We start from the raw sequence: 130,926 nt of genomic DNA on the forward strand, positions 1-130,926 counted from the left end.
AAAGAAATGGAAATTTTGGGGGATCGCTTATCAGCATAACATGTATTACTGTGGTCATAAGTAATATGGGCTAGACTCTCAATTCAGTAGAAAACATCATAGTTTCTTTGGAGTCAGCTGCGGATCTGGATTACGTGATCCAGGTGTAACTAAAAGCAACACAGGGATAAGATTGAAAAAATACAGGAAAGAACAGAATGAAATAGGAATAATTTTTCCCCCCTGTTCATATAAATTCTATTTTCTCCTTGTCCCATATCTAGTTAACTATGAGTGTTCCTGGATTGAAAAACCCTAGAATCCAACCTTACGGTTGCATTTGATGCCAGATGCCTGCTGCGGTTTCTATGTGAGTGCCCGTTGCTGTCTTTGCTCCGAGATACCCACTGCCCCTGCAGACCACTGCAGCACAGGGATGCAGTCGCTTCCCCAGGGATCAGAGAATCTCCTCTTGGGCACGAGCACTGTAATGGGGGTTGTTACTGGAGCTGCTGTCCTGCTGCACTCTTCCAGCTGCCGGAGGGCTTTCTGGAGAGCTGCTGCTGTTGCTCTCTATGCTATTGCGGGTGTTACTGGTTGTTACTGGTTAGCCTGGAAGCACTAAGAAAGCCTAGGCAGTAAAAAGGAAAATATAGTAGAAATGCAAATGAGAATTTCTGAGTAGCTGTTGCAGGAAGACTGTGTGCGTAGAGGTAGGGAAGTGGGCGTGAATACTAACATACTTGGGCTGGCTGTGGTTTGTAATCCTATGTACGTGTGTAGTGGTGTTCCTGATGCTGAAGAAAACTGTGTCTGATGGAAGCTGAGGGAATCGGTCTCTGTGTGCTTAAAAGGGTTTCAAAGTAGTCAGCAATTTTCCTTGTTTTAATTGTCTACCAAAAAGTAGAAGGGAAGCAGTGTGTAAGCAATTCCAGTGTGCTCATGCTTTCCACAAAACACGTGCACTCCGGTTGTTGCTGGAGGGGCCAGAGGCTCCTGCCCTGCAAGTTGCACCGGTGACCCACAGCCCCTTGCCTGTCGCTGCCTCTCGCGCAGCTCCCTGCCCTGCATGAGCCCCTGATTTCTCTCCCCTTTAACAAACACCTTGTTGGCCGCGTGCAGCTGCCACGCAAGGGGTATTTCCCAGGCCCTAGGAACAGCTCAAGCAACTTTAACTCCTGCGGTAGTTAATGCAGTTAATGACTTTGGTTTTATGTTTTAGCGCTTTTTGACCTCCAGCCATAAGCCCTGGTGGTTTGAGGGTTCGACAGCAGGATGCATGGACCACGGTTCTGCTCCTGTTCTTTATCATACCCTGACACTTCAGTCATCCCTGTCCCTCATGGGTTTTGGCAGGGGCACTTGCTCATAATGTCATTCAGAAGTCTTCCAGAGAAACAGTGGGAAACTCCGTACCAAATACCAACATGCTTGTGTTGGTTGTAATTTGTAATTGTTCGTATGTGTTCCTCGCCGCTAATCCCCTTGCTGAAATTCATTATGGGGAGACAGTAACATGCACTCAGAGAGCTGTGCTGAAGGCAGAATGACTTGGCCGAGGAAAGTAGCTATTGTTTTATGATTAAAGGAAGGGATTATATTGGGATTTCCTTGAACAAGGAAAGTTGCTGCCCCACTTTTATTGCTTGTAACAAGGGGATAATAATTACTCTCTGTTATAAAACACCTCCAGATCTTGTGATGAAAGATTTGTGGTAGAGCTGCATGGCATTCAGGGTTGCTTATCTTAAATGGCCTGGAGTTGTGCAAACTCAGATTTCTCTGCCTTATCTCATTTCTCCTACTGGGACACAACCTCTGCTAAGACTATGGAAGAAATTCCCCTTCTCTGAGTTGGGCGTCTGACATGAGATTTTCCTCTGGAAGAGCTGGTACCACTCACCTGTCCTGTGACATATGCCCTCTCCAGGAGTGACGTCCAGCTCCCTGGGGATTTTGTACAGGCTTGGGAGGATGAGCAGGTACAATAGTAAGGACACAGGCCAGCCTGTGCCAGAGCGGCCAAGGGAAGCGGAGGTCAGCACGGGGGGCCAGCTGCCAGCTGGCCGCCACCCAGTGCTCCAGCACATCCCTTCTTCCCGTGCCGCTGCCATCCCGTCACAAGCAGAGGTATGAGAGAACAACTGAGCATTGTAACAGAGGTCGCTGGGGACTCACTGTTTGTTTGGGTTTGATGCTCACTGCTGAGTCGCATGGGTCCGGATGACTGTGAAGGAGAGAAGCGCTGGTATGTGGTCTCTGATTGAAAAAAGAAAAACTACGAGGCATTTCCTCAAGTGTCCCAAATGGCATCTCCTGGCTCAGCTGGTTTTTTGAAGCATCCAGCTACCACCAGCTCCAGGATGGCGATTTTGATGTAATCAGAGTTGAATCTGTTTCCACTAAAAGTGGAAAAATAAATAAGGCTCGGTTTAGAAACAAAATAGTCCATGTAAAATTTGATTTTTGATACCGTATCTCCCTGAGTATGTTTGCTTTTCAACATATCTAATTTGAGACAGCTCTGCATTTTACAATGTTACCCCTTTGGAGTTAACCTCTCCCCTAAGTTGTAGTTTGTTGCCACTGTTGTTCATTAAGATTTGGTGGAAATGTACCCTATTTCTTCATACCTTCTTATTTTTATGTAGTTGGATTTTTTCCCCATGCTGCTGTGATTTGCTTTGCTAAAACAGTTCGCCCAGCAAAGGAAAATCGCAGGTTGAATTGGAATTGCACGAGGCGGTTGGTTAATCCACAGATTATTGACACGGCAGACCCTAAATGCTTCAAAGGCACCATTATAGTCCATCGTGTCCGTGTGTACTTAGGGAGCTTTAATCCACGGATTACAGGTCCATAAATGCTCCTGCCCTCCCAGTTACAGCCGGTCCTGCCAATGGGAGCTGCCACGTCAAGCTGGCTGCAGAGCTACACAAAAATATTTCTCTTTAAAATCCACGGAGACAGCAATACACCCCTGTGTCCCTGTCGGGGCTGCGTTCCTTGTCCCCTGCTGCTCCGTAGGGAAAAGCTTTGGGCTGGTGCACATCTCTGGCGGAGGGGCTGGCTACAGCTGCGCTGGCCAAGCTTCTGGCCAGGCTCCCGCAGCCCTGCGTGGTCCGTTCTTTTCCCCAGGCATGAGGCAGGACCAGACAACAAGTTTTCAAAAGCGCTATTTTTTTGGTTTTTGGTTTTGGGGGGGGGGGGGGTGTTTGTGGTTTTTTTGGTTTTGTTTTGATTTTTTTTGTTTTTTTGTTTTTTTAAAAACTCAAATGAAAAGCATACCAAATGTTTTCCAGATCCTTTAGGGACTAGTAAGTATTAAATGGCAGGCCTTCACTTTTTCCCTCTGGTCTCCCCTAAACAAACAAACCGAGCAGCTCCCAGTAAATACTTAAAATGTCAAAGGCATTATTTTTCCTTGTTTGCACATTAAAAATAACTAATCATATTACAATAGAAATTGGTAGGTGCTTTTAAACTCCTCTGTTGCTGAGGTGATAACTCTGTATGCTGAGGTGCATATATTTGTGTTATGTATCTCTGGAAATGAAGTGTATAATGGGAAAGCTCACAGTCTCTTTACTTGCAGTGTTGCTGTAATAAGTCAAAGAAGTCACATAGTGCCCTTTTATTTCCGAAGCTGGACTTAAATCACGTCAATAAATCTACAGACTTATTATGAGATGTAGAACGGGTAATGTAAACAACTAAAAACACCCCCCACACACCAGAGTTTAAAAATAGGATGGAAGGAGGAAAAAAAGTTAACCATCCATACAATAAAAAGAGAAGAAGTGCAACACAAAAGCACTGTGGCAGGCAGTGCCTTGAAATTATTCTCACTAAATTACAGTCATGCACTTTCCACTCTCAGTAATTAAACATTAGAGTTTATTTATTCCAGATGCATTTGCTTCAAGTAAACCCAGATCATCTCTTTTGTTGTTATTGTAAATCCTTTACAGGTCTCTGTGACCTGCAGACAGTTGAGAAGTAAAGCAAATGATTTCCATAGATCAAGGCACTTCAAGATGATTTGTGAATAGTACTGGCATCGCACGCGGTAAATCTGATACTCTTGCTCCCTTTTTATGGAGCATGGGTAAATGTGGTGACATTGAGCCTTTCTGCGAGTGCGCGTGTCTGTGCGTGAAATAAACACACAGTGAAGTCCAAACGGGAGCACACAACTGCTTTGATCCCAAACAGTGAAACAAAATGGATTCTTGGCTTGCTGGGTGGGATTTCTGTGACAGGATGTAAGCAGGGAGCCTCTGATACCTCATGGAGTACACCCTGCGCAACTGCTATATTTTGCTGGGAAAAATGGCTTACTTAGGGCAGAGAGAAAATACTATAGGCTTAATCAGTGAAATAAAAAATGGGGTCATTTTATCTGCCCCTGAGGCTGCCCGTTTCTAGCTTTGGTTGAGGATGCTCCCACCCCACTGATCCCACAGCCCATGGGAAAAGCCTGCAAGGTGCTGCTGCAGCCCCAGCTAATTTGTCCCCCAACTTGGAACCTAAACCAGTTGCAAATCCAATTACCCTCAGCATTTCTGCTTATAATTGCGGTTTACCTTGATATTTGCAGGCCTTTCATATAGGTGAAGTTTGTTATGCAAAGGTCTTAAAGGCTGGACAGAGGGCTTGCATAAATGGCATTTTTGGAAAGGTCAGGTGAGGCTCATTGCCCAAGTGTAAATCAGTCAGAAGATAGGAATGAATTGTAATCATCATAAAATCTATGATCCGATTTAAAGATAATTTTCATGTATGTGCTTATAGCTCAAATTTATAAACCAGCCAGACTGCTGTTTTTGTTTGTTTATACTTTCTGAAGGAAAAAAACCAAACCTCTGGTAAGGTGGTAGATTTTAAGGTCTTTAAAATTCTTTATATCCCACTCCAAATGTAGAGCATGCATTTTTGATTTCTTGATCTATTTAGATAAATACATATAGGTTCATTAAGTAAACCTCTTCCAAAGCGTGGTTGTTGCTACCAGTGTGTCTGCAGAGGAGCAGTACAGCCCAGGAGCTGCTCACCTGGGGACAGGGCTGCCACCTTCCAGGTTAAAATAAAAAGAAACCCCGGCTGCCTGACAGGACCACCGCTGCCCCGGCATCGCTCAGCCTGCCTGGGCTTGGTGGCCCTGCAGCCAGCTGGAAGGCAGGCTGGGAGCAGCCCTACCTGGGAGGAGATGGGGACCCCCTGGATGGTCCCTGCTCACAGCCTGGCTCTCTGAAGTGGGTCAGTCTGCAGGGGGTGAAAAGAGGAGAGCGTGGGGGGAAAAGAGAAAAAGAAGAAAAAAGAACACTTCCCCCCCCCCTTTCTTTTGGAAATGAAATAACATACAAGCAAGTCATTTTCTCAAGGACGTTTTTCAGTGTTGCTCTTGTTGCTGGCCTAGAGCCGCTGGTGTCTGCATGTGCCACCCTGGTCCCTCCAAGCTGTGGCAGGTTTTTACCTTTCATTTCGTGCTGTGCTCGTGGTTGTTGCGTGGGATCTCCCTCCCCTCTAGCGAAGGTCGGCATCCTGGCACAGCCGGGCTGGCGAGCGATCCCTTTGCTCTGTGACCTCCTGGGGACCAGGGGTGCCAGCTTTGTCCCTTACCACCCCCGGGTTAGAGAGTTTGGGGAAAAAGCGAGAGGTAAAGATGGGCCATTAGAGGGCACTTTTGCAATCCCGGAGAAGGAAAACGGTGCTTATTATTTCACTTAGGACTGTTTATTTTGGCGCGCTTTTAAATTCAGTGATAAACAGCAGGCAAATCCCTCCAGTCAGCAGGAATATATCAATAAAATATTGACTCAGAGTTTAAAAGAAAAGAAAACAAGACAAACTTGTAGAAAAGGGAATAAAAGGCATTTAGGAGGTGGCACAGTCTGGAGAATAAAAAATCACACAACATATTTCACGTAATTTGTATGGCTTTACAGTGCAGCACTTAGGCCTCAGCTTGTACCTGGCTTCTAGAAATGAAATCAGCTCAGAGCACGGCACACGGAGACAAGAAAATTGTTTGTTGGAAGTTTCCGAGGGCTGGGTGGGAGAGCACAAATTCACGTGCTCATGTCTAGCAAGTGCATTTTCTGAGGGACTCTGTCAAAGTCATTGCCCAGCAGTGAACTTGCCCAGAAAGATACATGGGACGCGTAAATTATTTTTTTGCTTTTCTCTTGATGTTTTGTGTGAGTAAACTATAGAGGATTTAGTTTAAAACTCTGCCAAATTATAATGAGTGCACTACAAAAAACAAAATCTGTTTATTAACTGGTGTGAAAGTGTGGTATAACACTGACAGCAAAAACTGTGAGTGCATTTTGGATGCCTCTTTGCTGTTGAAGTGTTCCGCTTTTGGAAGTGTTGTGCCTGAAAACTGGGCCCGTTTTAAGCCTCTGAGGTTGGATACGTGAAAATGAAACTCCAAAATCCTATTTGCTTGTAAAGGAACAAAAGTTAGAAAACTTTTCTTTTTCAGTAACAGTTGACATCTTTGCAAGCTATTTCGGGTATGGGGTGGGCCAGTGCTGCCTGTCCAGGCTGGGCAGGGATCACAGAACTAACCTGAATGTGTCTTTTGTAGTTATTTAACCCAAAATGCTTTTACAATTTGATAAAGAAATCAGAGACAAATCTGTACCTTGTCGCTACACCACAGATGTTAACAGGGACAGAACTGCTGTCTACAGGAGTTTTTTAAGTGAATTAGCTAGTGAAATTATTTAAGAAGTGAAGCTTAGTCTGGGTAGTCCTATAGTCAAAAGTCGTTTATTTTAATACAGGCTACATTGCACTGGAACTGACTATGGGAATATATAAGATTGCAGTTTCTAGGGGTTCATGTGGAGGACGCTGTCTGCAGAAAGCGTCAGAGTTTCTTACCTAACCAAATAATCTGCTGTAACTCTTGTGATTAAGTTGGAAAGAATTTCTTCCCTGTTGGCCAACGATAATACTTGAAAAATCAATAAACAGCGTGTTAGAGCTCACGAAACTCATCCTGCTTTGTGTGAGAGGAGATTTCTGCTGACTTCGGTGACTCAGGTCAGCAAGTATTTTGACTTGCAGTCTTTGCTCCAAAAGGTCAAATGTCATTAACTTTGCTGATAAGTATCAACACTTCAGTCTGAATTCGAGGAAATATGTCTGTTGTCATCAAAAGTTAAGTCAGGACCTGGTTGGGATAAATTTTGACAAATGCTGGGAAAGCTAAATCAGGATTTAACTATAAGTAGCAATTGCACGTCTTGGGTAAAGCCCTTTACTCCTTTCCCTTCCGTATGGCAGAGCACTGCAGTAACCTGTTATTAAAACATCCCAAACAATAATGAAGCGCAGAATTTGAGACCAGTGAGTGCCGGAGATGAAGTGTTACGAGCCCTGCAAACAGGGAACTGCGGCCGTGCGTCGCTGTCGCCAGGTTATCGCTGTATAAATAAGGGCGCAGCCTTCTCCAACTGCAAAATAACTTTTAGCAGCCTCGGCACAGGCTCCCTGCAAGACAGCGGGGCCATCGACTGGCAAGCTCACTGGCACGCTTGCCGCTCGCTCGCAGGGGGCATGGGGCTCCTCCACAGTCTCGGTGCCCACCTGGGACATGACCACAGGGGAAACTCTGCCAGGTGAACCTCAAGCATTCACTTTGATCTTTCCTGGGGTTTTCCACTCAGGAAGGGGAGGATCTGACTGCAAATACAGGAATATGCTGCGGTCCAGGGAGGCAGAAAGCTGAGGAAGGCATAGCAGCCCTTGGCATGAGGGAAGGCACGAGGGAAAGGAGACGCAGAAAGAATTGCGTCCTGGTGAGGGAGTTTTCAGTACGCGTCACTTGTGGCTTATGGTTAATTCAGGGTTTGCTACATGTTTTCTCTTCCCTTTTGCATCACCAGTTTCAGTGGGAAAATAGCAAGATGAAGGACAAGGACTGAGCTGGACAGCACGAGTGGGAGAAAACAGTAGAAAGTGGGGTGGGAATGAGCTGAGGTAATGGGGCCAGGGACAGAGGAGAGGAGGGCCTGAGCGGGGGGACCTGCGCTGTTGGTGGAAGAAGCAATTAAATAACAATGATGTTAGTGGCAGAGGAAGCAATATGAGGGCAAAAATAGCCTTCCGCAGGCCTTGCTGGTGTCAGACCTGCTGTCCTGCACATGGACAGCTGTGCTTAGCCATACTGGGAGCACGACAGACTGCAGGACAGGCAGATGCCACAGCTTCCTCTCTGCGCACGGCGGATGGGGAGCTAGAGGCAGCAAGGACGGGGGATTTGGGGGATTTCGTTAGGAGGTTGGGGGTAAAAAGAGGACAAGACCTCGTGCTGCCTGCTGCAAATTCCCGCGTTCGGGATGCTGGCACGTGTGGCGAGCTGCAGCAGGGACATGGTGATGACGAGATGGGCAGAGGCTGGCAGGCTGCTGACCACTGGCCTCTAGCAGGAAGGGGCACGCAGGGATTTTGGGGCTGCTGGGGAGTGGGTCTTGCTGAAAACTCCCAAAGGGCCAGAGGGGGGTGGGCTGGGGTGAGGAGGAGGGTTTTATTATGGCTTAGACTGCATCATGCCACTTCTCAAGGAGCTTTATATTTACATATTTACATTTAAATTTTTGCATAAAATATTAGAGAGAAGTCAAGCGGAGGGGAAAAAACCCAACAATCTCAACAGCAGATTTGATCTGAAAGGTAAAGAGTTTGTTATAAAGCCGTAGTCAACTTACAGTGCAGTACAGGGAGCAGTGCACGACCGCACATTCACCCAAGTAACAAGAAGCTAAAACTGTTCCTGCCAGCTCAGCTTTTTATTATGCTTCTCCCCAAAGCCAGTGACTAACACAGTTTAGGTAATGGCCTAAAATTCTTTTTTCTAATTTTAAAAAATGTTATCATTTAGCAATTTAAGCTCACTATCCTCATACCAGAAATGGGCTTTGTTTCCCCCCTACTACCCCTCCCGTACCAGAGCCATTACATATGAGATCATCTACTGTACTGAAAAGAGATTTCCAGCCTGTCCCACTGTATATGTTAGAGTAGTCATTACTGACCTAGTTGTAGACATAATAATGAAAGACTGAGATTATGAATTATTATGCCTAATTTGTAAGGGATTCTCTGCTTTTGTGTTTTGCAATTCCCATCAGGCTTGAGGATTAAGCCCTGCTGAATTGCATGCTAGTACCAATGTGCTTTGAATGTGTGTGGGTTTATATCACGTGTTTGCCTAATTCACTATTTTTATAAAAGACAATTTCACTGGAAATATTTACTTTTCAAAGGATTGTTGGAAGCCCAACCAAAATCTCCTAAGGAAAGCAAAGCTGATGTACCCTCCATCTGCTCTGTGCTCGCTGTAGCTCCCATATCCAGCGAGCTCTATTTTTGCTACGGCAAATCGTAGCTCTACCAAAGTATGTGGAAGGCTTTTGCTCTTTTTTAATGAGAGGGAGAGATACCAATTTGCAACCAGCGCATGGGCTTGCTTTCAATTACAGTTCAAGATGGAAAAATCTTATTTACATGCTTTATCCAAGCACTGTGACGATGCAAGCTTAGTCCTTACAATATGTATTCCTAGTGCTTGTACGGCAGTGCAATGAAGGTGCCAGCAAAACATAAAGTGCATGCAGCGTTGTTATAGGTGTGCCCGCATTCCAGCAGTAAATCAGCTCACAAGAGCCAAGCAGCCCTCCTCAGGTGGGACTCCTTGTCGTTGCTGTAGGATGCTCCTACTGTGCTGCCCGCTGCTGCTGCTGCTGCTGCCGCTCAGCTCCAGGCCCCAGAAGTTACCTACCAGAGATGAGGAGCTCTTCCAAATGCAGATCCGGGACAAAGCATTTTTTCATGATTCGTCTGTCATCCCAGATGGAGCCGAAATTAGCAGCTACCTCTTCCGAGACACCCCTAAAAGGTATTTCTACCTAGTTCAGGTGAGGAAGTTGTACTTTGAAGATAGTAGCTTTATTTGCTGAGTGTTTTGAAATAAAAATTGGATCCAAACCAGAAAAATACAAATGCCAGTGCTGTCTTGTGAAGTAAATAACTATGCAAGTTTCCATCCCAATCTGGCCTCTCTGGCTGAGGGTCTATCCAATTTATTTGATTTCTGGGACAAGCCCAGAGCTCCCACAGACCACAGAAGTTCCCTGAAGTGGGGCCACTAACCGTGTCTGGAGGCAAGGGGAGCGGGAAGGAAATTACGAACTACAGGCTTACTCCACCACACTTGTCTCTCTTCATTATTTCATGTTGGGCTTTAAAGAAACAGTGTAAGCCAGTCTGGTCTGAACTCCCCACTTCCCAACCTCGACCCTGTGGGTTAGTAATTACTGAGGTTAGACTGGGGAAGAACCTGAGGCTCCAAAGAGTTCAGGGAAGACCAGCGTTGCCACCTTCCTCCTCATATCACACACCTCCTTAAGCCTGGACCTGTGAGAAACATTTTACTATAAATGACATGTAGTGCTTGGGGGCATGTGGGAGGACAGCTGAAGGTATCTATATGGGCTTCTAGGGTCCTTACCTGGTCACACCATAAAACGTGTGTCCTGCTTGGAAGAGCATATCTCTAAATTCCAGGAAAGATCCTGTTTCCTTCATTTATACCTTTGTGACCATTTATACTGTGTAGAGTTAGTGTAGAGATAAAAAGTGAAGCTGATGGAGGGGAGGGCAGGAGGCCAGAGCCCCTCTGCCGTATCCAGGGAAGCAAAGTGTGAACTCTGCAGCACCGTGTTAGTGGGGGGACTCCCCTCAGCTCCTTGGCTCTCGCCCACTGCCCTTTCCTATTCCTTCTGCACACGCTTGCCTGTAATTAACACTTTTGTCTCTGTTGCCCCACCAAGATCAACCTTGATCATGTCAAGTCAGTCCCTGTCAGTTGGCTGGCATCGGGATTTATTTACATATGGGTCTGTTAACCTTCCCCTAGGTATTTCTTTGTGGTTGAAGAGGACAACACTCCCTTAGCAGTGACAGTGACACCATGCGATGCCCCTCTGGAGTGGAAACTGAGTGTGCAGGAGCTCCCAGAGGAAGCCAGTGGAGAAGGTTCAGGTAACAAATGAACGATGACTTCCCTTGCGCCTCAGAGACCTACTTTTCTCCTGGATTCAAAGCCCCTCAGACCAGTCTCGGTGTGATGCTGAGTCTTGCAGCAGGCCCATCTTTATGATCTCCTGCTGTTTGGATCTTCAGCCCCAGTCCTGCTCTTATGCAGGAAACTGGCAGCAGAGCTGTAAAAAAGTAAAAGTAAAAGCTGAGGTTATAGTTACAGAGTGCACTGCATGCTGCCACAACAAACTGTGCTTGCCCAGAGTAACTCAGCTTCACGGGGGCTTTGCTGTGAGCTGCGTACACAAGATAAGAACTGGACAGACAGGGCTGGCATTGCAGCAGGGCTTAGCTCACCCCTTTGAGGGGAGTCGTCTGTAGCCGCGGAGTTTATTTGCATATAAACATATAACTGCTACTGAGGAGGGAAAAGGTCTCTGGCTTCCAGAGCCTCTCATCCAAGTGGTAAATGTCATACACATCACATCGTATTGTATACACACCTTTGGCCCCCACCATATTCAGGCACTAAGTTTTAGTGTGACTCAGAGGGCCAAAGGTAAGGGCCCAAGCCCAGAAACAGGCAGCGGAGTCAGTTCCCCCAGAGCGGTATGGCATCTCCAAGTCGGGTGCCCAAAGTAGTCTAGTAGAAGGCATTAGCTACCTTCACGAGACTCCGCTAATACTGGTCAGGTGCAATTTCTTTTGCGTTTGGTTTTAACCTGAGTGCCAAACCAGTTTCCCTCTCTGATTTGACGGAAGTATCTTTCTCAGAAGATAAAACTCCTTTTTTTGTCTCACTTTTGTATTTAATGTAGACGTGTCTGTTAGAGTTTTATTGTCTTGTATTCGCAGATTGTGTCTGTACAAATGTTTTTCTTTGCTTCTAATCTAGGTGAACCAGAACCTCTTGAGCAACAGAAACAGCAGATTACTAATGAGGAAGGCACAGAGCTGTTCTCTTACAAAGGCAATGATGTTGAGTACTTTGTGTCCTCCAGTTCCCCATCTGGTTTGTACCAACTAGATCTGCTGTCGACAGAGAAAGATACACATTTTAAAGTGTATGCAACCACTACTCCAGAATCGGACCAACCTTATCCTGAATTACCTTACGATCCCAGAATCGATGTCACTTCTCTGGGACGTACAACAGTGACGCTGGCATGGAAACCAAGTCCCACCGCCTCCTTACTGAAACAGCCAATTCAGTATTGCATAGTCATCAATAAAGAACACAATTTCAAAAGCCTCTGCGCTGTAGAAGCCAAGCTCAGTTCTGATGATGCGTTCATGATGGCTCCAAAACCAGGTCTGGATTTCAGTCCGTTTGACTTTGCCCATTTTGGCTTTCCCCCAGACAACTCTGGCAAAGAACGTGGTTTCCTAAAATCATCATCTAAGTTTGGGCGCCAGACATCTTCAAAGCCGAGAGTTGACCTGCATAAAGTTTGTATCGGGAATAAGAACATTTTCACAGTGTCAGACCTGAAGCCTGATACGCAGTACTACTTTGACATGTTTGCAGTAAATACCAACACTAACATGAGCACTGCATACATTGGCACCTTTGCCAGAACGAAGGAGGAGGCCAAACAGAAAACAGTCGAACTGAAGGATGGTAAAGTTACAGATGTATTCATCAAGAGAAAGGGAGCCAAATTTCTACGTTTTGCTCCCGTTTCGTCTCACCAAAAAGTCACCTTCTCTGTTCATTCATGCCTGGATGCTGTTCAGATCCAAGTTAGAAGAGATGGAAAACTTCTCTTGTCTCAAAATGTGGAGGGTGTGCGGCAGTTCCAGCTTCGGGGAAAAGCAAAAGCTAAATATCTCATTAGGCTGAAAGGAAGCAAAAAAGGTGCTTCTATGCTGAAGATTCTGGCTACAACAAGGCCTAACAAGCAGTCATTTCCTTCTCTTCCTGAAGATACGCGAATCAAAGCCTTTGACAAACTCCGCACATGTTCTTCGGTCACGGTGGCCTGGCTGGGAACGCAGGAGAGAAACAAATTCTGCATCTACAAAAGGGAAGTGGATGACAATTACAACGAAGAGCAGAAGAAAAGAGAGCAGAACCAGTGCTTGGGTCCAGATACAAGGAAGAAATTGGAAAAGGTTCTCTGTAAATACTTCCACAGCCAGAACATCCAGAAAGCAGTGACCACAGAGACAATCAGAGGCCTGCAGCCTGGCAAGTCCTACCTGCTGGATGTTTATGCGATAGGGCACGGCGGGCACTCTGTGAAGTATCAGAGCAAATTGGTGAAAACGAGGAAGTTCTGTTAGTGCCCCTGTACATAGAAATATATGGAACTCCAGTCTGAACATTATCCTACTTCCAAGTATATGGATTGACTACTTGCACAGCTGAGAAGTTGTGACCTGTATTTGTACTGTGTAGAAAAGATATCAACCTGTATATTTATGTTTACATAAGTAATTGTTTGGAGGAACTGAGGCTGGTGCTCTCAGGTAGCATCTGGCAATGGTATTATCATGTGTCCGGTGACCCACATGTGATGCTCAGTAGATGTCCAAGGTAGCAGGAAACCTCAAAGGAACTGGCACTCCTTTGCTTCCGTATTGCATGAACTGCTTCTAAATTATTTTATACTTAAAAGGCTGAGATACATCATTTGTCTACCTTGTTATTGACACACAAAACTCACAGGCATACACCCTTTCTCTCAGTGTAGATGGTAGGGTTTCTGTAAATTATTTTATAGAGTCTTGTTTTAAATGTTTATGTTTCTACGATTGTAAACTATTAAAATCTCTCCCCAATAAAATACAGATCTAAACTAAGTATTAACTGGGCTGCACATGAAGCAGTTTCATTGCTAATGTAAATTCTTACCTAGTTGATTTTCATGTTTAAATACTGTATGTATTTCATGTACAAAGTTGCCATAACGTTATATTCCTGTACATAAAATTAAAAATATTAGATTATATATTGTTTCTTTTTTCTTGACATTCTAAGGGGGCGAAGATACTTGAGGACAGAAGGGGGATGCTGAAACTTGAACTGAATTCAGCTGGGACATGTCTCTCTCTTGTTGTTCATCTTTTTGGGCAAGGTGACCGAAGGTGTTACTGTGTCAGGTAAAATCTGCAAGGGAGCGCAGACCATTGAAGGAGGGGTATTTGTGGCACACTCTGGGTCTACAGTGATCCACACGCTAAAGGAACAGCACAGCACAAAGGAGCTTCACTTGTCCTGGGTGAGAATGGATCCCATTTCGTTGTGGTTGCAAGGAGTTTGCAGTCTGAGTTAGAGAGACCATACAAGTCAAACAAACGACACACCAGAGAACCAGTTGTTATTTTTTGTTAGATTATCATTGAAAACATTTGCTTTCTGGATGCTGCTGGTTTTGACTGCAGTAATAATAGTTGAGAGGATTATTTTTCTTCCATTGACAAAAATGGCAGTGCTAAGAAAAAAATGTGCACTTTCATTTGAATTGCAGTTATTTGCATTGTGTAGATTTCTTATAAATATTAAATGTCTGGATCTCATCTTTTCTAAATTTTCTTACTTTTTTTTTCACGTCACCTTCATTGACTCAAAAACTAGTACGGAGCTGCTTAATGGAAAACACACTTCTGAGAAGCAACTAGACCAGCCAGCCCATTTCAAGCAGCTAAGAGCAGGATGCATGCTGCCTCAGTCCCAATATTATAGTACGGGTCGGGTCCTCAGGACAGCTGAGACCTTTTTTTTCTTGGTCCCATTGTATGTATCAGTCCACAGCACTCAGGCAGTGGATGTCAGGGCTTATTGAAAGGCAGTTGCTGTCTCTTCCTTAGGTGTACCTGTCCACAAAACATTTCACTGCTGTGACTTTAGCACTTGCAGCCCCCTCGGGACTCTGAAGATGAGGGAAAGGAATCAAAATCCACATAAAGGCTGAAAGCAGATTCCTCTTAGGCTGCTCACAGGGGAGACAAGAACTCTCCATCCCTGCAGAGGTGAGCTCCAGTTTTCCTTTGCCCCGTAGTGCTCGGCTCTTGAGCTTTTCCTTTCTGCTGCCCCAACCATGTTTCAGTGTGCAGACTGGTGGGTTGCAGCAGGGTGTTGTGGCTGCGCAAGCTCCCATGCCATTCCACGTGCTGAGTTTGCTGTGCCAATTCTCCAAGAAAGAGGCAGATACCGTATGAAGACTGATTAGAAGACGCCTGCTGTGTTTAATGTAATTATATAATAAATCTAATAATTGAAATTTAGATTTCTCCAGAGATGATCTCCTCTCCTCATTTGAAAATGTCTCTCAATTTCTTAAAGCGAATGGTTTCAGTAATACGTGCGTGCTAGATTACCGTGCCAGGGTGTAGGTGAGCAGTAGATGACTCCAGCTGGGAATCCCTCAAGAACAGGACTGTGGTACCAGTTTAGATCACCAGTTGCCAGAGAGATATTTTCCCTACATTTCACTGTCTGAAAAGCTACTGAATCCTTCCATTAAAGGCAATGCTTACATTTTTTTAAGCATTTCTCTGTTCACTGCTACCATTTTTGTGGGGAATGGTACTCCTTCCATTGGCCTATGACAATGTTTACTTGAAAACATATGTTTCATCACTATTCCAGCTCTATTTGTTCCCTTTAGCCAGATTTCTCTGTTTGGATATTCATCCAGCTCACTTGGCTTTTCTGCCTGCTAACCACTTATGTTTGCAGTATGTCACAAAATGAAAAAACCTCCCCGATATGTGTGCATCTTCTATTTCTGAACACTACATTTTCAAAGAAAAACGTCACAATATTTGTTTTTATTCCCACTGGAATTCTTCTTTTCCCAAACAACTAGCTCTATTTATTCTTCTGGATGAAACTGAGACCATAGTAGTGTCACATCTACTAATCATCCTATTATTATTCAGTTCTTAATGGAGTCAAGTGGATCTGAGAGAGGCAGTTCTTATTTTGAAGGGCACCAGTCTTTATACAGGGCAAATACATCACCCTTAAGTGGGTGGTGATTGAAGTGGGTGTTAAAGTAAAATAGATATCATCTACTGGGAAAGCTCCAGACTGAGTGTTTACGAAGGACAGAGCCCACGTAAGGAGTCATAGCATGGGCAAACATAGAGCTTTCCTCACGCCCCATCGCTGCCAGTCAGCCTGGCCGTGAATGCAGTTCAGATAACATGCGTCTTCATCCCGTGGCTTACCTCATTGCCAATTTACAGCTTGCTGTCTACCAAGAAATAAAACAAATCTACAGACTCATTTCACATGGGCCACAGAACAACAGTAACTTTGAACTGCTGCGCTACGTTGAGTCTGACTAAGTCACAGATCTGGATCGTGTTATTTATCTGCTGTCACATCTGTATCCCTAGTTTCACATCAAAACATATATGAAAAACTTCTTAAAGAATATAATAGATGGATACCTGGCATGAAAGGTCAAAAAAAGCTGGTATATCAAATACACATACAAATATATTTAACATATAAAAGTTTTTTAAGCACAAGGCTGGAGAAGTAATTAAAACAGAAACACAAGCTTGGAAATAGTTAAGTGGAGTTCAGCATTCATACTGATGGTATGTGTCCCTTTGGGAAAAAAATGTCATGCTGGAAAATGCAGTTGAGGAACATGCAAGGCTATAGGAAAGCAGTATACGGTGGCCCACCCTGGTAGTAGCACCTCATTAAGGCATATCTATTAAGGCAGGACTGTGTAGCAGAGAAGAAATCCTCTACAGATTTGTTGTTGTTGTTGTTGTTTCTTTCAAAATGAGTAAAAAGTCATTTAGCCATTGCCTACCACAGTAAGATAATCTTTAACACCTTCGTCAATCAAAGTGGAGCTTATCTAATTTTACTGATTTACTTACTGACAAATCTGGCAGCAGCCTTACAATGTAAGCTTCAAAGAGCCCAAAGGACAAAATGGTCTGTGAGTTACAGAACACGAGTTAAGGTTATGATGGTAGCAAAACTGCAGGATAAATCAATCAGTTATACACACAGACATACAACTTCATTTCAAGCATTCCACTTGTAAAAACAACAGAGCCATATTTGTTTGGGTTCTAAGTAGCAATTTTAAGACTGATAACACACCAGGGAGAAAGAAAATCCTTATTCGAAACAGCAAACATGTTTTTACCTTCGCACTTGGCAAAAATTGCAATAGTTGTGGTTGCCCAAAGTCCTTTGAATATTTAACTTTGAAGTTATCATGTTTGAATACATTCAGTTAAATGGGATATCTAATTCAGTACATAAACAATGATGAGTCACAGTGTACCAGGAACTTCAAACTCTTCTTTCTCTCCCTCTCTCTGCTTGGAAACCTATTCATAAACGTTTGTGATAGCAGAGATCAGCCCTCAAGTTTTGTGGCAATACACACATCTTTGGTCTGACCACACAGATTGTCCCAGAACTGCACAGCACAGCCAGTAATTTGGTTTGTCAGTACTACATCTATTAATTCAAATTACTGTGACTTCAGAGTTATTTAGAAATAAAGACACATTTCAATAAAGCATATACTTTACACATGACTTGTACTGAGTAGAGGACATGAGGCTGAAGGCTGATGCGCACTATGAAAAGCTTTTACCATAGGTTAAAGACTGGCAATCATCAAATGTTACTCGTATACTACTAAGCTGTTGGTCTTTGACAGAGCCTTAGGAAAAGTCTGTATTCACCCACCTCTGTTTGGCTCAGAGAAGCCATCTCTTCCATTTTCTACAAGTGGTACTCATTTTTATCTTGTCTTGTAAAAAACTACACTGCTACTAATAAAAACAGCCACAAACCTTGTACTTGTGAGTGCGGTGTTCCAAATGCCAATTGTCACGTAGTTCTACTGATCTGTCCGGCGAGCCTTCTCAGGTTTTAAGGCCACTTGCAACAAGGACTTCAGGTCAAAGAGTTACTCCAGGGAGACCTTCTTTTTATGTCTCAGATAAAAGAATTCAAACCCGTGGTTTCAGCATGAATGCATATTTTATCTTTTCACTTGGCCAGCCCCAGGAACATAACTCATGTTTGAAAAGTGCGGCGTCTCCTCGCAGTGTTTCTGTCTGCTTCAGAAACGCAAGCCCATTTCCCAGAGAAGTCAAACAAACTCACTCTTGGCATAATGAATAAAATCAGCAAACGAAGAAACTATGCTGGGAAGGGTTACTTTGCTGAAAGCACTGCATACTGGCTTTTGGTCCAGGGGACTATTTTCAAAGCAGTCTGTCTGGCAATTTCTCCTGGTTTGTGCATCACCTTAATTAGTAGCTACCTGGTACAATTAATGTCAGTTGGGTCCCTGTCTTGTAACGTGATGCTCTGTGTCCACACGGGGACCTGCTGTGGCTGGAAGTCAGCGTAGGGGCAGGGGTTGCCCTAAGCAGATCTCATTTCAGGATTTGGGCTCTAAACTATGAGGTCCTCTAGAGAGTACAAGGACCGTGTGAATTGACAAGCATTTGATAAATAATGTGTGTAGACCAATTTAAATTGTTTCTTTGGCCAAGAATATATTTGACTATTTGGGAAAGGGAGGTTGCTTGGCTTCTTTTTCCACCAATAGTAATCTGTATTCTTCTTAACCACAAAATAATTGCTTATGGTGAAATAAAGTGGACAATTTAACTGTGCATTTCTACTCTCGTTCTCCTTTTCCAATTTCACTGTGCAAGCATTCCTGCAGGTCCAAGCTAAAATGAACAGATAAAGTTTTGGCATACGCAAAGAAAATACTTGATAAGATTCTGGATGCCAAAGTATACATGCAATTCTTGCCCTAGTGTGGAAAGTTAGAAAGGACCAGAGTACTCCTGAGGTATTAACATTTTCTTTTATGTCCTCTTCCATTTCATAATGTTTGCTATTACTGTAAAGGTCTCCTGGCATTACAGCGATGTCAGAAGGAGGCTAGAGGAACGTGAATGGTTTTTTCTTGCCTATTATACATTTTTATTTTTTTGCTTGTTACTTCTTGCCGCTGCTTTTCACTCAAACACATCTGCTTAGAAGGTGCAGCAGAATAAAATGCACGGTTTTGCCCAATAAACAAACTCAGAGCAATTCCACTTCCTCTTCTGGGAGGCAAGTAACAATGATCGTGTTAAAAAACACGGGGCTGTGGCATATCAGCAAAGCCACCTACTGAGGCCATAGGAACCTGAGGAAATAGTAAAAACCCCTTTCTCTGCTGGCCTTCCCTCTTACGTAGACTTTTTATGGTGATATGGATACAAAATAAAACCACACCAAAGAAGATGGCTTTTTCCATCTGCTTTTACCTCACTTTCACTGATTTGAGCAGCTACATAAAGTGCAAGACAGTTCCGCAGAGAAATGTCAGCCTGCTCTCCAGGGCGTGTGGCTCCCCTCAGCCCCGCAGAGCCTGGGAGGATGCAGCTGGGCTTCATTACCAGCCCCACCACTGGGGCCAAGTGACCCTGCTTCCTTTAACAAGCCTTTTAACATGAACTATAAAAAAAATGCCTGTCCTGCCTTAGGAGGAGGGAGGATAATGGTGAGTTGTTAGAGGTAGGTGAGGCAGTTTGGGGGGTTTTGTTTTGGATTTTTTTTTAGGTTGTTTTTAAGTAAAAGGGGAATTTTCAAATCTGTAGGTGCTTTTGGTTTGTTTTTTAGCTCTGCCAGGGAGAATTATTTTTTTTCTTACTGTGATACTGGAATTTCAGCCAGTTGTTTGTGAGTGATTTGTAAATGTGGCCCTATTAAAAAAATATTTCCCTTTTCTTCTCTCCTTTTGTCTGAAAAGTGTATGTACTTTTTACCTGTATCAGGTGTCCTGAGCCAGCTAACCTCATATATGAGAGGTTTAATAGAAGTTATGATGTCTTATTAACTTAGAAAATAAACAAAAGAATTCTGGAAGTCTTCTTCTGGTCTCTGTGTAAGCAATTAATAAGTGTATCATATCATAAATGTATGTTGATAATATAATGGCAAAGCTGTTAAAAGGTTGATACAGAGGAATTAATTAATTTCTGGTTTTGGGGGGGTATTGGTGCTGTGTTGATACACATGCTGGCTCTCATTATCTGTTTTGTCCACCCCTGCTATGCCTGCATTTTAATGCTGGGTTCAGATGATAGTTTAGACTTATGTGGCAGTAAGGGTAGGCTCTAGGCTGCTTAAGGCTACCAATATTCAGAGGCTTAATTTATTTTGATCTGAATAGGAATTAAGCATATCTGCATACATGTATTTGTTTACTTGGTTTTTTAATCACAATATGTTTGCTATGTACTTAGTGCTTGAAATTAAGAAAAATTTTCACATTTTTTATCTTAAAATAGAAAACTTGTTTTAGCTTTTGTTGTATCAGGCAGAGGTGTGAGCTTTTTCTCTGATGTTACAGCCTGTATTAAGGGGAAACAATCTTGCCCTAGACAGCTGATGTGAAATCTTCAGCTTTAAGTCAATGGATTTCCTTCTTGACTAGGTAAGTCTTGTACTTCTGTAAATGGTTTCAGTGTAGGCAATTTAAAAAGGCCACATCCTAGATTCAGCAGATACTAATGCATCTTCTCACTATAGCAAATCACGTTTGGTATGTGTCGACTAGCTTTACGTGAGGCTTTTCCAGAAGGCATAGGTTCTCATCAAACTTAATCCTAGTAATTTGGATGATAGAGTTCAGCCCTCACTGAACATTTTTGAAAAACCTGCCCTAGGTACTCTGGATGCCAAGTGAGTGATGGCAGATACAGAATCTGACAGGGTGGTTTTGACAGGAGAGGTTACACACTACTTGTGTCATGTTGCAAGTGAGACCTCTCAGTTATTAGTAATATGTAGTATAACACCTGCTAGAAGCAAGCATGCATGTGCTTAGTTGTTTCACTTTAAGAGAAATGTGCATTTGTAGCAACAGGCAGCTGAAATAACTGTAAATTTCTGCTCCAATGGCTTAGCTTAAATAAATGTTGACAGGATTATTAAGTATTAATCTTATAATGCATACCTTCCTAAAGGACCTGAATTCTCATTTTAATTATGTCAAAATTCTTTTTCAAAGTCTAGCAAGTCTGGTAGTGAAAGGTCTGACCAGCCTTGTGAAATCTTGTTGTAAGATGGGAGTAGGACTGCTTCTTTATTAAATCACAAATGGGAAACACTGCTTTAGCTTGCTTTGCTTCCAGAATGAGAGATAAGAAATTATCCTGCTTATTCTTAAAGTAAAAGTATGGGGGGTTTGGATGAGGAAAAAGATCAGAGAGTCTGGATTTGAAAATGATCTGATGTCTGGTACTCAGTGGTTTAACTTAACAAAATAGGTATGAATTAGGAAATACCTGTGCAGTTCCACACTTGAGACTGCATGCTATTTCAGATGATACAGACGGATATAGAACAAAACCTGAAACTTAATGTGTTTGTAAAGTAAAAGATTTTAACTTTTTTATTTCCCTGATTTATTTAAGTGTTAATGTTTATAGCACACTCATTTCTACTTGACTTCTCCACCCCCTGCCTTTTCAAGCTGCTGCTTTACAAATACTGCATTTTCTTGTCAAGCTGCAGCAGCTGTTTCTGACTGTGGAATTTAAACCTATATGTAGAGAAGCTAGGCTTTTCACATCACTTCCATATTAAACATTTTCCCCAGTAGCTCTATGTTATAGAGGAGAGCCTCTCATTTGTTGTCTTTAGGTATTCTATAGATTTTTAGAGTCTGTTTAGAGTTTCAGTGAGTCTGTGAAAGGCTACAATAGCAACTGGTACAATTCAGAGATGGTTTAGTCTTCTAAATGAGTGTCTAGACTGGTTTATAAACTTGTGGTATTAATCCTGTTGGAGATACAAGTTCTTACTTCATTTAATTTGTTCAATGGTTCCAAAGTCTATTTTGGAAGAATGTTTTAATCGTTGATTATTACAACCAGTTATGTTGTAAAAATCATAATCCGCAGTTTACCTGGGCAACCACTGCTGGTATCAGGGCACGTGGGACATACTCCCTCTCCTTTTTAAGCTATTTCTCTTAAAGAGAAATGTTTATAAATGTAAGTTAAGTGACCTGATAACACGGATAGGTTTTTGAATGCAGCTAGTTATTACTTCCTAGCACAACTTGCTCTTAAATGGTAGGTATCTGTCTGTTTAAAAATAAGGGACTTATCTATCTCATAATAGATATGAGTGAATAATGAATGAACAGCTGGCATTCTGATATTGCAGCCTTTGTGTATTTTGGAAAGTCCACTGATTTACAGTTTGATTTCTGCCTGCTGAAAAGCATAGAGTTGAGGTACCTTTTGATGAACCGTTAGATAAATGTTTATCATTCACTTCACAAAGATAGCCTCTCCTCTGAAAACTTTCCTTACTGATCCTATCTACTGTGAGGAAAAACTGAGAAAGAACAGGTGGGAATGTTATTACTTGAATACTCATCGTTTATAGACACAAAACAGTATGCTTATTAAAAAGGGATGTTACATCTCAAAGCCAGATAACTTATCAGGGAGGGATGTTGCTGGTGGAAGGGTGTTTCCTTTCAGGCAGTTAGGCATTGTTCTTATTTTGCTCCTTGGTGGAATCAGGACTTACTCATCCTCTGGGTCCTGGGGAATTAATTAATTCTTTGAGAACACATAGATGAAGACCCTGCTGAGTGTAGGCGGGGTTTGCACAGAGACTGTGGGCACTCCTGGTATTTTTCCTCCCACACACCCATGCATATGCCAGCTGTAATCTGGCCCCATTATTATTACTGTGTTTATTTTCCTCAATTTCCCATCACACAACTGGGAAGTTGAATGCAAAATAAACATAATACATTTACTTCAAGTTGTTTTGCATACTATTATAATTAGAAGCTGGAGTCAACTCTCTCCCTTCGGTGTTCAATAGCAAATATTGCTCCTCCTCTTGTTTTTTCTTTTCCTCAGTGCTGTCTCTTCATAGCCATTCTTTCACATACCAAAAGTTTGGGTTTTTAATGTTTGACATTTAAAACTAATAAGCAGGTACACTAAGCTAATACATATATTGTGCTGTTCTAGAGAACTGGTTTAGTCTGCCTTGAGAGCAGGAGCAGCTGCAGGCTGGATGGACAGTTGCTCACGAGTGATTCCATTATGTTTCCTCAGATCCCTTTGAGTCACGTTGGGCAACTGCTCCCAACCTCTAATGGCTTCCTTATGTTCTTTCACCCCCTCTTGTTCAAATTGTGTAGCCGGCTGCCAGGGAGGACAGCACAGTGAAAATGGCTGGTGCAACACAGTTTGCAGGCAGATGATGCGTGATGGTGTATAGACAATACAGTGGTTCTGTTTCCTCTGTAATTGGTGACTGCTGAGTAATTTGTCTCATGCCCTCTCCAGTGAGGGTGGAGCAGAGCTAAAGGACATGGAGAAAACACAGCGCCTGCGGCTTTGGTTTGAGAGTACGTTAAAGCAAGTTACAACTGTTTCTCAATCCCGTTTAGTCGTAGGTTCCCTGTTGGTATTGCCAATCAAAGCCTCTTTTCTCAATGTGTTTTGGAGATGTTTGATCACTTTCCTCTGGCCTTGCTCAAGTGGCATTACAGCTGATTGTATAACAACTCAGTCTAGCATTCATAGCATGCTTTGCAGGAGGCTCTGTCTGGAGGCTTTGATCAGCAGTTGCTAGTTCGGATGAAGTATGAGAAGTGGAGAAAGACTGGAAAGTTATGAAATCCTTTTTACTAAAGCCTCATGCTGACTCTATATCCAAGTGTGGAGGAATTGCTTCTGAGATCATAGCTGTTTCTGAACTCAAATTGTGTCCTTGTGCATAGCATGTGATGCTGTCACTCACCCTTCTTGGAGAGGTATGGCTTGACAAAGCCACTACTTATATGCTGCACATAGTAGCTAAGTATTTGTCATCATAATTCAACAAAACATCAAACTACCTCTGTCATTAAAAAAAAATAAATAAATCTGACCAGAGCTTTGAGGTAGGTCTGTCCAGACCTCTTCCCTCAAAGAGCTTTTAAACTCAAACCTCAGGTTTTCTTTGAACAAAGCCTACATCAGACAAACCTCTTACAACAGAGAGAAGAGAGAAAAGACAGACTAGACATGGGGAAGGGTTTATAAACAAATCTCCTGCTGCTCACTTTGTCCTTGCTTCCAGTCTTGGTTCCAGTCAGCTCTGTGGCTTTCAGGGCTGAAGCAGACTGTGAGTTCACTCTGGTCCCTAGCGAGTTTTTTCCATTGTCGCTGGGGCTTGTTTCTAGCTTCTCCTGCTGCTCTCAGCTATCTCCTGAGCCTGAGCTGCATGCTCATGTCTCCTTCCTGTTTGCTTCTCCTGCCATTAAGCATACCCAGTAGCTCTCAAATGAAGGTACTATGCCCTTTCCTCTGCAGAGGGACCCGCTTGGCTCCATAAAGGAATATAATATACCAAGACAAAAAAAAAATTGGATGCTGTCTGTCCTAGCCCCTAACAGAGACATTTTTCTGGAAAAAGAAGGGTATGTTGTGATAAATGTGAAATGTACAATATAAATATTTAGCTACTGTCAACTCATCTGTTAATGTGTTCTGGCTATCTTTTTAAAGCTGTTTGTGTGCTTTGATATTTCTAATATTCTTTTCCATCTCAAAATACAAAAGGCAGGTTTTTATGAGTTCTCATATAACGGAGAAAATGTACAGTTATCCACACCTCCTGGTTTTGCAAAGGTTAACTGGGAGATATCTTTGACTGCCTTGTACCTCAGCTGGAATTTGTGCTTTTGAGTCCTTAATTGCTGTTGATTTTTTGTTGTTGTTGTCTTGGCCGCTTTTTCTGTGAGTTCAGCAGATGTGTTCATAATGAAGAGTGGAGGTTCAGTATTTGGTGTATTTTCTGCATGGGATGAATAATTTTGCTCGCATTTAGTTAGTAGACTTCCTATGTGATGCAAGTGTAGGTGTCTGCCTGGTGTCAGCGCTTAGATCAGAGGAAAGATATGATGGGTAATGATCTGATGAGGAGTTCCTGAGAAGTACAACAAGTCTTTGTCTGCTAAAGTAATGCAGCTCCCACACTACTCTGCACAATGAACATGGTTGCTTTTATCCTGCTCCAGCCTACAACTTCCTAATGAGTTCAGAGAAGTTGTTATGGCAGAAACTGCCCATCTGTAAACTAACCACTAGTGTAATGAAAAGTTATACACATCTATAACATCTAACCAGTTCCATGACAACTAGAGGAACAGCAAGATACTTCACAATATGATGATAAACAATGATATTGAGGAGGAAGAATGTACATGAAAGAAACAATCAAATAACAGTAACAAGAATAGAGGCACATTTTCATTAAATGAAAACATCTTAAACAATGATTTTTCTGACAAACCACAGAAATAGCAAACATGCAGCTCTTTTAATAATGGTTTCATACTAGAGTTTTGCACACATACCCCCTGGAAGCTTAATGCAGTCCAAATGTCTATCCCTTGGACAAGGCCTGTGGGTAGGAGCCGTCCATCCCCATGTGCCAAAAGACGAGACAGCGGGGAAGAAGACCGGCCTGGCTGAACAGAAAGCTTTGGCTGGAACTCGGGGTAAAAAAAGGAGAGTTTGACCTTTGGAAGAAGGGGCAGGCAACTCAGGAGGACTACAAAGATGTTGTGAGGTCATGCAGGGAGAAAATTAGAAGGCCAAAGCCCAGCTAGAACTTAATCTGGCTACTACTGTAAAAGACAGTAAAAAATGTTTCTATAAATACACTAGCAACAAAAGGAAGGCTAAGGAGAATCTCTGCCCTTTATTGGATGCGGGGGGGAAACAGTGACAACGGAGGAGGAAAAGGCTGAGGTACTTAATGCCTTCTTTGCCTCAGTGTTTTATAGTAAGACCAGTTGTTCACCAGGTACCCAGCCCCCTGAGCCGGAAGACAGGAACGGGGAGCAGAATGAAGCCCCATAATCCAAGGGGAAATGGTTAGTGACCTGCTACGCCACTTAGACACACACAAGTCTATGGGACCAGATGGGATCCACCCAAGGGTACTGAGGGAGCTGGTGGAAGTGCTCACCAAGCCACTCGGCATCGCTTATCAGTAGTCCTGGCTAACCGAGGAGTTCCCAGTTGACTGGAGGTTAGCAAATGTGATGCTCGTCCACAAGAAGGGCTAGAAGGAGGATCTGAGGAACCACAGGCCTGTCAGTCTGACCTTGTGAGGGTTATGGGGCAGATAATCTTGAGTGCCATCATGTGGCACATACAGGGCAACCAGGTGATCAGGCCCAGTCAGCATGGATTTATGAAAGGCAGGTCCTGCTCGACTAACATCATCTCCTTCTATGACAAGGTGACCTGTCTAGTGGATGAGGGAAAGGCTGTGGATGTTGTCTGTCTGGACTTTAGTAAAGCCTTTGACACCATTTCCCACAGCATTCTCCTGGAGAAACTGGCTGCTCATGTCTTGGATGGGTGTACTCTTTGCTGGGTAAAAAACTGGCCAGATGGCTGGGCCCACAGAGTTTTGGTGAATGGAGTTAAATCCAGCTAGTGGCTGGTCGCAAGTGGTGTTCCCCAGGGTTCAGTATTGGGGCCAGTTCTGATTAATATCTTTATCAATGATCTGGACAAGGGGTTGAGTACACCCTCACTAAGTTCGCAGATGACAAAGTTGGGAAGGAGTGTTGATCTGCTTGAAGGTAGGAAGGCTCTACAGAGGTATCTGGCAGTGTTAGGTTAATGGTTGGACTTGATGATCTTAGAGGTCTTTTCCAACCTATTAATTCTATATATATGCTCTTTGATGCCTGAATGAGTAAGTGAGAACTTGCAGGTTACTTAAACCTGCAGGGAATCCATGTTCCCAACTATCCTTTTCTCTGTTTGAATGTGAATTTTTCTCATTTGATGTTGTTCTTCATCCTTGCCATTGCTTTTATGGGAGGGAAGTGAGGGGAAGAGGGGGGAAAAATTGTTAGTAATGGATCTGTCATAAAAGGTATGTTTAGAGTCTACTAAAAATGACTTGTCTTTGAATTTAGTCCAAGCCAGCTGTAGTTTGTACTGATATTGGGCTGCTGTGGCACTCATCAATGTCATTTGAAATGGATAAATGTATTGATTTATATAATGATGGGGTTTTGGGTTGCTTTGTCCCACTAGGCAGATACTGTGAGCTGGAGAGGAGGGACAAATATAATTTAGAATGATACCAAAGTAAGTAGCTGTTCCTTCCTAGACTTCTCAAAGCAGTAGATTTCTTATGAAGAAAGTATTTCAGATTTATTTTTTAGTTTATTGAAACCTTTTTAACCTTTAACCTTTCTCACTTCTTGCTAACAGCTTTGATGGGATCTATCAGGTCAAATAACCATCCACTTCTTAAATCAGGGGGTTATTATGTGACTTTAATCTGTCATAATAATATCTATTAATTAGAAATTTTCAAAAGCCAACTCGAGCATTAGAGATTAATTGCATTCAACTAAGTGTAGACTATTAAGATTTAAAATCTTTGCAATGGAGAAATGCTCCACCTGTGTCTATTTAATGTTTTGCTCCAAACCTTTTGGATTGTTCTATTTTTTCCTGTCTTTTATCATAGTTCAATGTTAGTTATTATAAACATTCTCCGACCTTCAAAATTTCATTAGAAATGTTACGCATACTGCCTGCAAGTCTGTAAAGATGCAAAAAATACGAGATGAAAATAAACTACTGCCTTTCTTATTTGATAGTGTTTTATCAGAATTAAAATGTATGGTATATAGCCCAATAACTTTTATTGCAGTTTGTAAACTAATTGGGAGTAATGCAGTGTCAAAAACTATTGCACAAATGATAAAATACAGCAACTCCAAATAGAAAAAAAGATAATTTCTTTCTAAGAAAGCATGGGAAGGGAAATGGAGACTCTGCTTCTGTTGTTCTTTGCTGAGGGCTCTGTGTGTATAGATGTGTGTCTCTGCCTACCTGAGGAGCAGATTGGGTGGGTTCAAAAATCCACTGGTTAGGCTGCTGCACATTGAGTGCTTTCATCCACTGTGCTTCCTTCTCTCCTGCTTCTCCCTCAGGCTTCCTTCACACTCTAAGAATAACCTCACTTAAGCGCAGATCAGGCAAAACCATGTGAGTTGTGTTGTATCCTGTGACTCTGTGCAGGTTAATGCTTTTCATCGACATTAACAGAACAATGAAGCGTGCTCAGCATGCAGGTTGGACACAGGCACGTCATACAACAAGGTCTAACTACGGCTACTTCTTGAGCGTAGACAGGGCTTCATTCAGCCTTTCTGTGATGAATTATTATAGTTTGGGCAGACCTTCGTATAGTTTCAGAAAGGGCATGTTAATGTCTTGTACCTCTTGAGAGATACACTTTTAAATAAGATGCAGCTGCATTGTATTTTCAGTCCATTCCCTTGCTGCTTTATGAGAAAAGATGACTAACTCATTTACGGCAATACTGAGCAGTAATAACTTTAAATTTATGGGGCACCCAGTGTCTAGATGCCTTAGGGCGCCTGACAGGCTATAACTTAAAATGTAACTTTAAAAAAAGCAGTGTGATTTAACACAATAGAACCAATGGAGAAACAGAAACCCTATTGTGTGATAAATAGAACAGCATCCCACAAACAATATCAAACCCAAACTCTCTGCAGCCTGACCCAGAGGGGTGCCATTGTTTTCTCTGAAATGTCAGAGAGGAGTACACACTTGAGCTAAGAGAAAGCATTTATAGAAGCAGGCTTCGCACATGGTAAAACAGAACCAGCTACAGCTTTAGACTGAGCGGTAGGGTTTGTTGGTCTTGTTAACCAAGGATGAATGCTTCGGAAAGGAAGCAATGTAGTGGCAGATGTCTTTCTATAGCTATTACTTTCTTCGAAAAGCATGCCTTTCAAAGTGCACTTAACCTCTTATCATTAGATTAATCTGTACATATATACGCATACACTTTTCCATTGGTCCTTCATCTCTACTAATTTCAGATAGTTACAGAACTCCTTGCTGACTGTGATCTTCTCTCAAAATCAACTTCTGCCCCAAAGTGCAGGTTTAACAGGCTTGTATCAAGCTTTTGTGTCAGCTCCTCTTCTTGGTAGAAAATAGATCCTGAGAGGGTGCCACATGAGGTCCTTTCCCCCAATTATTTCAGAGTCTCCAGACATCTCTGCTTTGTGAAGCTAAGTATACCTGTAAAGTTTAAATAGAAGGCTTTGTCTGAAAGAGTCAACTTGTTTGAATCATTCTACCATTGCTTGTAAGGAAGAACGTATTTCTTATTTCTGTCTCAATTTTGAAAACATAAAAATAATGAAGGGAATAAAAAGGAAAATTATACTCTTGTCTTTAAATCTTCTAGTGCTTTCAAAACTGAGTAACTTCACTAAGGATGTTAGGCCACACAAAATATTTGTAAAAACATACTTAATCTTTGAAATATATTGGTTTTCTTCATTTTTCTTTTATTGTTTGCTTTTTTTAATGTACATAAGTCATTTTACAGTTGATCCTTATAGACCTTGGCAACAACATCCAAAAATCATTTGAGCCAGAGTTGTATACTTGATGATTGCTGCCTCTTACGTTTTTTTAGTCTCATCTGACATCTTGTATAATATAGATTTGGAAATAAGACTCCTACAGTTAAATAAATTATCCTAGTAAGTATTGTGAAAGACTGTCATGTGTAACTTTTCTTTCTAATAACAGAAGTACTCTGTTCGTAGTTTTATTTGATATTGTAGCTGTATCTGGGGGTGGAGGAGTGGAATTAGGCAGTCTCTAGAGTCTGGCATATACTTTCCAAAACAGCATGTTTCCCAGTCTTGTATCTATCTCATGGCACACCAGTTAAATAATGTTAACAAGAAACACAATGCCCCAAGAAGTGCAGTAGCCAGAAACTTGCACATTATGGCATCAAAAATATTTCTCTTTGTCTGATGGATAGTGAAATTTTAGATAGTTGCAACCTAAAAATAAATGTTTACAAAGATTAATAGATGATATGAGAGGGCACAACTTAATTTTACAGAAGTTGATGCTATTCAGTGGGTGGTCATAAATCAGAACAATTGTTACTGAAATCAATTCTTCAGAATGCTATGACATTTTTTTAAATATTGCCAATACACAATCTCATTTTTTAAGATGACTCTTCTCTGTTTATTTGAAGTTCTGCAAAACTATAGGCTATATGGCTGGATGTGTTGCTTTAGAAACAAAACAAACCCCACAAGCATCCACAAGCATATATGGCACACATCAACAGGCAACTTGCAGCTGTCTCTGATCCTGCGTTTTCAGCTGACTTGACTTTGAATTCTGAACATTTGGGACAGAGTTGCTGAGTACCCATTGGGTCAGATAGAATATAATGAGAATTAGAGTTTTGAAATGGAAGCGTTCAACAGAAAAGTAGCTTTCAAATATTCATCCTGCATGGTTTAATGAAAACCTAATTCCTGACAAATGGTGGTGGTTTGGTTGGTTTTTGTTAGGCTCAGTTCATTCTAAACGTAGATGCATATGGTACCCTGATTATAAGCCATATAAAGCAGCTCATGACCATGGATGTTGGGGAAGCTGGTTCTGTTGAGGCCTGTAGGTGGAAAACTGTCAGATTTGTTTTAAATTTTCATATGCAGGATTGACTTCTCTTTCAGAATACCAAATGTATTTGGATGAAATGAAGTGAAGATTCACAGAATAATTCAAGTCTGTCCTCTAGGCCTGTGTTAAAGGAGTGAGAACTTCCCGTTCTTACAGAGTAAGTTGTTACAGCGTGGAGAAGTAAGTATTTCTTGGGGGAGTATGTTGTCAACTGAGAAAGTGACTTTAGTGGAGGACTAGCAGGTGGGAGACTGAAAACCAAGGAAATCACTAAAGTGTGTTTAGGATAGTTCTTGCCCATTCTTAAGTTAGTAGTTCTCATTTTGGTGTGTGGTCTAAGGAAACATTCTTTGAAGAGTTCATATAACACTTCCAAAAAGGTTTAGAACAATATATAATTTTTATATTTGGATTTTAAATAACCCCCCAATAGTTCGTCAAGAAAAAAAAATCAGTATTCTTAAAACTTACTAGGAGATAGGTTCTTTGCCATGTTGATGGAACTTTCCCAAACCTCTTATTATAATCTTGCAATTTATAGATTGCATAGAATTACAGAAATCTAACATAATTTAAAATTAAAAAAATAATAAAATTACAGAATCACTAAGGAACAGTATAGGAATGTGTTTCAGCTTAGAGTCAAAGCAGAGCTCAATAAAAAATAATTCTACTTCACAGAAGTAGTTACAGGACACAGTCGTCCTTGCAACATTGTGCTGTGCATAGGACTCAAAACCCAAAAGGAAGAGCATTCCGTCTATAGGGCTGAATATCGTATTGCCTCTTATGAGATACACCTCAAATTACATGGTGCACCTATTTCAGCTGTTCTAAATATAACCAAACCCCAGAAAAAAATTCAATTGCCTTCTAAATAATACTCCCACATACTAGACCCTGAAGTCAATGAGAATTTTTTTTTGCATTTCAAATCTCCTGCCTCCACCCCTAATGGTTTGGCCACCTGGGTTTTTGTCTAGTATCTCAGGTCAAATACCATTGATAACTGCGAATTCAACACTTCATAAAAAGGGGGAGTGGGGGTGGGAAATCTGGGTCTGTAAATACTGGTGGCATGTGCTGGTCCTTGAAACGTGTAATCTTTTTGAAATCAAAGTCTACAAGATAGACTGAAGTGGTGCTGATGGTAAGACCAGTGGTGCATTGAGGAGGATTCATGGAAAACCAGTTTTAAATTCTTTGAAGGGGGGTGAGGGGAAGTACTTCGTGGCTAAAAGTTGAGAGTGTTTTCCCAGCAGTAAGGAATAATAGAAATGCCAAAATGAAGCAGGAATGAAGACAAGATGTGAGTAAAGAGGCTGGAAGGGGGTCAGAAGAAAAAGTAGTAGGTATGCAGGCTGCCGTGCAAGAAGGTAATACTTGAACATGGGATCTTGTCTAAGATGATTAAAGGTATGTAAGTATTGCCTCTTAGGTGGACCCAGGAATTAGGCCTAGTTCCCCGACTAAGGTAGATCTATTTGTGTTCCCATTTCCTGTAGGCCTTAGAGCAAACTGTTCTCTTCCGTAACCAGGTTTCCTAACCAGGGGAATTAAACTGCTCCATCTCACAGCTCAGGAAGAAACCAACAAGGAGGTAGTGTGGATAACCAGGGGGTTTAGGCCCTCCACTGGTGGTTCAGACACAGCTAAACAGAATACTGAAAGGTAGAAGGTAGTGGACATTTATGCTGTTGAAAAGAGGGTAACTCAAGTGCTGTTTTTTCTGAGAATGGAAGGAAGACAGTGAAGCCAAAGAGCATAATAATTATGTGAAAGATGACCTGAGGCGAGTCTCTGAGCAAAGGACAGGACAGATTTTGAAAATGTGCTTAGAGTGCCAAAATGAATTTTCCATAGCTGGCAGTTCTGAGAAATATCTTCTGTGTATGTAGCCATTCTCCAAGGATTTAAAAACATTCTGTGTAGCAGCTTTATGGTACCGTAGGTAGTGGCATGCTAAAGATTCATGGAGAAGTGATAATATGAATATCCAGCACCACGTGGCAGACATAAAAGGTAGAGGTCAATAATGAGAGTTGTCGTCCATCTGCTATAATAATATTAATAAACCACTGTAAGTTCATAGTACAGTAGTCAGCTGTCTTCCTGCTACAGGAAAACCCAACATGGTGTTCCAGCTTCCATGTCCTGTTCAGGAATGGTGGAAAAAATACTTCACAGTATTAAAGCTCTTTCAAGGTTTTATAAAGAATTTATTGTGTGGTTGGACTGCCAAATATGACAAGTTAAATGATAGGCAGAGAGTAGGTACTGAAAGGGAGCCTAATTTCTATGTTTTTTCAACAAATAAAAATAGTTGCACAGAGTAGGAATCAGCTTGGTGGCAAAGCTGGTGTTACATGAAGATTCCTCTCAAGGTTAGGTTGCAAGTAGGAGAGGAAGCAGGTAAGTTTAAGGCTTATTGCTCCCAGAAGGAGCATATGATCAACTCCAGGCAAGGCCTAATGGGAAATGGGGCCTGAGAAGGTATGACCTTTATGCAATGGGGCATGTATCTGAATGGTTAGGACTGAAGGAACTAGCTCATTAGGGAGAAGCTGGATCTGGAAAGTCACTTTCCATTAATGAAGGGGGGGGGGGGGAAGGTGAGCTGATCCTGAAGGGGCAGACAGGAAAAACAGGGTGGGTGAGATCAGTTTAGGAAGTCACTCTTGAGCTGAAATCAGATATCAATGAGCTGAGGAAGACACTTGCAGAATGTGTAAGGATGTGGCCCAGGAGTTCATTTGCTACTGCATAAAGTGATTGTTGGCTCCTGTCACTGAAGAAAATAATGGAGATGGCTTACACTAAATGCTTTAAAGTAAGTATTCTGGAGTTTTGTGCTCTGATTTCTGAATTTCCAAGATTCCCTAAGTTCACGTTTTTCCTGGGTTCTTTTTTTGTATCAGAGCATAACATGTGAGTGTATCAGAGGTCACTCCATAGCAGTGTCCAACAGCAGGTGTTGAGGAGAAATTATATGACTGGGTCAGGTGTGCAGGGTGTTGCCCCTGGCTACTTGTCTAGCCTCCAAGTATGAGACATGGAGGCTTTCTTAGCTAGACACAGCTTCTATAAATGTAATAACCCTCAACAGGCTTTTCTCACATCAGCCTGTTGAATAGCCCTTTGAACCTGAGTACACCACCAGAGCTATGAAGGCTGGAGAGTTTATACTTTTTTCCAGGTAAAGCTGACTGACTGACACCAACAAGCATCAATGTCAAATCAGAAAAGGTAGAAAGCTGGGGCCTGAGGTCCGTGTTGGATACCGGAAAGCTACCTCAATTTTTTTCTCTACATACTGATACTTTATGTATCAGTCTGCTGTCACATTGTGCATCTCAATTTAAACTCAATCACAGGAAACAGGACTAGAAAAGAGCTCAGGAAATCATCTGGTGTAGGGCTATGTCAAGCACTGGCTGTGCCTGTGTCACTTCGTATGCTTGCCTAGCCTATTTTCAAGGACCCCTGTTGATGAAAGCCTGGTGACCTTGCTAGGCAGTCTGTACAAGTACTTTACTCATTTGGAAAGTATTTTCAATGTCAAAATTCTGACTTGCCTCCATCTGTTTAGTCATTCTCCTCATGTCCATAGTGATCACTAAAAGAATTTTTTTTTAGTTTTCTTTAAAGTAGTTTTAATGTATTTGAAGCCTATTAATTCATATCCAGAAGTTTTCTGTTCTTTGACTAAGCACTTGAATGTCTTAAATCTTTCTTCTGAGGCCATATCTACTAGAATTTTGATCGATGTCTATGGTTATCATTGGTAACTTTGTTCAAGTCCAGCTTAAGACCCACTATTGCTTTCAGTACTTCTGAAGAGTTGTTACCTATGCAACTGTAGTCTCTATCCCTTTTTCTTCTGTTTCGTAGCTGAGATCTTTCCACTATTGAACTGCAACCTGTTTTATCAGATCACACCTTGAATTTGTCAAGATAAAAATGTAAATACTACAGGGCTCAAGGCAGAGCCTGCTATTCTAAAAGTGACTGCTACTCAGTATTTTTAACCATTTTCTGCTAGCTCTTCAGACTTCTTTCCTGTGTTGCTTAAGTGAAGTTGTTATGTGAGATAGCAGCAAAAGTCTACTACGCTCAAATTATATTGTGCTACTTTTAGGTCCATATGATGTGGATTAATTAAGTGGTCATTACTTATTCAGGTCTCATAGTGATGTATTTACTAGCTTAATCTGGTACTTACTTAAAATTTTGTCTTAATTTTTTAAACCCTAGTTTAGAAACCTCTGGGAAGAAATAGGAGTGAACACTTAATATGCAACCAGTTTGGGAATGGAAATTCGCACACACGTATGTATTTTAGTATTTTCAAAAGAAGAGGAGAAAATTCTTAATTCTGAAATCCTAGAGCTAACTTCCAGTACTTCAGATATCTGAGAAACTTTGACAGTAATTACTCTGTACTTGTGAGCCAAGAAAGAGACAAAAGTTAAAAACTAATCTTACCATTTACTGCTTTGCATGACCTTGAGTACTACAACCCAAGAAGTCTGTATTGGTTTACAGAAAACCCAAAAAAGCCAACTGTGCATTGATTAGAAGAGATATTTGGTGGGGAAATAATTTTTTAGGTTGGAATGTTTACTGAATTCAAAAAGCTCTGAAAGAATCAGTGTAGAAAAAAACAACAAGCCACAAAAAAAGAAGGCAGTCCTTAAAAATAGCTCTGAAAGGAATTTTCCTCAGCAAATCAAAGTACATTAGGGAAAGAATAATTTAAGTTTTTCGGATCACCAGAAAATACAGACAAAACAAACACTGCTAGAACTGGAAAAAAAAAAACCCTGAGACAGAGTAGATGGGGCTTATTGTCATATTTACAAAAGGCACATTTAATTGTTTAGGAAAGTAGATTTGTCTTAGATCTAAGAGATTGCGTTTTTAGTTGGTAGTATAACACATGGTTTAAGTTGACTCCATGTCAACACAATTCGTTCCAGGTACTTAGAGTCACTGTGCCTAGTGATTACTAGTAGCAAGGGTGCCATGGTCCCCAAAGCAGGGCAGAGTTTAAAAGCATAGCAGGTCCTACGAAGCTCTGCTAGTTAATTTGCTGCTTCTGTTTCTAAATCTTTCATTTGAGACTATTAGGCTTCTTGGATTTGTTTTCAGAAACAATAGAAGAGTCATTGTGTCTGTGCTGGCATGTTACGGGGACGAAAGCAATATGGTTTCATGTTTAGCTTGTCAGCATTGTATACCATAGTTGTTACTACGGGCTTTAAAGAAGGAAAGTATTTTCCCCATATATATTAGTTGGTTTCTTTGGGGAATGGAGTAGTAAAAAATTTAGGCTGAACTCTGTACAACTCAGAAAAGAACAAAAAGCCCTGAGAGGTCTGTATGCTATTCCTCTTCCTATCTTCCACTCAGATTCTGTCATTAGACTAGCTGTAACCTTTGCTTCCTGAAAACCTCAATGCAAAATGAGAAAGCACAAAATGTTTTTTCCATCCTGGTTCAGATATTGCAGTGTAGAAGGTCTGGGAAGTCAATGAAAAAAGACCAATGATACCATACAAAGTTAATGACCAGGTACCTAGTCAGAGAAATGGGCTTGGCAAATTCCAGGGAAATATCTGACTGAAACCTTTGTGTACTCTGTCAAACCTAAAGGTTATTTGCACACTGGAAATGTGCAGATATAGGTGAACAAAGAGGAAATAATCTGACAGTATTGTAAGTGTCCTGCAAATGGGGTACAATCCAGGTAAGGCAAAGATTGTTTTTAAAGTGCTGCACCTGATCTTACCAGGCTAAGAGGAAGTGGATAGGGTTGGAAAAGAGATGTAGATCCAGGAATGAAGTTTTCAAAACAGTAGCTGCAAACTTGATTCATCTGCAGTGCAGAAATGTTTTGTGGACCAGTGAATGTACAAACTGGGAAGGGGGAGCCATCATCATGAACAACACTCTTTCTCAAATCTATCAGCTGCCAGAATCAAATTCTGGTATTGCTATGGATGCTGCAGAAGCTAATATTCTACTACTTAAGGATGCAAGAAACTCTTAAAAGGATAAAATCCCTCATTTGCCTCTCTGATTTCAGTCCAACAGCCTGAGGGGCAGGAGGAGGGAGGAAAGAAATATGATGTCCCCGAAAACCTTTAGGGATGATACTATACCATCTAAACAAGGGATTAGCTATGAAAAGCCATCCTTTCTTCTGGAGAACACAATTTCCTTCTAAGCTGCTGGATACTTCAGTGGCTGGCGTGTTTACTTCTGGAATCTTGAAGACCGTTGTTGTCTTAAATCTTTTTGTTTCTTAGAATGTGACATTATAACTTATTAAGTATGACCCTTAATTAACTGTTCCTCGGGTGGAGGGAGTATCGTACCATGCTTCTGGTATGATGTTGCAACAAGTATTGTAACTCCAGACAAGCAACTCTTGTAATTATTTTGTTTGTCACCACACGTGGATTCCTGCCATGGAATTTCTTTTGGGATGCAGCAGCTTCCATGACTACGTAAGAGCTTTCTTCTGAAAATACCTCTTTCTGTTTCCAAGGAAGTTATGTAAATAGTTCCCCGACACCATTAGGCTTCAAATCTGAAGGCTGCTGGATGCCCTTGTGTTTCTGCTTAGTGTTCCATGTAGTTATAAACAAGCAACTATGGATCAACATAAACAGTGCGTCAACATGTTCAGTTTCTCTGTGCTAGACTGCAAATGAGTTACAGCTCAATGTTTGTTCTTTGAGGAGGGGTGAGATTTTTCAACTCCTTGGCATTGTGCAAGCTGTGGATATGCCCAAGGACAGGCCATAGAAAGCTCTATAGCTCCATATTAACCTAAGCATAACTACCTCAGTGTATGACCAAATAATTAAGAAAGTAAAAAGCAGAACTACAGGCAAACGACTTCAAACTGATTTAACAGAGGATGCCCTTCATACATCTTGCTTGCAAGATAACATGTGTATGACCTACTATATAAATATTAGATACCTTTATTTAAGAAGGGATTAAGAATATCAAACTTAACACAGAGAAATGCCAATTCTTTTAAGTTTACAACAGTTCAAATTGTACATATGCCTCAATTTTCTTTGTTACTTGTGCTTCCTTATTCTTCATCTACTGTGTTGTTTGGTTATGGTTACCACCAAAATGTGGTCTTTATTTAATGCATTACTACAGAATAAATTATTGTACTTGAGGTATATTCCTCAGATTTTTTGATCCCAAACAATTCATCCGACTGGTTCAGTTGAAATGAATGCTAAAACTATCAAAGCATTCTTTTTAAAAGAATTAGGCCAATAAAAATGGAACCCAGCTGTCCCTATGTATTTCTTTCCATCTTTTTTGCTATTTTGTAAATAGCAACTGAGGTATGTGCAGTGAGTTAAGAATGCAAAACAAAAGTGGTGAGGTTACCTTAACAACACTAGGATACAAAACATTACAATTGTGTACATGAAATAATTAAAACTGTAATGAAGCAGATAAAGCAGAAACCCTGCAAATTACAGTAGCAACTGGGAAAGCATGATGAAACTTACCTCTAAGGCTTTTCCAAAAGCCCTATGCTGGCATGGTGCAAGCAATTTTAAGCTTAAAGGGGGAATCAAAAACCCAAGCAAAACACCCACACCACCTGGGAAAAAAAGAAAACAACCTCTATGTTTGAGGCTTGTTCAGTGACTGGTGTCAAGTTTGAAAAGTCCTTTATTCTACCTTTAAACCCCCTAGTTGTGTTAATGGAAATGTATTTTATGTATCTTAAACAGTGAATATACTCATGTACATGCCAGTGTGCTTTTATGATTAGAATCAAGTGCATTATTTGCAATAGAACTGAAAACATGAATGTTGTCCACTGTTGCATTTCCTTACAAACTCAATGTTCCCTCAGGAAGAGGAAAGGACTCACTGAGATTTCACACATCTGGGTTGTTTTAAGATTTCATAATGAAACAGTAATATTTTTCACATAATTTCATATAATTTTTTTACTGTCATTTCAACAGTGGTTTTTTTAAATACTCTGGTTTAATTCCAGTTTGTAACACAAGGTAAAACCTGTGTGTTTTTCATATTCAGAATCTGCTCCACACTGGATCTTCTTTACAGTCCATTTTCCAGGGGGTGGGGGGGTGGAATTAGATGATCTTTAAGGTTCCTTCCAACCCAAACCATTCTATGACTTTGGCAAAAGAGAAAATGGATATTTGGAGTCTTGTAGGACCCTATTGAGTATATCTATTCTTAATTATAGGAACTAGTAACTTGTGCATGATCTAAGCTACTTTTGTCTTATTTTTGGAACATCTACTGCTGTTTAGCCTGGCTGTGGTAGACCAGCTCCATTGAATAATGACAGTGTTGTCATTAATCTGGGCTAAGGACTGTCAGACAACTAATTTGTGTTTTCTCTGGGTGGCTGTGGTTTCTGCATGTGATCTTTTGTCCAAGTTGTGCACACAACCCAGTTTCACAGACATTGTTTTAGAACATCAGTGTCACCCATCAGTTCAGTTAAGCCACCTAGACAGCATGTTGGCAATGAATTGTTTCTGTGAGCACACACAAACATTCCTGGATTATTTGTCACCCTCCCCTCAATTGCACCTGGTTTAGTGCAAGTGCCAAGAAAGAATACTTGAAAACAGAGTAAAGACAATTACCTGGGCAGGTGTTTTTGTTGCTTAGGAGTGAGGAACTTGAAGAAGGCAACCCAGTAAGTGTCGGGAAGGGTAATGATTTAACTGTACAGGATAGAAACTACTTGCTGAAATATTTAGTGCAGAGATACCTTTTGTTTGGAAGTGGCCTTCTGAGAAGAAATCAATGGGTCAATGTGGATCATAATACAAAGACTAAAAACCTGTTGGTAAGAGTGCTTTTGGAAGGTGCACACCAAGGCATACATCTCAGTCTCTGGGAAAATGGGCTGGAAATGGGCTGGCAAAAGTTTTTCCCATACTTTTTGAACAGAGTCCCTACTACAAAAGTAGAAAGCTATGCACCTTTTCTGTGCTATCTGGTGGCTGGTTGTGTGTGTGGAAGAGAGCCCTGGAAGTGTTGCTTTGTGCCTGCGTACCAGGGCTTTATGGCTCACAAGTCTGAGACTTGGTCAGAACTGAGTTCTGTCAGTGGAGTTGTGTCACATAGTTGACTTCTTCATGCTCCAAAGTTGCTGCCAGCTATGCCAGCAAACCCTGGTGTATCTGCAGCGATCGTAACAGAAGTGTGTATTCACTGGCTATATGTACCTATGCTATGTATGTACCAAATACAAAACAAAGTTATGTTGAAACTTACGGGGCTCCACTCTTGCCCTTGACTAGCAATCAGCATACATTCAGCATGATGTGATGTCCTTCATCTTTGTTCTGTCCGATTTGATTCATCTGGACCTTTGAGACCTCACCCTCCTTGCCACTGCAGATAGGACAAAATAGAATAGACCTGTAACGTACATACCTGCTTAATTAGCATTTGTCAGCTTTATGCTCAACAAGGCTGACTTCATTCCTCACAAAGGACAAATACCAACACCAAAAGCGCACGAAGCCCATTTATAAGACCTTATGGTCAATGGCTGATTAAATTAAAAATAATAAAATGCTGGTACAGGTGGCCAGACAGTTGTGAACATCCAGTTAATGTCACAACACCCATTACACTACAAAAGGAGAGACTGGCGTGCATTTTGTCCAATGCTATAGCATCTTTTTTGCTTAAACTGAGACACATGTAACTGCATCTCATGTTGGAATAATAATGGATGAAATAATTATGAATGAAAAGAATTAGTCTTATGTACTTCAAGAGCTTAAAAACATGTAAATGCATTGCAAATTATGCTGTACTATTTCTTTTGTATTATGTTAAATGTAATCTTTTCAGGTTCAAAATGAAGCACCCCTGAATTCTTTTTTCTTTTTGAAGAGAAAAATACTCAGGCCTTCATAAAATGGAAAATTATTTTAAAATATTCATAGACCTTGGTTAAAGGTCAGAGACAGGACAAATGATGCCAACATCTTGATCTGATGTATGTTAAGACAAATTGGTCTCCATTCAAGAAAGTATTCTAGTCTACAAAAATATTAAGTACGTTCAATTATGCATATGGAAGCTTTGGAGCTGGATCTTAATTCAAAGAATAGTTAAATTTTCCTCTTACTCTTAGAACTGAAGCAGTTGGCTGAGGCAACTTAATTCTTCCCAGCTCAATCTATTTTTTTGAGGTGTTAGAATTGTGTTTGGGTTCCTTTAGCATTGCTAGATTTCTGGCATTCCGTGTGAGTTCCCTCAAAACCAATCCCCAAAACTGAAGAATTATGTGTTTTCAAAAATCTGGATTCACCCATTCCTGCAATACGAAAATAATGATAAATCTGAGTGACATCTGAGAAAACATAGTGCTCTTGGAAAGTGTTATGTAGCATCGTAGTGTGTTTGGGTATTTTCTGGCGAGAGTACTCCTGTTCTTTTCAGGCAGCCGTACCTGTAAATACCAGCAGATCCATATTTCAGCATGGCTGTGAGAGGTCCCGGTTCTTAAAAAAACCCAAAACACTGGATTTTCTGTGACAGGGTGAAGCCCATCTACCTCTGCTGGGCTTCACGATCAACTCCATCGCTTGGATGTGAGTCCCAGTGCTGCCCGCTCACCTCCCTCCTCTCACACCTGCCTTCAGGTTACACCGCTGCAGAAACCTGAGTGAGAAGCCAACCAGCTGATGAAGGCCGATTGTTAGAACGGTGCTGAACCACAAGGCCGTGACTGGGCGAAGAAGAGCCGTTTGCTCTGGAAATGAAAGCCAACCTGCGGGTGAGAACAGAGCGCGCTGCTTCTGCGTTAGCCCACGCCAGCGCTGTGTCCCGCTCCGGAGTGTGTCGTTGGGACCAGGCCTCAGAAGTCGGGGGTGTTTCAAACCCAAAGGCCTCATATTTCCTGTCACGACATTCGCACGACGCGATGGACTAAACCCGCGCGCAGCTGCCGCGCGCCCCTCGACGGCGCGAGGCCCCCGAGCGCGGGCAGCCGGGTCTTGCCCCGCCGGGCGCGCGCGCCCCCTGCAGCCGCCCCGCCCCGTCCCGTCCCGCCGCGGCCCCGCTGCCCAGTCGCGGCGGGGGCCTCGCCGGCGGCCTGGCTCCTCCCCTCTTCCTCAGGAGCCGGGAAAGCCCCGCAACCAGCCCCTCTTCCTGCCCCCTCCCCCGGTCTCTCCGTTTCTCTCTCTCTCCCGGTGGGATGGAAGTCCCCGGTAATCCTCCTCCCCGGTAGCAGGCGGCGGCCCGAGTCGGTGCAAAATGTTGGGCATGTACGTGCCGGATAGGTTTGCCCTGAAGTCGTCAAAAGTGCAGGACGGGATGGGGCTCTACACGGCCCGCAGAGTCAAAAAGGTGGGTGATGGCCGAACGAGCGGGGTAACGGCCTGGCCCGGCCCGGCGGGGAGCCGCTGCCACGTATCACAGGAGAACGGGGCGGCTCCTCCGCCCCTCACCGCCGCCGGCCGGGCTGCCGCGCTCGAACTTCACCTCAGTCTTGCTTTGTCGGCGCTGCCTCCACTTCCGTCCGCCCGGGCTCCCTCTCCTCAGGGGAGGCACCGCCCGCCCCCCCCTCCCCCCGATAAAAGGGAGCCTCCCGGTTCCCGGGGCGCTGCCGGTTGGGGCGGGGAAGGGGCACGGGGGCCTGCCGGGCCGCCGACTACTATGCGGGGTCGGCGGAGGGTTTTCTCTGTGGGATTTTGGTTTTCCCTGTTTCTTTTAACTTTGTGTTTCTGGCACTGTTCTGAGGGCAGAGCTCCTCGGGACAGAACAGCCGCCTTGATTATCGCCTGGCTTCAGAGCGCGGTGCGCCTCTGAGGTGGAGGTACCCGCTCGTCGGTCGCAGGCTCCTGTCGTCCCCGCTGCTCTTAGAGCTCGATGCGATGGATGATTTAATTCACCGTTTCGGGATGATAAAGCCGGGCCTGTGAAAGATACGATTTAGCTGAACTGCAGGTCTCATACCCCGACCAGGTCATGTCTCTTGACAGCTTGTAACTGAATTGGAACTTTCTTGGTTATTTGAAATCCCAATTATAACTATCCAGGTGGCTTGTTTGAACAGATAAAGGCATACCTGAAGTTATGAACTCTGCATTAGTGTACACTTCTACGTATTTTGTATGTTTTGCTTTGCATTTTTGTCCTGGTTTTGGATCCGAGCAGGTTGAGAGGGCTGCCTAATTTTTCGGTGTTTTCATCAACAAGGCTTAGACACCGTGGAGTAGGGGTCTCCCATTTTTAAGGTGTCCCTGAGTGTTAATGGGGGATGGAATGGGAACAACTTCATATCGCTTGGCTTAAATTTTGTCCTTTGAAGTTCTGAACTTTCGTTTGAAAACTTTGGGAGTTCACACAGCAAGGAAGGATGTACAATACTAGCATATATTAATCCTTGGACTCTGAAATGAAGTGAGCTCTAGGGTGAAGCTCATGGAAATCATCATCTACACGTCAATATAAATTCTGAATGTCAGTTCAGAGTCAGCCCCCTTCCTTTACACTGTTGTCATTTGAACCATCAGAGCTGCGTGCTAGGAAAAATAGAGCATTTCCTTGCCTGAATTACTTCACGTTGCTTTTGAACTCTCTTTATACAGGCAAAGTGTATGCTGTCAGAGCTCTGCTTGCTCAGCTCTGCCAGTGTGAGCACATCATACAGGGCATCTTAGCAAAACTGAAATGTTGCAAATGTGACATGTATGTGGAACGCAGAAGGTAAAGGTAGAGGTAATTGTAGTAAGATTTATTTGTATTGGGAGTGTCTGGTGATAGTGTTTGTTACAGGCTTGTCCTCTGTTTGGCAGTGAATCTTCTGTGCTGGTAGCACACATGGTTGTGGTATGCAAAGCCCTGATCAGAAGTATGTGTCTGACAGGAAGACTTTGCTTTTTGATAGGCCGAGGAACCAGCTCTTGAGTTGTTCTGTGGGCAGTGGTTGAAACAGGTATTCCTAAAAATGATTGGAGACCTAAGCACTGTGTGTTGCTACAGCTGTTCAGACAAGGGTGGATGTGTAAATAAGAGATGATATGTTGGATGTAGCCACAATGTGTGTTATTCTTTTCTATGGAAAGAAAAATCACATCTGAGGTGTTCTCCTGTCCAGTAAAGAGGCAGCAGTACTACACTTAATGGCTACAATACAGAGTAGCTAATAGCTGTTAAATTAATACCTTGGAGCTTTGGGCGTGGGAGGAGGTGTTGAATATGACGCTTAATTGTGAAGAGCTTATATTCCTGAGTAGCAAATACTGCATCATATTCTCTCTATTGCTGTCACCCAACTGCAGTTGTCTTAACTGAAAGTAAAACACATTTCAGATGATTTCTAATCAGAAATTGCAGTACCAGCTTTCCAAGTGCTAAGTAATCATGAAGCAGGCCTCTGAAAATTCTACTATTAGCAAAGTTTTGGTAATAATACATTTTGAATTGCTGTTTTCTGCCATCTGCCTTTGTGCCTTCAGGCTGTGCTTTCAAGCTTTTTTCTGTAATCATAAAAGGTGGTAACTTCTGTTACCTTAACAAAAACTGTGATTCTCTCGTAATTTCTTGTCTTGAACAGCTGGCCTTTGGTTACAGCACCAGTATTTTAAGGCCCTTGGTATAATCATCAGGGAGCCACTACATTTCTTAGTGTTTTGCTGCGACTGAAAGATTAGTCACTTCTGCTCTCTTGAAAGCAACTGTTGAAAATAGCTTTTTCAACATTTGAATGATGTGCCTTTCATATAATTTCTGTGGTTGACTTTAGACTGTGTTGTATGCCTCACTTCTATTGATCAAAGAGGAAGCTGAAGTCTTTGTATATTTTTGATCAATATATATTGGCATATGACAGCATATTTATTAACTAATACTAATAAATATATTCCTTATAATAATAAGAAAATGCTCTGAAATGCTAAATGAATAATTACACTTATCCCCATGGACCTTTGTGTTCCAAGACATCAGGTTTTGCTGCCTCTAATTTCTGCTTTCTCTGCACATTTGAGAAGCTATAAAAAGTGCTTAGAAGTCTGAATCACCTACTGTTCATGTTACATTTACTTTACATTTAGAGGTGGACCTCTTGCCTTTTGCTATTGTTTTTAGCTTCTAGAAGGTCTTAAACATATTGCAGTAGAGGTTTATTGGTTTGGAGTAGCTGAGGTAGGAATGATGTATAGTGTTTCTTGTTTTGAGTCAGTATGCAGTATTAAATTGTTGCTGTGCTTTGTCCCAGAGGTGATGGGTAAAATTAACCCTGTAGGTGCTTTATATATATATCTAGGGATCCTTTGGATTGCAAGGATGAAAGTATTACTGAGGTGAGGGTTGTGGGAACCTCCAAAGTAGTTAAGGAGGAAATGAATCTTTTTATGTCCTCTTCAAAAGTGTTATTGTGCCACTAAAGTGAGTATGGGAAACTATTTTTTTTCATGTTCCTTATTAATTCTATCTTAAAATAATTTCCATATGAAATTTATGGAGGGTGTGTTTTCTTTTTATAGAACTAATCTAGATTATAGTCCAATAAGCTTCTTTTCATCTTGATAATTGCTGTGAGTAATGAGAGATTCTGCAGATACAGTTATGCCCTCTCTTAGAACTCAGCCATTGTAGTGAGTTGCTTTCCTTGTTGCACCAAAACTACTTGTTGCTTTCCAAGTGAATGGGAGAAGCTAGTTCAGCCTGGCAGGAAGTGTCTGCTCCGGAAAGGGCCTACCTTATCTGTACTGAGCTAGGTAGGACCATACATTTCCAGAGCAGATTTTCTCTGCCACCATCTTGACTCTTCTTCCTCCTCAATCTAAGCAAGTTGCCTCCCATGTAATATCTGCATGGCCCCTATGAGACAGCAGTATGTTTGCAGGGGTGGCACCCAGCACAAGCTGAGAACATTGATGGCTGTTCACAGAACTGTATTGACCTATTTTCACCTTCATTGCTGATGAAGGAAATTTCAGTTTGAGTATTAAATCCCAGGATTTGTAAATTTGGCAGGGCAGGAACCCAGACCTCATTTGATTAGCAAAATGATGAAGGGTGGTATGGAGATCAGTGAGAAGAAAAGAAGATTAAGCCCCATAGTGCCAGTTTTTGTTATCACTGCCCATATTTGTATCTTGGTTACTGCTCTGGGCTTCAGTTGTTTTCTGCTGTTCTTGTATTTTTACTTTCTGCTTTGCACTTCTTTCTAATGAAATCTTCATTGTGCACATTTTAAAATACCGCTCCTCAATTCTGTTGTCTTGTTATGCAATGCCAATTTTCTTTTCCTTTGTTTATTACCTCTTCAGGTTTAATTTGAAACACCAGGATTTTTTTATTTGGTTGGTTGTTTCTAGGAGGAATGATCCTGGAAGTTTTCCATTCTACTTCTTACTCTGCACTCTACCTGTAGACAGTCTGTAAAAACTAAGAGGGAGAACATGTAGCAGACTGTTTCTGGGATCATGGAATGTGCCTAGGGGAAGGGACATGTGGACAAGATAGATACTTTTATTTCCCAAAATACTGTTAGTTTGAAAGAAACACCAAAGTTGCTTTTCATTATACCCAAAACTTTTAGAAGAACATATCAATGGATTCTTTCACAGCATGTGTTAGACTAGCAGGTGGTGTAACATTTTAATTTTGTTTATGAAGACTTGAATTTATTCATACACACTTGCATACTCCCAATATTTTTAAACGAATCTCTCTGTATGTTCAAAACCTCAGTTATTCAATGTTTTGATTTGTGGCACTTCAAAAAGTAGTGTTGCAAATAATCTTGCAAATAAATCTAATGTAAACTTTGTGCTTGCCAAATACGTTGTGGTTGGATGTCTATTGCAAGGTGCTTCCTGAAAATCTTATAAGAAATATAAGACGTTTGACTTGTAAATTTCAGCCTTATTGCAAATAAAGAAAAATGGTGTTTCCCAAAGAGGAAATAAGCATGCAAAGGTGTAAAGCATGGTTTTGAGAGATTCTCTAAGCTATGAAAAGAATGGGAATGAGCTTGAAGTTGAACCCTCGAGGATGTGCACCTTCTTGGCTTATAGTAGGATGACAAGGAAAACTGTCCTTTTCTATTTGAAGCTAAAAATGATACCTCTGCTGGAGTTTGGTAATTCACTTGTCTTTCCCCCCCCCGCACTGATTCTTTTTCTTTATTAATTATTCCTTAGGGTGAAAAATTTGGCCCCTTTGCAGGGGAGAAGCGAATGCCGCAGGAACTGGATGAGAACACAGACTGCAGGCTCATGTGGGAAGTGAGTAGTCTAGAGTAACATCATCACATCAAGCAAAAAATGTACTCAAAACAGTAACAAATCCTCCCCCTCCAGTGTAAAGATACTGTAGTAACATTTTGTAGTTATTGATGCTTTTAAAATACGCTTTTTGGGCAGCAGGGGATTGACTTCTTTAAAAAGATAAAGAAATAGCAAATGATAGATTTTTATGTTTCAAGTTGATATATTTCACACTTCATTGATTAGAAACTAACTACATTGTGAAAAATTACTGAAAAATGTGAAAATAAAAATTTAAAGTAATTTGAATATGGGAAGATGATTGTAAGTTACTGAGTGATTTATGCTGATCAACAGGTGTCGGCTCATAGCTTCCTCCAACTGTAATATAAAACATTTCCTGCTGTGACACTTGTGCTGGAATTTGAAAATTATATGATAAATGAAGTTTTTAAATTTTAGCAACTTTGTAATGCAATGTATAGTTGTGAGATCTTTAGCAAAATAAAAACCTGGTGCTGTGGGCAGATGAAGGCATAATGAGTTTTAGGGCTCTTTTAAACTTTTTTATACATACTAGGCAGCAACAGTAGTTTATACACTAGATCTTTTAACTAAGTCTTTAAGCCATCCTAGTTCCTGTCACAGCTGTGTTTGCCTGTAGCAAAAATCTGTCTGAGTTTACCAGTTGAGGAGTTTACACTAACTGAAAAATACTTGCAGTAACAACATTTCCAACTTGTTATAAACACTTGCTTTTCAGTGCTTCTGTCTTTGTAATCTTTCTTTTCTGCTGTAGTTCTTGAAGCAGAATTCCTTTCCTTTTTTTTTCCTTTTTCCCCCAGCCAAGCAATTTTTAACGAATGCTTATTTAGTCTTGTTTTACACTGAGAAGGGGACTAATTTCCTACTTTTTCACCTTTCTATGGTTAGAGGTGGTAGGATGACTTACTTTTATGTTGTGTGGCACTGTACAAAAAAAGCTTGTTTGACATCCGGCTTAAAGCACTATCTGTACATTTATTACAAAATAAATGTTTGTTTGAAAAAACCTCTAGCATTAGCATCGCTTAGCGGCTTATAAAGAGAGCGTAGTGTTGATATGGTCTTAGCAGAGCTATAAATATATTCTACGCACTGGAACAACGAGTGAGAGAATGCTAAAAGCCCATCTCATTAAACCCAAACTCAATATAAATACAGTGAGTGGCAAAATATTCCTAGATGAGTGTTAACTCAAGTTTCTGAATCCCTGTGCCTTTGTTTTCCCTCTTCCCCTTTCCTTTTTTTCTTTTTTAATCTGTGCATGTGCCCAAAATATCCTTTCCCAGAGAGAAGGTGTGGACAATTCGTTCCCCTCTCTCCTTTGGTTACTTACTTGGAGCGGAGCAACTGGTTTCATCTTCTTTGTTCTCAGCTGAAAACAAAACAACACAATGTGCTTTTATTACAGATGTTTGCTGAATACACTACTTGTTAATGTGTCCTGGCTCACTTGCCTTTTCACGATATTTCTGCAGGTTATTTTAAATCAATAAAACACTTGTGGTAGAACAAGGTTTTCAGAGGGTATGGAGGGTGGATTATAGCAATGAGAAGGTCTTTAAGTGTGTTGGCAAGCCATATGATTTTCCAGATGCCTCATTGCTGATGATTACATGAGATTTATCTGTTTCTGTAAAACAGAAAATAAAAGGCAAATACATGTATTTACTGATGACACTAATATGACCCCATTGACAGCAAATCAGAAAATGATTTTTTATGAGCTGTTGTAAAACCATTTCATAATATCTTATTGTAACCTAGTTTTGAGAGCCTTGAAAAGATTCCTGCATACCAAATTTTATGACTTCCTGAATGTTCGAACCAAAGTTGTTCATGTTTACTGAAGTTGATCTGAACGTGAGCTTTATAATATAATTTAAATCATGCTGAGAGTAGTCTTAAGTTGAAAATAGAGACCAGGAATGCAGAAAGAAAGAAGTTGAACAGTCCAAGTAGATTGTTATTCCAGATACTGTGGGAGGCAGTCACAGCAACTGGCCAAGTTTGTGTGTAGTCAACTGTAACAAAGATATTCAAAATAATTAGTCTGAAGACTGTTGGATGAAGACACACTAAAGCCTGACCTCACAGTCTGATGGCAGTCAAAAAAATGCGTTTTCAGTGAGAACAACTTTAGAAAGAAGGCTAAGTAGTGGAGGCTTTTTATTAAGTCAAGTAAAATTGAACGTGAGTGCAACATTTCTTTTCTTGGTATGAGATGCCCGGGATCTGAGCTTCAATTTTATGGAATAGTGTTCTGTGAGGAAGTTTACCACATGCATTTCTAGTTGTGTAGAGTCGTGATCTGTGATATGGTCTGTTTTGATCAAGCTACTCCTTTTTCCTCCGAGACCAGCATTGTGAGATGGCATCTTTAAGATGTCACACTGAGAAAGAATTATGCGCATTATGTTTTCTTTTGGTCTTTGGGAAAACATGGGACCCAAAATAATTTATTTGGTCCAGTGATTTTGTTAAATAAAGTTGACGTGGTTTAGGCCCAGCCGGCAGCTGAGCACCGCATGCCGCTCACTCACCACTCCCCCAGCGGGATGGGGAGGAGTACGAAAAAACAAGGGGTTGGGATAAGGGCAGTTTACTGGGAGAGCAAGGGAGAGGGAAAACAATCAACAACAGTACTGATAACAGATATTCACAATGGGTGATAACAGAGAACAATTTACCGATCCAACAACTGACCCACGGGATGCTCAGCCCGTCGCTGCCCCCCTCCCCTGCCCGACTAGCCCCCCCCCCCCTCTTTTATGGTGAGCATGATGTCACATGGTATGGAATAGCCCCCGGCCAGCTTGGGTCACCTGTCCTGGCTCCTTGTGAAATTAACTCTATCCTTGCCAGAACCAGGACAAAAGTTCTGAGGTTGTTGTGTTTAAATTAAATATAGCAGAATGCTATTAGTTAGTCTGTCACTTGCACAGTTTTGAAGAAATCAAGGGTTTACACTTGCTCGTTCAACAGATTCCAGAAGATTGGGGTTGGGGGAAGCATCCTTGATCTTGCATATATCTTTGTAAAGAGCTATATGCTGAAATGTTTTATTTACAAATGATGTGAAAGAAAAACCCCAAACCTGTGGTAACCATATAGTTAGGAGTAATAATAAAAGCCAAAAAAATGTCCAAATGGCTTTGTGTTTTTGTGTTAGTTAACTATGCAGCTAGTTGCTGGTGATGAATTGAGAGTTTTGTTCTTAGCATCCCACTAACACCTTGATTAAATATTGCTTAGTTGGTCTGTATTAGTATACTTGGCATAGCAATTTTAAATTATTTGTGTTTGCTGGAAGAGCAAGTGCTTTAAGGCAAGAACAGCATAATCTTTAGGTATTAAAGTTCACAGAAGCTTTTGCCTCTGGAAGCTCAGATGTCCCTTTGCAAAGGCAAGATATCTGTTCAGTTTATTTTCTTTATTGTCCCTAACCAAGAAAGTGGCATTCATTTCACTACTATTGGATTGTGGCAAGCATGTACTTCTGGTGATGACTTTGGCAAATGTTAAAACAGGGAGGCCTGGAAGGACTTAGTCCTTCTTCAAATACTCTGACATACCATGAAGAAATCTTGGTCAGGATTGGATGGCACATAATATGCTGTGTAATGCTGAATGTTATGTGTTTCAGGTTTGTTTCTGTCTATCTCTCAAGATTATGTTTTCTTGATAGTTATATTAAAACAGAAGAACAGAAACATGCTGGAAATCAGTCTTTCAATGGAAGCTAATGTTCATGTTTGTTTATATGAGAAGAAGAAATGAACTTATGTTTCTACTACTTAAATCTCACCATTTTTGCAGTGACAATTGTTTTCAGTTAAATAAGCCTGCCTGAAAACTAGTGAAGGCAATAGAAAATCTGCTATTGGCTACAACCACCTTTAGCTCAGAGCTTTAATGCTTAGCATTGAGGTATGAGAAGTCAAGTGCTTAAAGCTAATGGTGGTGTGTTCGGTTTTGAGGTTTTTTCTTCTTTTTTCTTTGATATCTTGCCTGCAAAATGTGGTTCTGGCATAGGAAGGCTTTTACATTAAAGGCATTAAGTCGAATTATGTCCTCAGTTTCGTGATAAAATAAATCTCAATTTCAAGAATTATGTGTTTGCTCAAGATGAATGTAATATTATAAAGCTAGTTCTTAGCAATGTAGTCTTTATTTTTTCTGTATGAAGACTACCTTCCCAGTCATTACTCCTCAGATAGTATTTACATTTAAAATTATTTGCTTTTAATGTTTTTGTTTGAACCTTGTTTAATTTTCAGAAATGTTTTTTTTCTCATTTCTTAGAGAAATACATCTGGATGCATTTTTATGCAAGTTGCATTTAAAATAAATTTTGCCACACAACAGTCAGACATTGATGGCCTATCTCAGTTGCAAGTTTTCATCCTAGATTTTTAACATTGTTAAATTAATCCCCACTGGGATAGATAAGTGTCTGAGTGACTGAGAATGTTAGCCTCACATCTTCACCTACATGATTTATTTAAGATATTAGAAAGTATGTGTTGATAGGTTGAGGTGCTAGTATTCTAATCTGAACTTGTTATAGAAGATCAAACACAATTTGTTTAAGGAGATTTGGGTATCCTTCCGGTGACCATGAAGTTCAACCCTTCTTGTGAAAGCTCTGCAAAATGTTAGCAGAAGCCTAGGAATGAGCTTTCTGAACCATTCTCTCTCTGACATGGTCAAATAACATCACGTAGCAGCAGGAGCTTCATTAGTATGAAAAACTGTTGTTCTATATTTTGGCTGAAGAAAAACATGCTGTCTGTGTCCCAGTACTTAATGAGTAAGCAAATCAACAGTTGCTGCCTCAGGTTTCTTTTGCAAGTTTTATGTTAATACTGTCTACAGCAATGTTAAAACACAAGTTTCTACTCTGCAGTGAGCTCTGTAACAGGGGTCTGAAACTCAGGATGCAGAAGTATTGCATCTAGTTTTTTTAATACGATCAACACTAAAAATCATGTTTTCAGCTATTCAAAAAATTACAGTGCAGAAAACAATACTCTTCTTTACATGACTGTTTGAATGAACATAGTTTTTTAGATTTATAAATGTTTAGAAAATGGTTTCCAGAAAGCAGACAGTGTGTTTACTGCCTTCAGCACAGATAACCATCTGCTTATTTTCAGTGAAGTTTGTTTTTTCTTCTCTTGCCAGGTGTGCATGGTAGAGCATTTGCAATTGCACTCATGAGCATTTTGAAGTAGCATACATGACAACTTTAGATGTATTTTGAAAATCTGGAGATAATTTCATTGCAGCATAAAAGGCTAGCAGATGGAGTAGTGCATGTTGTTGATGGGCATTACAAGCAGCTTAGACGCTATTTAGGCCTGTGTAGGGTTTCATATGGTAGCTTACACAATGAGTAGGGGCGCATTTTTTTTATGCGTACTTGTCTAGTTACATGGTATGTGTTAATGTGGCGTAATTCAATTATGTCCTGATTGATCTCAAGGTAAACCCCCCTGTTTTGTAACAGTGAATGTCAGGTATTTCATCTTACTGTGAGGACATTTGACTAAATTAGTTCAGTGACACCTTTTGTGTTGATTCTCAAGATAATTCTTAGACACCTCAATCTGCGGTGCTCTTATTGTCTGGTGCATTTTTTTTTTTTTTGATATGTGCATGCTTTTTTAGGTGTTTGATTGTAGTGAGTGACCCAGGTGTAAGCATTTTAGGTTATATTTATTGATACATCTTGTAATTAAACTGATTCTCTTGTTTGGTGATCATACCACAAAGCAGAAGGATGACTCAGGACTTCAGTGGACTGTTAATTGGAGGGAGCACCCTTTGGGACATATTCCAAACTTCATTTCAATTCATTAGTAATTCAATATGGGTGATATTTAGATGCGCTTATTTTAAATTGGAAATGTAGATCCTACCTGTTTATTTCATTTAACTACCATAATTAGCATGTACTGGCTTTGAGTTTGAGAAATATATTTGCAAAGCAAGAACTGGTCTTTTCGTTTGTTTATTTTAAATATTGATTAAGTTTGGGATTCACTGCCATGTTACTCAAAGATTGGTTGTTCATTTAGGAAACTCACCTATCCATGTGACAAGTGAGGAATGGAGTGGTAAATGTCACCAGTCTAGTCTGTGTTAAGTACAGTGTTTTGACTGGGTTTTTTGACTTTTCTTCCTCGCGTCTGTGTATTTGATGCAGCGTTATTTCTTTACGAGGTGAAAAAAACAATAGAAAATATAGCACATCTTTAAGGGATTTATCATATTCTTTTATCAATAGTTTCCTTATGTGTTAAGTCTCTCCTTTGTGTTTGGTATCTCTTTATGGATTGGCAGAGACTGAGAAAGCACAACAGAGATGATCGTGTGTCATTGAAATGAATATAAGTTATTCTTATATAATTTAAGAATCAAGCAAATGAAGAAGAATGCATGAAAAGGTAGATAGTGTAACATATGGTTTTTATAATAGGATCTTGATTGCTTCTCTTTCCAACACAAGATCTGATGGAAACCTTAATAGGACCTACATGGTAGGCTTCTATAACCCATACTTTGGTAGCTAGATCACAAAGCCATTAGCCTGACTTTAATCACTTGAGGATGCCAGTCTTCAATGTTAACCATTTTTACTCAAAGTGAAGTTCTGCTCTTTTTACCTATGACCTATCTAGAACTGGATGATTATTACAGTACAATCAGTGCAGCATTTCTTCTTGGCAGGTGGCTTTTCAGGAGGTGAATACACCATTAGCATGTATTTTTTGTGTAAATTTGGAGCTTGCTTTTATGGTTTGATTGCTTTCATTCTGCCCATGTTCCTAATGAAAACAAAGGTTCACATAATAAGCAGGCATTAATTCCCAAGGTGATAGTCACAGAATGGCTGAGGTTGGACGGCACCTCTGAAGGTCACCTGGTCCTACCCTCCTGCTCAAGTAGGGTTACCTAGTGCCAGCTGCCCGTGACAGCTTTTGAGTATCTACATCTTTGAGGATGGAGACTACACAACCTATCTGGGAATCCCATTGCAGTGCTTAGTGTTAGATAATATTGTTTCCAGGTGCATTTAAATATGTAGGTTTGAAACTGCTTACTGTGGTTAATCTGTGTTTGAAAGTAAAACATTTTTTAAAGTTTGAAATATTGGCACTTTTTAATGATGAGTCCTTCTTAAGGTATGATGTCTTCCTTTGGAAGAACAGTAATAAATTTTGAAGACTTTTATTTGTTTGCAGAACTACAGTAGGTTTTTTCTGTTTTGTTTTAATCTGAGAACAGCTTGCTGCCACCAACTATTATTGTAATGGAATAGTTTTTTCTTTCTAATGATATCCTAAATGTTTAGGTAACTTAAGCAGTCATACTGAAGAAATATGATATTGCATCTATTAGAAACAAATATAGCAAGAATGTGAGCAATTTAAATACAAAGTCATGAAGACAATTAATTTTGATCTTACATAGCTGAAATCCCTAGCTCTTAGGAAATACTTGCTCTGGATACTTCTTGTTGACAGATGAAAAAGAAAATATGTTCATTATATAAATAAATCACATGGAATAATAGTGTGGCTGTATGACCTCTTTGCATGGTGCTCTATCTATTGTATGAGTGGAGATTCAAGTGATCTGTTGTTTAAACAAAGCATTTTTTATATGGCAGTGGCAGCTGTATTTTTTCACTTGTACGTCTTTGTGTTTCGAGGGGGAAGAATTACTTGATGTCCATGTAATTCTTAAAAGTTTCTGTTTCTATTATTTTCATTTTTTCAGTGTAAGCTGGAATTTTGTCACAATCATAGAAATTCTGTGGATCTGTAATGATAGGCAAAAGCTCCTGATACAGAGATGATGTATCTTGTGTGCACAATGCTTTGTTTTTAAGTGGCTGCTTCACTTTGTGGACAAAATCTGAACATGTTTGTTTCTTCTACGAAATAATTTACAGCGCTTCACCTACATAGTACACTAATTTGTTTACTGAAATAATCTCCTGTTCTGATAGAATTTCAGCCAAGCATAGTTTAAGACTGACTGCTTTTCATTGAGGCTACATATTTAAATTTCCTTTAGAGAGGCATACATAAAAGATGTTCAAGTGAACTGTAAAATAGGATATATGGAATGAAGAAATGCAATTATATTGGTCCTTGATCTGAAGATAGATGTCCATCGAAGGGCAAGATGGGTTTTGCCCTTGCTAAAGGAAAAAAAAACAAAAAACAAAAAACAAACAAAACCCAAATCCAAAACCAAACTCAAGAAACCAAACCTATAGAAGACTTGAAAGGGAAATGAGGAACATGGTTCTCAATAAGGGTTTTATAAGTTTCTGGGACATTTAAGATTGGTGCAGGGCAGGAAGAGTTAACAGTAATGAAAGCATATCTACTGGATTTGGAATTTGAATGAAGGAGGAAAGATATTTGGTGATAAAGAAGCAAAAGGAGGATTTAGTGATGGACTAGGGGGATGGGAATAGAGACAGAACTGATAGTTAAGGTTGGAAGTTGATCGAGCAACCATTAAGATTAATTTTGCTTAATTTTTTTGTTTTTGTTTGTTTGTTTCAGGTTCGTGGGAGCAAAGGTGAGGTCCTTTATATCCTGGATGCAAGCAATCCACGCCATTCTAACTGGCTGCGTTTTGTCCATGAGGCTCCATCACAGGAACAGAAGAACCTGGCAGCCATTCAGGTAGATTTGGTGGATTCCTACCATTTGCTTCCTGTTATTGATATACTAATTTGATCTCCTCCTTGGTCTTTATCTCTTGCAGTAAAATTGCAAGATCTGAGAAAAGTAGCAAACTGCTTTCCTTTCCCTAACTTTCTTTTTAGAAGTGAAGACTTGTGCTTAAATATAATACTATAAATAAGATCGATGGGATGAAAGACCACAGAGGTCCTTAGTTAGAATCTGATGTTCTTTCAAAGGTCTGTATTAATCCACTGTGATGGAATTGCACTGAATCATTTACATGAACTACTTCTCCTGGCTTTAGGTAAAGCGAACAGTTTACAAAAAACCCTGCCAAAAATAATTTCCAGAGTAGTTAACCTACTACTATAACAAGTTTAATTTTCTCACTACAGCCTTATTCAGTCAAGTTAAGCTTTTGCCTGAATTAACTTGTTTTCTTGTCATTGTGGAAATTAAAAAGATAACTAGGTAACCATTTACTTGGCTGAATCAGGACTAATGATTTAGAGGCTTAGTTGCATTGCATGCCGAACTCAGGTATGGGCTTAGGTGTGCATGAAAGCAGAACAGTGCATTTGCTTTATAGTTTAAAATTTAATATTAAAGTGTGACAGGTTTGAAAGCAAGTGTGATGTTTAAAATATTCCGGTAGAAGACAGAGAATTAAAGGATCTAATTATCCTATGATCAGGCAGTGCGTGAGGATAAGTTAATAAAAAAAGATCACTTTCTTTTTGTAGTCTTGGCTGTGGATCTGAATTTATCCATCTTATTTCTACATTTTATATTTGTCATTTGCAGCATTCAGTGGTAATGAGTTCCACTATTTTAATTATACATTAAGTTGAAACATGCTTCTGTTTTTCTTCTAGAAACTTCTTCATTTCACTTGATTCCCTAGTCCTTGTATAACAGTGAATAATTAATTTATGTTCTTTTTTCTATGCCGTCCTTGATTTGAGAGAACCCTATTATATCCTTTCCCTCTTATTTGACAGCTTTTTTTCTCAAGCTGAAGAGTCTTAGTCTATTTAATCTCTCATTTTTGGAGGCATTCTGTGGCTTTGCAGAATGCAACAAAGACAGCAATATTTTTCTAGTTACAGCTATTGTCCTTTTGGAGATTATGAAAGAAATGAACTATCTGCATATTTTTTTTAAACAGCTCAGTTTTACAGTAAAATAATTTCCAGTCCCACATAAGTAAGAATTTCATAGCTATGTTAAATTTTTTGCTCAAAATGTATACGTTCCATATGTTGTTTCAGGCTAACCCCAGCTATTTGCTGATGTAATCCAACTTTGCCAAAAAAAAAAAGAAAAAAAATTAGGAAAAGGATAGTTATTTATCAGCATTTCTTAAAATTGTTATTCTGCTTCTTCATCATGAGATGACTTTTTGCTAGGATTTGCCAGCAGATCCTTGACAAAAGTATTTAAAGATGTAGTTTATTTTGAGGCTGAACAACAAAAAAATCATTTTTCCTTGCCAAGAAAACAAAATTAATTTCTGATGAAATAAAACAGGAAAAAATACTTTAAACCTACTAGGTAGAAAAAGAATACTAGTAAAGCCCTAGCATGTAGTTCTGTGAAAGATACATAACTGCTGTTCTCCCCTCACCCCCTCTATTCATACTCAGTGCCACTCAACAGTAGTAATTTCAGTTTCTGTGTTGATGACCTGTCCAACTCCCTAAATCTCCTACTCACTGGAGGGACTGTTTGCTTATTTGGATGTTAAGCAAGCACTGCCCAGTGAGATTGCTTTTGCCAGTTCCCCTGCAGACCTGGTATCAGCCTCCCTCTTCCTGTCCCAGTTGGGAGCTTTCCTGTGATTTCCATTCCGCTGTTGCATCTCCTACCATGCCTCTTCTGCCTGGCTTTTCTTCCTTTATCTCAGTAGTTGAATGCTACTATTAGCAGTGCACTGCATTGGGAAACCTAACTGGTTATCTGCCAGCCTTCACTTGATTTGCGCTTTCTACTTTCCAAAGCTGTAGTTTTACTGAATGTCAGTCTGTGACATTCCGTCACATATTGCTGGCTGATCATGACTGCAGTTCTGCTGATATTGTTTCCTTGGACCTTGTTGCTGTTCCTGTTTTAGGTCACTGTGGACAGCTTCATTGTCTGCTTTTCCTCTAGGCCTGTACTCTAGGTTGTCGTCTTTGGTTCAGACCTCTTTAGGTCTTAACATCCAGGCTACAATTGAATTTTGAGTAACAGATAAGAAAGAGCGTTCACTATTCATCCATTCAGCAAAAACTCTTGCCAGTACTCACTGAATGACTGCTTTATTATGCTTTTCCTGATGTCTGTCACAAGTCAATGGTTAACTTAGCATGACCACTGCCTATGCAATTATTTCTGTATGTTTTCCTTCTGTCTTTGTCTCTGGGTTATACCAAGATCTATCAAAAGATTTGTTGTCCTTCTTCTAGTACTGAATATGAAAGGTCCTCATACATGAGGAGTCCTAGGCATTAGTCAGTGATTAGCATGTCATCAGTGCATAAGCAGTGATAGCAAATTACAGTCAATGTTAGCAAATGCAAAGTAAGGTTCACAAGAGGGAGCAGTGTGAGCAATTGAAGTTCATTATTATATTTTAAATAAAACACGTGGTAAAATGACCTGAACTTCTGAATAGAAGTTTTAATGGAGTATCTAGTGTGTACCAGTGGGATTATTTGATAATGAAAATGATTATTTAAATAAAGAAATGGAAAGAAACTGCTGTGCTGTACTGCATAATGCTCTACCTTGCTTAGAGTGTGCTTAGTACTTTTTGCATGCCTTTTTAAAGGATCATACTGGAGTTAAAGGATGGTTTAAAAACAAAAAAGAGTAGCAAGAATGCTAGTCCTATAAAAGCTTCCACAGAAAAACATTTGGAAAAGTTACAGGGGAAAAATAGCAGAAATGTGATTGGCACGTACAAAATGATGAAAAGTGTAGGAAAGGCAAACTTAAAAAACAGACAAAAATTTACTAAATTATCTCATAGGTTTTTTTAGTATCATCAATAATCAGCTGCCAGAGTAACTTGTGTATTCTATGTGAGTGACCTTGAAGCTGTGTAGATATGTATATATGTATAAGTATTTAATTGCATATAACAGGAATAGGTACTACTTGTGTTGAAAAAAACTGAATGTGCATGTATTTCTTTGCAGGGTTTGATCTCACTTTAGTAGATGGAGATGCAAATCCCAAACCTCTGCTATTCCTTTAGGAAAAAAAAGCAACCAACAACCCAGCCCACAAATCTTTCAATATTTTAATTCCACAATCATTGCCTTTAATGTTAAGCAGATTTAATATCACTTGGTGCAGTAGCACTTTGTTTTATGAAATCAGTGGGCAAAATTGGTGGGATGTTTCCACTAATGATACCCTTTAATTTGAATTGAGAGTTGCCTGCTTGCCACCAAGATGATAAAATGATGTTTTACAAAGAGGAAAAAGTTACGAATTAAATCATTAAAGTTGTTTTAGCTTCATTATCACTATTCAAGTCATGTGACTGCGAAAAAAAATGAAGTTGTATTGCTGAACAAGTACCTAAGATAATTTAAAAAAAAAATAGAAGAATTCGTAATACAGATTATAGCATCAAACAAAAAAAATCCTAATCTTAAACCAACTGAATGGTTACATATTATATAATTGAAGTAGAATGTCTGCATAGTTATAGAAAGGGTTAATTTGCTCAGTATTCAGTTTAAAAGAAGATGAAGTGAATGCATATGTCCTTGTATACAAATAAAGTAAACCACATCCTGGGTTGACTGCAAAATATGATTAATTCACCTTAGCTTAATTGTACCCAATGATCATGTTTAGACTCTGTGCAAAATGCTTCCTGTGGTGAAAGAGCAATTTAGATGGCATGGGATTTTTTTTTTTTTTTTAAGTTTTGTGGGGTTTTATTTATTTAATTTTTTGGGGAGTGGGGTTTGTGGGGGTTTTTTGGTGTGTGTTTTTTGTTGGTTTTTCTTCCCTGATGAGGGGTAGCTGTGGTGTTCAGGTCGTCTTTGATTGGGAAGGCACAGGAAGTATTTTTAACAGCTGTGCAGTGAATAGTACCACTGTGTGGCTGCTGGAGAAGGATGGAAAGGTTGGAGGGTACCTGTGTATGTACCAATTGTTTTTCTGAGCTTTGCACAGCTGAATTACTGGAGGCTTCTCTAACTGATTTCAAGTAGTAATTGAATGAGTTAATCCTCTGCTGTATTTAAAGTAGCTTTAGAATTACAACTTTTGCATTGACAGAAACTCTATGTATTGTAATTTCTTTTGCCCTGGGTTATTCCTAGCTGTTTACTTATAAATATGACTTCTGATATGCAGCAAAAATGCATTGTAATTATCATAATCAAAGGGAAATGGCTCCTATCAAAAATATCACAGTTTTGTTTTTTCAATTTTTAGACTGGTAGAGTATTGTATTTTCAATATTCCTTTATCCTGAATGCGTAAGTTTATCTGTCAGTTGTACTTTTATTAAACACTCTCTGCTGGAGATTACTATGCAAAACAGATCCTGTTGTTAACATCGGAACAGTTTTGTAAACAGAATTGCAGCCAGCTAGAGCTTTAAATTCAAATATTTTTTTCTTTGGCAAGCAGACACTGGGACGGTCTGCTGTAGCTTAGAAAACAGTGAGTTAGCTTAGAAAACAGTGAGTTAGAATAATGGGGAGTGATCTCATTACATTTGATATCAATGGAAGTCTTTTCATGGCATTTGGAAGGCTTTAAATCCAGGTTGCTCAGTCAAAAACATGCTAAAGAGCTGCTGGAGGTGTTGAGCAGCATCAGATACATGGACTTTGCAAGTTAACAGGGAGTGCTTGGCATCTCTTACAGTGTATGGTGCCCTACAGCATGGTTCAGTTGCTGAGTTCAGTGGTTACTTGTGGCAGTGAAAGTCACATGTGAAGTTCTGCATATGTTTTACATGGTTTTAAGTTTTACTAAGCCAGCATTTCTTAAAACAGTGAAATGCTACTTTAGTTAAAGGTAGATTTGGAGTGGAACGCTAAGTCTGAACATCTGTAAACTTTGGGGAAAATTGGGATTTATATCCGAAGTGGAAGTTAATGCCTATGGCTACCTCCTCTTTTTAGTTGAAAAAGGGAAAGAAAATAAAAATTGAAGTTTTTCAAAAAGCATAAAAAAATGCAGGGTTGTTCCTGTGATGCTTTGGAAATAAAGAATAGAATGAGAATTGGTATTACTGCTAGAGTGGTTAACATCCTCTGCAACAGATGCATGCTGAAAGCAATATTGTCTGACTGGACTTGTGCAAGGATGTCATGGAAAAGTTGAAGAGATCATATATCAAGAGAGAAGTGTTCTGGATGATGGGGCAGGGTGTATCATCAGCAAGTTAGCTGATGACACAAAAATAGGAGTGTCTGATCCAAAGGGACCTCAACAAGAAATGGGGAGAAGTGGTCTGACAGGAACCTCATGTATCGCATCAAAGGGAGGTTGTGATGCCACCATGACCAGCACTTTGGGTTTTCTCCCAAGGACCACTGTGGCCTGCTGCAGCTGAATGTTGTTAGCAAAACAACCAGCATGGCCTAAGCAGATGGGCAGGTGGAACAATTGCAGATGTGTTCTTAGAAATTGGAGGATTATTAAAATTACTCAAACGATTTCTCATGACGGTCACTGTGTCTGTGTCTGCATGTAGATACATGGGCTTCATTAGGTGCTGGTGGTGGTGCGAGAGACTTAAATTCCTTTGTATTTTCTGGAGAAATTCCATTGGTTTCACTGAAAATGCTGCCTTGAGGAGCTACTACAGCATGGGTGTATTTGGATTAATTAGCGCTCTGAATACCTGACTATTAGCATTTGTTTGGCTGGAAAAGCCAAACAAATTAGCCTTGGAGGAGAAATGAATTTGAGCTATGTTTTAGTTTGGGCTGGCACTTGGTCTAGGTTAACCTGAATAATTAGTTCTGGTTGCTATTCTCCCAAACTTACTGTGTGGTGTAAGATGTGTTGCATATGATCTAAGTGAAAGGTGTGCTCTTTGGTTCTTTAATGAGTACATTTGGGACTTTGCCTGCGATACATGGCTTTTTCTTTTTCTTTTTTTTCTTTTTTTTGGCAAGGCAGTAATAGGTATGTGCTTCCATTTATAAGGTTGTTTGCTTTTAGAATAAGGTTGTCCTAAACAGTGATGTATTGGAGGTTTAGCTCAGCAGTTTTCTCCTGTCTAAATGGAGACTGAGTGTAGAAAGACCTTTTACTTTTCCTCATGTCAAGACTTTCAGTACATGATTTATTTTGAGTTTAGACTGTAGTAAAGGTTTCTAACTTGACAGAGGCAGATGAAAAACAGTAACTTCTAGACATATGCAAAAGTTAGGGTGGCATGCCGATAGATATCTGGGCTGCAGAATATATCTTGAAATGCATGATTTGTTTTGTTTTCAAATGCTGCTATTGAGACAAGGACAGGAAAGAGGTGCATCCTTGAAAGCAGCAGCTCTATCAAGTCTATTAAATTAAATAAGTTTCACTCTTGTGTGACAATATCTTGTGTAATATATAACAGACCTTCTAAAGCTTGAGGAATACTACATCCCTGTTGACAGTTTAAATTAATCTTAGTATATTACAAAAATTAAAAATCATTATCTTGTCCTTGTGCTAGAAAGCTTGTTAGATAATATATGGCTAGATGTTGTCTAAAGAAGTTTCAATTAACTTCTCTGGATGTTAATCAGATAAAGCTTTAAGATTTACGATAGAACTTGGAAGCCTTCATTGCATAAAAATGAGTCGTCTTTGGTGCTTTGGGTAGTACGTAAAGTAGTTTGTTCACATATGGCAAAAACCCTCAGCTCTGTGTATCAGTTCAGGAGACAGCTAGTTTTGCTGTGGATATCCCTGCCCCGCCATGTCAACCTTGGTAACTTTAAATATTGTCAAAGACCAAAGTTGTTAGTTTATGTATCTATTTGGAAGCTTATTTATTCATTGTGGAGAAGGTTTTGGAGCTTATTATTACATAGTTTGTCCTCTCATGCAGAATCTGGGCTGGATCTTTGGCCTTCTGTGGATCTGTGTATCTACACTGATGGAAACCTGCAGAGGGTTTTGATCTAGTAGTTTAAAGTGCATTTTACAGATGTGCCTGCTAACTTGATAGTGAAGATAACTGACCAGGATTGAAAGCCTGTTCCTGAAGAACTGGGAATCTTAAGGAGGGAGAGAAAAATAACACTATGTAAGCATGCTACTGAAAGCTGGTTATAATTCATGCAGCCAACAGGGGACAGAGCTAAAGCTGTATTGGTTATTTAAATTGCTATTTTTCTAATGCTCAAATGTTTCATTTTCAAACTCTGAAGTTCTTGTCAGGCAGAGTGTGGCAGGAGAGGAGGACTTTAACACCACTTTCATCTTGGGTTAAGATAAAGACAGCTTAATAGGTCAGAAAAATATGACGATGATAATAATAAAAGAATATACAAAACAAGTGATGCACAGCACAATTACTCACCACCTCTTAACTAACACCTGGCTAGTTCCAGAGCTGCGGTTGTGCACTTGGCTGGCTTCCCCCAAGTCACATAGCAAGCATGACATCCTATGGTATGGAATATCCCTTTGGCCAGTTTGGGTCAGCTGTCCTGGCTGTGTCCCCTCCCGGCTTCTTGTGTACCTCCAGACTCCTCGCTGGCAGGCTGGTATGAGAAGCTGAAAAGTCCTCGACTTGGTGTAAACATTGTCTAGCAATAACCAAAATATGAGTGTATTACCAACATTATTCTCATCTTAAATCCAAAACACAGCACTATACCAGCTACTAGGAGGAAAATTAACTCTATCCCAGATGAACCCAGGACAGTCTAGGTTACAGCACATACTGGAAAAGCCTCACAGGTGAAGCAGGGGAATAATTCCAGAATACTGGAATACAAGGGCACTTTATCCATGCAACCACACTAGGAAAGGAGTCTTAGAAAGGCAGTTCTAGCTTTGTGCTACCTGGGGAATGGAGCCAGCCCTTCCATAGTTGTGGGCTAATATTAGTTCAGGGTCCCATATCTGTCTCTATATTTTACTTTTTCTGACATAATTATTCATTGCTTCTACTTATTGTGTGCAACAGGAAGGAGAAAATATTTTCTATCTGGCTGTGGAAGATATTGAAACAGACACAGAACTTCTGATTGGGTACTTGGACAGTGACATGGAAGAAGAGGAGGAGGAGGAAGAAGAAGTAACTGTTATCCAGGAAGATGAAGACAGTGGCAACAATAAAGAGGTGCAACCAGCTGGTGAAAAAATTGCAGGTGAGCAATATGTAAAAAACAGGATAACCTGAGAGCTTAAGAGTGGTAACAAAGGAGAAAGAGAACGCTAACTGTATAGGATTGGGGAACTGGAAGGCTCCCTAGGTTTAGTCTGAGCTCTTGTATGATTTGTATCTCTTTATTTTGGTTTGAGTTGAGGTTCTTTTCGTTGCCTAATAAGAAGCAGCCAGTCCTGTGAATTACTGAGTGAATGAGTGAGCCTAGATTTCATGAGAAGTTATCATTAATTTTTGAACTAAAGATGAGTCCATTTCACCTAACGTACAGTCTTATGAAAGCTAAGGTTTTGCTTTAAGAGTGGTAGTTTCCCTCTTACTTAGATGGGAGAGGAATAAACCTTTTCATAAAACTGTTCAGCCAATCCTAAGGTAAGATGCGTAAGAAAAAGTAGGTGACCTGAGCTGTCTGGTGAATTCTCAGCATCATTATTAAAGTAGAGACAACCTGGATGACTAATTTAGGCTAACAGCCTAAGTCACACCCAACTTCATACTTTGCATCCATTTTCAATAATGCTGATGGTAATCTACTCAAGATGGGCTGTCTATAATTCACTTAGAGACAATGTCTTTTGTGAATTTTGTGATGCCATTTTGCATAATGTGTTTCTGGCAGAGAGTCTCTCTTAATGTAACCAAAATATTCCCTGAAAACTATTCCTTTACTGTGTTTGCCTCCAATCATGCAGATCTCCTCAGCTGTAAAGAGGACCATGCATGCCCAAACTGTGAATCCAGTTTTGCCAGTCAGGAGATACTAGCTGAACATCTTCAGACTTTGCACCAAAAACCCAGTGAAGAAAAGGAATTTAAGTGCCGAAACTGTGGAAAGAAATTCCCTGTTAAACAAGCTCTGCAAAGACAGTGAGTAGAAACAGGAGTGGTTTTTTCAGTGATCATTTAAATCAATTTGATTCAACTGTGTTTCTCTTGACTTAATCACAATTTAAACTTTAACTTTTAAGCTTGTGTATTTGTACCCTTACTGTTTACATTAGTCTTTTAATATGTTAATTTCTTGGAGACTTCAATTTGAATGGCAAAAATGTCGCTAATTTTCTGTTTTAAAACCATACACTGTAGACCAGAGCTGCTGTTTGCTGCAAAATGGTATTTAATAGTTTGGGAGATATAATTTTTAAGCTATGGATGTTGTTACAGAACTAAAGTAAGATTTAGAAGTAAGTGGTGATCTAGAAGGACAAAAAAAGGAAAAACAATCCTTCACGTCGCTTAATTAAATATTTGGGTGATAGAAAAAAATCAAATAGAAGCATGAGACATGAGATTTAAGAGCACATCTTTACTGTCCTTGATAGTCTAAATATGCGGTTTTATCACTAAAGCCATATATCTTACAATTATACTTTCATACAAAACAATAACTGGTTTTGTCTTTTGTTATGTATATATTTTTTACTTGCAATTAAATCAATACATTACTTTTATACATTTAATTACAGATAGTTCATTAGATGCTTAAGTGATTATAGATAGTATGTTTAATCTCTCTTGTATTGGAAATAAACAGACTCATGTTTCATAGAATGTGCTTAAGGCTACTCTTGTGATAAATTGATCTTTCTTACATCTGAATAATGTGAATATTCCTGGAACTGGCAGCTCTATATGAGCTTTGTGTTCTTTCATGGAAATAAATAAAATTACATAGCAGACAAATATTTGGTGGAGGCAATTAAATATTTTCTCTTAGACTTAGACTTGTTCCTTCTAGTCTATAGTGGAAATTGGATTTGTGCTGTATAGCTAGTTAAGTAAATTTTTACATCATGCAAAGTAAGATTAATCTGTATGAGGATACAGCAGGATGATCCTGACTCTTGCTGTTTATGCATTTGATTAGTCCCATGAAATTCCAGGTGACTTCACATGTGAAATAGATTACTCACCTACTTAGATTTGCAGAGCTAGATATATGTTTTTAACTACTGCAAGCCTGTGTAAGTTGTAGAATGTTCCCCTTATTTCTTTTTATTTTTTTATTTTATTTTTCTTTAGTGTACTTCAGTGCACAGAGAATATCAGCCCAGGAGACTCTTCAAGAAGTTTTCAGTGCTCTGTTTGCAATACTTCCTTCAGCTCAGAATCGAGGTTTTGTGTCTGAGTTACTGGACTGCTGTCATATTGCTGGCCTCCCTTTGCATGTTAGCTTTCAAGCTTGTTAGTTTATGTGAATCCTAACAGTGAAAGAAGTCAAATGTTTTCATTCCTATTTGCTGTAAGTAATGCATGAGGTGGCCCTGGAACTCTGCAGTGCAGCATGCTTTAAGCTCAGAGTACTTGCTATGTGTCTGGTTTCTGTAAATACTGCTTTATATGTTGCTTTTGTGTTTGTTTCTTTTTACTGGTTATCCCATGTAGTTATGAACAGCACAAGGAGGCATGCAGAGGGGATGCCAGATTCATATGCAAGGCAGACAGCTGTGGGAAGAGGTTCAAGAGTAAGGATGCCCTGAAAAAACATAAAGAAAATGTTCACAGTGGTAAGTAAGAGTTTAATGTTTCTTTGGGGAAAAAACCCTCTAACATGTTCCTAGTCTTAAATTTGCAAATCAGAGTAAACATTGTCTTTGGTTTCTTTTTTTAATGGATTCATTTGTATCAAAAAAGAAAATTTAGTAGTAACTAATTGCAAAAGTAACTATTCCTCTTCCCTCAGGGAGAAATGACTATATACCAGATGAATCATTAGTCTACTGCAGAAAATGTAATAGGAATCTGGGGAAGTTTAAATTAGGCAAATAATAGATAAAGCAAACCATTTCAGTAGTGAGGAGAATCAACCACTGGCACAAACTGCTACAGGAAGTGGTGAGTTCTTGATCTTTTGGTATTTTCAGGACACAATGGAATATCTTTCTGGAAGACATGCTTCACAAACGATTAGGCTTGATGGGTGTATTGCATAAAATTGTATAGCCTCTGTTGTGCAGGAAGCCAGACCAGACAATCCACTAGTCCCTTTAGGCCCTAGCGTTTTTATATCTGTGCACTATGAATCAATAGTTTTCAATCAAATTTCTCTCTGTTTTCATGAAAGGGCAAAATACTCCTCTCAGGTCCACAAAGCGGATCTCAGTTCTGGCATTCTGCTCTCTCTGCATGTCCTCTCTCAATGTCAATGGAAGATCAGTTTGCGTAGGGACAGCAGAATACCAGAGCGCAAAGAAAACAGTCTTCAGTTGATGATGACAGCATTGAGATGCTTTGGAAGGCTTTTTATTACATGAAATCTCTGTCTTCTGCCAGACTCTTACAGCATACAGAAACCCCTCCATTACCATTCTTACAAAAGATTATCTCCTTTTTTCAGTATCAGTAAGAATTTTTTTCATCCATGAGTATTATGTTTAGGCTTAGCCTTGGTCAGTTATGTAGTGGTATACAAATTCCCCAATTCTCTTGGATAATCAGACCTGACTGAGAGCAGACACCTGGAGGATATTTTTGCTCTGCCTGCACAACGAGCAGAGCTTTTATTTTACCACTTGGGAGTCATAGAAACCACAACCGGTGTCAGTGCAGGAAGGAAAATAACCTACTACTGTTGAGGGACACTTCTGGAATTCCTTCCTGCCTTGCGTTACCTGGAGGCACAGGAAAGTAGAAAGGATTGTTAGGTGTGTTGCTCATTATGCAAAGCTATGAACAGATATTCACTATCACCTTTCTCTCCTCTGAAAAGGTCTCATCATTGTAAGTTGAAGTACTAAGTGTATTCCTGTATTTATGTGTGTATCAGTATATGTAAATACTTGTAAGTTTTATAACAGCAAATGCATATGTGAGTTTAAGGACTCTTTTATACTACAAATTTAAGTATTGAACCAATTGATTGACAGGGTACCTTGTAGTAAGAAGAATCAACATAATGTGAATTCTTTAGGAAAGATATAAGGTGCTGGGAGTCTGAAAAATTGAACTGGAAGCCATCTAATGAGTTCATTTATGATACATACTTCCTCTGTGCTTCACTAAGCAGTACTCCCCTCCTCTTTTGTTCTGTGTCTGTACTTTTTAGTGTTCAATGTGGTATGAACAGTTTTTACATAAGCTAGGAAATATCTTGTATAGGCAGGTAGTTATAAACAAAGAATTAGGTTTATGGTGGCTTCGTCTTGTAATAAAATAGCTTTATAGGTCACTGAAATGAATTTCGAAAGGTAAATAATAGATAAACCCAATTAAATGCTCTGGCACTTTTTAAAGCAACTGTGAAAAGGGAAGGAAAATGCATCTGGTAGCTGACCTGTAGCTTGTTTTGTAATTTACATTTTAGACAAGATTTGAATTCATGATCTGGCGCTAGTACAGTTTCTCTGTCTTATTCAGTTAAAGCCCATTAATGATAGATTATTTTATATAGTAGTATGCTTAATGTTTTCTGTGAATAAAGAAACATGGGAAATGGTGGTTTTGGCTTCAGTTTGGGATCTTTTTTGTCATTGCTGTACTAACTCCTGTATTGACTTCTGGAAGAAATCAACTGTTCAGTTATCAAGTGAGTTGTTCTTAGTTGTGAATTGCGCTCTTCATAATGGATTGGTGATGTGTGATAACATCTATTTGAAGGGGTTTTTTTTCTTTATTGTTCTAGTTTTCTTGATTTACATTCCGTGAGTAACGGGTTTGTTGGACACCCACAGAGAACTCCTGATACGGAACACTTTGAAGATGGGGCACAAATGTAAAAATCTTGTGTCAGTCAAATGACCTGTGAAAAGTCACAGACATAGTGGAAATATTTAGGTTCTTTCTTAGCACTTCCTTTTTAAGATGTTGGTGGTATTTTGTTTCTGTTTCAGGAAATTCTAGGAAGAAGCTGATGTGTTCAGTGTGCAATAAGAAATGTTCCTCAGCGACAAATCTCCAAGAGCATCGAAAGGTCAGTAAGATGAAGGCTAACCCACAGCAGGCTTTGACTTCACTAAGATGTGAGACTGTGGTGCTTAGGTCACTTGAAAGCTGCTGTAATGCAAACCTTTGGGTAATTTCTTTCATGGTTACAAACCCAATGTATTTTATTGTGGATGTTTATTTTTGTAATCACAATTGGTTAAACCAAAAATTTTCCTAAAGTTTTAATGCGTCTTTTACCAAATACAAAGATGTATGTGTTTGTATCACTTATGCATTCCAACATTAAGTCAAAGTTGCCTGCTGTTCTTCAGCATTCTTAAACGCTAAGCTAAATGTAAAAGTATGTTATATAATAATAGGATACATACAGACCATAAAATAGGTTCATGAGCCTTCAGGTTTTTTGCAGAATACAATCTTTCTTATTACTTTGTGACATACCAGTAAGGGTGTTACTTGTACTTTAGTTATGCAGTAGTGAAAAAAATTCTTCCTCAAAGACAAATTTTTAACATCTTTTTGTTTATGCAAGTAATCTTTTATAACCCAGAACAGGAGGGGTTAGCAGTTTGAAAAGCATCTATTGGAAATAAGGGGGTTCATATAGAAATACAGATGAACTGTGTATATGAGATTCTGAATCCATTATACCCAAAGGAAGTCCCTACAAGATTAATTTGATAAATCACTAAAACCCAGGAGATTCTGTTTTTACAGAAAGCTACACTGTATTATTTATCAGATTAACTGTAAGTCTTTAATAATGCCCTGGTTATAACCTGAATCTATTGAGGATATAGGTGATATAAATTAAAATATGTTGTTGTAAAGGAAATAGTGGGGCCTCTCCTTTTAAATTTGTTTTTCTCCTTGCTTGTATTAATACACCCTGCATTTCTTGTCTAACAGGGCTATACTTTGTTACTCCTCAGATGAAATTATGGTATGCCTTGCCACATGTAATTACAATTTTTACACCTCAGTGCACCTTATGTTGGCCCTGAAAAATATGCAAAACGTCCTGGTTAGTGTGTCCATTTTATTACAATATTTGTTTTGTTTCAGTAGTAATTCTGTGCAGGCACTATGACACAAACTAACAAGCTTTTCAAGTAGTATTGATGGTAGGTCAGTTGAGCACTTATTCATCTTAAGAATCACCATGAAGATTTTGTGTAGAAAACTATTTCCTCTTCTTGATTGGTTCCTCTTCCAAGACATTCAGAAAGTAGATATTCTGGATTCACACACCTACATCAGATAGTGAAAGAGATTGCGTGTAGGACTCATGCCTTCTCTTTGCTTGAATTACTTCGCTTTTCTAGGAAGTGGGGTGGGATCCATCATCAACATTGCCAAAAATATTTAGACAGGCAATTAAAACAGTAAGAAAATAATAGGTGAAACAAGGAGGAAAAGATTCCCCCCCCCCATTTCCTGTCAATGTAAAGGAATAAAAGTAGAGAACAGAAAGGTAAAGTATAGGAGATAACAGAAAATAAGTCCAAATAACAGAAAGAGAGAAATCTGACAAACACAGAGAAAGAAGGTAAAGAGAGTGGCTATCGGGAAGATTGAGATATCTTTACTCTGTGAAGACACAGTCATTCATATCTGTAGCTTTCATGTCATTTTTGATTTAAACCCATTTTTAGCTTTGCGTGTCTTGTGGATTTCTTCTGCCTTATATGTCTAAAGATGAGCCCTTTGTTAGCCATGCACAATTAAACTTTGCTGTCATCATCTTCCATCCTTAGTCTTACCTTCTTGTTTTCCAGACTGTTGCTTGTACTATGCTAATTTTTAGTGTTTTGGTGGCTTGGCTTTTTTTCCCCTCTTCTCTTATTCTTTTTTCCCCTCTTCTCTTATTCTTTTTTCCCCTCTTCTCTTATTCTTTTATTCTTTTTTTCCTTTTTTTCCTTTTTAGTTTATCTCAATAAATTCAAGTCATTGTAGGGCTGGAAGAGACCTCAGGAGGTTTTCTAGCCCATTCTGTTTCACAGAGGGGAGTAAGCATGTACCTAAATCATCCTAGATATGCGCTGTCTCATCTCCTGAAAAGTTCCACTAAAGAAAATTCTACCATCTCCATAGAGGTCTCTTTGTATTCTGACTTTTGGGTTTAGTGCCATCAACTTTTTCGAATGTGTTTAGTCCAGTGTTTGTTTTTTTTCTTCTTTGTTACTGCAAATTGAGTTAATTGCTCTTTGTCTTTTGAGAGAATGCCAAGAAGAATTCAGCACCGTCATCTTTATAACAATTAGCATATTGCAAAGTTATGAACTCCATTTGCAATTCCTAGGCTGTACAAACACAGTTATCTCAACCTTTCTTCATGCATCTGTTTTTCCAAACTACTTTTTCTTTTATAAGCTTTTTCTTCCTGTGGATTCTCTCTATTTCACCTATATGCTTCTTGAAGTCATGATGCTTAATTGATCCCTTGATAGTGCCAAGTATAGTGCAATGATGTCCTGAGTTCAGTAATACAGAGAATGTATCTCAGAATGACAGTGCTTTCTAACAGCAGCATCAATCTTGTTATTCATATTTGGTTTGGAATTAATTAATGTGGTGGTGCTATGTAAACTGTTGGTCATCATGTAGCATTTGTGCATTTGATTTCTTCTTCCTAAATACTGAGTGTTTTGGAGCTTCATTAAGAGTGTGGAAATCATTTTGGATTCTGATCTTGTCTTCCTTAGTGATTACAGTCCTACCCAGAATAGTCTCATCTACATTTTTTATTTTATATTTGATTTCCAAAACTACTTACTATATTACAACCCTCCTCCTGCACGATGCTGTTATGATGTTGATCCACTGATATTATTGCTTTTTGTGGTGATCAGTATCTTTTTGCTTTCCATTCTGTCTATGTCCGCCTGTTCTCTTTTGTCTCATCCCCCAATTGTAAACTGATATCCTTCTATCTGCTAAGTGATGTGATAGTACAAAAAAAAAAAAATTCAGCAAACACAACTCAGGAAATGCTGTACAGGAGCTTACAGAATACTGGGTAATAGAATGAAAAAGTTTGTTGTAAAATCTCCTTTCTGCAGGTGATGTCTACTGCCAGAGCAAATGAAACACCTTCTTGAATTATATTCTGATAATAAGTTCTGAAGTTTAAGTAAATGGCAAAATTCAATCATTCAACGATGATAATAGTGAGCGAGCAAGCAAACGAGGGAAGTATAGTCTTCGTTGATGCAGATTCTTGCTAAAGGGTTCTTTTGAATATAGGTGTCTCATGCTTTGGATTTGAATTGCTTGCAGGTACTTAACTTAGGAGTGAGCATATACATGCGAATAGCGCAGGCTGCCAGGCCTCTCCACTGAGGCTCTACTGTTCTGTAAGTGGAAAGGGAAGAAAAATTCCAACAAATCCCAGTTTTGCTGGTTTCTTTTCCCAGGATGATGTGGTCAGAATGGATAGTGCTACACTTTTCAGTACTTGCAGGTAGACTGGGAGGGGTACGTCTCTTTCTGGCTATACAGCTGTGGGGTGTTTCTGACTCTTGTTGTAGGTGGGTGTTTTCAACGGTAAAGTAGCAAATTCTCCTGTTAAGAAAGAAGATTAAGGACACCTTTGAGTGTAAGGTAATAAAGAGTTTTTGGCTTTGGAAAAGGTCATAAAACAAATGCCTATATGAAATGCAGGATTGTGCTTCACTGGCAAGACTAGTTTGTGCTGTTGCCCTTCTAGATTTCTTAGCAGATCTTTTCTATGAATCTGTAAGATTCCATTAAGAGGTAAGCACAGTCTGCTGGAGAGAAAATGACAGAATCAAGAAGGATCTTACTTATCATTTGTTCTAAGAGATTGAGAGTGTTTTATTGTTTATGAAAAATTCTTGATTCTTTCTCAGCTTTCTACAGCGGGACTTCCTGTAAAATTATGATGAGGAGAGTCACCCTTTTAAACATCATCTGTGATTCCCCCCTGCCTTTTTTTCACCTGCCAGTTCCTAGTGTCTCCATGTTGGGTTTTTTCTGCCCTTTTTGTTCAACACTGGACAGTGTCTTGTTCTACTGTGCAATCTTTATTTTTTGTAATCACTATGAAAGCTATAGAAAGGTAGAGGAAATGAAATTTTGAACACCACTTTAAAATTGTCAATAACATTTAATAATTCCAATTGTATGCAATATTCTCATATCCTTGCTCTCTCAAAGCACTGCCTTCCAACAGACAGAGCCTCATCCAGTTCTTGGAGTGGTAGATTGAAATTCAAATTAGTTTTTGGAAAAGCTGATCATGCATTACTTACACCTTCAAAGTTTTAGCTCAGTTTCACCCTCAAAACTCTTTTGAATGACCTTTTGCTTTTCAATAGATCTCAGGAACATTTTAAGATCATTAGTCCTGTAAGTGAAGGAGTATATTTATCTGAGCATATATTAATCTTGTTCGGATGCTTGCTGTTTTGTATAGCACTTACACCTTCAGATAAGAACTTGCTGTCTCTTCAAATGCCTTTGAAACAGTTGTAAGTATGTTCTGACTTTAATGTAACAGAGGTTTACGTCGATAGCTGTTACAGCCCCCTAATGAGACTGATTTTATTATACAGATAAACCATTGCATGAGCACTTGTCTGTAGTATTACATACAGCTTGTATACTCACAGAGCATGTCACAACTTTTCTTAAAATGAAAATCCATTTGAATGTCATTATTCATAAAAATATTTGCTATATTTTATCACTGTTGTTTTACCATGTAATTGTACACTTTTCTAAATAACTGATGAAAGAGTGCCAGCTATAAAATATATGCTTGATAGCTACAGCTATCTAATGCACGTGCACACAAGTCTGGTCTGATTCTTTTCTAAAGAATTGATTAAAGACTATGAGCTGTAGAATATGTATTTGATAGCTGTAGCTTTTTAATGCACATGCACCGATGTCTCTGTTTCAACACAAATGTATTCAATGAGACTGTTTATTAAACAATGCCCATAAGTTGAAATCAGACATTTTTATAGTGTTGAAGCACAGTCTCAGTTCTGATATATTAAATATTATGTTTAAGAATACCTTACAAATTATTTCAAATAATTGTGTTGGGGGGGGATTCTGATAGCACTAGCTTGCAAAAGTATGTAAACTTCAATCAAAAATCTAAGTAAAAATTTAGATCTTTTGAAAAAGGGTAGAGCAGTAGATTGTGTGTGTATAAGAGAAATCTGAAAGGCAGCTGGGTAAACAGAATATTTAGAATGAATGATCTTCATTTGAGCTTACACCTGATTCTGTCTGAGCATTTCATTAAGCTTCACTGTCCAAAGTGTGCAAGTTTGCAGAGATGTAGGAAATTGCATAACTACTTTTTAGTTTATTAAAACATTTAATTTGCTCTAAAGTCAGTTTGTGAGTAGCAGCATAAAAACACGGTGAGACAGAATACTTAAGGAGAATCTCTTTTTGGTTTTTTTTTTTTTGTTTGTTTGAAGGGGAAGTCTTAGTTGAGCTTCACTGGGTTGTCCACAAATGTTTTTCATTAAAGTATTGTGTTGAACCTTTGATATTTGTTATTTTTAGCTGCTAGATTCTTCTACAGAAAATCTATAGAGTGTTCCAAAAAAGCTTTATGAAATGTGATGTCTGCCCGGATGTTTTGCTGTCTAAGGCTGTGGTTCCAAAAAGCTGAAATATATGTTCAGTTGCACTGTAACTAGGTTGAGGGGAGGCTGCTGATGGCAAATGTAATACAGAGCGGAAGGTGAATGGTAATCTTGACAGGTGGAGATCTATGTATGTGTTGTGATTTTGGGCAACAATAAATAATGCAAGATTTTCTTTTTTTTAATTGAGAATCAGAAGTTGCAGCTCTCAACTGCCTCTTCTATTTTTCCAGCATTTAGTCCTTGATGATATGTGCTGTGGTATTGAAAATCCTGCTAATGCTTACTGTATTAACAGTTTAAGAGATGCTGCTGCACCTCCACTGTCTTGCCTCTAAAGGCTTTTAAGAGAAACAATCCTGAAAGAGTTTGATAATATTTGGTTTTTAAAATTCCTACAGCAGTTATGAAGTAGTCACTGTGTTATTTTTACTTATGTCTTACTGACTAGAAGGAAATGTTCTGAAAATGTATTCTGCATCTGTTTTTTTAATGCTTTCATAATAATGGTATTTCAAATTGCTGTGATATCACAAATTTGCATAACCTATGTTTCTAAATATAGTTTCAGTGATTTTTTTTTTGTTGTTGTTTGAAATTATGAATATTTATTTCTTTGAGAGATACTGTTGTTCACCAAGGGACTAGCAAAAGGGAGATCACAGAATATTCATGAGTATTAGTATAGCTACTGGCTAAGAAACAGTTACGGTCTGTTAAAGAATTTCTATATATGTAAGATGTGTGATCTTGTTTGAGACACATACTTAGTTATCATTAAACATTCGTTTTGCAGGTCCATGAGATCTTTGAATGTCAGGAATGTGACAAGAAATTTATTTCAGCTAACCAGCTAAAACGCCATATGATAACTCATTCAGGTAACGTACAAAAATAACACAAACCTACACGTATGTATATATTTATTTAAAGTATATTGAATTTTACCTGAATTAGTTTCTTATAGAAGGCTTGATGAATTCTGCGTTGTCCTGAGCTGTTCAAGCAAATCTGAGGTTCCAAGGAAACCATCTAAGCTATCCTTTCTAAGTCTTTCCAAAATCCAAGTGTAGTGCTGTAGTCGTTTTCCTATTGCTGCTTTGTCCAGCTATATTTTTATGCTAGCTGGGGTAGATGATGTCAGTTAGCTGGGATGGGGCAAAAGATTGCTACTTGGCTTAGCAAGGAGGTGAAGAACTGGTGGTTGAAATTTCATGTTGAAGAGGATGGGAGCTGGGGTATGCTGGCAGACAGCGATCTGTGATAAAAAGGGAAACATTCATTCGTGTGTGTGTGTATATATATATTTTGGCGGACTTGTGCACGTAGTTTCCAGTCAGAGGAAAGCAGCTCATACTCCACACTGTTTCATAGCCCACACACAAATGTTTCATTGTGCCTGTCCTCTGCCGGAACAGGTCACCGTGAGCAGGGAAGTGGCCTGGCCGTAGGTTTGGCAGTATGACACAAATTGACTCTGCCAGGATTTCTGATCACTGCAATCTAGTGTTTCTGTGTCTTTCACCAGTGATTAGAAACATCAACCAACACAATGGAAACACAAACATTGTTATGTCAAATACATTAGCATTTAAAAAATGCAGGTTTTTACAGCTGCACAGGCTTATAATGGAACTATTTTCTTGGTATCAGTCCGCACCAAAAGCTCATTTCTTGTAGTATAATCTATATCTCAGAGGCTCCTAGTTTTCTTTTGACAGTTTTGGATGAGCATTAATGTAGTTAAGTTGCAGTCACCAGTTGAAGCATAAAGGCTTTTTGCATAGGAACTTTCGGTTTTGGAAGCTAATATGTATATTGTTAATTAAGTTTTAAAACATTTAAACTGTCATGCCCTCTTTCACATTTGTAATCTGGAAACAGAGTTTTCCTCTTTGAAGTCATTCTCTTTTGATTTAAGCTAATTAATCAGAATTTAGTTTTAGCAATGATTATTGCAAAGAATGTGCCAATTTCTTGAGATACAGCATGGCTCATCTTTTGTGAAGTGACTTAACTGTCTAACATAAAGGGCATTAGATGTCTTTCTAATTGGTTTAATCTTAATTGGGTTGACTTAATTGCAGAAATCTCTCTGAGGAGATGACTGTCTCTGCCTTTCATCTTCTCCCCCTGTATAAACAGGAGATTAAATGTCCCCCACTCATTTTCTGCAGAAAAACGCCCCTACACCTGCGAGGTTTGCAATAAGTCCTTCAAACGACTTGATCAAGTGACTGCACACAAAATAATACACAGTGAAGATAAACCTTATAAATGCAAGCTTTGTGGAAAGGGATTTGCCCACAGAAATGTTTACAAGAATCACAAGAAGGTAAAGCACTCTGCTGTTGTTGTTTACAGGTCTGCCAGCCTCAGATTTGCAGATTTTTTTTTTTCTTTTAAGTGGTTCATCATTAAGCTCTGGCATGCTTATAAACATGGGATTAAAGTATTGGAGAATGTATTTTTTAGTGTTCTTTATTATATCCAAAAACTCAAAATACTAAATGAATTCTAGTTTAAAAAAAAAAAGTGAAATAAGCAGAAGGAAATCACAATTACTTGGTTAAAAGCATCAAATAAATCCCCATTTTTGACTTTTCTGGGATTTTTGTTGGTGGTGGTTTGTTTTTTGTTTTTTTTTTTTTAATATTAGGTTATCAAATTCAAAATGTAATCAATCTAAAATGCCTTCAATTTTTTTTTTTTTTAAATACCGTATTTGAATAAAACCCAAGTATAGCCTTGTTGCAGTCATTGTTGGACTTAGCAGTAGATGCTTTCAAACTATACTGAATTTGCACTGGGTAGTGTTCACACATTAAAACAACATCAGAAGAAATGTTACCTGAAAAATAGGCTCATCAAGGGATACTCTGCTTCTGTTGATTTAAGCTCAAATCTGCTTGGCCTAATTTATATAATGCCTGTCATTATTTTGAACCTGGACTTACATTTTTAATGGCAAGGTTATATCCATGACTGCTGTTTCAGATTTACAAGAATGTGAGAAAGAAGGAAAAAAAATACACCTCTTTGGTTTTGTGCCCGGTATTTGGAAACCTTTCCTCTTTTTTCTTTTTTTTTTCTTTTTCTTTACATTTTTTAAATTCTACCCCTCTCTTTCCCCCTTTTGATGAAACTGATATACCCATGCTCACAAGTCTTTCGCAGTTTGGCTCATGTTATATGCCATCTGGGAATTTGGCACAGGATCTTTGCACCATCTCTTGCACTTTCAGCCATAAATCATGTAAGAGTAATAATAATGCCTCTTGCAGGATGAAATGGTGATGATTGTCTAAAACAGAAAGCATGCTGAAGCCTGCTGAAGGACAAGATTAGCTCCCATATATGCTGTGATTGTATCTTACCTTTTAGACTTTAAGAAAATGGGGCAGAATCTCACAAATTGGATATGTTCTAAGGAAAATATATAAAATACTATCTGTAAAGATACTTCTCTATTTTAAGGAAATATGTAAAAAGTATTCATTTATGTTAATTTGCAGTTGATGACTGGTAGGGAGTTTGGGCTGAAAACGGACTTTGGGATTAAGTATGAATGAGTAAACACTTTGACCCAATTCTGTGTTTAAAGCAGCAGCACCACTAGCATAAGCAAGGATTAGGGTTCCATTTAATGGGAAAAATATTAAAATTTAGACAGATTTAGTGAGTACATAATTTTGACAGCATTCCTTAAGGCATGTTAGAATACTTATTTCCTGAACCTGTTTGCACATAGTACTGGCTATAAATCAACCCTGTCCTGTAATGAAAGAAACTTATTCCTGTGTTTACATAAAGTTTACCCAAACAGCTGTGAATATTCACCCATCCATATTTAGGTCTCTTATTTCATGTGCTAAATGAAGAGGTGAACATGAGAGACAGGAGACTGACATAGGTGTCCTGAATTGCTTTTTTAGACATGCCTCTCTCCACTGAGTAAATGGTGTAAACAAGGAGAGGTAGTAGATAAGGGAGGGGAGTATGGATGTGTATACACAAAACCAATTGTAAGGTGGTAATTTGGGATGCCAAATAGTTTTAAATGCCATGATTTTGGGAGGGCTGTACTACTACTAGGGGAAGAGGACGATAGTGCTTTTGCTTGTTCAAGAGAATATCAATCCAGTAACCATGGAAATGTAAAACTTTATTGTACCATACTTCTGTGTATTTCTTCAGCTCAGGTTTTTAATGATTCTTTAGGTATGTATTCCTTGAAGACATCCTTCTAGGTTTCATTTTCTTTTGGAGGAAGAAAAGTTGGACTATGAATAATTTCACAGTGCTTTTTAGAGTTCCAGGATGCAGTTACTGTGCTAGTAGCAGGGAGCTTATAAACCTGCAGTAGGAATGATGGGTATACTAGTTAAAAACACTTAAGTCAACAGCCTTTAGCAGAAAACATGCTTTCAAGTCTGATAGCAACGCACTTGAAAAACTTCTTTGGGTTTTACAGCAGAGCTACATTTTATTTATAATAAGAAACAGGATACGTATACATTTTGTGTCTTTGAATTCTTGTTTTAGATGGAAACTTGTTGTTGCTGCTGTTTCTGTGATTCATTTTTGGGAGTTATTTAATCTGATTTTGTGTTGGAAGTATCAGAATAAAAATAGCTCCCACAACATGTGCTTTTAAACATTTTTCAGATGTGGGTGAACATTGGGTCATTTCAAAGGTGCAGAAGGAGTTTAGTTCTTCACATTTCACAGGATTTCACTTGAAGGTAGACAGTGGAGTTGCTAAGAGTGTATCTATTCAGTGGAAAATTGCGATGTGAACCCTAATTTAGCACTCATTACACCCTCATAGCTGAAACCAGGACATAGCTACAGATCTGAGAGGCAGGAACTATTGGTCTTCCTGTGATACCTCTCTGATGTGCTGCTTCTGCATACAAGTACTACACTGCACTGTGTAGGTGCATGCTCAGGCTTGCTTTGTTACTTGCTTGTGGAGGTGTCAGCACTGGGAAGTGTTATGTGACATGGAACTAGCTCAGATGTCTTTTGAAAAAGCTTAGGCTATATGACTAAGTGATCATATGAAGAATAGGGTTCCATTTTTGTGACAAGGGAAGAGAATAGTATCTGAAATTAAAAGGCAAATGTAGTATTGGATTATGCTACAGTACTCACCTTTCATCCAGGTTAGATAGGATGAAGGTACATGTTCTGTGCTGTATAATACAGATTACTTCCATACAGGAGAAAGCAAAGGTTTTGTTCCATCTGTTCCATTGTTGCTATGTATGGAGGATGAATTCAGAGAATAAAATATGAGGGTATGACAGTGAGCAGAAATAGGTCAGCAGACACAGGATTTTAAAGGGTTTATGGTTAATCTGGCGTTATTTGGTCCTAGGGAGCATAATGAATTGAAACAACTGTATTCCCTCAGTTTCTCTATTGGGAATAAGTAGCCTTGGGCTGGGTTTAAGCATCCACAAATGCTATGGTAGGAAAGGCTGCCACAAAATATTCCTTAAGAGCCCATCCTCAGTTGCTTTGATAGCATGGCTGTCCCCAGCTCTGACGGAATGGAAGCCATCTCTGATCTGAAACCTGTTAGTAGGACAGAAAAGGGCAGTATATGCTTGTTTGGGGGAATACCTCTCATTAAGATTTGTATGGCTTTTTGTAATAGATCTAGCTTGTTTCTGGACCATTCACAAAAGTGGCAGATGACATGTGTACCCTTGCATGTGGGTATGCCTAGTTAGGCATTTTTCTTTGTAGTGAAGTTAAGATGTGCAGATGAATACTTGTATTTTGATTAAAAGACTAGGAGAACTATCAAGGAGATGCTAAGAAGGAATATTGTACAAATCACTGTGCTCTTCAGAACTATCACTCAAGTGGTGAGTGTTCTAAAACAGGGCATTTTTAAAATAAACAACATGAATTTTGCGCTCGTGAAAGGTGCCAGATTGACAGCCCTAGAGACTGAACCCTTCTATTTATCCACAGAACAGGTACAGCACAGACAGCAGCACTGCGAGATTCCCCACAGTGTCTCATCAATATGTCTCAACCCTGTTCTGGAGGAACCACCTATTGAGGTGAGAAGGTAGTTCAGTCTCTTCATGTCCTGTCAATCCTTGGCCTGACTGCTGAGGCTGTCAAGCAGGGCATCAACTAATGCAAACTGTGATGTAAACCTGTAGAACTGAAACATTGAGCAGATTTTATGTAACATGTGATATATTCCACATATTTGATGGTGCTCCAGTTGTCTTTTTGCTTTAAGTGACATAGGCTGAGGTCAAGGAATTGACTTTGAGTCCAAAGCTTCTGTATACCATTGCAAGTACCCTGATGTTTTGGTACTGTTGTGTATGTAAGAGGACATTTGTGTTAAAATGAATCTATATTCAAGGCCCTCAGTCTACATCTAAATAATTATGCTGACTCCACAGCCTCTTTTTTCTCTGTAGTTGAAGGGATAGCTATAAATGTCGTATGGTATTATGATAGCAGAAATAGATTATATAGATATGTACTGTGCTAATATTTACCCTTAGTCTATAAAATTAACTCATTTACCTAATATTGTGCATATCATAAAACACTGTCCATCCCCTCTTCCTCTTGGCACTGGAGCTTCTGCTTAAGGTCCTTGTGAGCTAATACAATGTTTAGACACTGATGCTTCAAAAACTTGCTTTCCTCTGCAAAAATAGTAGGAAATAGGGTAGGTAGTAAATTGTATGGATTAATTTACTGTCTACAGTGGGACAGCACTTAATAACACTAGGAAACAGGGCTTTGAAACTTACAGAAGTAGAATGAAGCTGGTGGTTCCTAAGCTCCAGAAAAGAAACCTGCTTCAGCAACTCTGCAGTTTGAGAGATTCATCCAAGCTTAACCTATTATTTTATTTATGACTTTGAGGCTGTTTCTCAGCTACGATGAATTTTTCTACAGCAAACAAGAATCTCAGTTCCGATGCTACTATATTTTGTTTTTCTTTTAATACAAGAGCTGAAACAAGGATATGTAAGACTAGGCTCATGATTTGGGAAATTTTCTTTGCCAAATTTTAGATTCTATCTTGAGATAATCAGATCAGTTTGAAGTTAAAACTTAACTGAGAAAAAAAGGGGTTTGCATACATGTGTTTAATTCTGAAGCATTTATTCATATTAGTAAGTACTTAAGGCCAGTGTTAGTACTGATGAAGCAATGCAACTGAGCTTGTAGGTTTTTGTTCTGGCTATTCTATATTTGTGTTTCTGTTTACATGCACACCTCATGTAACACTTGTGATGACTGGGAAGGTACATTTATTAGGTGGCTGCTATGCTGATTTTCAGGATTCTGGATAATGGCAGAATGATTGTTTTAATTCTTCATCCCCTGATGTTTCAAATTGCTATGATATCCCCTCCTGAATCCAGTCTAGAAAATTGACTATAATTACTTTAATGACAGCTAATTGATTTTCCTGAGCCTTTCCTCTGACATGTTGTCTTTCATCTGCAGACCCATTCTGAAGAGAGACCATTCCAGTGTGAGGAATGCAAAGCTTTGTTCCGAACCCCATTCTCTCTACAAAGGCATCTGTTAATCCACAACAGTAAGTGCTAAGTCAGAGAGGAGAAAGAACTTCCTCAGTTCTCACATTTGACTGAGAAAAACAGACATATGGCACCTTGCTCCAGTATGCAACTTGCTATGTTAAATTGGTATTAAGATTCAACTCTAACCCCCAGGGAGTTAGAAAATTCAGAGCCATATTCCAACCTTGTCTTTAAATGCACTTAAATGCAAATCCAAACGTGCTGTAAAAAATCGAGCAATGATTTGAGGCCTAATGACAGGAGATTTCTGCATTAAGTGTGATAGTGTTACCTCCATTTTAAGAAAGGAGAAATGGAAGCAGAGATAAGTTGGTGGCTTACTCAGCTTTTGTAGGTAATCTGGTTTAGAGCTTGAAATGGAGATTCTTTCTCCTGTGTCAGTCCAGGCTAATGTTTGCTGCCTCTGGCATAGAATTAACAGCCCAGAGGAATGCTGTGGCCATTTTCCCTTATGAATAACTTGTTCTTGGCATTCGGTACTGTTTTTTAACTGACTGTGTAAAGATTTATTTTTGGTGAATTTTCTCCATCTTTAATATTTACGGAGCCCTAGACTGCCATTCAACCATGTGAATGTCAGCAATTTAGATTTTAGCAAATATCATGGTCTGAAATCCTTGTAGCTTAGAAGACAGTGCTTTGATTTGGAGAATATTTACGTTGGTATAATTAAAAAACCCCACAAACTTTTTTTTAATCCAGCATAATGCTGTTCCTGTTAGATGAATTAGTAGACTGGTGTGTTTAGTTTGATCTTTTACAATTATCTTTCAAAAGCTTCTGCAATTTCACAAGGCATTGAATTTTGTAAATTTTTTTTCCAATGTTAAATGTTGAAAATGATGCTGGGGAAAAGTTAAAAAGCTGTGTATGCTAATGAACCAAGGATTTGCAGGATATCCAAAAGCAGTAATTCACAGTAGACAGAATTGTAGGCCTTGGTAAAGGTCTCTAAAAACATATTCTTTGATTTTTTTTTTTTTTTTTTTTTTTCAAGAGGATGTGAGCTCAGGAAATTTGAGGTCTTTGAGTTAGGCTTGTGATTTGTGGCAGGTTTAGCTGTTCCTGAACCACCGCTATTTAAGCAAACATTAAATATATCACTGTTAACTGCAGTAACACAGACATTGTCTAGTTAGTCTTCCTTGGTGCAAAAGACGACATGTTTTGCTGAGGGACGGAGTAGGTGTTTGAAGGTGGTAACTTCTGCCATCTTAGCTAAAACTATCTCCAAAACGAGTCAAAGCCTTAAATCAATAATTGGTATTTTTTTAAATCAATATTTGGTATTTTTATTAATCACAGGGAAGATTTTTAAACCTTTTTTTTTTTTTTCTTACCTTGGAGAAAGACACCAACAACTGCCTAACTTAACAAGGACACCTTAATACAGCAGAATATAAGTAAAGCTTTTATGGTCATACTGCATCTCTCTTGTCTGTAGTCCTATAAAAGAAGTGTTGACAGACCAATAGCAAAGTGAAAAGTGAAAGTCATTACTAGGATGAACTGAAGAATAAACAGTTTTCAGTTCAAGGCTGTGATTAAAACAAGGGGCTCTGTTGTCTGAGAAGAGCTTGTGTTCCTAGTGAAGAAATGTAGAACTCTTCCCTTCATGACCGAACTCTGAGGCTGACAGCTTGTGCTGCCATGGTAATGAGTTTCTCATATTTGAAATAACTCAGAATTACAGGCATTGTCCTGCTACAGCTAGATCATAGTCCCTCTCATAGCACTGAAATATACCTATTGCTATAAAGAAAGGAGAAATTCAAAACAGAATCTTTAGATGTAGTTAGCTGGCTTTAATGTTCTGTGCTGTAGGAAAGAAAAAATTGTTTGTGAAGCTTGAAACCTCCTGTCTTGAAATTGGAAAAGGCATCATGAATATAACTTTCAAAATTCAAGATCAAATATGTCTAACAAAGAAAAAAAAAACAAACTATTTTTTTTTTCCTCCCAGGTTCTAGCTGTGTAAACATAACTTGGCTTCTGAGAGTCAGACAAGCTTTTTCTTAGGCATGCTGCTGTAATACTTTTAGTATCTCTGTTCTCATTATGTCATTGGCAATGCTGGAGCTAACCCTTTATTCTCAGCTGTAGTGTTTAGGGAGGATGTATGATACATAAGCGTGTGGTAGCTCATACTTGGCTAACACTGGCTTCTGAGGCCATAAGAGACCTGGCTAACTAGAATGAATAACCCTAAGCATTTTTGCTTGCATCATTCAGTTGTCTAGATTGTGGAGACATGCATTAAATGGGATTGCATTTGTTGGGAAGGACATCATCCTTTTGATATATTTGCTTTCCAGAGTAATAATCTACATTCAGAATGTTTGTTAGTAAGAGAAATATTCCTTCTACCGGGGTTGGCAGAAGTGGGCACTTCATCCAGGATAACATTTGAAAAAATACCTAATTCTAAGCTTCCCATTACTTTGCCTGTTGAAAAAAAAAATTTGCTAAATTGTAACCAGGACTTGGCTAAATACATTCTTGGCATTGAAACTGTATATAGTTGAAGACTATTATAATGTGTACACACAGAGGAGATGTGGTTGAACAGTATGTTAGTTCTGAAATTCCCTGACTTTGGAGGTTTTCCAATCTGAAAACTGGGTGATCTTTTACTACCTTATTTTTTATTGTTGCTTGAAAGTCATTTATCTTAAGTCATAATAGTACTAAAAATGATAGGAATGATTGCAAACAAAACTGTAGGATAAAAAGGACAAATCCTCCTGACACTCAGCAAATGTTGAATCTTATCTTAAACCATAATGATATCATGTAAATTTATGGAAAGCATACAAATATTTCTTCAGAAGACATGGCAGTTTCAAATTGTGTCTGGTATTGCTTCATTTTGTTTTCAATTTATTTTCAGATTCAGAGCTAAGTTATTAAGAGACAGAAAGAAACAAATGATGACCTAAAAAAAAATAAAGCTGTGAAGCCTAGAAGTTCTTATAAGAAGTAACTTTTAAAAGAAATTACTTGAATATTTTTCCATTGTCGAAGCAATAGAAAATTGCACATTATTTTAGTAAAAACAGTAATGACTTCACTTTGTTAGCAGTGTAGTCTCATGTTCCTGAGATAAGGACTGAAGTGATTATTGAATGGTTAGAAGTGGTATCAGTGTTTAACCCCACATAACAGCCTATTAAATTGTGTCCCTGTTGACCTTGAAAATTTTTCCGAATAGCTACCCTGAAAGTATTTTAGGATAAGACAACTCACACCCTAATACCTTTTAGCATATTCTTCTTGTGTCATTCAAGACAAAAGCGCTTTTGCTTCCAAACCAACAGAGAATAAGAGGTTTTGGGGAGGTTAGTTATGGTTGGTTTATGCAGGAGAGAAACAGGTTTATCTAGGCTTTGGAATGTCTGTGGGTACTTGAGGCAGCACCGTATTGATAAATTTCACTTACATGTATTACGTATATAATAAAAAAGTTTGTGCCTCAATATGTAGCATCAAATGGACTTTAATAAGCAGCATACTGAAATGAATTTCCATTCACGTTGACCTTTGCACTGGGACCAAGGCGGGGATGATTTTATCCTTTAATGAGCTATAGCAAGGCAATAAGTGTACCTCTACGTGTGCATAATTGCTACGGGAAAAAGTAACTTGTGCTTATACAAGTCTGTACCTTATTGATATGGATCAGGAGGCTGCAGATCAGACCTCTGTCCTGAAAAGAAGTGGAGGATCGTCCTTAGATTATGGTGATCTTTCTTTGGGATATGGGCACCTGATTTCCAGTATAAACTGTGGATTTCTCAATGAGTGCCATGTTGCAGACATTTAACTTGTAATTTTAGTCAAGAAGTTAACAAATAGAAGAGAATATTCTCTTCTGCACTCACAATAGTGTAGAGAAGGTTCATTGTAATGATTTTTCTGAAGAATCACGTCCCTTTTTTTTTTTATTCTCTCATAAAATGTATGCAGATTTTCAGAATACAATGTCTTTTCCCCATCTTAGGTAATTCACTGAATTTTAAAACTGTTTAGCCATATTAATGTGGCCTCTGCCATAACCTTCAACCACATCACCACAGTTTGAATAGTAATACTGCTATAATTGTCATATGAGTTGGCCTCTATTGATGTGAATGAGATAGGTTACTCAAAGCAAGTATTTCTTGTTTTGACACTTCTTTTAAATTGAAGATGTCTCTTACATGTAAATGTAAGTTTCAGAAGATGAAGCCTATTTCATCTTTTCGCTTGTTACTATGAAGAGAGTCCATTAATCGAGGTGCTGATAAAACCTGTGCTCCATTTCACTGGAAGCCATTTCAACTGGTTGCTGTTTCACCTTTGGTTATAATTTCATGTTTTTGGCTCTGTTGTTGTGATGACTGTTTTCTTAATTTCCCAATGACATTTTTACCTGGTGTGATATTTCTTTCTGTTCTCAGGACCCAGCTCTTAATTTATCTTTGTTGCTTTTATTAATTTTTCTGAAACAATAAGCATTAGTGTATTTCCACAAAAATCTGATATCTTTACACCTTGTTTTTCTCTGTATAAGGTGAGAGGACCTTCAAGTGTGATCATTGTGATGCTACTTTCAAAAGAAAGGACACGTTAAATGTTCATATTCAAGTTGTACATGATGGACATAAGAAATACAAGTGTGATCTCTGTGACAAAGCTTTTGTGACACCCTCAGTCCTGAAGAGTCATAAAAAAGTGAGTATCAGGTCTATCACATTTATTCCTTCTGTGCCCTTAAGGTTGTGACTAAACATAAAATGCTTATCCAATTCTGGCTTTTCAGTAGAAAGCTGAGACAGGGCTTCTTGTTCTAAAATGCGTATTGCAATAGCGGGGTTATTGGTGGCATGCAGAATCTGCAGCAGGTGCATAGTTATACGTTGAGTGTAGGTACTCCAGTGCAGGTGTGTAGCAGGATGGGACTTGCTGCATTGCTCTTACCACACTCCTTTCCACTGATCTCTGCAATGGACTTGAGGTAAACTTCAGAAGAAAGGTTGCTCACTAGTTTGGCCTGAGGTAAGATTTATGTTACAGGGAAGAAATGTGAAGAAAATAATTGAATCAAGAACAAATCAGCTGAGAGCTGCCACCAAATACAGATGGTGAGAGTTTGTTGAAAAACATCATGCATATATTATCTGCCATATAGTATGTACTTCATATATGCATGTAAAATTGTAATAACAAAACTGAGTGCAACTGAGTTATTTGGTACAATATTTTCAGCACATGATTATGGTGGCTACTGTTTTTTTTTTTTTTTTACAACACAAATCTGTATTTAAAATTGAGGAAAAAAATGTAAAGGAGTCTTTCAATGTCTCTCTGACCCTACTGTATCTTACAGGTGTGGGAGCTAGCACATGTCTTTGGAGTCTCAATTAAGTTATTGGCAGACAGCAGAGTATTGAATTCTCTGATGTAATGGACAGCACTGCCTCCTTAGTATGTGTTTGATTTTTAATATGTTTTCAGATTGCAAACAATAATGGAACCAAGTAGGAACAAAGTTTCTTTGGTTTCTTTTGTTGTCTTTTAAAGGTCTTGATCTTCCATTAAATGCATGTTAATGCATTTGCTGTCTGTCTTTGTCTACGGTCTATTCTAAATGCTGCTTGTCTCGTATTTAATATGCATTAAGTTACTTAGTAATTACAGTTGCTAGAAAATAAAGTTTCTTGTGATTGAGTGACATAACTGTATAACCAAGACGTATTTCTCTCAGATACACTCAGTGGAAGATTGTCACCTGTACTTGAGAAGAATTAGAATAACATGGGGTTGCCTTGTTTGTAGATTTCAGTACATGTGCTATAAGATGATTGAGATTCAAATAACCTGTTTCATCAATTGTCGTTCAGCCAGTGAAATCAGTTGAGTTTTGCTGTAATAGAGTACTTTATATTATAGGATACTCCTCTTCTATTACTTTTAGAATGAGGAGTATTAAAGCACATTTGTTTTTCAAGCCTGAGTATATTGATCTAAGGAACTCAAAAATAAGGGGTATACAAAATAAACTTGCAATTGGTTTCTGGTTATGTTCTTGGGGAGCAAGACTTTAGGAAGGCATGATATCTTTCATTAGCCAAACTGAATGGTTTGGGAAAAACAGACTGCTTTTTAGACACACAACCCTTTTCATCCTTATCTACTTGTTTTAATCACTTGAGTAACACACCTAGCCTGTAATACTGATACATTGAGCTCAGATTAACTTTTTGTGAAGGATCTTGCCAAGATGGATCATGAGATCCAAAAATCAAAAATATTACCTGGAATCATGGATGAGCTCTGCATAAATTTTTAAACTTCTATTCCTCAGATTCCTTTCTAAAAAATTCAGTATGACTTACTATTTCATGTTAAAATTGGTCATATACACATATGTATTTGTGTTTTAATGGAAAACACCTATTGTTTATCATATTGCTATTCTTTCTTTGATGTTCCTTCTTAATTGCAGTTGCTATTGGTTTGTGCTGCTGTCAGACTAGGACTCGCTGTAGTGAGCCTTGTAGTTGTACTGCATGTAGTTGTATTGCTCCCGGAAATCCTTTTTTTCTGTTGTTGTTTGGAATGAATTAAGAGCTGTCTGTCTGGTATCCCGCAATGTTTCTGTTAGAGATATAAGTGATTTCTAAAGAATTTTATCCTAATCAAGAGGGATTTAATGTTCATATCCCTAATGTTAGGGAATGAAAACTATGCAAGTCCGTCCAGTATTGAAATTATCTCCTTTATTCTTCCCTCAGCTGCAGCATAATATGTACTATGTGAGATAAAATTGTTCGTTACATCATGAAAACCTTATATCACTTCAATGTCTTACATAAAAATAAGAATTAATTTCCCTATCTGAAGAGAGTCGTGCAAAGCTTGGAACACAAATTGTCAGCTGTATATATAATGTATTATCTTTCCTATCCATTTAAATGAAGTTAACACTTAAATGAAGTAATCCAAAATTCTCCACTAAAAGAGCAGTCACAGTTGTAAAGAAAAGTTATTCAATAGGCTGATAAAACTTCAGTTCAGAATTGGGCATTGAAAGTACAGTGTAAAAAATGACGAGAACCCGTATATGTAACTACAAGTTAATCTTGCTGTTGACCACACAGATCGGATGGGAGAGTTTGTGATTTTTTTTTTTTCTATTTTGAAATAATTCTTATATCAACAAGGCACTCTAGCCTTAAAAGCTTGATTTGAAAAGACAAGCTCAGTGTGTGATTTAGTGTAGTGACAATTACAATATACTTTTTGTGATCAGACTTCTCTAAATGCAGTCTGATTCCAGCATTTATTACAAACTCAATAGAATCCAGTATGCAATTTGTGTTGACTGAAATCACTGAGAACTTGCACTTTGAAGGATTGTTGTCTGCCATACTTCAGCTGAACTGATGGCTGTGTTCCCTTCATATGAGGCAGTCAGAAATCACATGCACAAATCTCCACAGAGACCTTTTAAAGCTCCAGTTCAAGTTTGCAAAAGAAAAGGTTATACTAGGTTAGGTAAACTGTTTTCACTACATTTCATAATGTAATAAAATTCTGTGAAATTACAAGCTTTTAAAAATAAACCCATTTATGAAGATTAATTTTATTACATAAGCAAATTATTGTTTGCTGGTTTAGAAACCACCATCACAGATATCAAACTGAAAAATAGGTGTCTTGTTCTTGCAATCATGAAAATACACAAAGGGAATTGAGGATTTTTAATAGTAGCTACTTAGGAAATAGTAAATTTAGGAACTGAAAAGCCAGTTTGTTTTGCCATTAATAATGAGATTTGTTTAGAAATTTTAGAAAAAAATTGAAAGAACACCTATAGCTAATTCCTTAGAATCTCTGTCTGATGTGATGGTATAAAATATATAGTGGAGACATTAGTGGTCAATGTCAAGACAGTTAAAATATTCCATATTTCACTTCTTTTAAAGCTATGCTGAAGCTTTCATTCTTGTCTTTCCCCACCCCATGCAGACTCACACAGGAGAAAAAGAGAAGATTTGCCCATATTGTGGACAGAAGTTTGCAAGCAATGGAACCCTGAGAGTTCATATTCGAAGCCATACAGGTACAGTGTTTATTGTAATGAACAGAGAAGGCTTTCTAAATATATAACGAGGTTTCTAAGTATGTCTACAAACAGAAATGCAAATTTACAGGTAGGCCTAACACAGCATCTTTTTCAGACATTAATGTGTAAAACCGGATTCTATTCTCAGCTGTAATTATGTATGAGTGTGTGTGTGTGTATATATGAATAGTTATATGTATATATGAGTTCATTCATCTCTGTGGCTGCTAAGGTGTTTTGAAACTCTGATTCCATATGAATATTTTCTGACCTTATCACAACCTGCATGTTACCCAAATGAGAATGTTCTACCTTGAGTATGCTTCAACACAAAATTTATTTTGTTGCAACATCTGACTCATTCTGCTGATCACCTAATATTCCTGGCTCTGAGGTATGTAACTTATTTTATATTGCCACCCAGATTGTGTTTCCCTATCATGTTATATATGTATGTGCTTCTGTAAACACACTGAAAATAATTTAGTCATGTTGATAGGTTTCATTTTGTGAGCTTACACTTTCATTCAAATAAGTGGCAGGCAACTGAAAGGGGTTTCTTTGTAATAGTTTGTTTCCAACATGTAAGGGTATAGATTTGCCTTTGGCAGTCAAAGCATCAGTTAACAAATAGCCTTCCTACGACATTCCATTCACTTTGCATAAGCGAATTTGGTTTGCAGGGAGATGCCAGAATTCGTGTTTCTAATCATTTGGCTTTCTACTATGTTTGGAACAGTCTTAATCACTTCAGTCTATCAAGACCACCTGTTAAGATTACAGGTTTTACTAGCTTTTGTGATTTTTGGATTTGACTGCTATAGACACTAGCAAATTTTTATCCTGGTTCTGCAGTCAGCATAAAAAGCTAAAATTGGCTTTTAGTTCTTATTCTTTACTGAATTACATGTTTGGAACGCTTATCCCTCATAGCAGCTGTGTAAGAACATACACATTAGAAGCCCGTGTATATGCATTCTGCTCAGGTGGTTCACGTATACTGTATAATTATAGATGCAAAAGCCACTGAAGATCAAAGCTGGCAAGACCCAGAATTACAGTGCAGCAGTTCTGTCCATTCCTCCTCTTTATTCTTGTTCTTTCTTCCAAAACTGCATCTTATCAACTCCTTTCAAAGGCCTTCCTGCACAATCTCACCTGTTCTGTCTTTCTCTTCAGTCTTCTGTAAGCTGTAGGTTTCTATTCTTTTTTTGACTTCCTGAAGATGCAGAGAAGAGTAAGAAAAAACCCCCAACACTCAGCATGTGGTAGGAGGATTTGGAGAACCCCTGGGGACTCTGCTTTTTGGAAGGACAAACCACTTATCCACCTGGGCTGTACTTTAATGAATCAGGTTGACAGGAGTAAAGGGCAGCAATTCGGTGGTATTGTTAGTTAGTCACTCAGCACACCAGTCCAGACTTCTAGGAATATGACCATCTCTAATCTGTGTTAACTTTTTTCATGAAGTTATTTTGCTGTTTTAATTATGGATATTTCTTAACCTTGCCATCCCTTGAGGAACTACATTACCCTTTAATTTTCTGATATTTTGGTATACTAGGCTTTCATGATTTTTTTTCTTTTTCTTCCCAATGCTTCAAGGAATATCAAAATGTTACTCTAGTTCTTCATTAAAATCTCTGGATTCACATTCCAGTTCTTTTTTCAGGCAAGTCCACTTTATTGCATTTACTAGTGTGGTGCTTTTGGTTTTTCTTATTTCACAGGCCCTTCCATTAAACTTTAGGCATGTTTTCTGTGTACTATCAATGTTATGCATCATTTTGCACAGAGAAGAAAGGCCCTAGTTTTTTCAAGTTGATAGTGCAGATTGCTCTTGGGAAAATGCTTTATAGCTGTCCGAGTGAAAATGCTTTTCACACATGTGCTGCTACCAGTTACATTTAATGTTTCAGATCCCTCAAGCAGACTTTCCTAAATTTAGAAGTTAGGCTAAGGTGAGTTTCATGAAACCACACACCAGAGACCTCTAACCTTGACTGTAGAGCCTTGCAAAATTTGTAGCCACTATTATATGAGAAACAGTAAACTATGAAATTTTGAACTTACCTAAAGTAGAAGGGCACTGAGGATTTCCAGTACACTAGTAAATTAAATATGGTGGGAGAAACTGCCTTGCCAGGAGATGATACAGGTTGGAATTACAGAAACACTCAGTGTGAAAACAATTTATGAAAGAATAACACTGCAGAAGGAAGGAAACTTTCAAGGTCTCTTTCTTTACCTAAAAAGCTAGAAGCACTCATTTTAAAGAGAGTTACTAATTCAGGAAAAATGCCATGCTAAGTTAATTCATAATGACCCGTGAAAAATGAACTCTGATCCTTTTTTCTTCCAGTCTAGCTTCTATTGTGATGTCATTTACATTTTTGGTGGAGGATTTTGTGATCCACATCCTTCACTGTGAGAAAATTGTCCAACTTTGAGTGGGCCTGAGGAAGCATAGCTTTCTGAGAAATAGCTTGCATCATTTCCATAGAAAGTAAGGGTAGTTAGTGAAGGGAATCAGTGCCATCTGCAAACAGTACCGAAAAAGGTTCAGTACTCACTTGATGGCTTTTCATAATAAAGTTCACTGCATTGTGAAAATCCTTGAAAACTTTTCAGAGAATTTCTGAGCAGTAAGAAATTTTCAGTTCATCAAACAGTGGAACCACAACCTTATCTTATTCAGTGATGGACGTTTGGTTTCTAAATGTTGCAGTGTTGAATACTTCATGCTCTTGGTATCTATTAAATTCTGTAGTTTTAAATTAATCAATTCAAAACTGTGCCCTTCTTTTTTTCTCTTTTTTTTTTTTTTTTTTTTTTTTTTTGGTCAGACTTCAAAGTATCACTTTTCATTCTGAGCTAGAAAAGAAACAACCAGCCACTGTCCATTTTCCAAGAGATGATTCATCTTTGTGAATAAGCCTTCAGCTGGGGCTAAGCTTTCGGTGCAACTAAGCGGTACACCATAAGTGTAAATATTGTGAAGACCTTCATGTCTTAGTGATTACAGCTGATTAGGTTTGAGGTCCTGGTGCAGATGTTTGTGTTATCCCATTTTCTGTGCACGTGGTCAGCTAGACTTTGTTTTATTAGCTACTTTGTATAAGAGGCTTTGTTCTGTATTTGGAAAATAAAGCCAGGCCGAGTTCTTTTAAAGATAGTTGTGTATCAATTTTATCCTTTTTTATTTATAAAGCTGTCCTTTATGAAAGCCGAGGTTCTTGGGTACCCTCCTGGTTGTACTTTGGAGTTGTATTTTTGATATGCTTAATAATCCATATACAAAAGGGAAGCTCCATGGGTTTTGGGCTTTTATTTAATATGCAGCATCTGTTCTTAAACATTGTTACTCACAGATGTATGCATGCTTCGTCAATAAGCAGTTTTCTTCCCTCTTTTATCTTAGAGTAAGACTCTGTAAATGAGCCCTAACAGTACTTGGCCTTTTGCAGAAACTGAGCTGGTTTGGGGTGAGTGAACATGTCTGCATGTGCATGTATAGAGGGAAGGGGTTGATGTTTGCATCTGAACCTAGCGTATTGCTCTGTAATTCATCATTTGGGTTTCCAGCCTTGGCATGACAGAGACAGCGCTCTATAGGTCAGCTGAAACACTATAGCACATTCTCCCTCTGCTGTATCCTGTTGCTTTATGACTTCTTAGGGTCAGAGGGAGCTGGGGTTAATTCGGCAAAAGAATCCTCTGACTGTGATATAAATTCCTTCGGTTGTTCATAAATTGTAAAAGAAATTCTATGGTCTGCTCCTTGAGCTTGAAAACTGAGGGCCAGGAGGTTAATTACTTCCCCAAAGTTTCAAGCAACTTTCAGTGTTAACAGTTGCTGGCTGCAGTTTGTGCAGCTTTGCAGTTGTGTTGTACATAGGTATTTAAGTATGTTAATTGCTGTCTCGTGTGTATGTATTTGTGTGTGCCTATGTAATATGTGTATATACACACATGCATTTTTATCTGTCTGATATTTATACTGTTGCTTTCCTAATTACTTGTATCCTAATCCCTTCCATCCCATTCCTTTTTTGGGATGTAGCATATCAAGTTGTGGAACAATGAAAGTTGTTGTGAGGTAGTTTATATTTGCAGGTTAATTTATTTTAAGAGAATCGAGTATTTTAACTGTAATTCTGTCCTTCCTATGCTATTATCTTACGCTGTTACATAGGGAATGATGAGGGACCATGCGTGATGATGACCATGCATGTCTTCCAGAAAATCCTTGTACATGCAAATATAAGTTAAAACATAATCTTATTTTGCTTTTTCCATCACATTTAATCAAAGTCCTGATAAAAAGTCAGCCAGGTATCTATGACTTTACATCTGTCCTAAACGATTTTTGAAAAGAGTAATGTTTTTATTCTATACCATTTAAAAGCCATGGCTTAATGTGGCATTCTTACATGTTATGTTCACTGGTATGTGGAAAAAGTGTCTTTATTTTGTAAGCACAAGTGGTGAAGGTTCTTTGTAAATTTGCTTCCATATACATGAATAGAAGATAATACCAAGAGTTTACATTAAAACAGCAAAAAGCATTCAGACCATGGCCTTCCATATCCTTTGTGTCAACACAGTTAAGCTTACCTTTTCAATTTCCGTAATTAAAGACTGGTTTATAAGCTTGTGAAAACAGTTTGTCATACTCGTCCCCTATAACATTAGGTTCTGATTGCCTTCTTGAGATGACTCTCATTCTCTGCTTTGAGAGCCTGATGATACGGTCCTAACTTTGCTGTTGTAGTCACACTTCTACAATTTGATTAATTAGGCATTTGAGCATATTTAAATTCATATTTAAGGTCCAACTGTATAAAAATCTAGGTCCAAATTTTGCACTTACCTATAAAAATTCCTGAGTAACCAAGCAAAATATTAGTTGTGGAGTTATGATTAAAATCTTTGGTTATTAACAGTAGTTAATCTGTCAATGAAAGACTTGAAGTATAGTATAACTCTTGTTTATTATATATATTTATCTGTGTAGAACATGTCTCCAAAGTTTTAATAAACAGACAACTGTTGGTTCATGTACATAAGAAATAACATACATCCAGGATCCCCATTCTAGGAAATCTTCAGGCAATTTATCTTATAAGTAATTTATATTTTCTTACATTTAAAAAAAAAAAAAGATAAAAGGGAAGCTTCAAGGAACTTCCTCTCATATCACGATGAAGTATGTGAAAAAATGTATCTGTATATAGTCAGTGAACAGCTTGCAAATGTCTACGATAGGTTGTTTCTATTCAATAACTTATAAATGATCTCTCTTTTATCTACCAAATTTAAAAAGGAGCTTGCAGAAGGCCTCAAAGGTAAGGATTCTGCATTTCTAAACCTTTCAGTTTATACATCATTGTCCTATTTATCTCCAGACAACAGTTAAATCTTTATAAGTACCTGTAAAGTTTCATGCAGCTGTCAGCTTCTTGTTGTCTGCTTCCATGAATGAAGAAATGCTTGTATAAGGGATAGATTATTTGAATGCTAGTGACATCTTTAGATCAAATGAATTACTGATTGATTAATGCGTATACTTTAAAAGATTTGGTTGACCATTGGGTTCACTGAAGTCATAGATGTTAATGCTCCATTCATAAGTAAACCAAATTGCTTAATTCCACTGATAGATGCACGGAATGAAACTGGTTTAGTCTTTAAAGTGTGTTGGGGGGTTTTGTGACTAAAATCTTAATACCACTGTAGAACTGAAGAAAGTCTGTAAGTAAGTAATTGTAGTTATTTTGTGCTTTACTGTACAGATTCAGATAGCCTTCTTATTTTGTAGGGTCCTTTACTAGTCTTTGTAATTCATTTAGCTACCATTGGCTAAAACCTCGATTACATAATGGTAATTTTTATGAACCAGATTGGACAAACATTTTGACTATTGGTCTTAACTACAGGAAATCTGAATTCTCTGAAAAACCCCAAAATTTTGCAGAAAACAAACCTTCTCAGCTGTGAAAATAACATTTCCCTGCCCTAAAGAATAAGGCATCAATAAGTACTTACAAGAAAGAGTATTAATAGAAAAAAAAATGGTTAAAGCAATCTGGTTTTCCCTTATTTTGAAAAGAATAACATTTGAGGCTTGTTTTTTTTCTTCTTAAATTTGTGACCATTTTTAGTGAATGGGAAATGCACTTGGTTGACTTCCATAAAAGCAGTTCTAGTTCTCCCTTATGCCTGGAAAATACCCAAGTATTGGAGCTTGCTTGAAAACGTTCACAAATACACAGACTTAGTGTTGTTAATCATTGGTAAAGAAAAAGAAAAGCAGAAATATTTACTCTCTTGTCTTCAGAGTCTGCCAAGTTTGAATGTTGGTTAAAATGAAGAATGCATAAGAAATATCTCTAATTGACCCATGCCTGCATACTGTTTTTCCATTTCTCTCCAGAAACAGGACTGTTCTCAGAGCAGCCAAAGAGGAAGAGTTATCCATTTCTTTATCTGGCTGAGTATGAGTGTAGAATTACATGTATATTTGGTGTTTCTAAGTCTTGTCTCAGCTGATGTCCACAAGTATTTTATCTTTCAAATCACAAAGTGGTTTGGTTCTTGGCATGAGAAAACTACTCCGTGTGGGTACTTCTGTACCTTCTAAAGTGCTAAATTTTGAGTGTTTAATGGTTGAAAATCAGGCAGGCCAGAATTTTGCATAGGCCAGATCACTGTTTTCATTGTCTGGTCCAGATTAAGACTAGTCCAGGTGTCATAAAGAGAGCAGCTAGCTGCTGGATTTGGCCAAGCTTCTTGATTACTCTGTTACTTTCCCTTTGTAGAATCCTTGATAATAATTATAAATATGCTTAAGAGACCTAGCGTATTAAATGCTTTTGAAAATGCTACTCAGTATCTAGGAAACTGCCACCTCTATACAAGAGGAAATTTATTATTTTGAAGAAGTGTTTGTCTTCTCAAGGGCCATTTGACATGCTGTATAGAATCAAGGTGGTGAAATTAATGAATGTGTTCTTAAAGTGGGAATATTCAGTCTTCATTCAATAATTGGTTTTCTGGCATTTTCTAATTTAAATTCTGTTGAAATCACTTGGTTCCTTGAATTGCTATTTAACTTAATTTTAATTCCTAATGAAGTTCTTCTCATGTGGGATAAATTCAGTTCTGTGTATCTTAGGTTTCTTTGTGTGCGTGTACATATTTGTATAGTGCATTAACTGAATTCTGTACAGGTTTCTTTGGGTGTGTGTGTACATATTTGTATAGTGCATTAACTGAATTCTGTACGGTTAAGGACACAAACTTCCTTTTTAATTCAATGGGAACACCATATACAGAGCAACAGCAGCTGAGGATAAATGTGTAAAGCTGTCAAGTGCTCTATATGAGCAGATAATGTTCTAAAGCACGTCACAGATTATAATTTTGTTATATCCGTTAACCTTTTGCCCATCCTTACTTGCTGTTGCATGCTGTCATCACCCCAGATTATCTCTGTCTGAAAAAAACCTTCTTGCAATTCCCATTCTGGGCTGCCCTGTTATCATCTGGTGTGGAGTGTTGCATGTGTGATCCAGATGGCCCCCTTGCCTCCAAATTTCTCCCCAGGTGAACTGCCTTCTTTCCACCACGGTTGGGCAGTGGTGCAGTCTCCCTTCTTCCCCTCTCCCTTACCCCAGTCTTAAGTCAGGCCTTTAAAAAGGGTTGTACTTTATGATAACTGTTCTGAAAATTGGCATTTTGAAATAATATACTATAATTTCTTTTTAAGATGTAATTTTCTAATCCTTATTATAAGTAGTTCAACATCTGACAAGGAGCTACATTTAGAAGTTGGTAAATGGTCTGTGGGACTACGTTCCCATGATTAGTTGTTAATTTTTTAAACAAAACAATTCCTTTTAAGTTACATACCCTGCACATGATCCAATGTTCAGTGCACTCTGTCATAAGTCTTTTTCTGATATTTGTGAGTGTTGACCTTTACTAGTGGAGCTGAATACCCTGACTGACCAAGCATAGACATATTAGAAAGTATAAAAAAACCCCATAATTTTGCTGCAAAATTCAAATTCTTCATTCCTTAATACAGCAATTTAGTTTCAATGAAGACAGAAAGACATGAAATTCGTATGTGAAGGCTAACATACATACCTGAGAACTGTATGGAAGTGACCAAGCAAGCCACGTGGGAATGAGGACAGTAAATATGACTCCAAATGTAACAGAATTAAATAGAAGTAATGCCCATATATGGTTTGAAAGAACTCTCTGAGGCTGCTTCCAAAACTGAATGTAGTAGTTCATCAAATGCATACTTTAGCATGTTGTGGACCATCTTCTCTGTGCCTCTGTTTCTTTCTTGGTTTGCTGGTCTCTTCAGACAGTTTTGTTACAGTCCCTTCAAATTAGGACTATTTCTCTGTTGCATGTTTCATTTGTCTCGTTTGATGGGAATATATTTTTTACCTGTAAAGTACATACTTGGTTGATCTTACTTGAGGTCATTGTTTCAAAGAAATCGCTAACATTGGTGTTTATATCAGGTTTCTGCCTGATTTTATAATTAGGTTTTTTTGTGGTTAAACTAACTACAGGGTGTGCAAAATACAGTGTGAAAATAGCAACACATACGACTAATTTTGAATTATTGTGTCTCAAGGTCTTTATTAAATGTCTAGTTGTAGCCACTAAAATCTTGAAGAACTAATGTGTATTTGCTTTTGTTTCTTAATTGTTTTGCTCCCAGGGGTATCTGAGTTTGGGAAATCTGGGTGCTAAACTTACCGCAAATACTGCCTTACAGCATCTTTGATTGCTAATGTCTCATAGGAAATTGTCCATTCTGAGTTGTACTGCAATGGAAGGATCTGGTGTTTAACTTTTCATGCTGCATTAAGGTCCAGTAGGTATTGTGATCTCAAGCTAGAGATGTACATATTTGAGGAAAAAAAAAGATATCAATTCTATCGTGACATGTTTTCAGATCCAAATCCCATATGGTTTTCAATCAGGGAATTGTTTTTTGTAATCCTTGTATTAGGGTTAAATTTATTTTTATTATGTTAAAAGCTTTGGTTTTGTTCATACAAAATCTGGAAGTAGCATGTCTAGACTTTGAATTATATTAAATCCACTGCAATTTATCCAAGGATTATTTATTTGGGGTTATTTGTACAGAAGTGCCATTAATGTGTTGAGCAGTTTGTTCTTGGACAGCAGGGACATGACAGTCAGCTGTAACTTGAGGGTAAACATAGCATTTATTATGTCTGTCTGTCTTGAATGTTTTGCTGTTTTAGTGATAGCAATCGTTCTTACTTATTGTTGCATTCACAACGTTACTTCTGGGCATGTTGACTGGACAGGCTGTCAAAGTATGATGTATTTAATGTGCCTACTGGATTTCGATACTGTCCTAAAGTAGAAAGCCTGATGAAATGTTTTAGTGAAAAGTGCAGATCATAGTCTCAGTTGTGGTTTAATGGCAGAGTTGCAAACAAATTCTTTCAGATATTTTCCAAATATGAAGTGTTAGCATTAAGACTTGGTAGTGTATTTGGAAGTTAAAAGATTTTTTTCCCCCCACATTATCCATAATTTTTTATATAAAACAAAAAATCCCCAACCAACAACCAACCACTCTGACTTTGTGAAATAATACCTTTGAAAAGTTACTCTGTATTGACTGTAATGAAAAGATTTTAGTAAAAAAACAGTGTACTGATTCACTTCAGTATGATACCCTTGGTAAGGATTTATCATTGCCTCCAAACATAAAGATATTTCTATATTTTATATATATTTATATATAAAAATACATTTATATAAGAATGCAGAGTGCAAATCGCATAATTGTTAATCAGCATCAAAGACTCCTAAGGTAAAGTTACATCTTAGTACAATGTTATCACACAGTGACACTCTATCTCATAAGCATGCTTCTAGCAGTAAATCCAAGAAGAAATTGTCATTTGTTATAGGGGAAATAGCTTGCTTTCATTTTGATGCTTTGTAACTCCTTTTTGTGAGGACAAGAGACAGAGAGATACGTGACTTGCAACACCACTTCATTTGCTTGTCTTAGTCATTCTTACTTTTAATCTCCTCATAACAGATCCATCCCTTTTCTGATCAGAGAAGTTTTACATCTGGAAATCTCCAAGTATTTATTGTGCGTGAGTTGATCTGAAGCTTGGTTTAATATTCCAATGCTTATAATTGAATTTTGGTGGTCTTTGCTTGATTGAGACAAATGTGAAAGCATTGATGGGTAATGTCACCTTCCTGGGAGCTTTTGTCACATCACGCTTGCTCTTCAGTTTTTCTTAGTGACAATTCTAACCTTTCTCAAAGCACAAAACCCTCTCATTTGTGGACGGTTGCAGTAGTTCTGTATGAAACATTGTACTTCAGCAAACCTTCATGTGTGGGAGGAATATATTTAGCATTCACTATTTCAAATCCATTTTTTCTCTGTTGTCATCTTATGCCATTTGCATATTGCAATATTAGAGAAAGGATCCACTGCTCCTGTTTATCTTAGAGGACTTAAAGTGGGATAGACTGTGTGAGACTTCTCTTGGGGAACAGCTGCTTCCCCAGTAGTCTCACGGATGAATCTGATACTGGGATCATTCTTATGAGCAACTGACTGGTAGCATGAATGATGTTTGCCTAGTCTAGTTCTGAAGCAAGGAGGGAAGATAATTTTTACCAGAGATAGAGAAGTTAGTAAGTAGGATTGTAATAATGCCAAAATCTGCTGTCCATAAATTCAGACATCTAATCCGAATTAGTTGCCTAGGCTCCTCATACAGTAAATAGAGAAAAAGATGCATTGACAGAGGGCTGTTCATTCAGTTCTCAGGCAACAAAGTCAGGCCCTTTCCAGAGAGTGATTCATCCTATCTTTCTTGTATCCTTAACTTCATTGGGATTCAGAACAACTAGTTAAAGTTAGACATCATATTTTCACACGGCTGATGTCAAATGATGGGAATCTTACTCTTGTTCACAGATCAAATCATCTTAAAATACAAGTATTTTTGTATTAAAAAACTATAAATATCTGAATATTTCTTACACATCAAACTCATCTTTTGACTGCCTACAGAAAGACTTTTACTCTAAGAAACATGGCTGTTGAAAGCATAGATTTGCTTTAAGTGGCCCACAGATATTTTTGTTAAATCCTAAAACTCTTTGAGGTAGAAGATATGTTACACACTTAAAAGATGTGTGTGGAAACAGTTGCTTATGTAAGCGCGAGGGCACTTGTATATATTTTGGGCATCCAGGCTACAAAGATTGCTGGCAATCATTAATGACACAAGTGCATGAGAAATTGTTTATGTGTAATTTAGAAAAACAGGATGCCACCAAGCATCAATGTCAAGTCAGAGCTCACAGTCTGTGTTAAATAGTAAACCTGACTTTTTGGAACAGCAGAGATTATTGAAAATTTACAGGACATAACAGCTGCTCAAAGCCAGACTTTTTCAGGTGTAACGTTGATATGAAGTCATACTGTTGCCCTCTACTGGCATCTGCTGAAAGCTCTTAAGGCCTTGTCAAGTACCATGGTCTCCATGGTTAATTTCTGAAGGACACTTAATCCATTTCAGACAAACTCAAAACTATCCTTGGAAAGCAAAAGTCTTCTCTTTAAAAAGACTTGGGGATGGGGGAGAGAGGGAGGAGGGCTACAACTCCTACCTGTCAATGCTCATCTGCTTGCAAACTGCTGAAAGCTTTAACTTCTACATTCAAAAGCCCTAAAACATAAAAATGTCAGCTGAATTAATTGAATATTTGAGTACTGACAACTGTTGGAGTGTTTGGATTTCAGAGGCATGTATTAAAGACAATGAGGCTCGTGAGAGAGACAGTATCATATTTCAAACTGCTCAATGAAAATACAACTATAATACAGCGATTGTTGTCATCATCCTAAAGAAAAAAGTCAAATTCATGTACTTGTGCTTTCTGAGAGATGGCAGAATACAAGAGGGAAAAATATTTGTATATCACAAGTACTTTGTTACACAGTTTTTTGCTGCTGTCATTAAACAGTAATAAAAGACAGAAAAGAACAGAATAGTCTATCTACTAAATAGTGGGGGTTTTATCTCCTTAAATAACCATCTAATCTCAGCTCCCCTCAAATCTGTACATCAGTTGATCAGCTCTACTGTATTTGCAATCGGTCCTTCTGAAGAGCATTTTCTGTAAGCTGTTTCCATTACATACTTTTTGTGATCCTTTGACATCTTGTTCCCAAGAAGGAAAACATCCAATGTCTTCCTTCTGAGCAAACATGGAGGAACACCTCCTGCAGAGAAAAGATGAGAAGAAGAATGAGGCTTCCTTTTTCCAAGTCAAGATGAATATCCCTGTTATTAGGGACCATGGAGCTTTAAATGCTTCTCTCTGTTATTGCTACTCTCTTACACTCTGATCTTTGGCATATCAATGAAATATGTCTGATTTTTCCTTTTTTTAACTGTAAAATGTAATTAATCTTACTTACCTAATTTCCAGGATTGAGTATGAGCGTTAATAATTGTTTGACATTTGGACTATGTTAAATCTCTCTGTACATGTAAAGACTCTTCCATGAGTGGAAAGCTGTGCTTTGACTTAGAATGGACTTTGCTTAACCTGTATTTTCAAATAAAGGTTTGTTACACCTTCAGCATTATGATTGTGCAGAAACAATTCCATTTTGTTAATAGAAGAGTACTTATTGTATCTTAATTTGTTGGACTGTGTTTTTGTACTACAAACAACCTACTACTTGTTCTCAAAGGGCTGTGTATAGGAAGAGGTGGCAATTGACTCAGATTCCAGTGCATTGTCTAAAGAGTTAAAAATTAAAATGCCCTTGGGGAATTACAAAGTTTTATCACTTCTTCCAAATTATGGAGCTAGCTTAGAAACTTTTCACTCTTTGATTCTGAATAGCTCAGTATCCACATTACACTAATGTGAGTTTGGGAAAATCGATGCTAAATGACGCTAGTTTAATGGAGCATTAAACTAAATACCTTTAAGATATGGGATGCTGCAAGGGAGATGCTAAGATTCTTCTGCTTCCATTTCAATCGTAAATTGCGACACAGAATTTGCAGAAAATTTTGATTAACTAGCTTCTAGAAGTTAGTTCAGATACAACATTAAAAAAGAGTAGATTTTATATTTCATTGGGATTCTGAGACTCAGAGGGCTCTAAAAATGACCAGATGTGAAATAGAAGAAATATTTGGGAGCAGTTAATGCCTAACCATAAAAGTGACCATGAATAAGTCACTGTAGAATGTGGTTTGGGCAAGGGCGGTTGGTGTTTTCTTCTTTTTTCCTTGATTTTTTTCTCCAAGGCTCTCTGTGATATATTGCTAGAACAAAACCAAGCAGCAAAAAGTAATATTTTGATCTAGCCCTGCATCCTGCTCAGGTGGACCTTTATTTGTAATTTTCTTAATGCTTAGATCTCTTCTTGTTTCAACTGAGTGAAGTAAAGGCCAGGAAAAAAAAAAGTACTTTTGTTTGACAAATAATTGTGCTACAAGGAGGCCACATTTATGGATTCTAATGCTTTTCATGTTTTCAGGTGAGCGTCCTTACCAGTGTCCTTACTGTGACAAAGCCTTCAGCAAGAATGATGGATTGAAGATGCATATTCGCACCCACACAAGGGTAAGTGTAGCTTAGTTTTTATGGTTACTTGAGGATTATCCAGGAATCATGTGGCAAAAAGTAAGTAATCATTGTTTGTGTACACATTAGGCTATACTAACCAAGATATTTTATACTTATCAAAATAAGAGGCCAAGATTTAAGTCATTAACTGTTAAGTTCTAATTATTACTCCCTTACTGACCTATTTTTTCTGTGTTTGAGTTCTTATGTGTTGGAATAATAGCAGTACTAACTCCTTCCTGTAACCTGTGCTTATTTATATTTATAGATATAAATTAATGTTTGTGATTGTTTACTAAGTAAATAATTCTGTAAATGCTTCACTGTTCTTGAAACTTCGATATCCAGTGCTTTGATTCTTACTGTCTCCTTAAAATCCAGTCACTGTGAGCTTTTATATAGAGACTGTATTTTACTAACTGATGACAATTATTAAGCTGCAAAATTACTTTATTTAACTGAAGGCAAAATAAAAGGCAAATTGCAGATTATCTCCAAGATTATTTTTGAACCTTGAGTCTCAGCACAAAGGTTCCCTGTTTTAGGGAAAGGTCTTGTCATGTATGTGTATTTTCTGGAGGACAAAGATAAGATCTTGACCCCACTCAGCTGGCAAAGAGATGGAGACCTGTCTTCAAACAGCCAGATATGAATTCCCATAGTAAAGGGAGATCTCCAGGTGAAGTTGAGCTGGTCTAGCATTATACATACTACCTGTCTCTGGCCTCTCCATCCACCATAATAAAACAAGCAAAAAGTTAGAAGTAGACTGTAGGTTTTACTAGTAATCACTTGGGAGCTGTTACTGCTTACAGAAGTCAAGGCAGCCTTGAGGCCAAACCCAGAAAGTTCTGTATCTATTAGGAAATAGGGAGGGTGATAGTTAAATTCATAGTCTCCATATGCAAATCTGTGCACAGAATAGCTTTCTAAATAAGTAAAGATAAGATCAAAACTGTTTGTTTAACTTTCTACCATTCTATCTAGATCTTGAGGGTATTAACTGGAGATCCTAGATAAAGTTTTAGCTTGTGTACCCCAAACTTTAGTTTAGAAGTTACCAGTAGTTTGTGCAATGCTTCACGGTGGTTCACTGGGAGCAGGCTAGCCCCATGTTGTTAGTTGTTTTTCCTTCTTTCCAGCTGTTAAATCACTTTAAGAAGTGCTATAAAATCTTTTCTGTTGTTACTGTCCTTATTACTTTTTTTGCACCAGCAGAAATTTCATTACCATATATGTTCTACATGGCTGTGAGTGGGAGGAACAGTAAACAAGACCAGCTCTGAAAATAGTGTCAATTTTAATTTTTTCCTGATTTGTCATACAGTTTGAGTAAAAACAACAAACCCCGCAGCCTCTGGAGAAAAGTAGTAGAGAAAAAAAGAATAAGAATAGACCATTAGAGCCTGTAATGATGTATCTCCATTGACTATAGTGTTATATACCAAGTGATGATTTCTTCCAAAATGCGTGCTCATGAGTGAGGTTAGAGAACTTTATAAACATTATCTTCATTGTTTAAAAGCTGTAAATTAACTGATAGCAGTTATTTAGAGCAGGATTGCATATTCTGCGGTCCTAGCAAATGCAGTGGTTCAGTGGAGGAAAGCTGTGTAATTTTTCTCCATAATTGTATTTTTTTTTTTAGTTGTATACATTAGTTCTGATTACCTACGCAGTGCAGATAATAAAGTGCTCAGATATGTTAACAATTAAAAAAAAAAGTAATTTCAAAGTAGAGATTTTTAATGGCACAGAATGGAAAACTTAGTCTGCTTTCTTGGGATGTTTCTTGCTCGTAGCTATACTCTGAAAAATAATTCTGTGCCTTAGTAGAGAATTTGCTGTTCTATTTTTGTTTGGCTGCTTCCTACTACCTTTTCTATGTAACTTTTTGCTTACATATACTCTGATACATCATCATACTTTGTCTCTGGTATATGTAAGCAAAAAAAAAAAAAAATCTTTGGAATTTGCAGGCTGGCTCCAAAATGCTTCTATAAAATTGGACTGAAAGAAAAACTGAGGACTTTAATGTTGAAACAGGAGGAAGAAGATAAAAGTAGTGTGTTGAGAGAAGAAAAAAAAAATCTAGAAAGATATTATCCAGGAAACAAACAAAAAAACCCCTTTCAGTAGAGAAAACAGCTCTTTAGTATGTAGGTTATGTGGTTACTGCCTGAGGTGTTCTCTGTCTTCCTTTTTCCTACCATTTCATTCTCAAGCAGGTGCATGCTACTTGGTGGAGAAAAAGGTGGGAATTCTCCAGTACTCTTGCTCATTTAGTCAGATTCTCTCCTTACTCTGTTTTGTAGAAGTGATTAAGAGTTACGGATATTAGGATGGTTTACTTTATGAGATTGATAGCCTAGAATATTTGTATGTAATACTGATAGTTGAATTTCCAGCTTTGAGCATTTCAGATCTTTAGATCCGGATCTTTAGAACAATATAAGCTGAACTGAAAATTCTGAGCTAATGACATCTAAGTCCTTTTTGAAGCAAATGCACACAGTCACGTTTTAGCACCTCTGTGGTGTTCATGGTAGTCGTGGTCAAATTCTTCACTCTGGAAACCAGAGACTATGTGTATGCTAACAAGTAGTACAATGCAGTAGTAGGTATGTAAAGTGAAACAGTTGATGCTGAGGACCTGATGTTTATCTTGTATATGTTTCAACGATTTTAGTGCAGATTTTGTGTAGTCTGGTCCTCTGGACTGAATGCACAATAGCGCTCCGTGGAATGCATTAAACCTTCTGGTTTCATTTTGTCCAAAAGGAATCCAGGTTGTGCAGTCCAAAACATTTTGGAAGTGTGCACCAAAGCACAGTAACAGGACATTTGGGAAGTGTGCTTCACAAGCACACACCTGATGTAAATATAAACACTAAAGGAGATGTATTCTAACTGTACTATGTAAGAACTTTTCCAGTGAAAAAAGATTATACCTGTGCTGAAATAGCTTGAAACCCCTCAGCATGATACTAATTCACTATAACTTGTTCTGTGATCCTAGGCCATTTAAACAAAGACAAAACCAAAGATTAGCAAATAAAAAATGTAGCGTGTTTGCCAATGTTTATTTTTGTCAGTTCTGAGAACAAGAAAAGTCACACTTTGAAATTTCTCTCTTCAGGCATCTGATGTGTTGACTTTTCAAAAGATTGTAAGGATGTTGGCTATTCCTTTTCTTATCCTTTCCTACACTACACATACATTTTGTTTTGAAATTTATTCTTGCATGCAAAATAATTAATCAAAGAATAAATAAAAAGATGTATAAATCCAGAAGGTATTCTTATATCAACTAAACCTAGCAATGTGGAAATAAATGTAATCGTAGCACTCTTCCTTAAGGGCTGTTCTTGTCAATATCTTGTAAAAAGAGTCTGGTCTTTTGGCCAGAAAAATTGTAAAGTAGCTTAAAAGTAATAATATGACATTCAACAAGGAAAATGTCGTTGTAGAGATTAAATCTAGATATATTTTACCAGTGGGATTAAATGCCAAACCTGATCCTGTGGATCAGGGAAGGCTGCTGGAAAAATCATTGTAGAAAGTTGATTAAGGTCTGGCAGCTGCTAAACTGAGTACAGCCTGGGTGGCCACAGGTTTCAGCTCAAACTCTGGAGTAAACAGAGAAGGTAAGCCAAACCCCCTATCGACAATGTAAGGAGAAGAAAATACCAACCACCTAATAGTAAAATGTCACCCGAGTACTGATTATTTCTATGAAAGTAAATGTGTTTAGTTTATGGTTGTGTTTTGGGTTTTTTTCTTCTTAAGAAGATGACATATAACAGCCTACGAAAAAATAAATGAGGAACTCATTGAAGTTCTTGATAAAATGAATTTCCTCAAAGCTGATATGGTCTGTAAATACATCCATACTTCCAACCTTCACAGTGCAGTAAACTTCAGCTCTTTCCTAAGGCTTTATTCAGTGCCTGACATAACATTACATAGTTTGAGCTTAAACGTGTAGAGAAATTATTGTATGTTACTGCAATACAATTGTTAATGTTTGGAAATATGATCATTGATAGGTGCCCAGAGTTATTGTCACATCAAATTGATGTTTTCATTACTTTTGAAAGTGGTAGTTTTATGACAGTTTGTTTCAGTTAAATACATGGCAAATCAGAAAGGTTAGAAGCCATTTGCAAATGCTTTTTCATAACTTGGTTTGAATATTTCATATTTATACTTCGAAGGCATAACAGAAAAATATAATTTTTATAGCTTGTTTGAAAGTGTGATTTCTGGTAGTTGGAAGGCTGCTGGCTCTAATGCTCAAATTGTATGTTTCTGAGGTAATATTTAAAAATTAGAGAAATTACAATGTATTAGTAGGTACATTTCTCTGTTTCATGCATAAGTGCCTGCTATTTAAAACTGCACTAATCTTTAAGTGTGTTTAAACGAGCACCTAATGTTCAGAGATTGTACCGTAAGAAATACAGCAAATTAAGTGATAGGCATATTTTTCTAACTCTGCAACTAACTTTATTTGTCCACACTTGAAATGTTAGCCAGTGTGTATGTTTTTATATATATGTGTGTACACACACAGATATATATATACACACACACACACATATATATATATATATATATGGTGCATGGAACTGATCAATAGATTGCAGTTGATGTTACATAGCTTCTGGACACTTAAGCTATCAGTACTCACAATATTTGTCTCCTGTTCTTTCTTGTTCATTTGAAGCTGGGCAGCTTGGATACTGTTAGCAGTGTAGCCTCAAAATTGCAAGGATTGGTGTGATCTAGTGGCCTGAGTATCTGATATGATTTGAAGTCAACTCTTGAACTCCTTAATCTCACAGTTAATTTGTTAGTGGTGGCTGAGAGTATTAGTCTGAAGCTTTTATGAATATGTGTACCTGGGCTGCTGTCATTTAAGTGGCTTCAATGTAGAAATATCCTTAGAAGTTAAGGACCCAAGGCCTGACACAGTATGTGTGAGAGTTAGCCAACCTTGAGTTAATTCTGAGTTGTATTTATGAATTTCATGGGAATAGGTATAAGTCATGATAGGTATAGAAGCTAGGCAGCCTCCTGTTGAGGTTTTCTCTTCAACTCCATGTTTCAGCTTACTGCTGAGACAGTACAAGAAAACCATTCTCATCCAGAAAGACTGAGTTAACAGTCTTTCCAAGGCACTCATTTGGAATTTTACACAACCCTCTATATTCTTTTTTTTTTAACCCAGAGGAATATTAAAATAATAATTAAAAAAAAAGCAAGAACAATATTGACAATTGTGGCATAATTTCACTTGTGTATTTCCCAGGAAATGTTTGGGCTTAAAGTTTTTTTTTAAAAAAGTCATGTGTTCTAGAAACAGCATACCATGCTATTGCCAAAAAAAAAAAAAAAATTACATTGGGTACTAAATATAGTCCTCTATGCACATGACAGTGTGTAATGAAATAATATGAGGTGTTGATTGAATTTTGAATTTTTTTCAGTATTAGATTTTCTCTGTATTTCCTTATTGGTGAGACACAAGTGAGTACACAAACATCTGTCTGAGGATGATGACTTTGCCAGTGCTGTGGTTTCCTTGCCTGTGGAATCTGTGTTTGTATACAGAACATAGAAGGTTTGAATCCCACTGCGCGTATATTTTCACACTCTTTTTTTATGTAATGTTGACTGATTATTGTCTTTTCCTTGTAGAGTGAAAATATTTTTGGTTTTTTTTATATTGATACTGTTCTTTTTCCAAGAGAAGATCAGCATCTATTGAATTTTCTTCATGGCTGATTAAATAAACCCTCCTTCACTATATCTTAGCGGAAGAAATTACTTGAGCAGTTTAAAAAAACCAAAGAAATAAAAACTTTACAGATTGTAGGTAGCAAATAGGCAGAAATACTATGGAAAATGGGAAGTTAATGGTATACTGAAGTCCAACTAATTGCGTATACTAGAGCTTTTGAATAAATACACCTTTTTTTCTTCTGGCAGGCATTTCAGTGAAGACTCATGTTTTTATTTTCATTATAAATTTTATTGCCAGAATTCCAGATTTTTTTTTCCAAAACCCCCAAAACTGAATTAATTGAGATGTTTTTAACAAAAACATCAGTAACTTCTAATAAAAGTGACTTTTTTGTTTAAATTTGCTGAAATTCTTTCGCAATTGTTTTCTGTGCCTGCTCTAGTTATTGGAAATATTTTTTAAAGGATTTTACTTCTCAACTGAGTAGATGTGTACTTGTAAAGTGATTGTTTATTGAGTTTTAATCGTTATTTAATCTACTACTTCTGTAGAGTTGTAAATTCTCAGCAGCTTTTGTCTTCCTGTGTCAACATTACTTTACTAATGTAATGCAAGTCTCATAGTTGAAGTAGCAAGTGGTTCACCCACAGAGGCCTGTAACTCCTAAAAACCTTCCAGTTACTAAGAGAGCATCTTGTTAGTTCTTGCACATTTTTTACACTTAAATACAAAACTGGACTCCATTAACTCACACCATCTGTGATCTTAAGTGACTTAGCCTCTCTCTCAACAGGGGATGTGTTGCTAGTGGTGATGACCTAGCAGAAAGTATCACTGATGTTTTTTTCCTGACATTAATCAGCTTAGGGTTTTGGTGGTTGGTTTTTTTTTTTTTTTAGGGATGAAATGTAACTGAACATCAACTACATAAGCCACTCTTGTTTCAGAAGGCACTTTACTGTCCTACTGCACTATACCTCAATTTCCACCCCTTTGATTAAGGTGAAAGCTGGTCTTTTAAAAAGAATTGAGCAATACATTGCATGTCACCATTTCATTGGTAGCGAAACTACCCATCGCTCTTCTTAAATGTAGAAAAACCCTGTGCATTGGCATGGGAATTTGCTGAGGCTCAAAGGTCTGTTACCACAGCTGCTGTCTAACAGGTTTTCTTGTAAAGAACAACTCACTTGGGCTGGCCCTCAGCATGGTCTGGCACAATCTGTGAGGAGTTTCTAGACCAAGCAGAAAGATCCATCCGATTCTCTAGGACTTCTGTTACTCATTCATCACTGTTCTGCTTAACTTCTGGTAGAAGTTTGCTGTTAGTGAGGCCGTAAGGTAGGTTGCTGGTTGCTTATGGGCATGCATTGTGAACCTCATGTTAGGCTGCCTTGGGTCAGAGTCTTTTCCAGGCCCCCGAGATCATGCTTTTCAGGCTCTTGTAGACCTGAACCTTCAGTTCACGTTCCAGTGGGGAATTTAACAGGATGATACCTGTTCTAGTCACCGTCTTTGATACGTGCCATGTACAACTGGCTGAAGAGCTCTTGAGTGTGGTTTGAGGGACGCATCAGCATTAATAATTAGTAATAATTGAAACAAAGTGTTACTGGTATTAGGAAAAGGTTTAAAACACACAGAGCAAAGAGTTTATGTGAAATATGCAGGTGTCTTAAACATAACCTCATTCCCTCAATGCCTAAGGTACCCTTTAGATAATGCTTCCTGAAGTCTGTATTTGTCACTGTCCTCCTGGTTTGTAAGCAGATAACACCACTATCTTTTTCTGCATTCTCAGGTTGGTAAAGCTATAGGATTTTCAGGATTCTGTTTGAAAGGTCAGCTCTTGGTAGCTGCAAGCCTGACCAGTGTATTTTAATGTAATGGCTGGTCATGTTTGTTCATTCTAGGCCACATTTTTTCATCCTTGCTGATTTTTTCAAACCAAATTTTTTACCAACCCAGTGTTCAAGTGATAATGAAAATACATATAGCAGCAAATGATATTTATTAAGAGTAATGAGCTCATGTTATAATTCTACATTCAGATTAGAAAATTTATTTGGAGATACTCCTACCAAAGTCATTCATGTTTTACCTGTGTAATCAATTTTACCAGTTTTACAAAAACAACCATATACACTAGTATTAAGCTGATATACATAATGTATTTATATTTCTTAAGGGAGATACAGTCAACTACAGCAGCAGTTAGCAGTTCAAATATTCTGCATTTAAGTATTTCCATCTGCCATGGTTGCAGGATACTCTGTACACATGTTCTCTCAATCTGTTAAAGGTGGTGTCTGATGGCCTTGAGAATTTGTCATGTTCTGATGTCTTTCTAATGTGAAGCACAATTTTCATAGAATCCAAGGTAGTCATTTATGATTTGGCTATCCACAGACAGATAAAGTGTGCATTGCAGGCATTACTTTATTTGCCATAGCTGTTAAAATGTTGACTTCCTCTCAGTTTTAATGTAGTGAAGTAAAAATTATCAGAGACGGGAGCTTCTAAGTTGGCATACCAGTCTTACAGCGAAGCACCTTCCAGAATAGCAAGTCCCATTTGGGCTGTCCTTGGCCTTTCTTTGTCTAGAGGCAGGAATCTACACAGATCTTCCTGATCTACATATTTCTGTTTATACCTGATGTACTTAAATCACTTCAGTATCAGCTACATCCTGTCTCTCACTCTCCCTGCTCCCTTCCTCATTTATATCATCAGTAAAAGAAAACACATGTAATCCTTTGGCTTTGCTGCCACCATAGCCATGGCCTGGCAGATGCTTTTTGAACAGAGAGTGGATTTATAGTACTAGCAGTTGCTCACTCCTCTGAAGTCAGACTTGTATGATCTTCCCAATGACCTCCTGTTTTGTTGACAGTTAGCAGGTTTTTCCCTTTGCTTGATGTTTTAAATTTGTCCAGCTTTCTTCTAATCTCATTGTTGATCCGTGTTGTCCTTTTGTGGTGGCATTAACTTTCTTTCAGACTTACTGCTGTGTTTTTTATCTATTTTCTTTCTGTACAGGTTTAGAGCAGTGGTGGTTATGCCAAGCCAACATCATCTTTTCCATGTTACAAATGTTGCCTTCTCCAAGTATTGTGCAATGGAAATTCGATATGAGGGGAAGAAGGGGGAGAGAGAAAAGAAAAAGCACAGAATGTTTTGAAGAAATTGGTCTCTGAGAACAATGTAATCTTCAAAACCAACAAAAATCCTTTTTCTCTGGACAGAACCTTAGGGCCAAGTTTTGCTCTGGACAACACTACCAATTGTACTGAAAAGGACACAAATGTGAATGAAGGGCAGCTTAGCTTAGGGCAGAGGGGGCTGGTGTGAATCAGAATTGTCTGCTGAAGTCACTGGAATATGCAGATGTAAGGAATCTAAAATTAGATCAAAGACAACTTTGGATATGTTTCATGCACTACATATGTGAATTTGAATACTAATGCCAAGGGGATGGTTAGATGTCCCCTTTTTTGCTGTAGAGAATAATACAAATAGCCAAACATAACCTTGAGGAAGCTACTACAGCCCAGGTTTGTGACTTCAGCTTCTCAGAGTTTGTAATGTCTCTTTCTCCAGAATGGAATCTTGAAGTCTAACTCTGAAATGAGTAAGATAATAGAGTTAACTCTTCAGATACCTGAAGAGCAAGATGATAAAAAGTGAGCAAGTACATCTGGTACAGTTTGCAATAATGAATGTTTTCATAGGTGTTTAAGACATACACATCATGTACTTTACTTTGCACTTTCTGTCGAACAACCTACACAGAGAAAGGCTGTTTTCAGAGAACTCACGGAAAATGTGGTTTATGTTAACCACAATGCAAAACCAATTAAGGGAGTGTTGCAGAAACCTGCTTATCTTATGGCTTATTCATGCATTTCCTTAAAAATTACAGACCTGCTCCATGAAGTCTTTAGTCAGTCTAGCAAAATTCCCTGTGACATGAAGTTTTTGGTCTAGATGCCAATTTTTTTAAGATCAACTCAGATCTTTTGTGGGTAATTTGTTATGTTTTAGTCTATACTGAAGAATCATGGAAATTACAAAATGAAGCTAATGATGAAAAACACACAAAGACGATAAACGTGTGTAAGGAGAATCTTGCAAGAAAAGCTCATTAGTGGCTTCCCTTTAGGCCTGTTTGATTATATGCAGCTGGGTACCATGTACCAGTAGAAAAATTTATCTTGCATCATACTGAAATGTACTTTATCTCATGATTTACTCATATCTGAAATTGAAATGGCTGGAGAAACACTTTTCCCTGCGTACATATCTTATGACCTGGTTTTGGTGAGCTAAAGGATTCCTGCCACTGTAAGTTGGGGTGTTACTGTCTATGACGCTGCCTTGTCCCAGAAACATCATGGGAGGGTGCTCCAAAATGAAGAACCCAGTCTTCATCCCCCCAGATCTCTGTACCTGCAAAGAGCTGCCCTAAAGGGAGAGCTGAGACGTACCCAGAACAACACTGATTTTTAGTCTGTTGTATTACACATACGGTTTATGCCAAGTACCTGGCAGGATTCAGCAATATCTGGAGACATGATTGTCCTCTACATACTGAGAACAGGCCTTCAATAACCAGAGAATTTCTTCACTTTGTAGCTTCAACACCTAATCTGAGTTGTTCCTTCTTACTTATCCTTGGATCCCACATTATCTCCCAAAAGACCATTAAGATTACTGCCTATTATTTGTTAAGTCATAGACTTAGCATTTTTATTGCCTATTGATTTTCAATCTTTGTTTTCAGTTTAAATTCAGAAAAATTTTTTACTTTACCAAAAATACCCATCTTTAGAACTTAAGCAATACAGAATTAGGGACCACAGAAAAAAGTAGAATGAGAGTGAAAGAAGTAAAATGGTTTGATTCAAAAATAAAGGTGCCTCTAGAGCATCAAAATTTTAATGAGGCAATGTGCAGTGCCATAATACTAACCTTACATGTAATTGATTTATTTAAATTTTGTTTTCCATACAGTTCTTTTGTAACTTTAGTGGAATAAAGGAGGAATTACACCTTATATAAATTTGTGTATTAAGGAAGAACTTCAGAGAAGAAAATCTTTATATAAGTGGTTTTCCGTACATGTCTCTTAATTATTTAATGGAGGTCAGTGAGCTTGCAACTTTTATAACATCATGTGTTACAGTAGCTGCTAACCAATAGTTCTAATAAAAATACAGATGGCTTGGTTGCCATCTGCATTTCTTTTGAGATTCTGCAATGAATATGTGATTAACCTTCTGTCACCACTTCCCAAAATAAGTTTTTTCTCTACCACAAGGTTTCCTTGTACCCCCTCTTCCTTTCTTCACATCTCCCCTTGCTTGCGAACCTGCTAACAAACCTGAGGTTTTTATAGACATCTTACTTGTCGTTATGCTTTAAGCTTTTGTGGAGGATAAAAGAAAGTACATCTGAATTTTATGTTGCTGCACCTTTCACTTTACGAAAAACAGACTCCCAAAATGGCTGGGTTTGAAAGACTGGAACAGATAATTAATTCATAAGTGGGTGTTGAAGTGGAAACTGTCAGGCCACAGCTTTCCCAGCTTTCACTTAATCATTTGAAAGTCGTTTTCTGTTGTTTTCACTGACTGTAATCCCTTAGAGAGAATATAAAACTTGCACCATCCAGCATGGAATTCCACTCCTTTAATGACTTGGGCTCTGCGTTGACTCACTTTCACTCACTGTTGTCATTTCATACAGGAAAAGCCATACCAGTGTTCAGAGTGTAACAAGGCTTTCAGTCAAAAGCGAGGCTTGGATGAGCACATGAGAACCCACACCGGAGAGAAGCCGTTTCAGTGTGATGTGAGTTGATTTATCCCTTTGTCTTCTTGACTTCAGTGCAGCAGCAGGACTTAATTGCAATGAGACTATGGCCTTGCACCTATTGGCTGTGGCATAAAGTTACACTTCATATGATCTTTGATTGCCTAACTAATGAAAGACCATTCAGGGAATTTATGTACCCTCTTCAGTTGCCAAGAGCGTTGCACACCCTTTTATTTTATGGTTCTGGATCCCTTAAGAGTTATTTTCACCATTATTAAGGCAATTTGGATGTTGCAAGTTACAAATTCATGCTGGTTGGGTTCCTGTATAAATTGTATGACAGGTTAATAGTTGGAGATTAGTTTATACAGGAAAAGGTATTTATTTCATTACATGGAATCTGAATGCTTCTGATGTTGTTGAATGACACAAATATGAATTCAGAATTTCCAATTTCTGTTTCGTGAAATCTGGTCTGATATTTTCAACGTCTGCTCATAGTTTTGGTTTTTTTTCTGTTCCGTGAGGAAATTGCAGATGCTGTGTATGCTTGCAGTGCTGAAATGTAGCATATTTTATTACACTTCATAGATCCCTCTCAAGTTCCTTTCATTCAGCATACCCCATCCTGTATACAACATATCTCATAGCTTTTAGAAGATAGGTGTGGCTGCTGAATGTGCAGAAACTGTTGGAAAATAATGTCATTCAAAATTGTCAAATGCCAGAATTTAAGTTGTTGCTTGAGGATTTAGAGAAGGGCATCAGAATAGAGTATAGAATTAGTACAGGTGCTTTGTTTTGTGATATTAACTCTTAATGAACTAGTCACAGAGGCACCACCAGCTTTCACTTATATCCCAGGTGACTCAGTTTGAACAGTTGTAAATTTGTTCATATATTTCTAAAATTAGATGCAAAATCAGAATAATCACTTGGCATGACAGTCACAAGGGTCTATTAATTGATCTGGCTTTTAATAAATAACCTGTAACATTTCATTGCAGATAAAATGTAATTTAATGAAAAATTTCAGCTACAATATTTTGCTGATGTCTACAAGTCAGGAGATTTGCTGTATTCTTTTGGGATAATCTCAGCCTTGCTTTATATAGTACCTTGAGGAGTTCTCTAATTCCAAATCATTGTCAATAACTTTTTCAGTTTTCAGATTGTTATATTGTTTATCAGCTATTGGCTAGCTTGCAGTGTAATTGCAATTTTTTCCACGCGGTGGATCCAAGATTCACTGGTCTTGGATTCACAGTGTTCTTTTTCAGACCAATTTGGGGTGGTGGTTATATTTGATTCTTTTTACTTTCTTTAATTGAAAATAGGAGCTGTATAAAAATACACTTTCCTGCTTCAACTGTTCCTTCAGCTTTCCTCATTAATTAGATAGAACTGTATTTTCCCAAATCATAGTGTTTCTAGAAACAGCTGTAATCTGTGTCTAGTCCTAGTCCTTCTCTGAGAATTTTTGTGTACGTTCATTTAGTGGAGATTTTTTTTAATACTTATTGCTTCAGCACTGGTCTTTTGCCAGCTGCACATTGCAGAGGTTGCTGACTTTTTGGGGTTTGGACATAAACAACAGTTGCCTCTACTATTCATTCATACACTCTTCAGTTGCCCAGGTGCCTACCATGGTGTGGCTGGCTAATGCACACTTGGAGGGTGTTGAAAGTTTTGCTTTCAATAGTTACTCCTTATTTCATCTGGACTCCACTTTGGTGGATGCTGGGGACATAGTAAATGTCACCCAGAGCAGACCATTCCTCCAGAGCTGTCTCGCACATTGCATATTACCAGATGGTTCAGCAGAAGTTACAGGAAAACCAGTAGTGGACAGTTACAGAAAAATGTACCTACGGGAGACATTTATTGTTGGTTCCCCGAAACTAAAGATTGCTTTTTATGCTCAAACATTCTCACCTACAATTTTTTGTCCTGCTAAAGACAGTTGTAGAAGTTCTTACTATTTTTCTTATAATGCCTTGAGTGGTAATTTATGGCAACAACTTCCACAAATTCTTAACTGTGGAAAGAGATTTAGGGGAGAGGAGAGTGTGTCGGGTTACTGCAATGGAATTTCAGTAACTGTCTTTTAGTTCTTTCATTAACAAAAAGGGTTAATAGCTATTCTGTTCATTGCTTTCTGTACAAGTGCCATGTTCCGTCCTAGTCAACTTCTCTGAAGTTGTTTCTCCTTCCAACACTTTGCATGACAACTTCTCACGTTCATAATAATTTTTGTTACTATTTTCTGGATTTTTTCTCCATTTCCATTGTATGTTTTAAGGGGTGAAGGCATCCCTTACTCATTAAAGTAATTGGAAAAGTCTGTAAGTCCACTGCCCAGACCCAATAAGAATCCTTTAAAGGTGAAAACCAGACTGTGTCTTCAATGATTAATGCATATTCATAAATGTAATCATACATGAAGCCACACTGAAAGACAAAAGTCTTAAGAGGATTGACACGTTTGGTCCTGTTTCCTATCTGGCATTAGAAGCGGTCATAGAAACTATTCAGCTCTTTCTTCTAAAAACATATTAACGTTTGCTGTCAGAACTTTCTTTGTTTCTTAGTACCATTGGCATTTACAAACAGGAGTTGCCTTCAGTGCCAAAGAACTGAAGAAAGCTTTTGGCTATTGAAAAATGGCTATTTTAGGGGCTCAAGAGTAGGCTTCACTTGACAGCGCACCTCTCCCGACCCAATATAAACTATTACATACCAATTTTTTTAGACTGCATTTTTGCTTTAAATATAGTTTTCTTCCAGAATTAGAGATAAAAGCCATGTCTTCTCTTCTTCTCTCACTCTCAGGCATATGGAACAGACATTACAGTGCAGAATTGGGCTACATGTAAAAGTAATCCTTGTACCCTGTTCAATGAAGATGCTACAGTTTATTTATGTGGCTATTTCTGTGTCTTATCAGTCCACAAAAGCATTTTCAGAACTTACTGTTAATGACTCAAAGCTCTCACATCCCACTGATAGTAGTGGAAACTGAATATTCCCATTTTAAGGTGAAAATTCTATTGTATATCACATGGGAAAGTGAAAATAACTGAAATATGGAAATACAAAACATATTTTTTTTCCCCAATATATTAGATTTCTGTCCTCTGAAGAACAGCCTGTTTTTCACTGGAAGGCCAGTTGAACTTCAGTTGCTTCAGAGACAACAGATTATTCTTTGTTGGTAGAAAGGTCATGTACTGCTGGTCCTGGTTTCTTTCCTCTACAGTATTTCCCTCCACTCTGCCTTTAGTTGACCCTACACTTACTTTCAAATGTCAGTCTCTTCCATCCTCCCTACTCTATCAAAACTTTGATCATTTTGAAGAGATTGATTAGAGTTCAAGTGCACACTAGAAGCATGGTTGTAAATCTATAACATGTCAGTCTTGCTTATAAAATTGAAATACAAAGCAAACACTTAAAAAAACCTGGAAAAAAAACTGAAAAACTGTTATGCATAAGTACAGCACAAGATTTATCATATCTTTAAGTAATGATCCTGCGTGTTCCGTGGTTTTTTTGGGTTTGGGTTTTGGTTTGGTTTTTTTTTGGAAGAAGTTAGGTAGTAGAACATGCTAGAGCCTTGAAGGAACAGCTGGACACATTATACTAGTTGTTACATGAGCATTATAAATGAAAAAAAAAAAAAGTACTTTAAGACTGTGTTACAAGCTAGTTACTTTAAAAATGAAGAGGAGTGTGTAAGATGCATAGAACACATACGTATCTTGTATGTGTGTATATCCTTGATCTGCTTCCTGGCTTTCAAGAAACATGTTGTGTTTAGAAGTATATGATACTTTTAACATGTTGAGACTTGTGAGCAAGCATGATGGTTATGATTAGATAAATGTTTTGAGGTCACTTTGTGTCTTCTGTCGAAGAGGAAAAGAAAATGGTATTTCGCAAAAGCAGTATTAAGACCTGACCAGTGGATGCTGTTAAGTGACGTTTGCTGTCACATAACAAAAGGGTCACTGTTGCTTGGGTCTGAAAGAGGTAATTATACATCGAGGGGAAAAAGTTGGAGAGTTACAGCTGCTGTATAAAAGTCCTCAGTATTACATCATGTCATAAATTCAAAAATGTTCCATTGCAACAGCACATGCAGTGTTTTTGTCTGGCGAAAAATTATTTTGGGTACCAAACTTGCCCTCAGCAGTTGCCCTTTTTATGGTCGTTGTATGGTTTTGCCTTAATTGGCATAAAATACATATACTGCAGGTCAAGATTATCTACTTTGATAGTCAGTTCTATTTGTCTGTCTCTGTTTCAAAAGGAAGCAGTAATCATTCAGCATTTTCATTGCTAGTTTGATATCAATATGAATTTAAAATTTTGTTTTTCTAAAGAGGGATTGTTCTGGGTTCTCTTAGTTTCCTCTGCATGGAAGACATTTTTGGAAGGTTCTGGAACCTGCAATTCTAAGATTGCAACCCTATGGATGTTCAGTCGTCTTTAATTATATGAGTCCTGCCTATTTCATTTGTCAAATCAGGAGCATACTTTCTAATTTTTTTTTTTCTTTCTGGGAAATTCATGCATACAATATGTACCTGGATGGAGGGTGAATATGACCATGTACCTGCACGATTTCAATTAACTTGATGTCTTGCCTACAGATTCTTAACTTTTCATTCTAATTGCTCTTGACTGAACTTGTTCTTAACCTTTCATTTTGACTTCAGTACAGGAATGGTTATAAGAAGTGATGGTTTTAGATGGCAGAGTCCCTCATCCCTCTATCCATTTATTCAAATGGCAGAATGAACCAGACTGCTTGGAGAACAGTGGAGGAAGGGAAGCAGCACACCAGATGATATAGGGAATGAATTGCACCTTCATTTGCAAGATGTCTTCTGTTTTCTTGGCCAGGCAGAGGAAGACTGGAACAATGAGGTTTCCTCTATAATAATTATTAACCTTTCTTGCAGTCTTCAGAGCCTCTTGTTTCTCAGTCGTCCCTCCTTGTAACTGAGTGATTTGAACTGATTTTTTAGGAACCCACAGATGTCATTCTGGAGATCAAGAACAAAATACTTCTTTTGAGGTCGAATTGACAGAGGCTTGTGATGTTTTGTCATAATTTTTGCTGCATCCCAGATAGAATATTAGGTTTTAAAAAAAACCCTGCAGTGTAACTGGGACGCCTTGGTGTGTTGATATTTTAAAGACAGAGTCCTTTTTCCTTCCCCACCCTGTGTCTGTGGTACCACTGTCAATGTATAACATTGAAAGATACCAGGCAGAGTAATAATCTTTAAAGTGCTCTCTGAAGGAGTTAATCTTCCAAAGACCAGCTCATTTGTTATCATTTATTGCAAGTATGTGTGGCTCTGGCCTCAGTGATGTAACATAAGGAGCTTTATGCGTGCTTGAAGTTTTAAGACAACTTTTGTCTTTGTCTTATCTTCACTGCCTTAGGTTTGTGATCTGTCCTTCAGCCTGAAGAAAATGCTGATCCGACACAAGCTGACTCACAACCCCAATCGACCGATGGCAGAATGCCAGCTTTGCCACAAGAAGTTTACAAGAAATGACTACCTCAAAGTGCACATGGAAAATGTACATGGAGAAACTGACAGCTAATTATGGCGTGGGTGAGAAGAATGGACCTCATGTTCCAAAGTGCTCCATTTGTACATGTACAAACTCCAGACTTCTCACCTGACTAGTAAGCATAGTCAGAAGAAACAACTGTAATGTGTTCACATGTTATTTTTCCCACTTTTTTTTTAATATACTAGTAGGATAAAAACCAAAGCCAGACATTCACCTGAAGTAAAACATAGCTTGAAAATAAAAAGTTGAAGATTACAGAACTTTGGGAAAATTATATCCTCATTTATAAAAAAAAAAAAAAAAAGAAATGCCAAAAAAAGCTTTAAGCAAACTTCACCTCTCAGTTACAGCCTTAGAAACTTAGATATTGGTGGCATTACCTGGAAATCCTGGACATTTGGAACTGAACTCGTGGCTGTCTGCAACTCTGTTTCTGTATCTAGGCTTTAAGGCTCCATTAAAATTCTTTAATTTGAAACCATTTGTCATTCTGATTGACTGCTGATTGCATCCAGGCATATTTTATTCAGATCTTAATTCTGCATTTTGTTGTAACATGATTTTATCTCATTTTATTTACAGCTTTTTAATTTCTAGATGAAACTCATTAACTTGAATTGGTTCTTGAGATGCCAAAATGTATGGGTACCGAAACTGTGGAAATCTGTCTTGTTAAGTATTTCTGTATGAGCATTGAGGAGGCTGTATTTCTTGTGGTTACTTGAAACAAAGCTGAAGTGAAAACTTGGAGCAGTTTAAGTACTATATTCATACTCATCATTGTGACTGGCAAGGCAAGTGGAAAGACATCTTAACAGAGTGGCTTGAGCAGCTACGGTTGCCTAGTTAACGTGCATTTGATTTCCTAGTGAACAGCTGGTCCCCAGAGTGTTTCTTCCTGCTGATTCAGATGCCCTGGTTTTCTTCATCACACTTAACTACCTTTGTTTTCTTAATTCTCTTAAGGAGTACTGGGAAAAATACTGCTTTACAACTAAGTAACAATCAAATTCTTCACCTTATCAGACTGAGTTGTTTACTGCAGTAAAATTCTTGAAAAGAGTTCCCACAGGCCTTCCTGTACCACAGCTAGATAGCCAAGAAATTTTTATCTACAAGGACAGTAAAACTGTAACCTCAGAGGGTGATTGCATGTGAAATTCCTGAGTTATCAACAGTTAATATTAAGGCTCTGTCCTTAGTAAACTCTTCATATTCATTTTGGACCTGTCATTGTTTTGTAAAATGAACTTGCACTGGGTCATCTTGCTTCTAGTTTTCATGGGAAAAGAATTCAGCTTCTTTGTGAACTGCAGCAGGGACCATTATGCTGAAATGAACAGCATAATTCGTTATCTCACAGTAGACTCTCTACTCAAATCTGTTAATCACATGGTAGATTTTCTACTTGGAAGAGCAAAAAAGAAATAGCAACAGTAGTATTGTTAGCAATGGAAATAGCTAGCCATAGAAGATGTTGATATATTTAGTGATTAACCCTTCCTTCCCTGCTAACACTTTGGATCCCATTCTTTTGCATGGACATCTGTATGTTACATGTTGAGTTTTGAGACCCAGCACTGGATCCCAATAGTAATCTTTTCCAAAGCCATTACTGTTCTTCAGAAAATAAGCAGAAGACACTTCATGTTTTTCTCAGAAGTTGAAGAAGGCATTGCACTAATAGGGGTAATTATAATTAGAGAGTCTATATCAAGGGTCTTAGTTTTTTCTAGGAAGCTTCCTGTTTTGCTGTGAGACAGTTTGTCTTCAACCTCCTTTCTTTTCTTTTGGAAGCCTAGAATGCTCCATGACATCAACTAACAAGTTTACAGGTGTCCTTCCCATTTACAAGGAAGTTGTACACTCAAGTTTACAGGTTCCCTTTCTTAACAAAACCAAGTCACTTAGTGCTAGCAATTCTAACAGATTTTATCAGGGACAGGCAAGAACAGCCACTGTTTCAGCATTATACAAAACTTCAAAGTGATGTCTACCCGTTTATTTCAAAGGTCCTTTGCTCGAGTTACATATGACTAGTTAGGCTTGAATGAGCCAGCTGCAAGGTTTCTGCAGGCAAAGGGGTAACCTTCAGTTATATCTGCAGATTTGAAACTTGAATCCAGTGTCCTAAAGGCTGATCTGAATTGAAAAAACAATAAAGCGTAGTAAAGGAACAGACATATGGTCCAGACCATAATGTAGTTGTATAAAATAGGCCACAGCAGTTACACTGATGTAAATTCATATGAAGAGGATCCTGGAGAAGACCTACATATGGAGAACCCACTTTCATATAATGTTATTCTGTAATGTATTGGTTCACCATGGAACAATTGACTTAAGTGTTACACCAGTGTGTGACACAAAAGCGTATCAGTACATGTATGTGTTATGTAATTTTGTGTTCTAACCTCTATGGTGTTTTGTAATAATCTTTATTCTCTTTTTAATTAAATATTGAACTTATTTTCCTATAATATTAGTAGTTTTTTGCAGTATGAATTTTGAAGGCAAATTGCATGGTTGATGTTTCAGTAAGACAACTTTTATTGCATTCACTTTGCCTGTTGAAATGCATATACTTAATTGTTTCTAAATTGTTTAGGATTCCTGCAGATTTTGAAGAAGTATAATTATGAATATTTTACTTGTTTGTGACAACCACCTATGTGTAAAAGCATACTAAGTCATCTTCATATCCTTTTTGTTTCCTGAGAGGTATGTGAAACTTGGAGTCTTTTCATTCATTTTGAGTAAAATATACTTCCTCTCCTTATTTGGAGAGCTTTCATTAGAGAGTTTCAGACTTGTATATTTCTAGGTCCAGAGAACTCTAACTTATTGCTACAGTTAAAATAAAAATTAATATAATTTAAGTGTTCAGGCAGCAAAATCAATCAGTACCACATACTGAGATGTCTGATGATGTTTTAACTATATGTTCTTAATTATCTGCAAGGAAAATTAGGTTGGTGACCTTTTTTTTTTTTTGACATGTCTAGGTTGGGACAACATTGCAAAGGTGACTTTCTTTTTGTTTGCCTTTTTGACATCAGTAAAATCAAGAATTTAGTCATAGAAAATTTGAGATTACAATTTTTTATTTTTCTTCCTTTCCTTCTTCCATTTGGTCATTGCAAACTGAGGCAGCAGAAGAAAAAAATAAAATTAAAAAAAAAAAAAATTTCCTTCATAGGAAACAGCAGAAGTAGGTGCAGGAGATTGAAGCCACTCCAGGTGATGACTCTTCAATGGTGTCCTCCAGGAACAGACTCAGCAGCTGCAGGTGTTTCCATGGCAAGAACTGCCCTGTTCTTTCCATGAGGTGTTTGAATTTCTCGCAGTTGGAGGTAATATGATTCAGATTACTGAATTCATGGTGGTGAACTGTATAATTGAGTTTATATGCAATGCAGAATTACCATTATGCAATACATTTCTATTTGGTCATAGCTTTCTTAAACAAACAAACACTAAAACAAAATCAAAGTAAAAAACCAAACCAACAAACCCTTCTCCTTTCAGTAGAAATTTCCATTCACAGTCTCCCACTTGGTATTACCTTTGAAAAAGATGGAGAACATTTCTTTCAGCTGATTTTTGAGAAATCAGAAACTGAAACCTGTTGGTTTAAAGATAATTGTTAATTTTTTAGTCTGTGTGTGTATGTTTGTTTTGCTTTACTGTCTACTATATCAAACTGACAGAATTCATCATGAATTAAAATATGGACTTTTCCACAGTAGGTTGTGCCATGCAGAATAACATGAAAAGCTAGAGATATTCCTGAAATAGCATGTAGTCACTGCAATTTTAGAAGACTGTGATTCCCCCCCCCCCCCCCATATTGTATAATTTCCTGCAGATTGTAACATTCAGTTTGTTCTCTTTATTTTTCCATTACAGTTGACCCCTCTTGGAGAGAACTCTCTCTGATGTTAGGAACAGCAGCAATCTTGCTAGTTCCTTTTGCTTTCCATTCTGATCAGATGTATGGCCAAAGGCTGATACAAATCATTAATATGACAACATTAGCAAGCGTAAACGATATTTATATTTCAGTTTTGTCTATACAATTGTGAAGGATTTGATGCATCCTTTAGTTTACACTAGCAAGTCCTAATTAGAATTCAGACAAAGGAGGAAATAGTGTAAGTTACCATGTGTGCCGGACATTCTATGTCATTATATTTGAATGTGGAAGCGTAGTGTAGTCAAAGCAATTTGTATGTTCTGTGAGTTAATTTGTGAGGTTGTTATAAGAATGTGTTTCTGATCTGTGTTTAAATTGCAGCCTTTAATGCTCTACGTTTGTGTCAATATATACCAATAACGTTATTCTTCAAAGATCTCTGACTATAGTTTATTTTGATTTTTCAGTTTAAAAGACATAGCACAACAGTCCCTCTAAAGCATCACTTTTAGAAGTGGAGGAGCCCAGTGTGCTGTTGTCATTGTATGACCAGGTTATTATAAAACATTTGAAGTTCAGTTACATACTCGCTGCACAAAACTACAGGGATACCCTTCATTGTGAGATTTGAAATCTGCCTGTTTGTTTTTTTGAGGCTAGTGATTGCTCAGAATCTGATAGCAGTTACAGCTGTAAAGCTGTATGCTTGAACATGTTTGAATTCTGACAGCTTATTTTTGTCTCTTGCACATATTGTGGCACATCAAGAAGATGGAGTAATTTAAGGAAGAGCTGAAATGTTGTCACTGATAAACACTTTCCTTGACCTGGAAAATTATTTGTTGAACATGTCAACCTGGGACTATTAGTCTTAATTTTATTTAATCATTATTGTCTATTTTTTTAGGTTATTTTATCTCCCATCCCCATTCCCTTGTAAACTGGTACTGAATCCATAATATCCTGTGAACAAAGGCAGACAGTATATTGGCAAACTCGGTGTTTGCAAAGCATGTGCTGCTATGTTGTGTCACTTTCACCAAGCCCTATTTGTTATGTTCAAGTAGCATGTGCCTTTGAGTTTGCTAACCTCAGCTACCTCTCATGTTACAACAGGAGTGTGATCAGAGGCTGTGCATGACATGTAAACTGTCATCACCCTCCAGCGATGAAAGAAACCAGGGGGAAACAACTGCCCACGTCACAAGTGGAGGAGAGACTTGATGGTCCATTTGTCTCTGTGAACTCTAGCTGAGGTAGGCAACAAAATATTCTTGGATCTCCATCACTGCACATGTCCTGGGCCTGATCACCACAGAAAAATCTAGCTAGTAAGACGGACAAACAAAACCAAAGCTACTTAGTGTTTCACTTATTGGTAGAAATATGTGCAGTAGTATGTTTTGATGCCTGCCTTGAAAGTGGTGGTAAGTGCTTTGTAGCTTAAAAACAAATCCCCTTTGATTTGAGTCTGCAGCAGGAGTGGGCAAGAAGTGTGTTATTGAAAAGCATGTTTGTTTTAAAGTGGAACTTTCACCACTTTTATTGGAATATTGGTTAACACAGTCATTCTGCACTGACTATGTAATGATCACTTGTACCTGAGTTGGTTCTTGCTGCTCTCATTCTTTGTGTGACCTGAGTGGAGTAGGATTTTGAGAAATTATTTAAGCAATGTATCTTAGAAATGTACACGAGATGCATTGTACATACAAACCAAAACTGTTTAATTCAAGTAAATAATTTAGATGCCTACCACCTTTCTACTGTATGCAACTGAAATCTCAGATGTGATGTTTTTGAAGGAAGAAAACAAAGCATCCTGGTGTTGGTCTGTAAGACCATGAGGTCCTTCCAACAACTAACCCAAAGAAGACCTTGAGTGAGGCATTATTCTTCAATTTAATAAAGACAAAAGTAGTAAGAGTTGCCACCTGGGTTTTTGAAACGGTATCATCTCACAAGTGTTTCACAGACATATGCTTACGCATAAACTGTTATATAGGTCAGATATATAAAAGACAGTCTAGTCTGAAAAGGTGAGATCACAGTTTTGTAGAGCTTTGAAGCCTGATTCTGTGTGTGCTCCTGGAAGCCAGTGGAATTTAATTAAATTTTGGAATTTGATTGCTTTCTTAAGGATTTTCTTGACAGGATGTCCTGGTAAGCAGGAACTCAGTTCTGTACAAATACAAGCATAGGTGGAAAACAGTTGCTCTTTGAGTCAATACAGTTGTTTGATTGCAAGTCAGAAGAGAATTGAAATCTTTATATTTAAAAATAAAACAAATTGCACTTAGCTGAGAAGACATTTTAATAGAGCCATGGCTTTTGAGACCTACTCACTTTCTGGAACAAGCATGAGGCCCAGGATAGAAGGGGTCTGAGGAACTCTGAAGCGTGCGGGTATTATATTCCAGGATCTGCTTGTTGACTGTCTGCCACTTGGACAAACTGCTGTATCTCTCTGTTTTCCTGTTTTTCTCATCACTGCTTTCTTCCTGATTAGCCTTTGAGCTCTAAAAGACAAGATAACTTTCTTCTGCTTATATAGCCACTTGCACTTGCCTTTGCTTAGTCACTGTACTGAATGTAGTAGTAATAATAGAAGCATTGCTTGATAATTACTGACAGGGTAGTAAAACTTGATGAGAAAACTAGTATTTGAGGACTGTGAGTTTAATGTGGCTATAAATAACCAGAAAATGTCCCCGTTTTAATTTGATAATTCTTTTGTTTAAAAAAAAATAAAATAGAACAACAGACAAAACTGTAGCCTTTTATTAATATGCCACACGCTTTCTATGCAAGATTAATTTCCCATGAGAGATACACATCACAAGAAATATAGTTAGGCATGATGTTTCAGCTGTTGAGCAATGCAGTTAACTTTAACAGGTATACTTCAAATATCATTGATCATATGTTCGTACCCTTTAGCTATAAAATCCCTGAAGTAAGGAGAGTGTCTCTCAGCGTGCTTGTACAGCAGCTAGCATCAGGTAGCTAGTAGTTTACTACTTGCTAGTAAACTGTGAATAACTGGTTCACTATTTTCTCATTCCATTTGTTACATGGCAAAGCAACCATGTTATTTGCTGAACAATAATTGAAGAGAGTTTGTTTTCATTTCTGTGTTTCTTTGAGAAGGGCACTCAGCAAAAAGGAACCATTAATAAAAGTTATTTTGGGTTTGTGGTGGGTTTTTTTTTTGTTATCCTTCAACAAGGAAAAGACTGTAAGCCCTTAAACCCACAAGTTTATTTCCAATTTAACAGCTGTTCAAACAAAACTGGGAGGAAGTGCTACAACAGGTAATGTTGCTGCTGAATTGAAGACCTTCACTGCAGCATTATCCAGGTTAACTCTTTGATACTAATAATTGTCATTTTCTGTGGCGTGACTCAGACTTTAAAATATTCTTTAACAAACTTTAGCTGCCAAATTCAAGTTAGATCATAAATCCACTTCCCAAGTCAAGAAGCACCAAAGTTACTTCACAGTCATCTATTTTCTAAATGTTTTAAAGTCCATTTGTCTGGTATATGCTGACTTTTTTAACATAGCTCGTGTATACTGTGATAGAACGTGTATACTGTGATAGGATTCTTCTCTACATTATCTTCTACATCTGTATGCAATTTGTTCAGTTTTGTAATAGGTAAACTGTGGATTGAATCTGCTGAGATGAAATAATAAAAGCCCTTTGGACATGGAAGGAAAAATTTGTGATTACAGATCTCACTTTTGCTTTGTTTTCTTCCTTTATCACTTAGAACTAAATTACTAAAAACTTCGAATAATAAAACTAAGATGAATTTAATCAAATTCAATCTAGAAAATGCAAGAGGAGGATGCATTATTAAATTAAAACTACACCGATCTTTACAAAAAGACAAGATGCATGTGTTTTGTTTATTGGAGCTTGCTGTTTCTACCCAGGGCTATTTGCTCCCTTTCTGGTTTTGAGCACAGAGTTTAGTTTGATAACTAAAGCTTATCAGATGACACTGACAGCTTATGTAGAGGACATTTTCTGCAGTTTTGCTTTTACAAAAAGAAAAGGTTGTTAACTACTCAGTTATTATGGGCAAAGGGTGCCAAGGCCTGAGCTTTCATATCCTTCTTGTGATTTGAGCAGCATTGAGTCACATAAGAACACCTTCTGTTAAATCTTTCCTGTACTTTTGATTTCTCTGTGTGTCTGAGAGAAAATCCTGCAGTTGTTTTTAGTGACCTGGCCTAAAAATTTTTCTCAAATGAGTGCAATAGAAAGTTTCTTCTGCCTTGAGGGTAGTTGTCAGTAAGCCAAGCAGGTGAGGTTATCCTTTTCTAAACTATCTCCTCACCCAGGTTCAAAATATTTGTGTGTGATGCAGAGGGTAGGCTTAGCTCTTCAATATTAGAAAACGACCATAAGGTCAACAAGCCATCTCTTAGAGCTATGGATGAGACCAGCTGTACTGACCTGCAAAACAAAGCTTCTGTAAATTCTTCTGCTCGCTCCTTTACCGTGCAGCGAGGATGGCTGGAAGCAGTGATTTCTTCTCCTTGCTTTGACACTTTTCATCAGCTTAGCAGTATAGCCAGATAAATAAGATTGGAATGTGCCCTCAGAATTCAAATGAGGACTGGAGTGGAAAAAAGCTATGAAATTAATGATTTGGACTTTGTTTTTGTTTTTCTGTTTCTAAAAATCGGTCTGTAGAAAGCAGACTTTCTGTGCCACCACAAAACTGGACATCATTCAGCTAATCGCTGGAGAGATGGCAGAGGGGCTGCCTGTTGGTTAAGAGTTAGCTGTTCTCAGATTGAAAAACTACTATGTTTGGTATGCAAGTTTAATGGTTTCATTTTGAACTTAAAGAATTAATGGCCCATCAGAAGAAAAATAACAAAATGTTGGTTTTCCTTGGTATAAATTAGTGCATTTTCTTTGTACCAGAATATCTTTCTGCTCTGTATTTCAGTGATCTACTCTTTCAGCAGAGGTTGTCTAATTTTTTTAAAAAACAACAAGTATTACAAAGAATCATCCTACTTAAATTTCAGTCTACTGGCTACTAGCCATAAACACGGTTCTATTTTTCTGAGTCATATTAATATAAGGACTTTATTATATATACATATTAGTATATCTATCTTTTAGGATTAGCTCATGATTTAATTGCTTTATAAAAGACTAACACTAGAAGATGGTATTTTCCCAAACAATTAGTTTCCAGTTAAATGTTACAAGGCAAGATTTTTCCAGAAATAGAAATTTAATAGTCAGACTGTGGAGTCCTTAGTCATGATTGTAAATTGTTACTCCAGAGCATAGTCCTGATCATTGTATCAAGTTATCAGTAAGGTGAATACATTTATTTAAACCTAAGAAAGCTTAACATGTATGTGTTTCCTAGCAGACTTCTTTCATAATTGCTGGTAACTTCCCTTGTGAATATAGAGGCCCAGTGAGTAGTCAATTCTGTAATTGCAAGTTTCCTATGATTAATTGTGCTGTTTCCTAAATTAGAGTCCAGCAAGGTCTGCTTAGGATATGGGCTACTGTCATGTCCAGAAGGATGTTGTTCATTTTAGCCATAATTCATATCTCTATCAATAGAGGATAAAATGTTTTGCTTCAGAATGTATTTTCAGGAAGATAAAAACAAATTATGAAGGCACTTAGTCTAAAAGAATTTAGAACTACATACTTGCTGTGCACTCAAAATCACTGTGGCATTTGCCTTTGCTTTTTCTAAAAGCAGATCCTGGCTGGATAAAGTGACCGTTTTTACTATCTCTTTTTCCACTCAGTATCCCTCACGACATATTTTGAGAAAACCCAGACATAAAGAACAACATTTTCTAGAAACCAAGCAAAATAGAACACAGATGAATCCTTCAGTCTATATTCCATTTCAGACTTACCTTAGGTGAATCCACAGCTGCTGTAGATTTTAGCAATAT

The 130,926-nt window shown here is 38.2% G+C and overlaps 2 protein-coding genes and 1 long non-coding RNA gene across 6 annotated transcripts in view; 2 read left to right on the forward strand and 1 right to left on the reverse strand.

Moving 5' to 3' along the window:
• Positions 1-13,976, forward strand: part of NDNF (neuron derived neurotrophic factor) — a 26,397-nt gene extending 12,421 nt beyond the window's left edge. For all 3 annotated transcript variants that reach the window (XM_054823810.1, XM_054823811.1, XM_054823813.1), the window contains 3 exons: positions 9,704-9,892; positions 10,913-11,037; positions 11,930-13,976. In XM_054823810.1, the coding sequence (XP_054679785.1) occupies positions 9,704-9,892; positions 10,913-11,037; positions 11,930-13,320 (1,705 nt within the window). In that variant the 3' untranslated portion in view covers positions 13,321-13,976. The remainder of the gene's footprint in view (positions 1-9,703; positions 9,893-10,912; positions 11,038-11,929) is intronic.
• Positions 13,977-28,932: 14,956 nt separating this feature from the next.
• On the reverse strand, positions 28,933-41,586 carry LOC129205732 (uncharacterized). Its single transcript, XR_008576841.1, has 3 exons — positions 41,087-41,586; positions 39,895-40,014; positions 28,933-29,160 (listed from the first exon to the last, which is right to left on the reverse strand). It is a non-coding gene; the product is annotated as an uncharacterized LOC129205732 (long non-coding RNA).
• A 179-nt stretch (positions 41,587-41,765) lies between these two features.
• PRDM5 (PR/SET domain 5) lies at positions 41,766-121,500 on the forward strand. 2 transcript variants are annotated; one of them, XM_054823823.1, is made up of 16 exons: positions 41,766-41,985; positions 46,794-46,877; positions 55,490-55,612; positions 63,765-63,948; positions 64,658-64,832; positions 65,988-66,080; positions 66,351-66,472; positions 68,795-68,874; positions 75,279-75,363; positions 76,660-76,817; positions 81,986-82,079; positions 86,636-86,796; positions 90,097-90,190; positions 103,806-103,891; positions 115,392-115,496; positions 120,918-121,500. In XM_054823823.1, the coding sequence occupies exons 1-16, from the start codon at positions 41,893-41,895 to the stop codon at positions 121,080-121,082; spliced, it is 1,902 nt and encodes a 633-aa protein (XP_054679798.1). In that variant the 5' UTR covers positions 41,766-41,892; the 3' UTR covers positions 121,083-121,500. The 2 variants fall into 2 exon arrangements, with proteins under 2 accessions (XP_054679798.1, XP_054679799.1); XM_054823824.1 differs by lacking the exon at positions 76,660-76,817 and adding an exon at positions 80,471-80,562.
• The last annotated feature ends 9,426 nt before the right edge of the window (positions 121,501-130,926 follow it).

This window comes from Grus americana, chromosome 4 (assembly GCF_028858705.1).
Source record: "Grus americana isolate bGruAme1 chromosome 4, bGruAme1.mat, whole genome shotgun sequence".
In the NCBI taxonomy this organism is placed as follows: domain Eukaryota; kingdom Metazoa; phylum Chordata; class Aves; order Gruiformes; family Gruidae; genus Grus; species Grus americana.

What these genes read in the sequence shown, in the direction of transcription:
- PRDM5 (XM_054823823.1), top strand. Translation starts at nt 41,893, where the DNA reads ATGTTGGGCATGTACGTGCCGGATAGGTTTGCCCTGAAGTCGTCAAAA. An exon ending in TCCTTCAGCTCAGAATCGAG is followed by an intron (nt 66,081 to 66,350) that starts GTTTTGTGTCTG and finishes TATCCCATGTAG; the next exon opens with TTATGAACAGCACAAGGAGG. An exon ending in ATATTCGCACCCACACAAGG is followed by an intron (nt 103,892 to 115,391) that starts GTAAGTGTAGCT and finishes CATTTCATACAG; the next exon opens with GAAAAGCCATACCAGTGTTC.